Source organism: Carettochelys insculpta, chromosome 1 (genome assembly GCF_033958435.1).
Source record: "Carettochelys insculpta isolate YL-2023 chromosome 1, ASM3395843v1, whole genome shotgun sequence".
Classification (NCBI taxonomy): Eukaryota; Metazoa; Chordata; order Testudines; family Carettochelyidae; genus Carettochelys; species Carettochelys insculpta.
This window is the reverse complement of record NC_134137.1, coordinates 279,950,876-280,087,709: the sequence shown is the minus strand read 5'-3', so window position 1 is coordinate 280,087,709 and position 136,834 is coordinate 279,950,876. Positions and strand designations below refer to the sequence as shown.

General features: G+C 55.9%; 5 protein-coding genes across 16 annotated transcripts in view; 2 read left to right on the top strand and 3 right to left on the bottom strand.

Annotated features, from left to right (window-relative positions):
- SH3BP1 (SH3 domain binding protein 1) overlaps window positions 1-11,824 on the bottom strand; it is a 24,984-nt gene extending 13,160 nt beyond the window's left edge. Inside the window, exons 1-12 of the mRNA XM_075002068.1 lie at window positions 11,758-11,824; window positions 9,752-9,794; window positions 8,495-8,599; window positions 7,317-7,393; window positions 6,933-7,044; window positions 6,633-6,709; window positions 5,908-6,043; window positions 4,848-4,916; window positions 4,502-4,592; window positions 3,830-3,972; window positions 3,634-3,745; window positions 3,168-3,249 (exon numbers count right to left, since the gene is read on the bottom strand). Of these exons, the coding sequence (XP_074858169.1) occupies window positions 3,168-3,249; window positions 3,634-3,745; window positions 3,830-3,972; window positions 4,502-4,592; window positions 4,848-4,916; window positions 5,908-6,043; window positions 6,633-6,709; window positions 6,933-7,044; window positions 7,317-7,393; window positions 8,495-8,599; window positions 9,752-9,794; window positions 11,758-11,819 (1,109 nt within the window). The 5' untranslated portion in view covers window positions 11,820-11,824. The remainder of the gene's footprint in view (window positions 1-3,167; window positions 3,250-3,633; window positions 3,746-3,829; window positions 3,973-4,501; window positions 4,593-4,847; window positions 4,917-5,907; window positions 6,044-6,632; window positions 6,710-6,932; window positions 7,045-7,316; window positions 7,394-8,494; window positions 8,600-9,751; window positions 9,795-11,757) is intronic.
- A 5,422-nt stretch (window positions 11,825-17,246) lies between these two features.
- Window positions 17,247-34,941, bottom strand: GGA1 (golgi associated, gamma adaptin ear containing, ARF binding protein 1). Of its 3 annotated transcripts, none has more exons than XM_075008706.1 (17): window positions 34,804-34,939; window positions 32,267-32,351; window positions 29,418-29,493; window positions 28,626-28,724; window positions 27,990-28,113; window positions 27,302-27,402; window positions 25,528-25,608; window positions 24,843-24,995; window positions 24,607-24,688; window positions 24,039-24,146; window positions 23,576-23,731; window positions 21,657-21,721; window positions 20,916-21,088; window positions 20,502-20,791; window positions 20,140-20,309; window positions 19,307-19,417; window positions 17,247-19,114 (listed from the first exon to the last, which is right to left on the bottom strand). In XM_075008706.1, the coding sequence occupies exons 1-17, from the start codon at window positions 34,832-34,834 to the stop codon at window positions 19,004-19,006; spliced, it is 2,016 nt and encodes a 671-aa protein (XP_074864807.1). In that variant the 5' UTR covers window positions 34,835-34,939; the 3' UTR covers window positions 17,247-19,003. The 3 variants fall into 3 exon arrangements, with proteins under 3 accessions (XP_074864807.1, XP_074864817.1, XP_074864826.1); XM_075008716.1 differs by having other exon boundaries at window positions 24,843-24,980; window positions 34,804-34,938; XM_075008725.1 differs by lacking the exons at window positions 17,247-19,114; window positions 19,307-19,417 and having other exon boundaries at window positions 20,157-20,309; window positions 20,916-21,054; window positions 34,804-34,941.
- Window positions 34,942-35,125: 184 nt separating this feature from the next.
- Window positions 35,126-66,461, top strand: LGALS2 (galectin 2). Of its 8 annotated transcripts, none has more exons than XR_012647478.1 (4): window positions 35,293-35,934; window positions 39,286-39,481; window positions 40,415-40,488; window positions 63,956-64,038. XR_012647478.1 is itself a non-coding variant. In XM_075008737.1 (4 exons), the coding sequence occupies exons 1-4, from the start codon at window positions 63,599-63,601 to the stop codon at window positions 66,459-66,461; spliced, it is 396 nt and encodes a 131-aa protein (XP_074864838.1). In that variant the 5' UTR covers window positions 63,578-63,598. The 8 variants fall into 8 exon arrangements, 1 of the variants encoding a protein (XP_074864838.1); XR_012647468.1 differs by lacking the exon at window positions 63,956-64,038 and adding an exon at window positions 37,847-37,976 and having other exon boundaries at window positions 40,415-41,134; XM_075008737.1 differs by lacking the exons at window positions 35,293-35,934; window positions 39,286-39,481; window positions 40,415-40,488 and adding exons at window positions 63,578-63,604; window positions 65,040-65,199; window positions 66,315-66,461.
- A 2,377-nt stretch (window positions 66,462-68,838) lies between these two features.
- On the bottom strand, window positions 68,839-79,005 carry CDC42EP1 (CDC42 effector protein 1). 2 transcript variants are annotated; one of them, XM_075008682.1, is made up of 3 exons: window positions 78,821-79,005; window positions 74,390-75,434; window positions 68,839-72,256 (listed from the first exon to the last, which is right to left on the bottom strand). In XM_075008682.1, exons 2-3 carry the CDS (start codon window positions 74,820-74,822, stop codon window positions 71,400-71,402), a joined length of 1,290 nt encoding a protein of 429 aa, XP_074864783.1. In that variant the 5' UTR covers window positions 74,823-75,434; window positions 78,821-79,005; the 3' UTR covers window positions 68,839-71,399. The 2 variants fall into 2 exon arrangements, with proteins under 2 accessions (XP_074864783.1, XP_074864793.1); XM_075008692.1 differs by having other exon boundaries at window positions 74,390-75,266.
- Window positions 79,006-99,885: 20,880 nt separating this feature from the next.
- On the top strand, window positions 99,886-131,963 carry CARD10 (caspase recruitment domain family member 10). Of its 2 annotated transcripts, none has more exons than XM_074983877.1 (21): window positions 99,886-100,629; window positions 103,128-103,352; window positions 105,832-105,969; window positions 106,246-106,571; window positions 110,578-110,760; window positions 113,296-113,451; window positions 113,542-113,667; window positions 114,792-114,989; window positions 115,881-116,018; window positions 116,919-117,034; window positions 119,913-119,953; window positions 120,631-120,748; window positions 121,719-121,899; window positions 123,009-123,132; window positions 123,497-123,737; window positions 124,034-124,103; window positions 124,921-125,011; window positions 125,584-125,742; window positions 128,404-128,522; window positions 129,800-129,915; window positions 131,059-131,963. In XM_074983877.1, the coding sequence occupies exons 1-21, from the start codon at window positions 100,623-100,625 to the stop codon at window positions 131,264-131,266; spliced, it is 3,081 nt and encodes a 1,026-aa protein (XP_074839978.1). In that variant the 5' UTR covers window positions 99,886-100,622; the 3' UTR covers window positions 131,267-131,963. The 2 variants fall into 2 exon arrangements, with proteins under 2 accessions (XP_074839978.1, XP_074839977.1); XM_074983876.1 differs by having other exon boundaries at window positions 125,584-125,760.
- The last annotated feature ends 4,871 nt before the right edge of the window (window positions 131,964-136,834 follow it).

The window sequence follows — 136,834 nt, the reverse complement described above, 5'->3', positions numbered from 1 at the left end:
TGGACACAACTCAGACATTAGAAATGTGAAGGCACATAAACCTGTCAGTGAGCATTTCAATGGAGCAGGCTCTAGCATTCAAGACCTGAAAACCTGCATCCTAAAACAAAGAGGCTTTAACAGCAGGTTAGAAAGGGAGACGTCTGAACTGGAGTTCATTCTCAGTTTCAGTACTTTATGCCTTGGGCTCAACAAAGATAGCAATTACCTTACGCGTTACAAGGACAGTTTCCCTATTTTTGATATTCATAGTGATCTCAGGCAATTCACTTAACAGACACTAGCAGTCAGTAACTTTCTTACCCCTCCCACCTCCTTCTGTCCTATGTAGCTGATTTGTCAGTTTTAATATAATTTTTTTCTATCTTTCTGTTCAATTATCGTTGTGTCCGTTTTTACTTTTGTCAGCATTCCAGATGTGAAGAAGTGGGTCTGTCCCACAAAAGCTCACCACCTAATAAATTATTTTGTTAGTCTTTAAAGCGCGACAGAACTGCTGGTCTGTTTTGTGACGATACAGACTAACATGGCTACTTCTATGTGACTATTCAAAGCAACTCCCTTTGCCTACATGCCGTTTGTCTCACCTGTCTTTAAAGGGCAATGTCCACGGACTGACTTTGTAAATTGCCTTTCCTAGCACTGATTGGAATCCAAGCCAGTTATGAGCTCAGGCACTGGGACAGCCACCCAGATTTTGTGCTCGACCTTCAGAGGTCCCCTCTTCAAACTCCGTTTGGGTCAAGTGCCCTTGGCCCCATCATTGTCTCCATTGGAAACCCGCTTGGTGGTTCAGTTTTGGAACCTTGATTCCCTAGATGTTTTAGCGTAGCTGGTTCAATGAATGGCTGTGCCAGAGCCCACGTCAATCACTGCTGTGCATTTTGCTGATCCCATTGTTTTGCTGATCCCATTGTTGCCAGACTCCCATGATAGTTGTTCAAATGGTGGGGCTGATCCTGATATCTCCACCAATAGGGTTACTATATAAAAAAAGAGGGCACCCCTGAGAGGGAGTGTATCTGTATCAGTATCTACCCACTCACCTGGTATTGATGTGTTATAGCACCTCTAGTACCTAGCTACAAGGTGAGTGTTAGGTACTGACACAGATACACTCCCTCTTAGGGGTGTCCTCTTTTTTGAAAGTTCAAATACAGCAACCTATCCACCAAGCTTTGCCCTTTCAGCTTGTGGTACCCTCATCACCCAAACTGAGCAAGAGAGAGAGACTTTCACTAGCCACTTGTGGCAGCCTGCGTGGGCCAGCTTGACATTTATAACGCTTCTTTTTGTGGCCAGTTTTATCAGAGTACCAGCATTCAACGGAACTGTTTCCTTTAATTTTTGTATATTGTTAATTTCAGTTCTTCTGCAAACCTAATGTATTGGGTTTGCTCGTCGTTACAAACCAGATTAAAATCCCCTCTTTCGTCATACGCTTCAGATGCAGAGCTTCCCTCTTCCTCACGAGCAGCTGCTTCCTTCCTTCTCTGGTGAACGGCTACAAGAAAAGATTCTAGTTCTACAGCCAATTCCCCCAGCCTCTCGGTGTGTCTTTGGCCTTCTTCTACTGATCTTCCTCTGCAAGTCCAGGGTCCACCAAGGATCTATAAATTGGTCCATTGCTGTACTACTCTGGAAGGCCTTGGTGTTAGCCAGATATGCCATGAACACAAGTGTCCTCAGGGCCTTCTGCCAGTTCAGATGGGGTTTCTTCTTTCCCTCTCCTTCTAGCTCTCAGCTGTGCCCTGGCTTGCTCAGGACGATGGCTAGCTCCAAACCACATGTAAAGGGCTTGTACCAGAGCTGGATACAACTCTCTTTTCCTGGGGTAAGATCTGCAGCCCAGTCAGAGCTGGGTCACACATACAGGCTAAAAGTAATGCCCCTCTCTTTCCTTCCTTCAGCCATTCATTGGCACTATCCTGTGGAGACGAACTACATAAACCTCCAAAGGAGCTTTTCCCTCATGTGAGCTGGGACAGATCAACCCTTTTCCTTTTGGGCTGCTGTGGATTTCAAACGCAGTAGAAAACAAGTTAATGTCTGCTCTTTCCCACATCTTCCGGCTGGCTCAATTCCTCCTCCAGGCTACTGCTTTCCTCTGTGGTCACTGACCCTTTGATTTTCTCTGCACCTGAATATTCAGCTCCTTAAGTCCTTGCAGCAGCTCATCTCCGTTTATTTTCGGTTGGCTTGCTTGGTCCCCACTCTTGTGCGGAAGAACTTGTGGCCTATGGCTTGTCCAGCTATCAGTCACTTTCATCAATCTGTTTCACCATTCCAGTCTCTACGTTTTCCATATGGGTTTGCCAATCTGCCCTGGCACTTTGGATTTGCTGCTTCCACCGCGATCTCATCTTGGCCTGCAAGTTGTTTCTGAATCCCTTCTGAGGAATCTTCAGCTCCTCATGCCTTTTGCAAAGTCTCTACTCCTGCTTGAGAGTGTGTTTTAAATCCTGCCTGGCTACTTTTGATTTCTGCAAACCTGTCCCATGTTTTCTTCTATCTTGATTGCACAGAAACACCTGCTCATACATTCTCTCGTTGGAAACCAGATCCCACTCCTGGCGTGACCCCAGGTGGCTAGTGAAAGTCTGAGGCCCTGGGGATGGTCCAGTTGAGAGCAGAAATTGGTGGTAGTCAGGTATTTGTCTGATGTAGTTTTGTTTGGTGACAACAAAGAATGTACAAAATCCTGTGCCTCTGAATGCAGAAGGAATCAAATATCAGGAAACAGCACTTTTTGCTCACGGTAGCAAGGACAACCTTTCCAGCTTGCCCCAGACTTAAAAACCCCTCCCCAGGTTTCTTCCCAGGTCAGACTGTCTAGACACTTGCTTTTGGTTGCTGTTTCCCTCACATGCAAGCACAAACACACCAGCATGCAGCAAGAGCCCTCCGCCCACTCGGTCCAACTCCCTGGGTTGATTCCCATGCACTGTTTGTGTGCGTGACAGGGTGTTCCACCCAGTTGCAGAAATGTTGGTGACGGATGCAGTGACCCATACATCTTGGCAGAACACTATCAGTACATCAAATGGGCCCAGTCTGGCCTGCAGGCCCCTATGTTTGACACCCCGGCCAAAATGTCCATAACTGGAGGTGTCCTTTTGATTATTTTAACCTGCCTAAGAAAGCCCATTTCTGTGGTTCTTGCTTACCTGGCGACTTTAAACCAGTCGTCATAGAGTTCAAAGGTCATCAAGGGTTGGGGCAGCTCTCGCAGGTAGGATTTCAGTGCCCCTGAGATAGAGGCAAAGGGTCATGCTTTAGTGCAGGGGTTCTCAAACTCCCCAGCTCCCAGGATCCGTTCTGAAATTATTTCAGGCTGTTACGACCACTCCCCATGCCACGCCACCCTTATTTCTGCACAGCTGCTGGAGGCACTGCTGCCTTCAGAGCTGGCTCCCAGCCAGCAGCCGCTGCTCTCCAGCTGCCCAGCTCTGAAGGAATTAGGCGACAAGCCCTGAACTTGGTTGACAGCCAGAGCCCCGACATGCACAAAGGGCTGAGAGTGTGCAACCACCCTATAATCCAGCCTGTTTCAGAGACAATGCTCCTCTTCTGGCACTGCCACTTGTTGACTCGGCCTCTCCAGTGCCCCGGCTCTGGGCTCCCAGCGCATACCTGCGACAGCGTGGGGGTCGGAGTAGAATTCCTCCAGCGCGTTGGAGCCACTGGCCAAGCTGCACTTCAGCCTCCTCAGCACCGAGGCCCCAGCTGCCAGCCTGAAGAGCCCCTAGTGAGGGAGGTGAGAGAGAGTGTGAGAGAAGGATGGACTGGCTCGGGCGGGGGAGGGAGTTGGGCAGCAAGTGGCACCTACCTCTTCCCTCATGCCCGACGCCAGCAGCATCATGACACAGGCTTCAATGGGGAGGGCAATCTCCTGACCCAAAGCCCTCAGGTGTGTTTCCAAAGGCACCCCATAATACCCTGTCACCGGCATATCCACAGGGAAAGAGGGCTCTGGAAAAAAGGAGAGAGATCAGGAGGGGATGGAGGATGGAGGACGTCCCCCCCACTGCAGAGTCTCTTGCACAGACCTTTGGTTCGAGGCCAGGCTCAGGTGGGGAGGGATCAGTGCTCATCCGTTGAGTGTGAAATGAGCTGAGGGACGCCAGGCCGTTTCCCAGCAGCACAGGGATGCCATGTCACAAAACTGCCTTTATCATGACTGGCTGTGAGTCGCCCTCTGACTGGCAGTCCCAGCATGGAGGCTGAGGACTGAACGAGGCGTGAGAGCCGAAATTTCCTCACGCCTAGCTTTGGTCCCTCCAGCAAGGGCTGAGATATGTCAGCAGGGGTCAGTGCGGTGCCCAAAGCTCGTGTTTGGACAATCCCAGGGCAATGGGGCGAGGAAGAGAGCTCCTCAGTCAGCAGGCTCAGTGGGAGCTCGGACAGATGCTGAGGGCCCCTTCCACGTACATTCTGTCTGTAGCTATTCACTGTGCCACCCGCAAAACCCGCCTGCCCCAGCCCAGCTCGTCCTACCCACCTGACTGGCCGCGGGTCTCCTTCAGCTCTGCCAAGACTGTGTCCAGAGATTCCAGAGACTTCCGGTGGTACTGAGCTTGGATTTCCAGCAGCTGCCAGACAGACCACAGGCAAACACAGCTTTACCCTGCAGAGCATCTCTCAGAGACACCAGGCCCCTGGGGCACTTGACAGGGACAGATGCTTTCGGAGGAGATGTGCAGTGCAAAGGAGAGTGGAGAGGGAGCCTTTTTGGCCAGCAGTGGTGGGGTGGGTGGGATGGGGCTGAGAGGAGGCCATTGCAACATGGAGCTCCTAGTGGACTAAGGAGGTGGATGGAGGAAGCAGCACACAAGGGAGGGACTTACTTTGATGAAGTAGTTAGCATAGCTGTCCTCCTTGGTGGAGAAGTGATAGAGGTCAGCCATGTACTCGTCCTGGAGAGGAGACACAACGAAGAGTAACCTTTGCCTCAGCACCACCACAAAGGAGGGACCCCCTTCCCCACCATCCTCACTAACCCCACCACTCCTCCCACCCAGGCAGTGCTCCCATGGCTAGGTCTGGGCCACGAGCCCCTGACAGGGTACATCCAGACGTGCGTAAGGGAGAATCTCAAGGTAGGGGGCAGCCCAGTGCCGTGGCAGCTGGGGCGGCTTGCTGGCATTTGGAAGGAAAGCAAACAAGGCAGCAGCCCAGAGGAGCAGAGTCGGCTCATTAGATTTGAGGTTACTTTGCTCAGCATTCACATTCTCCCTTCAGCCCCCAAGCACGAGTCCCTCTGCTTCCTATTTGGCATTGTGGTTGGTGTAGGGTCCCATTGTGCTGGGTGTTGCCTGAGACAGCCCTTGCCCTCTTGGAAGAGCTCATCATCTGGCTAGACAAGACAGACGCAGGCAGGGAGGACCCAGGGATGTCAGCTCCAGGGAGCAGCGGCACAAAGAGCTGAAGTGTCCCACCAGGAATGTGTGGAAGAGCTGGGAGCTGAATGCAGATCTTCTGAGGGCCAGGCCTGGGCCTGAGTTCTACAGCATGTTCCTCTGCTCTGCAGCGAGCCCCCTCCCAAGCTCTCCTGCAGTGGCTTTGTGCTCTGACCACCACACTGCTGCTTTAAACCTGTTATTACCCTGCTGTACCAGGGCCTGGGGCTGGCACTGCAGCCAGCTGGTGTCCATCTCCTCTGGAGTCTGGGACCCAGTCATCTTACCAAAGCCAGCATCCCGCTGGTACTGGCTGCGTTTGGACCAAACATCTTACTCTAGCCAGAGCGCTAGACCATAACTGGTGCCTGGCTGCTGGGGTCTGTCAGGGCACCATCACAGGAGATGAGTGGATTAGTGCTCAGCTCGCAGACCTGGCCTCCCCTACCTCCCGCTTTGTGTCATCAGCTTCCCTCCCCCAAAGTGTGCAGACTCCGCGTCCACTCACCTTACTCTGCTCCACCCTCCGCTTCACCTCCTCTTCCTCCTCCTTCAGGTTCTCCAGTTTGATGGCAGCAGAGGAGCCCCCGGGGCCAGGGCCAGCACCTGCGCTGTTACTGGAGTTCTTGACGGCTTGGTTCAGTCTTTGGGTTGTAAAAGAAGAACTGGGTCAGCACCCTTGAGGTCTGGTGGCATTTAACACCAGGGACGCTGACCCTGTAAATGGAGAAGCACGTGCTCTCCAGCCCTCTCAAAACTCTGGCCGATAGGTAAATGAGCCTAGAAGCAGCAGGCTGGCCCCCCTCTCTCTCCTTCACCTAGCGTTTGCTTGTGGGCTGTGCCCTCTGTTCCTGCTCCAGGCAGAGGGTTTGCTCATTGGTGCTACAAAATGGGTGAACACAGAGAAAACCCCTCTTCCCCAACTCCTGAAATCAGGACCTGCCCTAGGGGCTGTGGGCATGCAAGCAAATAACCCCTGCCTCAGCTGGGAGCCGCCCACACAAAGACAGACCCAACATTTTGCTGCTCCAGGCAACTGCCTGCTCTGTTTGCATAGTAGAATCTCCAGTGCCTTTAACAGGAGAGGTCTCGGTGAGTGCACATGGCCCCCGGACTCATCCTTGCATGTCAGGGACTTAGCCCCTCTCTGATCTGACGGTGCAGCTGTCAGCCCCCACTCCAGTCCCCTCTCAGGGGGCAATCACTGGAGTCTCCGCTGGCAGAGCTCGGTACCTGCTCTTGATGGAGTTCCAGTCCAAGATCAGCTTCTGAAGGTTCTTCTTGTGTTTCAGAATGACGGGCAGCTCCTCCTAGCCGACACGGATGAGGGAGTGAGTTACAGACCCTGCCCATGTGCCTGGAACGGCTGCGCTTCTGCTGCCTTTCGTGCAGTCACAGTGAGAGGGAGGCAAGAAGGGGGTGGAGAGTGCAGAGCTGGGCCAGAGAGCACAGGCAGGCTGGAGAGATGGAGTGTGAGTGAGCAGAGAAGGGATGGGGGAAAGCAAAGGTGAGAAGGAGCGAGCTCTGGGCTACCTCACTCAATTTGTTCAGAGGTTGTAGGACATCTCTCTCTAAGGTGATTTCAAACTCAGCCAGGACCTTGGCCAGCATGCTTTGTATGAAGCAGCTCATCTCTAGAGCTCTCCTGTAGAAAAGGAAGGGGAGTATCACAGGAGGCCAAAAATACCCACCCTAGGGGGCTGCACTAGGGAGGCGGGCAGTGCCAATCCCAGGAACTAGTTCCCAGACCCTGCTGCACCTGGCAGTCCAGCACACAAATTCCCCCAATGTGTGTGTTCAGAGGCTCTGCTTGGGAGCGCAAACCTCCGAACCAGTGCCCGGGAAAGCGTGCAGCAGTTTTACCATTTGGACTGACACTTTTCAGTGCTCCTTAGTCTCTTCCCTGTGGGCCCTTACCCGAGACTGGAATCGGTGTCTAGTTCTTTGAAACTCTCCGCCATAGCAATGGACAGAGCCATCAAGGGCAGCTTCTTCTGCATGGAGCCAAGGAGAGAGAGAGAGGGAGGGGAAGGAAACCATGAGCAGGCACATCAGAGTCCCCCTCTCTTACCAGCATGTGAGTGACACCTTCAGCGCCACACCCAGCTGATGGCAGGGCCACCAAGGAAATGCCCGAACACACAGGCCACATTTCACATCCTTCTTCACCTCCCAGCCCCTCCTCGGAAGCCCCCTCCCCAGCATGAGAACCAAGAAGAAGCCAAGGGGAGAGATAGGAGGACTATGATCCAAATGGCTGGAAGGGCCTTCAAGGCTCCATAACCCTGCTCTGTGGAGAGTCCTCCAACAGCCTGTCTGGATCTGTGAGAAAGCTGGAGCGGAGGGGGCTGGGTCGTGGAGGAGGAGATTACCCTGGCCGGAGTGTGACAGCTCACGGTCAGGAGCCCTTTGTGCTAGGGCAGACACCCTACCTGGGAGCTCAAAGGATGGTCACAGGGGAGACAGGCTGAGGCCTGGTGGAGTTTCTACCCCGCCTGCCAGACGAGAGTAGCTAGCTTGCTCCCTGGAATGCAGAGGCCAGCTTGGCAGTAAGGCCAAGTGCATGAGAAGACGACGGTCACTAGAATGTGTTGGTCTCAGACTGAAACGGGTGACTCTGAGGGGAAAGGTTCTGCCTTTTAGAACCTGTGGAGACTCAGAGGAAAAAGGCCCTGAATCCCATCCCCCAGCCCCCTCAGTGCTGTAGCCCCAGTTTGGGAGCAGATTAGAACAGTGACTTAGGGGAGGAACATTCTCCATCCCTCCCCCGGCCCTCAGAAGCAGCCAGGTGCATCCCAGGCTCTGGCAGAAGCAGTGGCCTCGCCATGAAAGCTCAGCGCTTCACTTCCCCATTGCACCGCTCTCTGAGCTCTCCAGAACACAGGCCAGACCTTGTCAGGCGCAGTGGAACAAGTGTAAAGCCGGGACACTCAAGAAATCTCAGGCAGTGCTGTGCACTCTTGAAGCATCTTCCATCCAGCAGAGTCACTCCTGGAGCGACTGGGCCAGCTGCCGCAGGAGGGGCCGACAGCCACTTCCTCCACAGGCTGATGAGGCAGCGCATCTAGTGGGGAGCACGGGGCAGAGGCACTTACCACGCGTTTGTCCATGTCTGCACCGCACTGCCCCTGCAGGCACGCCTGGAGCCTCTTGGACACATTGTGCGCCGCCCGTTTGGCTGGCTCGATTCTCTGCTCAATCTAGAGCAAGGGAGAGGGAGTCAGAAATGGGAGGGGTTGGCAGAGTCCCTTCCACCCTCATCATCCCTCAATACACCAGGTTCCAGCCTCGCCTCAGGGTCTCTGCTGGGGCCACCTACTTCAGGAGACTGCTATGCAAAGAGGAAAGACAACTTCCTTTCCTCCAATGGGGAGGGCACGGGGCGACCCCCTGCCCATTAATATCCAGCCGGGTCCCTCTGGTGCCTCCCCCCTACCCCTGTGCACAGGGTGTGATGAGGCAGTGCCGCCCTATCCCACATGGTGCCGGAGAGGGATGGACTCTCAGACCTACGGGTACAGCCCTAGGCTTGGTTTCCATGGTGATCCTGTTCTACCACCACTTGGTTTTGCCTGGCGAGACCGGACTCATGTCACACAGTTCCTTCCCGTGCTTATAACAGCTTTGTCTGGTCTCCCCAGGGCAAAGCCAACCCGTACTCCAGCCTGACTAGGCTATGTCGGACCTAGGATCCTGGATGCAGATAGAGACACAGTGTAGAATCATAGAACACTAAGACTGGAAAGGACCTCGAGAGGCCATCGAGTCCAGCCCCCTGCCCCAATGGCAGGACCAAGTACTGTCTAAACCAGCCCTGATAGACATCTATCTAACCTGTTCTTAAATACCTCCAGCAATGGAGCTTCCACAACCTCCCTTGGCAATTTATTCCACTGTTTGACCACCGTGACAGTTAGGAACTTTTTCCTAATGTCCAACCTAAACCTCCCTTGCTGCAGTTTAAGTCCATTGCCTCTTGTTCTATCCTCAGAGGCCAAAAAAGAACAAGTTTTCTCCTTCCTCCTTATGACTCCTTATGGGTAGAGAACGCCACAGTGGCGGAGCTAACATGGGAGGAGAGGACCATGGAGCGCTGGGCTGCTTAGCTCAGGTTTTAAGGTTAGCTCTTGTCCCCCACTGATGTAAACAGGGAGGCTTGTCAGAGGCCTGTCAACCACTGTTGCACCTCGGCACCGTTCCAGGATGCAGAAAAATCCAGGCTGACATTGCCATGGGACTTAGGTAAACAGAGAGAGAAAGAGAGAGACAGAGAGAGAGTAACACACACCAGATGTTTGCCCCACAAGCAGGCACAGGCCCATACATGCCTGTGGACTGAACTCATGCCTTACCTGCAGCATATCTTCAGTCAGGAGCCCAGCCGTTTCTTGGGCTCTGGGGAAGAGAGAGTGGGCAGGAGAGAGAGAGAGAGAGGGAGAGAGAGAGAGACTTATTACCCTTGGTGTCCTCCAGCCAACTTCCTCCAGCCAGAGGCCACTGAATCCCATTGCTCTGGTCTCTCCAAGGGCATGGGAGATGGTGGGTCCTAGATCATGTCTCAGGCTGAGGTTTACTAAGAGGAGCTTTCAGGTGAACCCCTGGGCAGATGATGTGAGGCATGGGAATGGCTCCCAATCTGTGAGCGGAAGGTCCTGAGGCAGAGTGACACCGCTGGGAGAATCCATGCCGGCTCCTTCTCCTCTGAGCACAGGTGTAAGCCGAGATTTTCAGAAACACCTCTTGATTTGAGGCCCCCTACTGGAGACACTTGATTGTCAGGGGATGCTAAGGGCCTGCCCTCTGGCAATTGGGGCCCTTCACAACATCTTGGGGCTGGGCACCAAAAAATCACTAGGCACTTGGACAGATCTTGGACCCACTTCTGGTCTTTGCCTCCTCCTCCCACCGGGGCTGCCCCTAGAGTCCACCCAACTCACGAACTTTCTTCAGGAACTGGGACGGGCAGGTGAAGGGGACAAGCAGTTGTGGGAGGGTGGAGGGAGAGGTGATTAAAGAGGGCTGAGACAGTGGGGTCCCAGGGCAGACTAAGGACGGGAGGCACGGAGGTGGGTCTGTAGCCAGTGAGGGGGCCTGGCAGCTGGACTGAACAAGCCGATACTCTGGCAGGCCATAATGAAATCTCCTGGTTAGGTCCAGCTGAGAGATGCCTTTAAGGCAGAGGATGTGGGAAGCAGAGAGGTGCTGCAACTGCCTAGTCACAGCATAACCTACCCCTCCCAGCGAAAGACCCAGTTGGCTGGCCTGGGGGCCTCAGGCAATAGCGAGTTGAGTTTAAGCCGTTCTCAGCCGCCTGACATTCAAAACAAAAACAAAGCGTGTGTGTGGGTGAGAACCGAGACGAGAGCCCAGCCCTGCCAGGGCTCCCAAGGTTTTGCAAGGGGAACAATTAGCCAGAGAGCAAAACAATAAAGCAGAGATGGCAGTGAGCAGGGGAGCAGCCGGAATGGAAACGGGCTTGGAGACACAGAGAGGAAAGGAGAGCTGCGCAAACCACCAGAGTCCCCTCTCCCCTCGCCAGCCTCCAGAGACGCTCCCCACTCCCCTCTCCGCCTCAGGCAGGCTTCTCAGAGACGCTGGGGGTACAGGAGGAAGCTCCCATGGCAAAGTGTGGAGGATTCAGCTCCAAACGAGGCCTCCAGCCCCGGAGGGAGAGAAGTCCTCTTAGGGAATAGCCCTTTAGTCTGCTTATTCTTCTCCTGCATCACTCTCCCCTCTCTATCTCAGTGGGGCCTGAGGATTCCCACGGCGGCTGACCTCCACTTCCCTGGCCCCAGACCAGACTGCCAGCCATCCACAGAGAGGGGCACAATGTGACAGGCGCTTCCATCAAGCTTAGCGCCCCCACCCCATCCTGACTTTCATGGGTCTGAGACACACCGTCGCAGCTGAGCTTACAGGGCACGCTCCAGGCCTGGCTGGAGGGACTTCACTGCTCAGCTCAGCAGAAGCAGAGCCAGCCCTGCCAGCCCCTCTTTGTTAACCCGGCTTTATAAATGACCAGAGGGAGTTGCTACTGAGCCACACTGCTGTGTCCCTCCAACTCTCCCAGCCAAGAGGGTCTGGGGAAACCTGAGTTAGCCGAGCCTCCCTGGGGTTTGGCTAAAGCTTCCCCCAAATGGGTTGTTCTCAGCTTCCCCGGCCCCCTTCCATGGTGACCCAACCCAGGGCCTCGGTGGTCCTCCCCGCTCCTCCCCTGGCTGCTGTCTAGGGGAGTCTCTGGCCCATGACCCACCAGACGACCGGGGTTGCGGGTGTGCCCTGATCCCCAGTGCAGCTTCCTGCCTTCCCCAGCAGCCCCACCAGCTGCGGGATGGAGGGCTCCAGGCTGGGTCCTTACCGTCCTGTGATGCTGGGATGGGAGAGCTGCTGCCGCATCCGATTAAACTGCCTCTTCATCATCTTGGGCGCGGAGAGGAGAACACAGCCCCGACCTCCCCTGGAGCAGCTTCCCCTGCTCAGCACCAGCCGGCTGCACTTGTCATCAGAGGAGAAGGGCCTCCCTCCCCAGCCCGTCCTCTCCTCTCTGACTTGGCTTCACCCTCCCGCCCTTTTCTCCCCCCCCGCCACACTTCCCTCACTCGTTCTTGCTCTTAGGTTTCCTGCCTCCTTTTTCTCCTCCTCTCACTTCTCCTTCCTTCGCCTTCTCTCCTCCGTTTCTTCTCTGGTCTAGGTTCCACCCTCACCCCCGCCCCGTCATCGCTGAGCAGGTAAAAGCAGTCAGGGCTCCGGGTGCTGCTCTCTGTTCCTGTCGCCACCCCGCAAGTATAAATAACTCCAGCCAAGCCTTAAAGGGGAAATAATTATGACAGCAAACACGTAACAAGGCAGAACAAGCACCCGCCACTGCCTAACCAGAGCACAGGGCCCACACACACTCCCTCTTGTTTCCCACCCGCTGTCTCCACTGGAGCTCACACTGCTTTCCTCGGGCCATATCAGACTTGCTCAGGGATGCCGGAGCTGGAGCCCGCTAGCTAGAGACAGGGGTGGAGGGGGTAGGAGGAATGCTAGCTTCCCAGCTGCTCTGCCAATGCACCTTGGTCATGAGCCTCAGCTTCCCTGCTGTACCTGTCCCGGAACCCCTGTCCCCCTCTGCCAGTGCCCTTCAGTCCTGGCTTTGGGGCAGATGAAAAATTTATTCACCAAAAACAAAACAAAACAAACAAAAACGCCCCCCAACCAAAAGAAGTTTCAGTTGAGCAAAAACTGTTTGTGAATTTGACACAAATTCACTAAAAGGTTTGGCCTTTTTTTTGAGGCTCGGCGTGTTCATTAAAAGGGGCACCCAGGTCTTAACCCCCCGCCCCCAGCGATGTGGGACACTCTGTTCTCCCCTCAGCCTGGCGTGAAGAACGGATTCACGCTCTGCGCTCCCATCTTGCTGGGGAACACCCCAGCAACAAGGCTAGAGACAATCTGGGGAGTCTCCGCTCCAGCTCCCCCACTTTGTATAAGCGATTAGCTGTCAGAACAGGGACTGGAAGTTGGCCTCTCATTGCCTGGGCATGTGTCCGAACTCCCAGATTGCACAGTCACTCACATAGCTCTCTTCACCCCACCCAATGACTAGCCATTGGTATTAATTATGGCAATTCATCGTCATCCATAAGGACAATGACTATACATCATCAGCAAGAAGGAGGGAGGATGACTCTAATCTGATGGTTAGGGTCTTCTCCGAGGCTGCGAGACACCCACATTCAATTCCCATCTCTGCATCAGGGAGAGGGGGGAATTGAATCGGCTTCCTCACCTCTGAGGTAAATGCCCTAACCTAGGAGTCGGCAACTTTTCCAAGGCAGGGTGCCAGAATTTGACCTCTATGTACAGACTGAGTGCTGGTGATACTTTTTTAAAGTCACTAATAGTCCCACTTACAACAGCTTCATTAATAAATAAATTAAGATGCAGAGTTTTACTGTTTAGTGCAGTGAGTGGACGGGATTGGCCAGGGCACCCCTGCAACGTTGTGTCTGCTGCCTGCAGGCTGTGCATGGGGTGGGTTAGCTCCCACTCCTGCTCCAACATGCCCTCCAGCTCCACAATTCAGTGGGGGCTCTGGCCCTGGCCCACACTCTGGTGGGGGTCCCATGCCTCAGTATGGATCCTGTGCTCCAGATGGGGCCATGCGCTCTGGAGGGAGCCACACAGCAAGAGCCCATGGCAGGGCTTCCAGCCTGTGCTGTACTGGGGGCTCCTGGCACCAGCCCCCTGCTGCAGCAGGCACTCCAGGGTAAGGGTTCCAGCCCTGCACTGTGATGGAGACTCCACGGTGGGGGCTCTGGTCACAGCCATGGCCCCGACCTAGCACCATGGTGGGGGCTGTGGCCCTGTGCTCCCACCCCTTCCCTTGCTGCAGCGGGGAGGCGTGGCAGGGCCAGAGCCCCTGGCCACGTGTCACTCTAAACAGGCTCGTGTGCCAAGAGTGGCACGCATGTGGGGGGGGGGGGTGCTGACCCCTGCCCTAACCGCTGAACGACATAAAAGGCTGAACGTTCCTCTTTTGTGTCGCCTTCTAAAGGCCCAAACCAAGATGCCGGCAGCCTGCTTCCTTCACCCGGAAGGGATGCGTTTGCCATTCGCTGATTTCTCTTTGCTACTGCCATGTTCAGATTTGATTCAAGCCAAACCATTTCCCCTGAAACCCCCAGCAAACCCACACCTCAGTTACACTCCCTGTGCTCTGCTCCTGACCTGCTGCACTTCCTGCTATTCCAGTCCAGCCCCACACCGCACCCACAGGTCCCTGGCTGCATCGCCCTTCTGCCCTGAACTTGCTGCTGTTCCTGTCTGTCACTCTGCCCACACATCCCAGGCTTAGCCAGCAGCACTTCCTTCTAAGACTCCTCCCGTAAGTGCTTCCGGTCCACCTCACTCCTTTGGTTCGCCCCCTCTCACAAGGCAGGGATGGTCATTGGCTCTATATTTGTACAGCACCTGGCACAATGGGGCACCAGCCCCACTGGCCTCTTGGGGGCTGCTGCTACAATAAAGGGGGAGATCTCCCAGGACTGACAAACAGCTGTCAGAGTATCGGATGCCTGATCTGCTGCTATTCCTATCCCGCTGCCTCTCCCCCGGTCTGTGCCCCAGCCATTGCCGTGAAGGGACTCCCCCAGGGTGGTAACTGTGGTGCTGCCGTCTTAGGCTGGTTCCCTAGGTGTTGCATGTGCAGGCTGGAGAGAGGCTGTGATGATGGGCTCACCACCACCTTATCTGATAGGTGCACTGCAGCGCCTCCCACTCGCACATCTGCAGCAAAGCAACGGCCGGGGACCGCAGCGTTGCAAATACCCTGCTCCGAGCGCAATGGGCAGCTCAGCGCTGCGCTATCAGCTTTGCAGCCTCCCTCGGTGCCTTCCTCTGCACAGCCGAGCCTCCTTAGCCCCAGCCCGCTGCAGCACGGCTCAGGGGCATGTGGTAACCAGGCCCAGTTCGGATCAGCCCATTGGCTTTATTGGCACGCTAGCGGGGGACACTCGCAGGAGTGCACAAAGTGGGGGACATGAAATTTCCAAAGTGGGGGCACAGCAGGATCGACCGTTGAGTCTCCGGCTCATCCATCTCATTACAAATGTTGAAATCTGTTACTGTTTTTCTGGACGCGCATTCACCTTTCTATACTGATTAACAGTTTCTACATTCTAGAGACTTTTCTTACACGTGCCGAAAAAGGGGTGGGTTTTTTTTTATATGATCACAATGAAAATTTCCCTCCGTTTGGATTATATTAGACAGGTTGGCGGGGGATGGGGGAACAACACAGGACTGCTAACTGCAGCGATGGGCCGGGGGGGGACAATCTAAAATGTTTGCTGTCCCCTGTGACAGGCCAAGATGTTTTTCCCTGCCACAACACCACGGGCCTGTCCGTCCATCCCCCTGCTCCCCCAGCAGCCTGTCCAGAGAGCGATGGAGGAGGAGGAAGGTGCTGCAGCTAGCCTACACAGCCAGCAAGAAAGCACAGAAGCTGGGACAGGAAGTGGTCAGAGTGCACAGGAGCGTATAAAGAAATACGCTGTATAATTTTCAAGGCGGGAGGGAGGCAGGAAGAAGTGGTCCTTCTGACACCATCCCCAGGCATGGGCCAGAACTAAAATACACAGCCTGCCACAGCCCTTATATGGCGCTCTGTACCCAGAGGTCTCCCCCAGGCAGCGTCAGCAGCCCTATTTCACAGGTGGGAAAGCTGAGGGGTTGGTGCCCGAGTGCCTCAGGGCAGAGCTAGGAGCAGAACCCAGGGCTCCACATTTGCAGGCCGGTGGCCACAGTCCCAGCCCATCCTCCATCTATGGGGGTTAGAATATAGCCAACCCCAAGGGAGGCTTACAAGCACCAATGGCCAAAGACATGGAGGCAATCTCAAGAGAGAGTCTCTGAGGTACCATCGTGCCTGCCCCCTGCCCCCTGACTGTAGCCAGACTCCACAGCGATCAAAGCCCAAGAAGCTCTGCCCTCAGCAGCCTCCCAGACACCCTAGTGGTGGGGGAAGTGGTTGTGCAGAGGCTGGAAGCCCCCCAGGAAGGGCAGGCCAGGCAGCTTTGGGATCCATGGAGTGAGGCTTCCCTGACTCTCCTGGCCTGGCAGCAAGGCTCCAAGCAACCTACACCTGATGGACAGTGGTAGGTCCTCAAGCTGGCAATTACCGATGGGCATTGGTAGAGATGCACCGGGTGGACCCCGCTGTCTCCGGGCAGGGGCTCCAAGATAGGGGTTCCAGCCCTGCGCTGTGATGGGGACGGCACGAGGGGGGTTCTGGACAGAGCTGCTGGGGGAGCACGGGGATGGACAGACAGGGGGATGGTCTTGGGGGAGGGAAAAGCACCTCAGGGCCCCAGGGACGCAAAAAGCCCGCCCTCAAGTTGCAACCGACCATTATTGCAACTTCCCAAAATCAACCACCCCCCGCAGCCCGCCCCGCGGACCTCACAACACAGCTTGTTACGAGACCCACTGTGGCCTGTCAGTCTCTGCCGAGGCTCCCCCAGAAAAACCCAGGGGAAGAGGAAGTGGAGAGAGTGACAAGCACTGCTGAGCCGCCTGGCTGCAAACAGCACTTGAGCCTGCCTCAAAAATTGTTCAGTCCGGGGCTGGATGATCAGCCTTCGCCCTGGGGCCAAGAGCTCCTAGCAAGCCCCTGCGCAGCCCAGCTCCCATCTTCCAACACGGGAGCAGCCGGGTGGCAGCCAGCTCCTCCTGAGACCGGTCCTGCCCCAAAAAAGGGTTTGAGACAACAGGGAGGAGCATTCCAGCCCCAACCCTAACCAAAAGCAACGGCTGCTCCAACACCAGTGGGCCTGGACTAGGAAACCCAGCAGCCCCCAGCTTGCCGATGACGGGATTCCCTGCTCTCATCTGCACCGGTGCTTGGCTCCCCTGGGGAGGTTCGGAGACGTCCAGGGAGGTGACTGAGTTTCATGGCTGGGCTAAACTCTGAGCCAGGGCGAGCTCCCGGCCAGGTTTGGGTTTGAACGCAGGTTTGGCTGTGGCAGACAGAGCTCAAAGCGGGAGGAGGGCACCATCCACTCCTTGTCTCTTGTCCATGGGACTCCAGCGCTCAGAGAGGGGCAGAGGGAACAGAGGCATTTCCAGTGCACCAGAACAGCATTTTCTCCAGGCTTGGCTGCATTCTGGAGAGGGGCCAGGGTGGGGATGAGAAAGCATCCCTGGCCCCAGCAGGGGGAACTCACCTCACCTGGGAGGGAGTAGGGACGCTGCCAGCGCAGAGAGCAGAGTTCCAGTTCCCAGGGCTGCCAAGTACAGGGCCAGCTGTGGAGAGCAGGGGGTGCTCAGCCCAAGCCCGGCTCAGGAAACATCTGCCAGCCACCAGGAAAGAACACTCTTTTATTTCCCATAAATACAGCAGATTTGCGCGCCGGGCGGTTTTTTAAAATCCTTTTCCATGTACAGAACCGAAAATATATACAAGTCTGTTCAAGACCCAACAAGATCTGCAGAGAAAACCCATACAAAACCCCGGAAAGAGACCAGAAAAGGCAAGACACGGCAGAGCCTCGGCTCAGAGACCTGCCCTCCAGCCCGCGCTCTCCTTCCATCCCAGAGCAGTTCTGAGCCCCCCCGGAGGGAAGCACAGCCCCACTGGCTGACCTCTGACATTTGGACCCAACCCTCACTCCTGAGCAAGGTCCCCACGTCAGTTCCCTCTCTCCAAGGCAGCCCCAGGGATGGGCTTTGCTTAGGATGCAAAGATCGACTGCCACTGGATGAAGCCCTCCTGACCCAGAGCCTGGGCAGGGGAAGAGAGGCGAGAGCAGCCTGCAAGCAGATCAGCAAGGTGAGAGGGGTGGCGGGGAAGGATGCGGCCGACAGCTCAGCTGTTAATCCACCCGCTCCCCTCCATACCTGCATCATGGTGCAGCAGAGCGTTTTGCGTCACAGTGATTGAACTGCTGGAACCCCCGATGCATGGAGAGACCGGCCCCTTACGGCGCACCTGGAGCATCCTGCCTCCCTCCACAGAGCCCTCAGGAATCTGTAACCTGCATTGAGTCAGCCCCTCTGGGAAAAGTGCTGAGAACGGCCCTCTTCCCTTTCCCTCACACAAACCAGCGGGGCTCCCCCATCAGGGAAGCAGGATCCCCCCTTTGCAGTCAGCAGGGCAGCTGCAAGCACTGGCCCTGGTGGCAAACAGGCGGGCGGTGTGCATCACCTGCTGCCCACCGTTCAAACGGCAAGATGGGACAAGGACTTTAGCTGCTTCCCACCCCCAGGTCCTGCAGCGGGTGGGGAGGGTGGATCAGCCTCAGCCAGCCTCAAGGGTGTAGATATGCTTCAGACCCGCTTCTCTTCCTCACCACTGCCCAGGGCCGCAGTGTTCTCCTGCGAATCCTTCTTGCATATGGTACGTGGCCCCCACCACCACGCCTCGACTCTGACCACTTGCTGCATGTCCAGTTCCATGACCTCCACCCCACTGGAGTCGGGGCAGAGCCAGGAACTGAAGTACTCCCCACTGTCATTACCATGCTCCCTTGTCACAAAGCAGCCAACCCCCGTGCGTCCCAGGCCGGAGCCAAGGACCCTGGGGCAGCCTGATCCCAGCAGGGACAGATGCTGCTCTCTGGTGAAGGGCCCCGCGCCTGGTGATGCCACCATGGGGACTAGGGAATCATGGTGGGGTGGGGAGCAATGGCTCAGAGCACAGCTGCCCATGGAGAACCCCAAAGAGTTAGCTCCAGAGCGGCGTTTGCTGGGAGTACTGAACGGGAGGTGTGAAGCAGGTCAGACATGGGGGGCAGCAAAGGCCTGTGGAAGAGGAAGGAGGATCGCAGGATTCTGCCCCAGGCCAGGGGTGGTTAGTGTTGCCCTCAGTGGATGGCCGCACCGGCTGCTGACAGGAAAGCTGGGTTAGCTGAGGTGCAGGATGGGAGGCTGAATCAGAAGAGTACAGAAGGCGGTTCGGTGCCTCGCCCTGTAGTGAGCCAACATCTCCTTTTCTCAGCTCCGCTCTCATCTGCTGGCCCCAGGGGCTAGTTCCAGAGCCCACGAGCCAGCCCCCGGGGACTCCCAGCCAGCAGGCACGCAGAGCCCTTGGGACTCAGGAAAAGCAGCGGAGCCGTGGCCTAGAGGTTGCCCCAGGACTCTGGAGGGGGGAATTGGTCCACATCCCCCATTTCATTGTAGGTTTGCTCCCCCATGGTGAAGGTCAGCTTGTATCGTAGTCTCACCTTCTCCTGGGAAGGGAAGAGAAGAGAGGAAATGTGGTCAGGAGGTGGGGGATGTGCTTTCAGGGCCCCCACACAGGAAGGCAGAGCAGGCGAGAGTATGGGAGAGAAGGAGCCGCAGGTCAGGGGGAGAGGTGGCTGCCCTGTCCGAGCACTGCCCAGCAGGGAGTTGTGTGCAACGGGCGAGGGGCCCTTCCTTACCTTCTGTGGGTTGGCAAGCAGCAGAACTTGGGTGATGGCTGTCGGGTGGACGATGGGGTTGAACGCTGGGAGCTCTGTCCCTGAGGGCGGCTGCAGCTTGACCTTCATCACCTGAGGGAGAGTGAGGCCGGGGTGTCGCCATCCTATTCCCCGCAGAGGACGGCCTTGGGGCCCAGCAGTCAAAACCTGAGCACAGCTCTGCCTGAGGAGGGAGGGCACCTCCACCCCAGCTGCCTGAGCCAAACTCCCCAGAGGGTGCTCAGCCCTCACTAATGACCCTGCCAGCTCTCCCTCGGCCCTCCTGGCCCGCTGACCTCCAAGCGCTTTCCAGAGGAGGAGACACCTCATCACCCTGCTCCACAGAGAGAGCTGCTGCAGGGAAACGACCCAACAAGGTCACCCCATGAGTCAGGGACAGAGCTGGGACTAGAGCCTGGAGCTCCTGACTCCCAGGTGTGGCCCACAGAGCTATAGATTTCCATCCACGGGGCTTCAGGGGGCACAACGAGCAGTGGGGTGAAGAGAAAAGGAATGAACTCAGCCCCCACCCCAGAGCCCTCCCCACCCCAAATCTGCCTTCACCGCACTGCGGAGACACACGGACTGAGGACTGGGGTTCGCGCCCATCACCACGAATGAGATCTGGTGACCTGTCCAGCCTCCCTTCAGAGGGAGCTCGGCGGCTCACCAGACACGAGACGCCTCCGGACCCCACTCATTGCTGCGGGAGGGGTGGGGGAAAGGATGAAGCAGAGAGACAGCCTTTGCGAGCTCCCAAGATCAGGTCAGGAGCTGCTACCCCGCCAGGGCCCAGGCTCCTGCTGGGACGCTACCTTGGGGACGGCGGACTGAAAGACGATGTTGCGGATGGGCAGCGGGGCTGTGCTGAGCATGGAGATCACCACCACCAGCACGTCAGGCCGCTCGGGCAGAAAGTCTCTGGCGAAGTGGAAGAGGACCCGGAAGCCGTGCTGGTCGTAGACTGTCACTGGGAGGATGCTGCCTGCAGGGAGGGGAAGCCCGGGAGCGACATCAGTGCGAGCAGAGAGCTGGACACTGGGCAGAGCCTATCAAGCGGCATAAACGTGGCACGGATGGATACCCACAGTACCCGTGGCCCTTGCCTACGCCCAGGCAGGTGAGGGTTTGTTACAACCTGCTGCCCCCGGCCACTGCTCCCTTCCCCCGAACTCACTCGGTTTGATGGACTCCAGAGGCACTGTGACGTTCGCCAGTGAGATCTCCTGTGGCGACGTGGGAGTGGGGAGCCCCAGTGGGGGTGACACGGCCCCAGCTGGCATGGGAGTGGCTCTCGGAAGCATGGCCGGGACAGGCTGCTCCCCGGGCCGGGGCAGGGCGGCTGCAGGGCTGGAGGAGGTGCTCCTGAGCATGGCGGGCGTAGCGCTGACTGCAGCCACTGAGGTGCCAGAGCTAGTCTTGTTCTGGAGGTCCCGTAACGTGAGCCGGGGAGGCGGCTGCTTCTCCCTGCGGGTGGAAGAGAGAAGCGAGCAGGCCGTGGGCACAGGCGCGCGGTGCTGAGGAGAGGGCAGGAGAAAGGCCAGCTGATCCCAGCTGTGCCCCACCCACTGATCCTGGCCCTGGCTCTTACCATCGGACTTGCTGAGACTCCGGAGGCAGGGACTGTTGTAACAGAGTCTTCCCCAGCAGATCCAGGTCATCCAGGCCACTGGTGACAGGGGAAGGGCCCGAGGCTGACGCTCCTTTCTCTGCTTTAGGTGCAGGAGCAGCTGGGATGGAAGGCAGGCTCAGCTCACTGCTATCCTGCAATGACAGCCAGAGGGCACTACAGCAAGGGATGTGCCCGGCTCAATAGCTGGCCTGTGTCTGGTGCGTGTACTGTACTGCTCCCCTCACCACACGGGCCCCCGCTCCCTAAACACCTCCTCTGCCCTACACAAAAAGCAATTGCCTCAGGGCAGCGGTGCAGGCCAGAGCCCCGGGCCCTTTAAATCGCCACCAGCGCAATGCGCTGCACATGCAGCTTGGCTCGGAGAGCTGAGGTGGGGAAGGCTGGCGCTGACGGCTGGCTGCCCCCGCCCTGCCCCTTCTGGGGGCACAGAGCTCCGTCCCCCACCGAGGGCCCCACTCAGCTATTCGCTCCTTGGCATCACACCCTCTGTGCCCACACACCCCGTCACACGTGCTGCACCCCCCACATACGTCCCGTCACATGCTGTGAGCCCCCTGTGCCCCACACGCCCCCGCTGTTCCCAGCGCAGAGGCATCACTGCCCCATGTAACCAAGAGGCCTCAACTTCGCTGTCTCCTCCAGCAGGGCTGGAACCTCCCTTTCTCACAACCTACTGCCCCTTCGCTCCGAGGCCAGTACCTGAAAACTGTTCCAGCCACCGCTGTCCATGGCCTGGGCTGAGGCGGGGACTGGCTCATTCAGTCCTGTGGAGGGGAAGGAAACAGCCAACCTGAGAAGAGCCCTGCAGGTAAATGAGGCAGGGGCTCCAAAGACAGCCTGAGAGGTAGGCAGTTGCCAGTCAGCGCTGTGCAGGGTGGAGAAAACAGGCAGGGACAGAGAGCAGAGAAGACAGCAACGTGTCCCTAGCTTCCAGCCCCATTAGGTCGGGTCACTCCGTTAGCTTGTTTCTCTGGTTCCAAACAACTCAGCTGCCCTCCTGAACACAGGGGGACAGGCTGGGACCCCTGAGCATCCTAGAACTGGAAGGGACCTCCAGAGGTCATCCAGTCCAGTCTCCTGCCCTCACGGCAAGACCAAGCGCCATCTGGCCCATCCCTGACAGGTCTTTGTCCAACCTGCTCTTAAATATCCCCAGTGATGGAGATTCCACAGCCTCCCTAAGCAATTTATTCCAGTGCTTAACTACCCTGATAGGAAACTCCCCCTAAAGTCCAACCTAACCCTCCCTTGAAGCAGTTTAAGCCCATTGCTTCTTGTCCTAATGGCACAATGTGGCCCCTTCATAGGAAAGCACCTGTCACTCAAAGACAATCACTAAAGGCAAACCTTCCAAAGCCCTAAATGACACAGAAGCCAATGTCCCGTACACAAAGCACCACAGCATTCTCCTTGGGAGCTGCATTCCCTGGGATCTATTCTGCATCAGCCGCCCGGTCTGACTTTTAGGGTCAATCTACACAGCAAAGTTATTTCAAAACAACTGTCCTAGTATCTACACAACGCAACTGCTATTTTGAAATAATTTCAAAGTAGTGGTTGGCTTAGTTCGAAACAGGTAAACCTCACTGCATGAGGAATTGCGCCTATTTCAAAACAGGGGCTGTGTGCACAAGGAACAGGGACTATTTTGAAATACGCCATAGCCCGTCCAATGGCTTTATTTCGAAACAGGCTCTGGGTGCAGATGCTGTATTTTGAAATAGTAAGAGCTGTTTCAAAACATATTTTGCGTCTAACAGCGTTATTTCAAATAAGCTATTCCAGTATAGCTCTTCCGGAGCAGCTTGTTTCGAAACATGGCTGCTGTGTAGACATACCCTTGGCAATGTATCTACACAGCAACTCCTCAAGACAAGGGGAGGGATAGCTCAGTGGTTTGAGCACTGGTCTGCTAAACCCAGGCTTGTGAGCTCAATCCTTGAGGGGGCTATTTAGGGACCTGGGGCAAATAGATTAAAAAAATATAAATCTGTCAGGGATTCCTGCTGTGAGGGCAGGGGACTGGACTCGATGACCTGTCAAGGTCCTTTCTGGTTCTAAAAATCTACAATGTCTTCACCCCCCAGTGCTGGAGTGTGCACCCCAGGGCCGAGATCCCCAGGTTCATAGCAATTAGCTCCTGTGTTATATTGTGTCTGCGCATGGGAGGGTTACTTTGCTCTGGGAAATAAGAGCGGCTAACGAAGGGCCTGGGTGCTTGCTAGGTGTGACGGGGGTTTCCCAAAGGGCACTGTGGAGCAGGAACCTCTTGGTCTAATAGGATGTACCTCCACTGCAGTGGGGAGCAGCCCTCCCTTTCTAGCTGGGCTTGAGCTCTGCCACTGATGACGGTGCTGTGGGTGGGTGCTGCCGCTCTGGCTCTCAGCCTGTGTGCCCCTGGCTCTGAGTTCGGGGTGCCAACCCTGGGCTGTTTACAGCTGGTTAGCTTGAGCCCTGCTAGTGCAGGTCCAAGTGCCCAGGCTAGGAGGCTCAGAGCCACCTGCAGTGCACACATCCTGCCCCTGACCCCCACACCCACTCAGCTTTTCCCCCCCAGCCTCTCTCGCTCCTCAGGGTGCTGCTTGCCCACAAACCGTGCAGCCCTTTCTCCCCCTCACCGAGCGACATCAGCTCATCGTCCAGCAGGGAGACCGAGCTGGCTGGGTCAGGCACAGGGAGCATGGAGCCACCCGAGAGGGTGGGTAAGGCTGGGTAGGAGGGGCCTGGTGCCGGCATGTCCAGTCCCGAGAGGTCCAGCAGTGCCGAGGTGCTGCCTGTGTGGAGGACACAGTTCGAGTGCTGAGCAGTTGTGAAGAGAGAAGTCCCTCCCTTAACCTTCTCACTCTGCGGGGAACTAGCTCGGTCACCAACCCGCCTGCCTCCACTCACACCGTTCCCTGCTTCCCCTTCTGGCTTTGGGCTCACCCACGGCCTCTGACCGCCTCCTCCCAAGGCACCCTCTGCATGTCATCTGGCTCCTCACGTGTCTGCCTCGTGTCAGCCTCTGTTACCCTGCCCCAGGCACCTGACTGCTCCCTGCCCCCTCCCCCCAGCTCCCTTCTGCCCTCAAGGGCTCCTCACCTCGGAGGGAACCGGCCACAGTCTCACCATTGATCTCCTCTCCTCGCACGAGCTGCTTGTACAGGTTGATCACCTGAGTCAGGTTGTCATTGGCCTGCAGGATTTCCGCTGCAAAACAAGGAGGGGAGGTTGAAGGCAGAAGAGGCGTCACGGAGCAGCCCCCGGCCATGCGGCCTATTCCCTCTCCCTCTGTAGCTCGGGGCAGGGGACTGCGGCAAAGACACCCTCGTCAGCGCAGCCCCACGTCCCAGAGCGCACACTCACTTCCTGCCAACCTGCCACAGGCCCCCCACCGTGGCAATTTCAATGGTGCATTCCCAAGGGTCAACATAGGCTCCCCCAACGTGCTGTCAGGCTCTGCACCATGCAGAGCTGGTCTCTCCCGTGCCGCTTGCAGCTCAGTCCCGTCGCCCCAATGGGACGGCAGAGCAGGCGGGGGACAGGGGGCGCGGGCTGGCTGCCGAAGAGCAAAGCAGGGTGGGACGCAGCTGGAGGAGACGTGCGCCGGGACCCAGGGGAGGGCTAGGCAAGGGGGGGCTGTGCTGGGAAGATGGCTGGTTGGGCGTACCTAGCGCCTCGTCGTTGTCCTCCGTGTCGCTGGCGAGCCGGAAGAGCATGGGCCTCATGCGCTCGCAGCGCTGGTACAGCTCCTGCGGGAGAGAGAGAAAGGGGCAGAGGTGGGCAGCCGGGAAACACTCGGGAGGGGACAGGGAGAGGGAGACGGCAGGAGCCGCCGAATAACCACCCATCTCGCGCCCCAGTGCGTACGATAGCGGGAAGCACTCCAGGGCGGCCCCACCTCACCTTCATGAGATCCTCACTGCTCTCCGTCGTCTCCCCCTTGCTGTAGTTGGTCACCATCTCCGTCAGCAGCTTCACGTTGTTGTTCACCTCCTCGATGGCGTTCGTGCGCTTAGAGATCTTCTCCATTCGCTTCTGGTCCTGCAGCGGGAAGAGCTGGCGGGTGGGGGGGGGGGAGAGCCTGACTCCTCCCTCCCCGCAGGTTGGCGACAACACCGGGCACCGAGAGCAAGGCAGAGAGGGGTCCTCCCAGAGTGGCTTCAGCTTGTGGGGAGTCAAATCACACCGGAGGCCAGGCACGGAGGCCATCCAGCACTGGCTGCCTGGCACAGGGGCTGGGACTGCACCAGCAGAGGGCGCCACAAGAGGGTCTGTACTGCGGGAACATCCCCTGTGCCCCTATCCCCTGAGCCTCTCTCCCTCAACATGACTGGGGAGAGCAGAGTTTACTTCCAAACCCCAGGGTACTCCTCATCACCCCCCCACTGCCCTCTCCCTGATGGCAGGGGAAATGGCCTCTCTTGCTCGCCCCGTCAGTATGGGGATGCAAGCTCGCTGGCCATAGGCTCTGCCCCTTCCCATGACCTCTTTGCATCCTGTGCCAGGCTCCTCCTCCCCGGGGTGTGGGGCTGGGGTATGAACCCTCAGAGCCCTTCTCCCAGGAGACAGCCTGTCTGAGGAGATTCACCTCTTGAACCATCTCCTTGATGAGCTTGTTGGCAGCCCGGAGGTCCTCGGGATGGGAGCTTTTCAGCAGGCGAGCCAGCATCTGCAAGAGAGACAGAGGTGTGTGGGGCCGTGCAGAGACAAGCAACTCCCAGCATGGGTCGCTGGCAGCAGGGATCACGCCAAAGCCGATGGTTCCCAGATAGCGTCTGGTTAACCAAGAACAAAGGCTGGAGGGGAAGCTGCTGGGAAATGCAGCACTCTTGCCTTCTGTATGGAGAAGACCTTAAACATCTGAAATAGCTTCAGAGGTGAGTGGCAAAGGGAAAGAGAACCGGTCTTGTGCCTTTGCTCGTGTGCTTCTTTCTGACCCATAACAAAGAACCTCAAAGTTCCCCCAAGTATGCTACACAAAAAAGGTTTTTTCTGCTTGTTTTGTCACATTAGAAATTCAGATCTTGCCTGCCCCAGAGACAGCATGGAGAGCTTCTTCCCCAGCAAGAGGAAGCGAAACCTGACTAAAGAAAAGTGACACCCAACAGAAAGGTTTTCATTCAGACCAAGTCTACACACACTTTTTGGTCCTAGTACAGCTGTGTACTACCTGAAGAACAGGTCCCTCAAAGGCGGTGAGCCAGGATGGGCAGGGATGGTGTCCCTAGTGGGCAACCAGGGATGGATCACTTCATGATTTCCTGTTATATTAATTCCCTCTGAAGTACCCAGCATTGGCCACTGTCAGAAGACAGGATACTGGGCCAGACAGACCTTTGGTCTGACCCAGTGTGACCATTCTGATGTTGGCTGCGGGTGTAACTTCTCCCTAGCATCAGTTATGGAAACATGACTCCCTGGAGTTATACCATGATACAAGTGCTTATACCAGCTTAAACAGGCCAGCACACAGCACTACAATCACTGCATCCACACCAGAGAAGGGAGTGGTTAGGTTTTAACCCCACCAGCGATAGTGCCACAACTCAGACGTAAGGCATATTACAAGCTTGTTTGAGCTTTGCTACCATTAACGCCAATCAACAACCTGTGAGAGTAAAGCTCCCATCATCCAGATGCTGTTCTAGCAAGAGGTGACCTTCAGGAAAAGAGCAAAGCCACTTCCCCAGATTCATCTCTACAAATGCTTTGTCCAGCCAACACTGGGCCCTCCCACCAAGTCTGCCAGGCAGGGAGCTGCCCAGGGAAGAGCTAGGATCCAGGCCTAACTACACTGGAGACATCTGGGCAGCCTTGACTATGGAGTCGCTGTTTGAGGAGCCTCACTCTAGCTTCCCTGGTCTGAGAGCAAGAGAGCAGCAGCTCATCTGCCTGGTGTCTTGGCTGTGAGGGAGGCCAATGCTGGATGGTTCAAAGAAGGGTTAAACAACTGGGCCCTAAGTGCCTGTAGGGGAAGGAGAGGAGGTGCGCCTGTGCTCTGAGCAAGCATCACTCTGTGCCGCCTGGCAAGAACCACCATCACCCCGGTAACACAAGTGTAGGTGTCAGGACCTCCTAGTCCCTGCGCTGCTGCTCCAATCAGTACCCAGCAGCAGCAAGTTGCATGGGTCAAACAGCAAGTCTGTCTCTTTCTAAGGACCCGGTGCAGAACCCCCTGAAGTCAGTGGGAATCTTCCTACACGTTTGGCGCAGGATCCAGAGCAAACATGTCCCCCTCCTGAGCACAGCAGGTGAACAACCTCCTGGTCTTGCTGCTGTACCACCTGCCCCCCGGGGCTGAAATCAGGGAGCAGAGATGCAGGACGGCCACGCCCCCTGCTTCTCGCGCACACAGCCCTCACCTTGGACTTCTCCTCATCATCAAAGATGATGTTCTTGGGCCGGGGAGGGGGCAAGGGGAAGGGAGCCTCGTCCGGCAGCTTCGGGTCACACTTCACAATACCTGCAGGGGAGAAGAGCAGAGACATCCCTGGGCCCAGCCCTCATGTCACTGAGGCAGTGCCGGAGTTACCAGGTGGCTCTCCTGCTAACCCCACCCCAGGAAGCCCTGCCCTAGGCCTCACACAACGGACACCTTTTCCCCTGACCCGTCCAACCCCACCTGGTGTCAGTTTTGGGGGTGAGGGACAGGCTCTCCTCATCTGCCGCGCCAACCCTATCTTTCCTGCAGCAACGCCAAGTCCCCACAAGCAGGAGACCACCCCAGCCACCCCCCACATCGCAATACCCTTCCCTCTGTCCTGGTCTGCCATAAGCCTGTCCTCCTGTGGCGCCACCTTGTGGGAAGTCGCAGCTGCTGGGAGCTGGTGAGGAAGGCTGTGGTCACATCCCTCTTCACCTCACACCGGTCCGACCACCAGTGACTCTCCCCCTCTCACAAGGGTTGCTAAGGTGCCCTTTGCTCCTTCCGGCCTCCGTACTGCACAGCCCACCAAACAGCGAGACCAGGCGCGGGCACGGAGAGGCCAGAACCCAGTCTGGACCAAGAAGAGGGCGGCCCGTGCCCCTGAGCAGAGCCCTGGCCCTCACCTTGTTTCTTCAGCATCTGATAGGCCTCTGTGATCTTCACTTCATGAGGTAACCCCAGCGTCCAGCTGTACATCAGCTCCAGGATTTTGGACTTCACCTTCTCGGGAGTGCGGCTGCCTAGATACTGAGGGGACAGGTGGGCAGAGCTGACCCGCACCCACAGCCACTCAGGGTGGAGCGAGATGGCTCCCAACGGACGACGGAAAGGAGGGAGGAAGCAAATAACGGCCCTTGCAACATGCCCCTTACTGCGGTTGGCCTCTAGTATGGGGGGCTGGGAGCAGGGGGGTGAGGCCCAGAGAGCCCCGGCGGTACCAGCCAGCGAGGGGCGGTCCTCAGACACAGCGAGAGGACAGGCCAGTGTAAGTCCTATTCGCCCTGCAACGGGCAGGAGCAGGCAGGGAGATTCCTCTGCAGAGAGGCACTTACACTGGATAACAGGAAGCTGCCCTGCTTTGTCCCAGTGGGACACCGAGGGAGGCAAACTGAGCTTCCCCTCCCCCAGTACATTCACTTCCTGCAACGGTTTGCAGCAGACGTGCGCCGGGGGAATCACTTCAGCAGCCCATCCCCTCTCTCCGTCACTAGCTCGCCCGGTCTTGTGCCCTGCCCTGCCCACCGGGCGCTGGGACCCACCTTGGGCGACACCACCTTGATGAGCTCGTTGAGGAAGCGGAACTTGCCCACCTCGTCGTGGAAGCGCTCGCCGCAGTTCTTCATGCAGGTCTCCAGCACCTCAGAGAGCAGAGGTGGGAGCCCCGTCAGTCACGTCCCCCATCCCCCGGCAGGCCTGGCCCCGCAGCACGACGCAAGGGGAAAGCAGGCCCTGCTTCCTGGCTCGTGGGGTTGGGGTTGCCGGGGAGGGACCCTCGGGTGCCTCTGCTGCACCCACAGCGGTTCCCCGCTTCCATTTCATATCCCAGCTCCCAGCCTTCCAATGGAGGGAATGACTACTCACCACAAAGGGCGGGTGCAGAACGCACAGCCGCCCACGGAGCGGGAGAAACAGCTGGTGGAAAAGTCCCTTGAGCTCCCCTCCCTGCCCAGAGAGACAGACAGCGAACCCCTCTGCTCACTGGTGTGCATTGCGGACGGCGGGGGGAATCCATCAGAGACACAGACAACACGGGAGCTCTCAGCAGGGGCATTCACAGCACTAGCTCGGACTAGTCTATGAGGGGGCTGATCCAAGGCCCTTTCAAGTCACTCCCACTGGTTCCTTCTGGGGTCAGACCCCCCCACTTCGCCTAGCTGGAAGAGCGTGCAGCCCCAGGGCGGTGCTCCACCAGCCCTCCCTGAGTGCTTGGGTGCCACAGGGCTCCAGCCGAGCAATATGGGAAAGCCCTGACAGCCCAAAGAGCAGGACCGGGCACTTCCCGCCCTGACCTTTACCGTGTACCTAACCCACCTGCAGAGCTCCTCCCTTACCGTTAGGGCCTGGATGGCTTCCCATTCCTGTGGAGACTGGATCTTGTGAGCCAGCAGCCGGGTGGCAAGCTGGGGTCTGGAAGGGGAAAAAGCAGAGTGGTTGCAGGGAGCTAACATGGCCTAAAGGATACAGCGCTTCACCAGGGGCTCAGGAGAACAGGTTAATTTCCTGGATATGTCGTCAGGTGATCTTAGGAGTCATCACTTCCCCATACCTTGCCTCAGTTGCCCCATCTGTAAAATGAGTCCATGTTACTAATCTCCACTTTAAAGCACCTTGGGCTCTACTGATGACACACCTTCATGTAAGGGCCAGTGATAATTCTCATTAATGAGAGATGGATCTGCACCTCCCCAGGAGACAGGATGTTTGCTTACAGCACTGGGTGTGCACAAAGTCCTGCACGCTGAGGTAAAGGGGCTAGTTTCTTTAGCACAAGGGGACTTCACTAGTTACTGAGGGGGCCCTAGACCATCTCCAATCCCAAAGGATCTCAGGGTTCCGTATAAATCTCTGTGGGACTCCTTCACTGCCCCACTAATGCAGCTGCCTCTGGGGTGGAATGCAGCTGCCAGTCTGCACAAGCTAAGCCGCACAGCACAATCCTAAGAGGGAGAAGAGAAGAGAAGAGCGATCACTCAATGTGAAACTTCAAAGGCACTATCAGGTTGGCAGAACGTAACTATCCTTGTAGGAATCTGCCCAGGACTCCCTAGGTCAGAAGCAACCCGGATTTCTGTTTTATGTCTCATGTAGTAGCAACATTCCCCTCAGGCCCTCCAACACCACGTGAAGGCAATGGAAGCGCTTGAGAAAGACAGACTACAAGCACAGCTTACAGGGGAGGCAACATCACCACCATAACAAGCTGGGAGGCCAGAATGTAGTGGCACTACAGCGTACACCAGAGCACAGCTCGCTCTAAAGAGAGCAGACGTGCTTGAGGAAGACACGTTCCAAAGGAGGAAAGAACAACTATGGGCATGCACCTGCTGCCTACTTACAGTCAAAAGGTCCCTTTTTTGCACAAAAAAGGTGGAAACGTCTACACTTGCCAATGGCTTTTTGCAGCGAAACTCAGAGGTGTCACCACAGAAAGCAAACCACCTCCACGAGAGGCAAGCAGCTCTTACTGGTGATGCACGAGTGAGTTTCAACTGTTTACAAAGCTTTGAACTCCCACAGGATATCCCACAGGATCAAAGTGACCACTCTGGCCAGGGAAACAGAGGGCTGCCCCTCCCCCCAGTAATGCGCTGGGAACATTGAAACTCTCACTCGTATTGTCTTGGCAAAGGCTCACTTGTCATCCGGCCACATGACAGTACCTTCCCCACTGAGCAATCGATCCCTTGTTTGCAGCATTGCTGAGCTACTGTTTGGGGAGAGGGTGCTATGCAAGATAGGGATGTAAAATCCTGTTTAAGTAGTTCATTGGGTAAATAGTAAGTTTAATCAGCTACCTGACAAAATGGGTGTGTGCGCGTGACTGGAGGTGGCTGCGTTCCTGGGCCCACCATGGACAAGGGCTACTCTGGCAGTTTAGGATGAGGCTTACTGGCTAACTGTTAACATCCCTAATGCAAGAACCCAGGAGGCCTTGCGATCACTCCCTCCCTTCCCTAGAGAGTTGCACTCTGGGACAGCTGGCCTCAGGGTGCTGCTCTCACCAACAATGGACGTGCTGCTAATGTAAGACTCTCTGACACCTGTGGAAGAAAAGGAAGACACAAACCAGCGCCTTTCTTTCACTGGTTCACGATCACTGCTGAAAATTACAGGAAAAATCTCAACAAATGTAGACACAGCCTTAGTCTCCCACAAAGTTACACCTGCCACTTCTGTGTGAAAGTCTTCAGGGCATGTACATGAATCGGGCTCCTCAGCCACCTAAAAACCTAGCAATGAAACCCCCTGGCATGGAGAGAGAGCCCAAGAGGAGTACGCTGCACTGCCTCAGAGAGAAGAAAGAGTGCCACCCATGGGGCTTTCTTGCCATTTCCTGAAGCTGGGGTTTTCCCTTACAGCCGAGGTGGGAAAAGTGGGAGGTCGGGCCCCTTGGAGGGTGTGAAATTTCCTAAGACGAGTGCAGCACAATCGGCTGTTGGGTCTCAGGATCATCCATCTAATGACAAATGTTGAAATCTGCTACTGTTTTTAAGTACGTGCTTTCACGTTTATATACAGATTAATAAAGTTCTTAAATTCTACACACCTATTTTCTTACACGTGCCAACGGGATTTTTCACACAAACATCAATGACATTTCCATCGGTTTGGATTACACTGGACAGGTTGAGGGGCCCTATTAATTGCAGGGATGAAAAGCGGGGCTCAGTGTAAAAAGTTTGCTCGTCCCTGCCTTAGAAGTTCTCCCTGATCCAAACACAGACTCAGAATGACCCTGCTCAGCTTACAAGACTGTGCTTTTGCAACCCAGCTGTGCAACCTGGCTCTCAACCACAGATACACGTACCCGCAGGGGTATGCAGAGGTCTTCCAGGGGGTACATCAACTCAAAAGGCCCCATAAAAAGCACTAGAATAGTCAGTACACATTAAATTTAACAACTTGTTTGTGCTGATACGTGCACAGAAATGTAAGCGCAGTGTTTACGTTCCAGTTGATTTATTTTGTAATTATATGGCAACAATGAGAAACTCTGCAATTGTTCAGTAATAACGCGCGGGTGACAGGTTTGTATTTTATGCCTGATTTTGCAGGCAAGTTGTTTTTAAGCGAGGTGTAATGTGGAGCTACACAACATAAACCTGACTCCTGAAAGGGGTAGAGTACTGTGGAAAGGTAAAGAGCCACTGTGTCAGAGCGGGCTGAACAGCGGACTTACCCTTCTAGCTCTTTATTCAGCTGCTCACAGAAAGCATTGATGCTGTCCCAGTCTAGATCCTTGTTGAGAGGATTTGTAGCTTTGTCTGGATATGAGACAGAAGAAAAGAGAGAATCCTGTGAGGACAAGCTCCACCCACCCTGTGTCTACATGAGCCCCTTCCTTTTGAAAGGGGCATGTTAATGAGCGGTTTGAAAGATGTTAATGAGGTGCTGCAATGAATACACAGTGCCTCATTAGCATAATGGTGGCTGTAGCGATTTGAAAGTGCGGCTTTCCGAATCGTGCACCGCCCGTGGAGACGGGACCTTCTGAAAGCTCCCCCCTACCCCCTGCCTCAGTTTTCAAAAGCCCTTCTTCCTATCTGCCCCTTTCGAAAGGAAGGGGCTTGTGTAGACGCAGCCCCAGTGAAAATCAGCCACACAGATTTGGGCGGGGAAGTGGTTTGTAATAGTAACCGCACTCATTGACTCAGGAGTCTGGCCTTTCGCAGGTTGCATAACACAGGTTCACAATGACCTCTGTATGCCTCCCTCAGAGGGGTCACAAATGGAAGTGAAATGGAAATTAGTGAAATACTATGGCAAGAACCCTGCAAACATAACCTCCAGGTGAAGTCAAGGTAGAGGAGGGGACTGGAACCATCCCACAGAGAATCACTGAAGTGGAGGGGTGGAAAGAACCTTGGGAAGCCTTCAACTCCGACCTCCTCTGCTGAGGCAGGACAAAGCAAACTTAAAAAGACCCTCCCGACTGGTGTTTGCTCGGCCTGTTTTTAAACTGCTAATGATGAGGATTCCACTACCTCCTGTACAAGCCTGCTGCAGAGCTTAAGTACTCTTCCAGTTAGAATTTTTTCCCTAATATCTCACCCAGATCTCCCTTGGTGTAGATTAAATCCATTACTTCTTGACCTAACTTCAGCAGACATAGAGAACAATCAATCACCATCCTCCTTACAACAGTCCTTAATATATTGGAAGATGATTATCAGGTTCCCTTCCTTCTTCTTTTCTCAGATATAAACATGCCCAGTTTTGTTAACCTTTCCTCATAGAGCAGGTTTTCCTAAACCTTTTATAATTTTGTTGCTGTTCTCCAGACTCTATCCAATTGGTATACATCTTTCCTAAAGGACAGCACTCAAAATTGGACACATTCCTCCAGCTGAGCCCCAGTACAGTCGTACATTCTGTGCCTTACAAACAACACTCCTGAACACACAGCTCCCTTTGCACAGCTGCATCATATTGTTGATCCAAATTCAATATGTGAGCCAATAAGCCCACCAGATCCTTTGCTACCACTGACTCAGTTACTTTCTATTTTCAATTTTTTCTCTCCTCAGTCAGGCCATTTGGACTTGTCTTTATTGAATTTCATCTTGCTGATTTCAAACCAATTCTCTAGTTTACCAAGGTCCTTCTGAATTATAATCCTGTCCTCCAACATGCTTGGAACCCCCTCTCAGTTTGATGTAATCAACAGATGTTACAAGCACACTCTCCCTTCTATGATTTTTCATAAATGACTTGTCAGGAGAGTATAAATGAATAATGGGCCTGAATTTGAATGAGAGTGTGGGCGGTAGGTGGACATGTACGCTGTGCAGGATAAGCCCCCAACCAGACATCAAGGCCCCGCTTTACACCAGGCATTGCACCCATCTACGGAAGGAGAGTCCCTGCCCCAAGGAGTTTACAATCCTAAATTTTATATGTATGATTGAAAGACACCTGCTGCACACCAAAAAGCAATGGAGGAGTAACACACTCATGGAAACAGGATCAAGAACTGCATATCTGAGGGTACAGACACTTGAGAAGTAGGCTAAAAGAGAGATACCAGCACCCAGCAGATCAGAGCGAGGGGATGGAGTGGGACTGGTCATGGAGGGGGCTGGGTGCATTCGGGGGAGCAGGGGCCAATGAGACAAGTGGGGCTGATGGGGGAGGCAGCCACGCAGACCTGGAACATGCTGGAGAAGCAACTGGGGAGAGTTTGTGTGTGTGTGGGGGGGGGGGGGCACGGGTGTCGATCTGGATCATCAGACAGTGGTGCTGACAAGGGAGACTGATCCAGATCAGGCAATGGAGCTGGTACGGGTGAGGAGTTTGATTCGGATCAAGGAGCTGACGGGGGGCGGAGAATGTTGATCCGGATCCCAGCGCTGGTGGGATGGACGAGAGGGGCTGATTCAGATCAGAGCGCTGTGGGGAGGGGTACTCGGGGGTGCTGATCCGGATCAACGAGCGGAGTGAGGGCGGGCAGGGGGAGCTGATCTGGCTCGGGCCGCTGACGGCGGGGGGACGAGAGGGGCTGATGGGGATCAGGGAGCCGACGGGCGGTGATCCGGATGCTAAGGGGAGGGGGGAGGTTACTCCGGATGAAAACACTGACAGGGAGGGGAGGGGGAGTTGATCCGGATCAGGGCGCTGACAGGGGGGTGAGGGGGTCACTCCGGATCAGGGAGCTGTCGGGGGGCGGAGCCGCAGGTGCTCGCGCGGAGGGGCCCGTTGCTCCCCGGCCCCACTCACTGATCCGCGACTCCAGCGCGTCCGGCTCCATGACGGCTCGAGCGGCCCCTGCCGCCCCTTTCGCTTAAAAGGGCAACGTTCCTTCCGCCCTCCTGGCGCGGCGGTGCGGAGCCATCGAGATCGGGAAGAACCGCCTAGAGCGCCCCTAAGGAGACCATAGAGCTCCCCCGTGTCGCCAGAGCGTCTCAGGAGGCAACACAAAGCCCCTCCAACTTCCGCTAGAGCGCCCCCAGCGCGTCAGCGCCGTGAACCATAGAGTTCGGGATGGGAGAGCCCGCCGCACCGGGGGCCAACAGGAGAGATAAAGCGGAAGAACTATCTAGAAAACTTTGCGCGTGTGCCATAGAGACCGCGGGGGAGTGCTAGAGCGTCGGGGATAGGGCCGCTCCACCGAGCCCAACTTCCGGGAGGGCCTTCCCCCCCCTTGGGTGGGTGTCTGCCTGTGATTGGTGCACGAAGGCTATTTCCGGTGGCGAGAAGAATGAGAGCTTCCGCCGTGGGGTGCGTGCCCTGTAAAAGGGCGGCGCTGTTGTAGTGTCCCGGGTGCCCGTGGTACTGTCTGACTCGACCCTCCTCTTCCCCTGCAGCGCGGTGCGACCCGGGGCTGAGCTGGCAAATCACCGCCCCCCCCCCCGCCCCAATCCCTCCGGCCGGGGACTGCCCGCCACAAGCCGGGCTCGGGCCTAGCCCAGGGCCGGTGGTGGGCGAGCCCTGGAGCGAGGGGTTGCCAGGGCTGCGCACCGTTGTGTTGGGGGAGGTGGGGGGAGACGTCCCGTCTGCGGGGCTCCTCTTATGTTTTCGCTTGTGCGGGGGAAATGTTATGTGCGGCTGTGCGCCCCCCCCACCCCCATAGACACACCTGCGGGCGCTCTGCGTATCGGCTGGTTGGCACCTGAACCTCTCTCCTGGTGGCCGCTCACACGCTCAGCTTAGGGAGCGCTGGACTTTAGCTGGCTTGTGGCTGCTGTGGAGCAGGTCCCCCTTCACTGCCTGCAAGGAAGGGAGAGCTCGCACCTTCTCCAGGAGGTTCCTGTTCTTTTCCACCTCCTTACGAGGGTCTTGGGTCTCAGAGCCATTTAGGGGCAGTGAATACTACAGGCTATGGTTGGTTGTGACCACATTTTAATTTTGGTGAGTGGCCCCTTGTTCTTGTGCTATGAGATGGGGATGATAGATGGGATTGCAAGCTTTTATTTTCATTATTTGGTACATTTCTGCCATGTCTCTCTCCTTTCTGAGGTGAACACCTTCAAACGTTTCATTCTCTTTACGTGGAATTTGCCCAGGCTTTTGATAATTCTTATTGCTGTCCTTTGAAACCTGTCCAACTTTGCAGTATCCTTTGTGACATAGGGTGACCAGTAAAACATGTACTATTCAGTGTGAGGCTGACTTATGTAAAGGCAACTTAGTGTCTTTGGTACTGTGTTCCATCCCATTTCTTATTAATCCAGTTAGCTCTTCTAAATGAGATTTATGGACTGGGCAGATGTTTTCACTGAGTCATCTACATTGATGTTTAGTCCCTTTCTTGGGCTAATAAGTTACTTTAGAACCCTGTGATATATACAAATTTTCTTCTACAGTGTGTGCCTATTAACATTGGAGTTTTTCTCATTCACCTAGCTTGATTAGGTCTCTCTGGCCCTGACTAACAAAAATAGCTTTGTCATCCACCAGTGTTCTTTTTTCCTCACCACTCCCCTCCCCCTGTAGGTAATCAATAAATATATTAAACATGAGACCTAGTACAGAACCTTGAGATGCTGTGCTGTTAAACTTCCATCATGATGAAAACTGGTTACTTAACCCTGTTCTTTGCTTTCAGACTTTTTGATACACACCTCATGGAGCTGGAAGGGACCTTGGGAGGTCATTGAGTCCAGTCCCCTGCACTTGTGGTGGGACCCATTCCTGATGGATTTTTTTTGTTTAGCTCTGTTTGCCCCAGATTTCTAACTGGCCTCCTCAAGGATTGAGCTCACAATCCTGGGTTTAGGAGGTCACTGTTCAAACCACTGAACTAGCCCTCTGTATTTTACTCTGACCCCATGACAGCTTTGCTTCTTTAATAGCCTCTTGTTGAAGTTTAAAATAAATTGTTGACTGGTTCTCTTTTTCATTGCTTTATTAAGAAGAGTTTTGGGAGACATTTCAGAGACAAGGTATTGCAGAGGTTTGACACATTTTTGATCCTGTATTTGTTCTCAGTAGCTTTAGTTGACAGTGAGACACTCATTTCAGTGACATGGGCCATGTATGTAGTTCTGTGGTGCTTCCAGGCAAAATACAAAAGCAAAATGGCATCTGTCAAACATGAGCTTGGACCTCCATGTATGAGATCAAACCACATGGAAGATTTGACTTGGCCTTATACTTAAGATGCCAGTCCATGCTTGGCAGAGGGTGCTGTTTTGGTTCACAAAAAGGTGTCCTGCATACAGTGTGCTCATACGGTACAGCAGTAGTAGGCAGCCTGCGGGCTGCATGTGGCTTATCAGAGGTAAGCTACTAGCAGGCTGCCTGATAGGTTGTTTACCTTGTGTTCATGGATACCAGCTCCCTGCAGCTCTCATTGACTGCCATTTGCTGTTCCTGGCCAGTGGGAGCTGTGGGGCCCCATAGCTACAGATGCAAAACAAGCAACCTGTCTTGTGGCCCACCAGTAGCTGTCCATCATTGCAGTACAGTGTATCTGAGGGTCAGGCTGTATGGAGGATCACATTTTGCGGAGCAAAGTCATGTAGTGCTGGATGCAATCATTCCATGGGTTGGATCTGCACCACAGGCTACCAGCTGAGCTACTCCAAGCTTATATGGAGGTATACGCCTATCTCAGAGCTGCTGAAAGGGACTTTGAGAGGTCAATGAGTCCAGTTGCCTGCAATCACAGTAGGATGGATTTTTTTTTTTTGGGTAAATAAATAAAATCTCTTTGCCCCAGATCCCTAAATGGCACCCTCAAGGACTGAGCTCACAAGCCTGTGTTTGGCAGGTCAAGCCTCAAACCACTGAGCTATCCTTCCCCCACTTTTTTCTGCAGCTGGACAACACTCCGTGTTACTTATTGCAGAGATTTGAAATGATGCAGAGGCAACTTTAAATACACCAGACGAAGGAAATGCAAAAGTAGCAGTGATGCCAGCTTGGCCACACTGAGCTTGTACATTAAGGTATTAAAGTTCACCTCATCTGCAAAGGGGCTGAGTCACAGATGATACTAGAAACCTTAAAGGGATACTGACCTGAAATCTAGTCAATTTAAAATGAGTTAGCAGCAGTGTTCCCTGCAAGCTGAACGCTTAGATGGTCACCTAGGAGAGATTCAGATGCTGCCTAGCTGATTAAGCAGTGTCCCTAAGATAGCAGCATGTGTTTCTACAGGTGGAACACCTCACAAAATTTATTCTGCACAGGGGGGGAAAAAACTTAGATGGAATGTTGGTTAGCAGTAATTTCAGCTTCTAAACCAGCTTGAGTTTCCATGGAAACTGGCTTTCTGAGGGCATTTTCCTATCTTAATAGTATTCTTCTGTTGCTGTGGGGAGGCACTAGGGTTACCAGATATTTAGAAACCTTATATGAGACATGCAGCCCCAGCTGCAGGATCCCCAGCTGGAGGACAGTGGGTAGCGGACCCTGTAGCTGGGAGCTGGCTGGGGCGCTGAACCCTGATGGTAGCTCCAGCTGTGGGAATCCTGGCCCAGGGTGGGAAATTTCCCTGAGGAGTCCCACATTCCCCCATTAACATTTTTGCGTAAATGCAGGGCACTGCCCTTGTCAGGGAAATTTGGGACTTTCCTGCAAATTGTGGGATGTCTGGCAACCCAAAGAGGCACACAAGTGAGTTAAATCCAAAGGGAAAACTGAAACTGACTGCTCACAAAGTGCTGCCAAACGTTGAAAAGAAACAGAAGGAATGAGACATTCTTTTCTCCTCCCTTCTCCCCCTAGCAAAAATTATTTGTAACAATATTAAGCCTAAGATTTTCAGACTGATTTTTAAGTAGATGTTTTCCCATTTCATTTGAATTTTGTGAGGTTATCAGTCTTAGTTATCTTGCATTTAATTTACTGTAAATGGAAGGAGCTTGTTATAGGAAATGTAGGTTTAAAAATATAAAAGCCAGAGTGTGAGATGTATACTGTCTTGGCTCATTTCAAAGTGGCCTGATAAGTCACTAAACATAATTTCTTTCTCTTTTAATTTGGCGCATAGTTTTTCCTCCTTGTTTGAACAGCTGCTGAAAAAAATCCTGGAAAAAAAATTAAATTCAACGTGTCCTCTTTTTCCTTACTGCTTCAGTAATCCCGTCTGGGTCTAATTATGATGCTTAGTAAGCACTGGTTGAATTTTCTGTGCTCTACTTGTCTTGGAGGGAACATCATGTGTTCCCCACACAGTGCCCTTGTTAAAAAAATGGTGGTGGAAGGTGCCAACTTGACAGCCTTGGAAACTAAGGTTTTGCTGCTTATTTTTAGAGCTGATGTTGCACAGCATGGACTGCGGCACTCCAAGCACCATCTCTGCCCCTCAGTATGACTGCCCTTGAAGGACCAGCTGTAGCACTGAGAAGAGTCCAATGACCCTTACCTTGTCCGCTCAATCGTAAAAGTCCGATCTCCTCATTTTGTGCAATGCTGATGTATTCATACACATGGGTAAAGTTTTTCAAGTGTAAGTGCCTGCAGAATTGGACCCATGGGTGTTAGAGTGGGAAATGACCTATGTGGCCACATTTGGTCTGTCTCACCCCATGACCCAACATGCATTTTCTCATATTCTGTCAGGCTGAGCTTAAATGCCACGAGTTATGAAGAAAGCTATTCAGCCTTTATTGTTAGGAAATAGTTCTTGGTGTGTTACGCCTTAATATTTCTTTTCTTAGTTTTATCTCATCCCTTGTACTATGTCAGTCCATTTCCCCTTCTCCCCTATGTCCTTCACAGATACAGCTGCTATACCTTCCCTCCTCCTCCCCAACAATGTTCTAATACATTATAAATTAGTCTAATTCTTTCTTATGTGTCAGTCTTTTGGGTCCTTTATGCCTCATGTTTCATTTCTGAGCATCTTTGGCGTCTTTACGGTGCCCAGAGTGGAACCTAGTAATCTAGGTAGTCACACAGAGCTTTATAGAAAGTGTGTGTCTTCTATCCGCTACATGAGGTGATACTTCTGTCTATGCAGCTCAAATTTACTGATACTTTTTTGGCATGGGCACCATACTGGTTCAAGTCCATGTCTAACAGGCTGTTGGTCATCTCTAGCATTAAGATTTTGGCATAGCTACTTTTCCCAAGTGTAGGGTTACCATATTTGACCTTTGAAAATAGAGGACACCCCTGAGAGGGAGTGTATTTGTATCAGTATATACCAACACACATTGTATTAATGTACTCTATATACTCTAATACAAGGTGAGGTGTTAGATATGGACAAACTCCCTCTTGGGGTGTTTTCTTTTTATTTGATAACTCTGCTGAAGCGTGACCCATTAATTAACAGTCTAGACTGCTCCCCTCCCTAGATATTTTCAGTTGCATTGTTCTGGTGGGATCATTTCTTGTCATTCTGAATCCCGTTGTGTTATTTTTCTGTCTTCTCCAGTGTTTGCAGCTCCTCCCAGTTTGGTACCATGTGAAAACAGAGTTTAAACCCTGCCTGGGCCTGCTGGATCACGGGTGAAGATGCTGGATGGACCTGGGCACAGTACCAATATATGTGACTTCTTACTGAGCATCTTCTGTTTCTTCACTCAAACCTAACACTGGGGCTTTCCATCTTACTCCCTTTGAATCCATTCCGTGTCACGCTGCTGCTGCCCACATCAGCATGTGCTTCAGTAAAATGGAGAGAGTTTGGGGTTGCTGCTGGGAGCTCATTTGTGCTGTTTATGTGGTGGTTTGTCCTCTGAGATGAAAACCCGACCACCTCCCCCAGCCCACTGTACAAAGGCAGTTAGGATGGCCATTCTTCCTCAGTCAACACCATCCTGGATCAAATTGGAACCCATGAGCTGAAATTATTACTAACTCCAGCCCAAGAAACAGTTCCTCTTCAGTACTAATATTAGGCCGTATAGCCGTTGGCCTGCAGTTGCTACCTGGGGACCACATTTGTACTGGAGACCTTCATAGTTTGTGTACTGGTAGTAACAGAGAATATACCTCAGAGTTTGAAACGAGAGGGGAAGACACGTGCTTTGATGCTTTCCTTCCGGCAGAGGGCAGTGGTGGGAAGGCAGGAGAAAGGCTGTGAGGGGACGTGGGGGAGACTAGCTGGGTTAGTCTGTAGCTTCCCACACACACCTCATAGAACTGGAAAGGACCTCAGGAAGTCATCAGGTCCAGTCCCCTTCCCAAATAACAAGCAGTCCTGTAGCACCTTAAAGACTAACACATTTATTTATTAGGTGATGAGATTTGGAGGATAAGACCCACATCCTCAGATATGGAGTAGAGAGTTAGAATCCAGTGTTTATCTAGTGTGTGTGGCTGGAGGGAGAGGGGGAGCAGGAGGGAGGAGGGAAAGGGGCTGCCTGTCACTAACAGGGCCAGTAGACTTTGTTAGTTTTTAAGGTGATCAGGACTGCTGGTTGTTTGTATTTGATTATTCGTCAGTTTCAAAAGCTCTGTGAAGTTGTGTGGCTGAATGGCAGGCACACAGAATTGCATGCACAGTAATCCGAGGGAAAGAATGTTTGCTGCTGGGATTGCCGCAGCTGACTGCAAAAATTATGTGGAAGAAAGTTCTAGCAGCCAGGGCTCAGCTGTGGTTATCTGTGCATCATCTCCCCTGGAACACACCAGTGCTTCCTCTCCCCTCACTCACCGCAGGCGCTTTTGGTTCTGAATAGTTTTCTACATACAATCCAAGCAGTATCATTTGTCACCATCTTCTGGCACCTCCCACTGGGCAATTCACCACACTGGCTGCTACAGTTTGCAAGGGTGGTTCTGTTTCCCCAGCTAGGTGACTCCTTGCTCGGTGATGTGTTATGCTCCTGCAGAGGACGTGCTGCAGTGCCTTTGTTCTCTCTTTCCATTAGCCTCCTTTAGTGGACTGCAGCAGACTGTTCCTGGATTTTTGGCTGGGTTGCCTCTGCTGCCTTCCCCTGAAACTGAGCCAGCATCTCCTCTCGTGACATCATCTCTATCCATGTATCTTAGTGTTCTGCATTTGAGGTCCGAGTGTTCCCTGATCTCTGCTGTCCCTCACCTCAGGATGTGTTTTCAATGGGTTTCCCTGCGGAGGTTTGCTATTTAAGAGCCAGCGACAGAGCTGAAAATTTCAGGCTTTTCCCTCTAGTATAAAAGTTTGTCTTCCCTGAAAAGTCTACAGTTCCCAGGGGACTGATGTGCAGTAAGGAGCATATTTGCCAGCTGATCCTTTTCTTCCAAATGGTGAATTCTTAATGCATCTGGTTCCTTCTTACTGAAGGATGCCAGGTCCCTTGAGAGCAGGGAAAGCGTGTTGCGATCATGGCAGCATGAGTCTGCAGAGTAGCGAGGGAACTGGACTAGGAATCCAGAGCGGCCACTGTCCTGCTGGGTGACTCTGGGCAAGCCATTTCCCTTCTCTGGAAAAGTGACTCTTCCTGCTTTTCTTAAAGTGCTTTTAGATCTCCGGTGTGAAAACGCCTTTTCCAAGCTGGTTTCAGTAGCATCTTAGTAGCAGCTGGGCCTGAGTGACAGGGAAGCAGAAGAAATAAACATTATGAGTATTTGAAGGTGAACATCAGCATCTGCTCTGCCCCTCCCGTGGGCACTCCTTTGTGGAGCCTTCTCCTCTCCAGCTGTCTTTGAGGAATCCCTGGCGGGGCCTCTCTTTCTGCCTGCCTATCCATCTGTGTGAGGAAAAGACACTGCATACCCTGGGAAGGAGAACTACAAGGAGACTAGAACATGGCAAGGAAGATAGCAGCAAGCTGAAGAACAGTGACTGAGCCTGGAGACTCAGTGAGACTGAGGAGCAGGGATAGCTTGTGTTTCTCTAAAGCAGAAACAAAATGGGGCGAGTGAAAATCTGTCTGGGTCTGTGGCGAAGCGTGTGAGCCCCCTGGAAAGAGCAGAAAGCCTGTGTACAAAGCCTGGCCTGGATCCTGCTGAGGGAGCCGCACTGAAGTTGTGGAAGCAGAGAGCAGCTTGCTGGACTGGAGCCCGTGTTGGGACACATGCTCTGCTGATGAAGGGCCCACTGCAAATGAGAAAGGCAGAGGGAGGTTGTTGAAAGGGTAAATGGATTCTCTGTTGGAAAGCAGATGAGTCGTGGCTTTCATCCCTGGGGTTATCAGACAGGGGAGAGAGGACTTGGGGAAGTGGGGGAAGCAGAAGAGAGGTGAAATGCATCTCTGACTTGTTGGTATCCACTTGTCCTGGAACGGAAGACAGAAGGGGGATGGAATTCCTACTGCAAAAGCTCATATTCCATGAGCAGAGCATGGCTCTATCAGAGAGAATGGCCTTCGGTGAGAAAGTCATGGAGCAAGATAAGAACCAGCTGCAGTGAATCACCAGAGCTGCAGGGTAAATACATCTTGGTGGCAATCAAGTGTGAACTAGGAGAACTGCTTTTGGGAGGGTGGATTAATCCTGTGCCGGTTTGGAAAGTCAGGCCTATGCAGCCTGACTTTAACATGTTGCTAAGGGAGGCTTATCTCAGTCCTCAGACTTAGTGCCTCTGAGTGCCCCAATGGTCAGATCCATCTCACCTGTGCCTCTGGTGCAGGACGAGTCTGTGTTTGGCTGGCAGGCCTTGGCCCCTGCTGAAAACCCCATCCCTGCTAGCTAGCCTGCTTTGGCCAGGACCGTCCCAGGCTCTGCGAGAGACCTCAGTCCTGGCCTAGCCAGGCCTTCGAAGCAGCTGGAGGAGGCTGTTCTGTTGCTGTCAGCACTAGCTATCTCGGTGGCTGTAGAGCCTCGCCCCCTTCCATATGCTGTCTGCTGAGGGTGTGGCTGCTGACGGAAGAGCTGACAGCCCAGCGGCTGGGGGATGCAAGAGAGCTGTCTGTGTGGGCCCAAAAGAGGGCAGAGATGCCTTGGAGGAGAGAGCTGAAAGGCACGTGCATGGGTGCACGCTTCTCTCCAGGTAGGGTTTGGTGGCCCCCCCACCTGTCCCCAGACATTCTAGTACCCCACCAGCATGGAGGCCTTCTGGGGCAGCTGTTGTTTTTGCTGTACAGGCTCTCCAGTGGCTGGGCCAGTCACAACTAGACCCGTTTTCTCTTTCCCAGCCGGCAAGTTGCTGTTTCTGCAGCTGCTGTCACGTAAGCTGTGACGTGGGGTCTCTGTTCCCACCCGCCCTAATAACCTCCTGTGAAGGGTCATTGTGTGAGTGGAAAGAGGGGAATAATTGCCAGGGCTAGTGTGGCGCTGGGTGGTGTTGGTGGCCTGTGAGTTACAGGAGGACTAGACTGGTGGTCCCTCCTGGCCTTCAGCTCTGTGACGTGGTGAACACCACCCCATGAGCTGGGCCTGAGAATGAGAGCGATAGAAGCTGTTGAGTTATAGCTCATGTGACACTTAATGCCCCAAGAGCTCAACATAGTCTACCAGCCCTCTCCAGAGCACAGCTGGGCAAAGTACCATACACTGTGGGTTCCGTGGAGCAGCCCTGGCTCCCAGGTGTGTAGGATCCAGCCTGTGAGTAACATTGTGATTTATTTGCATTGCCATGGTGCCTGGCAGCCAGGCTCCGGCCTGTGCCCCGTTGTGCTAGGCGCTGGCCGAGTATGGCCCCTGTGCCAATTAAACCCTTGTGCCACTACATTTCCATTACTCTGCACAATGCTGCAGCACCATTTCAGGCTGTGGTTGGTTCCGGAGCACCCAGGAAGCCCGGCTGTGGAGCAGCATCCCACTGAGCTCGGTGCCATGCAAGCACAGCCCAGCGGGTGGGCCCTGCCCCAAGAAACATCCAAGCCAAGCAACTTGTGGGCTGTTTATTCCTTTCCTACCGGGCTTTGCAGCCTGTGCTTTGTTCCTTTCTGGATGGTGCTATTGCTGGGGTGAAAATGAGAGGGGCATTTCAAACACCACAGCTCCCTCTCTGCTGCTCCCTCCCTGGCAGAGCCCCTTCTTTCCCCCAGCGCAGTGAGAGCATCCCCTTCTGTTCAGTCTGGGGTAGCCACTGGGCTCTGTTTCTGCCCCTCCAGATGAGATGGCACACAGAGTTCTAGTATTTTCTAGCCCCTCGTCCACAGGAAATCACACCATGGAGCTGTTCAGCATCTGTTCCTGCTCTAATGAGATGCAGTGAGTCACAGGGACGCCCTTCAGAAACTGCTGCACTGACGTGCTCCGTGCAGGCTCAGGAGCAGGGAACAGGTCTCCGCAGGCCTGACTCTGCTGTTGCATGGGGCTGGATGGGGAAGCACATCTCATCTTGGCGGCAGCAGAGATAAGGCTGTCTGCATGTGCATGGGTGTGGGCTGGCTCGGGTTAGTGCTGCCAGCTGTTACACAGCTTTTATCAGATCTCGTGGCTGAGCGAATTTGTTTGTCCCTGGGTGGCTGGCAGTAGGTTTTGGGTTGTTCAGCCAGGGACTTGACAAAACTTGTCTAGCCTGATCTGCATTTCAACCTGCTTTCCTCTTTCACTCTTGGGGGAACAAGTGTTTCCCAGCCAGCAATTAGAGTCCCAACAGAAGGAAAGGAACACTTGGGGTGGCTCGTCTCTCCCAAGAAACCTGGGGCAGGAGTAGTCAGAAAACTGGGCTCAACCAGGGATGTGAGGAGCATATTCCACACGTGTCCACTGGAACTGGGGAATTGTGGCAGGCCCCACAACCCCCTTGCTGTCGGGCGGCTGATGTGTGCCAGCACTGCCTGAAGATCTCACAGCTCTGGTGGGAACAGTTAGGCAGCGCCCAGGCCCAGTGGACTGCCGGTGGATTTGAAAGCTGCTGTGTGCTGGTGAAAATGCTGGGGGAAAACAATGGGACTCGCTGTCATCTGCCCTTCCTTGGGGAGCAGCTAGAATGCAGAGTCTGACCCTTGCTCTTGCCCTACCTCTGAGCGGCAAGAACTATTTGGTTGTCAACAGAGGCCTGGTCCACATTAGAAAATTATGTGGGGGTAGGTATGTCAGTGGGGGTGTGAAAAGTCCCCTGATGAGTGCTGCTAAATCATCTTGAGTTGCTGTGGGACAGCACGAGGGGAGACTCCTTCCATCAGCCTAGCTCCTTCCTCTCAGCAAGGTGGACTACCTTTGCCAGTGGGAGACGCCCTCCTGCACTGAAGTGCTGCAGCTGCATAGGTGTAGACAGGCCCTCAGTTCTCCCTGGCACTTGCAGCCCAGGTTCAGCTGTTCCACGCAGCAGCATCATGCATTTGTGGTGTTTCTCTTGGCAGTGTGTGAATTGCATCAGCCTGGGTTTGTACTTCTCCTTTGGCCTCCTGAGGTTCCCTTTTTTAGGCATCTGTTTCCCAGCACTCAGTCATTTGGGGATTTCAGTTCCCTTTTTTTAGTAGCCTTTTATTTTCAGTTTCCAAACGGTTTGGTTTTGCCCTTTCATGTTGCAGGCAATCAAAGGGAATTTTTTCTAGTTAATTTCATGGCAGCCTATGGTTTTGACTTGAGAGCCTCGCCTGCAGATCTAAGCCATCATTTAGAGCCAGATCCTGCCAGGTGCTGGGTGCCTTCAGCCGCTGTTGGAGCTGGTGGAAATGAAAGATGCTTGGTGTTTTTCTGCATGCTCTCAGCACCTTGTGGGATCCATCCTTTGGACTAGTGATTTGACAACCAGGCAACAGACATTGTTTGTTTGCTATGAATTCTTGTGGCTTTTCCTAAATTATTTCTTCTTCTCCTTTTTTTTTTTTCCTTTTCCGGTTGATGAGCCATCCTTGGCATTTCTGTCACATTTGTGACTCAGATGCTTTCTGTCCATCTTAGGAATCTCTGAGTCTTCACATTCCACCAGGCTGCCTGGGATCACTGCTGTCCTGTTCTGATGAAGAGCTGCAGTCACTGACAATGTGCTGTCAGCATTTTGAGGACCAGGGGGCCGCTCAGTGTAATGGGCATGCAGCGATTTGTCTGTCAGCACCATCACCTCCAGTGTGCGTGTCTGGGAAGAATGTCGAGGTGGTCCAACGTTAGGACATGGTTGAATCCGCAGTCTCCTCATGAATGTTATTGGCAAGTGGCAAGTTTCGACCTGTTACGACTGCATTGGTCCTGCAGCCTTAACGCAGTCCTTGCTATAGAAAATGCTCCCGTCTAAGTCAGTGCAAGTTTGGCCGCTAACGTTGAATGCCTCCATTTCTGGATGCCCAGTTTGAGACATTGAGCATTGCCCTGTTTTGTTGGCTTCCACCCGAGCTGTGAGCGCTCTGCTCCTCTGAATGCTAGATTGTCTGGGCCAGACTTTCAGAAGAGCTCAGCTCCCGTTTTGGCTCCTGAGTCAGATTTGCAAAACCGCTCAGCATCAGGGAGATGCTGGGAGCTGAGCTGTGTGGAGAATCTGACCTGTGGAGCAGCCAGAAGCACTGGGCACTTTTCAAACTGCAGACTGTAGGTCTTTCACTGGCGCTGCGAAGGCAGTACCTTGGTGCAGTGGTTCCCAGCCTGGGCTCAGCGAGGGTATTGTGGAGGGTCCATGAAAAATGAAAGGTAAATAAAAATGATCAGAGAAAAGAAGTTTTAAACAAATTGCCAAGTTACAATCCATTACTATTTTTAGTTCAAATCTCTTCCAATAATATTAACTGCTGTCCAAAAATCGATGTTGTGGTTTCCTTGTTTATGTAATGACGTGTACCTAGGGGCTAGAATTGGCTTTGGGGGTCTGTGAACAGCTTAGGGGGAGGTGGTTGGGGGCCCACGCTAGTGAAAGTTGGGAATCGCTGCCTTAGTGTTTGTACCGAGTGCTCATGCAAGCTGCTAGGGAAGTGCCGAGATGCTGCCTCTGCTCCTGGAGTTGTGAATTGGGTTCTTCTCCCTTCGGATGCTGAGCAGTAGCACATCCTGTCTGTGTGGGTGAGGCAGCAGAAAGGGAGAGAGAGCCCTTTGCCTGAGGACAAGCATTCCCTGCAGGGGAAATGGTGCTGTTGGTTTAGTGGGGAGTGCTCTTCCCTCTGAATCCCCACTGAGAGCGGCTGTGTGCAAGGAGACCACAAGGCTGTTCTAGGTGCTCCCATTTGGAGGAGCTATGAAAGGGAAGCCCCTAGTCACTTGTAATCATTAAAGGCCCTCAGACGTTTTTCATGCATGTGAAGATCATTCTGGCCTTGAGAGAGAAATTGAGAAGCTGGGAATGTCCCTCTTGGTTCCCAGGCTCCCTTGGTCTGTCTCTCTCTCCCATTAAGAAACACAAAATCCATCCGTCTGTTGACAATCAGTTGAACAATCACTCAGCTGCTGTAAACGAGCTCTGACCAGAGTGGAGGAGCAAGGGTTAAAGAGGTGTCGTCTTTGCAGCCTGTTGTGGCAAGACATAGTTCTCTAGCCCCTTTCTAAAACCATTGAATGCCATGTTCAAGATTATGGTTGCTACAGCCGAGACACTGTGATACTGGCAGCTGTGCCTGGCTCAAGAAAGGTCTAAGGTGAAGCACTCCCAAGAGAATCAGAGAGTCCTAGGGCTGGAAGGGACCTCAGGAGGTCATCGAGTCCAGCCCCTGGCCCAGAGCAGGATCAACCCCAACTAACTCATCCCAGCCAGGACTCTGTCAAGTGGGGACTTGAAAACCTCCAGGCACGGAGATTCCACCCTTCTCTAAGAGATCTCCTTGGAGCTGCAGGTGAGGTAGTATCATAGACACGCTAATCTCTGTGCCCACGTCAAATTCCAGTTTGGTCCATGTATTCCCTGCTGCTCTCCTGATACATGGAATTCTCCTCCCCACCTTCCTGTCCACTACTGTTGCTGCCATAAGCAGCTGCTCTGTTCCAGCCTAGAGGTTGCTACCCCCAGTGTTGTGATTCCTATATACAGGAAGAGCCCTTTGGAAGGAATGGATCTGTGCATGTAAGCTGTGGTCAGTAGTATGGTATTAACTCCCGGGCTCCGCCCCCCCACTCACCTGATTGTCCCGTTTTAGCTGTGGTAAGTTGCAGACTCACACCCTGGGGGGAGCCTTGCTCGTCCTTGCTGAGCGCCGAGGGCGGCTGGATACTGGGGAGAGGCTGTGCACGGCGTCACACAGCGCCCTCTGCTGGCTGTGAGCAGGCATGCAGCTACACAGCATGCGTTGGGCTGGGAGAGGCTTCCCGCGGGAGGCTCAAGTGGGTTGAACATTTGCCGCTCTTCATGGGGCCTCGTTCTAGGCAGACTGTCCCCAGGGTGGGGCTGCATTGCCCCCTATCCAGCTGCAGCAGGGCGCAGTTTGCACACACACTCTGTGCCCGGGGAAGGGGCATTCGTGCCCAATGCCCACAGCGAGGGACGGCCAGAAGGGAGGCTGCCAGAGGAGGCTGCCTGGGAAATACGCTAGTGGAGCCAGTCTTATAGGCAGTTCGGGTTTCTGGTTCCCCACCATGGGGGTGTGCAGCCGGTTTGTGCTGGCTGATGCTCTCACTTTCCTTGGTGCTACTCCCCCTGACCCCCAGCTCCCTGTGCAAACCATCTTCCTCTTTTGCAGCTGCCCTCCGGCAGCCATTCCTCTCCGTGACTCACCTTCACAAACCCGGAAAAAACCTGGCCCAGATGATCAAGTGCTGGGACTGCCTTTGGGGGCAGAGACTCGATCCTCCATCAGCCTGATCTCCATCAAACAGCGAAGCCACACCGTACACCTCATTTCTTCACATGCAGGTCAGCAGTGGGGAGATTCTCTGCTGCAGAGCCGAGCCAGAGCACCACCTGTAGTCTGGCCATCAACTGCAGTGCAGGCCTCCCTGCACATACAAACTCTGCTGCAGGGGTGAAAGTCATCTTTTCTTACAGGCGCTGTTGTGTTGTCACCTCTGCTTGTGGTGGGTGGTCAGGGCAGGTGATGAGGGGAAGTCAGGGTGGGTATGTGGGGGGTGCAGGAGTCGGAGCTCAGGACAGGGGACTGGAGGGTGTGTGCTAGGCAGCCCCATGCCAGCTGCACCTTTGTATTATGCCAGCAGCAGCAGCAGCAGCAGGAAGACAGAGAGAGAGAGAGAGAGTGAGTGTGTGTGTGTGTGTGTGTGTGTGTGAGAGAGAGAGGCTATGGCTGAGGCATTCTGCTCCTTTTCCCTCTGTGCTGTGGCTGCCCCTCCCACAGGGAAGAAGAACAGAACTCCCAGCCCCATCCCTTGCTCTGTAACACAGCTGCATCTCCCTCCTTCCTTCTGCACCTTTCCCCACTGCGGTTCCCAGAAGAGCCCTGCCCCACAGTCTCCCTTGCAGCACAGCCCCCTGTCCATCCCCCCAGGTAACCTCGGATGGATCAGGGAGGGGGAGACCAGCATTCCCTGTAAGCCGGGCGCTGGTGCGGCTGCTCAGGGGAGAGTCCAATGGCGCCCAGCTGATTAGCAGAGGCCCACAGCTAGGTCTTGTTTCTACGGGGGTGCACATCCACACATGCCTTTGGGGCACATACAAAACTTTCTTCCACACATGGATGGGAAAAAACTGCACATGGATGGCGAAGATTAAAGGGAACATGAGAGTGAGAGGCCCTGGGATTGTACTGGATGGAGTGGGGGCTTTGTACAACTTGCACTGCTGGGTACAGAAAAGATGAGGGGCAGGGCTCCTTAAAGGAGCAGAAGGCAGCTAGGGAGGGCATTCATTCTTTACAGACCAACAAGAATGATTAACGGTCTAGAGAACGTGAGTGATGAGGGAAGACTGAAAGAACTGGGCTTGTTTAGTTTAGAAAAGAGAAAACTTAGAGGGGACATGATAGCAGTTTACAAGTACCTAAGAGGGTTACAAGGAGGAAGGAGAAAAATTGTTCTCCTTGGTCTCTGAGAATAGGACAAGAAGCAATAGGCTTAAACTGCAGCAAGGGAGGTTTAGGTGGGACATCAGGAAGAAGCTTCCTAACTGTCAGGGTGGTTAAACACTGGAATAAATTACTTAGGGAGGTTGTGGAATCTCCATCACTGGAGATATTGAAGAGCAGGTTAGACAGATGCCTATCGGGGATGGTCTAGATGGCGCTTGGCTCTGCTGTGAAGGCAGGAGACTGGACTTGATGACCTCTTGAGGTCCTTTCCAGTTCTAGTGTTCTATGATTCTGTGGCTTTAACAGCACAATACATGTGCTAACAAACTGAAACAAAGGGTTGGTCAGGACTAGAGCCCTCAAGAAGGGAGGGGTGTGTGGGGGAGGAAGGTATTTTACAACAGTGTTTCTGATTCTGTTTCTTCCCGTTGGTCTGAATTATTTGGGCTGCATCCTGTCAAGTCCTCTTCATTAGAGGGATACTTCTGCCTGCACTGACCACAGACAGTTTGGATTCCCATGGCAGCCCAGCTCTGCAACCTGACAGCAATCAGTGGTGTTGCCCCCTGTGTAAACAGAGCATTCTTCTTTGCAGCCAGACTAGTCTAACCTGCATTTTGTTCATTGGAACTGGAGCAGCAAAATGAAGGAAACAAATACCCCACTTTCCAGCTGTGGGGGCAAGAGAACTGGAAGTGAAGATTATAATGCTGGACGCTGATGGCAGATTCCTGCGGCATCTGGTTTAAGGCCAAGAACTTTGCTGAAAATACATTCCTCATTGTAGCGACAGAGCTACGACCTATCACAAATTTGTCCACCTTCATGTCACTGAAGCACCTTCTGATCTGACCCCTCAGGCATTGTCAGTTTCATCCAGAACAATTTAGTAACTAGGGTGAGCAAAATTTTTTACATGGGGTCCCACTTTTCAGCCCTGCATTTAGCAGGGCTCCCCAAACCTGTCTGTCATCCAAACCGATGGAAATTTTGGCTGTGTTCATATGAAAAAAAAAAAATTTTGGCATGTGTAAGAAAATAAGTGTAGAATTTTTAAATGGGTCTATAAATGTGAATACACACACACTGGGTGAGCTTGAGACCCAGCAGCCCATTGTGCTGTGCACCCCGTTAGGACATTTCCTGCCCCCACTGAGGGGGCTCACCCCTGCTATAAACCTTTTATCGTTTAATCAATCCCACTGAAGACAATGGATTATTTGCATGACCATGGACCACTTTTTGTGCTAAGAGTTTCAGGATTCTCTTCCTCTAAAGGAGGTTGAAGGAAATGCAGCGTTTGGGTACAATACCGTAATGCCATTTAGGAAAAACGTTCTACTTTGTCTTTTAATAAGTCATACGTGTTCTGAAAAGGCTCCTCTCCCAGTTCCCATATTCTGTGCTGAACAGATTGAAATCCTGCTTACTGGAGGAGAATGTGAGCAGTTCAGAACATCACCTGACTAGTTTATGTGGTGGTACATTCTTCTAGTTAACTGCAAATTAAAAACTTACACGTAATAGGCTTTTAACATTTCTGCTCTGTTGGCTGGCAGTGGCGTTTTAGCTAAGAGGAGACAGGTGATGTTTGTATCTACAAACACCCATTTCAACTCTGTACTTGGAAATAGTTAAACTTAATTTTCTATGGAATTTGAAGAAAGTTTAACATCCCCTTTTTTGTGTTAGTGAGTGTGTATTTGAAAAAAATTAGATGCCTTCTAAGAGAAAAGAATCAGTCCCCACATGCTGAATAAAAATCCCTTCCAAATGGTGTTCAGCAGAGTGCTACAAGACACACACACAGTCTCATGAGCAGAGGATACCCTCCCATATGATGACCAGCAATAGATAGATAAATAAAATTTAAATCTCCGAGAGGCAGAGGTTCACGGATTTGCAAACCTGAAACTTGTGTTATGCATTAAAACCACCACATCATATATTAGGTTTATGCAGGGCCATCCCAAGCAGGGGTGAATGGCCCAGGGCAACCCACACCCCTGTGCCACAGACCCTACCCCTGCCCTGTCCTTTGCCTCCTCCCCTGAGCAATGAGACCTGGGGGATTACCGGGGGCTGAGGATCATGTGCAGGGGCAATGGCAGCTGCAGCAGGGATTGCACCCCCCAGCCACTCACTAAGCAGGTGACCAGAGCAGCAGCCTGCTGTGCCACCTGCCTTCCCAGCCTGCTGCCCCTTGCTTCTCTGCAGGTGGTGGGAACCGGAGGGGTGTCCCACTGTCCACTGCTGCGGAGAAGTGAGGGGCAGCAGGCTAGGAGGGCAGTGTGGTGTGGCGGAACAGATTGCCACTCCCGCCGCCTGTGCAGTGAGTGGGAGGGAAAGGGGAGGCAACCCCCTACCGCTGATGAAATCTTCCGGTCCCTCCTGTCCATAGAACTGCTGCCACAGGGCCCCCAAAAGCACAGGGCCTGGAGTGGGCACCCCAGTTCATCCTATGGCTCTTGGCTTATGCACATTAAAAAGTTAGCCGCAAAGGAACACTGAAGCTCGTTAATCTGAACAAGTGTCAGGATGCCCTCACTGACTGGAGGTGCGGTCACACCCTCTTAGGCTAAACAGAGTCACAGTACTGGTTCCCTCTCTGTAATAACTGGTGATAAAACTCCAGTGGGGCTTGGTGCTGGCACACAGGGTCTCCGGTATGTGGTGTGCATTTTCAGAATCTCTTTTGGGAACAGTCACACTCATGGCCGTGACATCGCTGGTACACACACAACTGTGCAATTTCTCTGCCCATATCTCCATCTTGGCATCTGAAGTTATGATTATTGGCCAGGGTTACTACATGTTTGTTCCTGTGGGGATACACCCAAGGAATTCAGCCAGCCCATGAAAGGACAAGTCACACTTAGTTCACAACTGACCCTGGAAAAAGCTTGTCTCCACATAATGGACTTTTTCTGTGAAAGTTCTAATGGTGGGGTTGCTGGGCATGTAACCTGCCCAGGGGACTCCAAACACGACTTTTCACAGTGAGAACAGGTTTGCCTTCACTTGGCAGAAGATAAAAGGCATCATCTCCATTTTATTCTGGCTCCAGCCTCTGGACTATAAACATATACTAATGGGAGAATTCAAACCCAGGGACTGAGTATTTTCTAGTGATTTGGAAGCAACCAGAGACTTAATTTAATCCAGCAATTTATTCCATCACTGCTACAAATCTGATCCAAGAACTTTGCAATCATTTTGTGTTTAATTCCTTTAACCAGAGCTGTCCCTAGGGTTGCCAAACCAGCTCCTTTCAGCCGGTTAAATTCATAGTCCCAGCAGCTGAACACTCTCAGCTTCCCTCCAGGGAAGTAAATCAGCTGCATTTCCTCTAGGTAGTGCTGCAAAAAATTTCATTCTAAACTGACTTCAGTACACTTCAATCATACGCTGCTGTTGCGCAGCACAAAAATAAAAAAATCTGGGCAGATAGCGATATTGAAAGGGGTCAGACTGAGGAATCAAATTTAGCTTGTGAGGTAGGGTTTTATTAAATGGTTGTTGGGCTATTAAGGGGACTCACAATGTCCGTGCAAATCACGTTAATAAAAGCGTAAAGCAGAGGATGGGTGTGGAGAAAGCAGGGCCTCTAAAAATGACAAATGAGTCATCAACACCGCAGAAAGCCACGGAAAGGCCGAATCTGTAGCCTGAGGAGAGCGACAAGTGTGCTGAATCATGGACTAACACTACTGATGAAAAACAATACCCAACTGTGTGGTTAAGGGTTCAATTTGATGAATTCCCAAGGAAAAAATGATCGGTTGTTTGCATCCTATGGAATGTCTGGGTAGAGAACATGTAGTCACGCTTACAATTTGAAGCTTTTCTCTGCTTGGGTGGGAGATGCTGGGGGGGGAATGAATATTGCTTCTCAGGAGGACGACTGTCAGATTTTATCTTTTGGGAAAAATAGAAAAACCCAGCTCGCAAAGCTTTGGAAAAAAATCATAAGCACAAAAATTCAGCTGCTCATGCTGAAGTGACAAAACTTCCAGAAGCAGCTAAGAAAGCCGTCCTGATAAACATCAATGCAAAAAGCAAAGCCGCAGCATTTGCAACAGCTGCTCATGTGGCCAGGACAGCTTGTTACACTGGGAAAATGAATCGGCCGTGTGCTGACCACGAGAGCCCGGCTGACCTGCAAAAAGCGCCTGGCGCTGAGATGGAGCGATTGCGTCAAAGCAGAGCGGGCTGTGGCGATGTTGTAGAACATGTCTCTGCGGAAATCAAGAACAAGTTGTCTTGCAGATAATGGAGACCAAAGTCAAGACCACGATGCTGAATTGACAAATCTGCTACACTTGCTTGACAATCTACCCGTATGAATTTTTGAAAGAGCCAGCGTTGGCAGCGGTGTGAATCCAGTAGCATTTCCTTTGGATCTGAGCAGGTTAGACCAGGGGTGAGCAAACGTTGTACATCAGGCCCCGCTTTCTGCCCCTGCAATTAGCCCCTTCCCAACCTGCCTAATGTCATCCAAGCTGATGGAAATTTGGGTTATGTTCATATGAAAATGTGTAAGATAGTAAGTCTGTAGAATGTAAAAACTATTAATTGGTGTATAAACGCCAATAGGTACCTATAAAAACAGTAACAGATTTTAACATTTGTAATGAGATGGGTGAATCTGAGACCCAGCAGCTGATCTTGCTGTGTCCCCCCTTATGAAATTTCACCCCACCCCAGAGGGTCCACCCTGACTTTGCACACTCTGGGTTGGACAACATGGGCTGAGCACACAAAGCAAGACATAATCAAATGTTTACTGCACTGTGGAGTCGCTATGAAATTACTGACCAAGGTCTTTGTCCAGAGGCAATGGGTGCTGAGATTTTAGAAGGGGCACTGGCCAAGTGCTCCTGGGTCACCCCCTCCCTTGCTCTGCCCATGCCTCACCTATACCCCTCCTGCCTCTGCACCGCCCATGGCACACCCTCTCCAGGCCCCTGCTCTGCTCCCATCCGCCTCTTCATGCAGCAGTGTTGTGCCACTTCCAGCGAGTGTGGGGAACAGTCCCCTTTTCCCCTGGAGCAGCACAGCCTAGGAGTAGCACTTTCAGGCTGCACTGGGGGTAGGACTTCCTGGTATGCATTGGAAGTGGCATGGCAGTCATGGTGAGTGCAGGTAGAGCTGTGGGGGTTCATGTGGCCCCCTGTGCACCTCCCACATGTCACCTATGTCTTTGTCAGTTCTTGCATTGATGGTGCATATGCCATGCCAGAGTCAAAGCAGAGGCAGGCAAATTCCAACCAAAAGAATCTCATGCCTTAACCATAACTTAAAGTGGCGGTTGATGAAACATTGGTTGTTACTGGGCGTACCAATGATTTCAGGGCATGTTTGGACTGCTTATTCTTGCTTTACATCAGTCACCAAAAAATCATGCAAGAGCTCACTCCACATGCAAATGGGTTGCATCCTGTACTTTAAACAATCAGAGTTTTCAGTGTAGGATGTGGTGTTCAGTGGAGTGATGCATCTGATGAAGTGGTTTTGCCCATGAAAGCTTACGCCCAAATAAATCTGTTCGTACAAAGTGCCCCAGGACTTCTCGCTGGTTTTTAGCATATGGTGGATAGCTTCAACATGGAGAGGTGTTGCTGCAGTCTGGCAGACTTGCCCAGCATTCGCTAAATATTTTGAGGAAGCATCCCAGTAACAATCAAGGGTAGAAGGGAAGAAGCATAATTCCAAGGTCTGCATTCAAAACTTGTTCGATCAAGTTTGTGGAAGATTTCTCATTAAGGTTAAGTGGCCTAACTGAGCTCAAGCATTTGCTTGTCTGAACTCTCACAAGACAGAGAACTGATAATCCCAAAAGCAGACAACCTGATGAAGATGTATTTGCAGACAACCGAGAGCCTACATACAGGCTCAGGATTGCACACTAAGCTGGCAGAGTGAGGCAAAGAGGCTGTGACATAACAAGAACACGCAGTTGACAGGCACAGAGAAAAGTCTCACAGTTAATCCATCCCAATCCGGTCAGGCTGTTGCTGAAAACATGAGGTGCGAGTTATTCACCACCACTGCTAACAAGGCTAATCAAAGCACAGCAGAAAGCAATGAAACTGATAACGACAAATGCAACTGGACTGAGAGTGTGTCTGTTTTGAAACCTGAAACCCAGCAACAATACGCAGAAAATAAAGCTGTAGTTTGGAGAAACTGATGTTCACGCAGTGTGTGAAATTCTGATGGTCAGTCACCATGAAACACAGCAGGGATTTATGCAAAACAAGCATTGGGCAGGACAGATGGTTCCTGAGAAATTACTGTAGCTACTCTGGCAGTGAGTAGTGCTGATTGCAAAGAAGGCTTCCGTGTTATGAACAACACAGTCACAGATACATGGACTGCAATGCCGCAGGTGGCAGATCTACTATTTCTTTCGGTTGTTGGGTCTCCCAACACAGAGTGGGATCCAGCTCTATATGTTGAGATAGGGCTGAGCCAGGGACATTGGGTGGCAGGGCACAAGCAGAGCAAGCAAAGCAACCGGACCTGGCTTACTACACACTGCTGTGGAAGTACCTTTGATATGGGAAGTTGCTGTCATAAACTTGAAAGTTATTTTAATAAGTGGGCTAATGGAATTAACTAGTTGATTGATGTAACAAGTACTGTAGTTAGGTAGCTCTGGAGAGCCTGAGGCTTTTGTGTTGGTCACAGAACATGGCCACAAGCGCCTTCCTGAAGCTTTTTTTATACACTCAGGTGTTGCCCACAGTTAGAATAGAATAAAGGAAGATACACATCTCATAGAGCTGGAAGAGACCTCGGGAGGCCATCTAGTCCAGTCCCCTGCCCTCTTGGCAGGACCAAGCACCATCTCTGACTTCTATTTGCCCTGATCCCTAAATGGCCTCCTCAAGGACTGAGGTCACAGCTCTGGGTTTAGCAGGCCAATGCTCAAACCACTGAGCTACCCCTTCCCCCAGGGGCTGTCTTCTCCTTGTTAGCATCCCATCTGGCTAAGCTGCACCTTCTGAGGGGGCGTCTCAGCCAGAGACGTCCCTAGAGGGTGCAGGGCTTGGAACCCTCCTCCCCTCTCCAAACCCCACACCCCCCATCCCACTTTTTCCCCTGAGGCCTGTCACTGTTCCACTGCCACCCGACCTCTTCTTTCCCCTGTTCCACCTTCATTGCACCCCTTCCTCCAAGCACCCTCCCCTGAGCAACATGACCCAAGGGATTACAAGGATCCTGGCCATGACAACTGGGGATGCCTCCCTCACTGTGGTGGCAAGAAGTGGAGGTGTCATGAATGAATGCCTGTAAAGGGTTAAACCCAGAGATGGGGAGATCTCTGTGTGAAACAGGCAGGTGAGCCAATGGGGAGAAAGAGGGAGTCTTCTGGTTTGAAACAATTGCCTGCTGAGAGAAGGTCTTTGTCTTTGTGTGGCTGGAGCACAAAGAGAACAATATGCTCAATCTTAAGCCACCTGAATGAATCCAGTAAATATCTTGCCCATGTTATACTCAGTGCATAGATATGTAAATAGAAAGGAAATGTTTAGTTAGATGTAATCAGGCTATTTTTATTTTGGATTTGGTGGGGGACTTTCTAGGCTGGTTGATGTATTTTTCCCCTGTACACTGTAACTTCTAAGATGAGTCCCATGGAAGTAATTCTCTGTGCTCTAACCTCGATGTTTTGAGGTACTTTGATTACACCCAGAAACCAGTATGCTTATTTACACTATTGGTATTTTTCATCTTTTGTTTTGTTAATAAGCTACTTTTTTAAGGCAGTGATTTGATGCCTGTGTTCTAGAGTAGTGTCCGTGGATAAGCCTAGACCCAAAGGGTCAGCTATCAGAGGTACAGCTCTTGCCTTCCAAGCTCTCTGTAAGGAAAGGGTGAAGCTTGAGGTTACCCCACAGGCAGATACCCAAGTGTGTCTTTGTGGGTTTTAAGTAGAGCTTTTCCATTTGGTGGGGGTAGCAATTATCCCCTGGGGTAAGGGAATCTGTGACTGAGGGGAGCTTTTTTAAGCAGAGCCTATAGAGGCAAGATATTTTTAAGGTTTTTGCAAGGCCCACCTTCTGCACTCAGAGCAGGGATCAGTTTTGACAGGAGCACCAGCCTTGGCCCCCGCCTGCTCTGCTCCCCTGAACACTGCAACTGGGAGCTAGCAGACCAGAGTGGGCTAGGACTGGCTCGCTCTGCTTTCCACAATTCCCACTGCCACTGCTGAGTGTGGGGGTGGGCGTGACACCAGGACCCCCCGCCCACCCTGGCTATCCCCCAGACTCTGTGGGCAACATGGGACCCCAAAAGTGTGAGGCCCAGATCGCTGCTCCAAACCAGCCAATGGGTGGGATGACTGGTCTCAACAACTGTGCTCTTTGGTGGCACTGGGGCCAGGGCGTTGCTGGGACAGTTTGGCTCTGCATGCAGCTATTAATTGAGACCTTCACTGGATAGGCTCAATCTTGCCATCTACTGTTCTAACATTTATAATATTATTACTAACAGGCCAGAGATATTATTTGCTCAGAAGATGTATAAGGAATGTGCCAGCAGGAACTCAGGGTTGCCAAAGGATTTGGGGAATGTGTCCTTCAGAGATCATTTGCATGAAAATGCAAAGGTGTGCATATGTAATGCCTTGTAAATAAAGCCTGATGGGAGCAGGTGAAGCAATGATATTTTGTAACATGTAGTTGTAAAGTCACAATTTATGTTATCACCCAGTGTAAGAATTGTGGAGTCTCAATAATATTTGAAGTTGTTGTGGGGGTACAGGGCAGTCATCACTGCTGTGTAAGATATGAATTGAAGACAGCTCCCTCCATCTAAGCCGTGTGAGATAAGAAGGTGTGGGGACGTGGGGGGGAGAAGAAAAAGGGGTTGAACCAGAACCAGCTGGTTGGAAGCCTTTTGGCTATACAGCTGTGAGACTGGTTTGACTAGTTCTTCCCCTGCTGTTCAAAGGTAGACCTAAAGATGGATCTATAGTTATTCTGTGAGAATCCATCTTGGTGGATACTGAGATGCTGTAGCTAGGCCCAGAGCTAAATGCCCCTATGAGCTTGAATCACAGGCTACGTCTACACGTGCACCCAACATCGAAATAGCTTATTTCGGGCGGACGGCCGGCGACGGCTGGAGCAGCTGGTGCAGGTGCAGGTGCAGGACACAGGACACAGGAGAGGAGGGGGGAAAGAAGAATGGAGACAGACGTTAGTGTGGGCCCCGAGCCGTGGCCTTTGTGCCCCCCGCCCTGTGCTGCAGGTCCCCCATCCCCATCCCCGGGAGATGCTGCTGTGATGGATGGGGTTCAGGGGTCCCCCTGCCCTGCACCCCGTCCCCTGGTGGGAGCGACTCTCACTTCACCCCGCAGGGTCTGAGAGCAGGAGAGCTTTCTTAGGCCACAGATGGCCAGTTTCTGGCAGGAGTGACAGCACCAGCTGTCGGAAGAGACAGTCCTTCCAACCCGTCGTGGGGAGAAGACCCCAAGGGGGGCCCCTCTGGGATGCAGCTTTCCCTGTCCTCTGGCTGGCTGCCTACCAGCTCTCCCTTCCCCTAGCCTCTACCTGTGATCCCCGCCCTCGCCCCCCAATTCCAAGCCAGCTCGGCTCCTCCCTCCTGTTTGCTCAGGGCAGAGGTGTCACCTGCCAGCTGTAGCGCCAGGATCCTCCTTTGGCCCTGGGAGCTCCTCGGCTCTTGTGGCTTATATGTAGCCTGAGTCTCCCTTTGGCACTCCCCCCACTCCATGACATGCTGCTGCTGCTGCGGGGTGTCCCACCCCCTCTGCCCGGGGGCCCCTCGAGGTTTCGCTCCCCCCTGGCCCGGGGATGGGGCATGGCACTGTCATGCAGGGTGGCGGGGTGCAGGGGCTGATGGCTGCAGTGGTGTGAGGGCCATGGCCCTGGTGTCCTTGGGGCCATGGCCATGTGAGCGTGTGGGGGGCCCTGGACACATCTCTGTTACCCCCGCCCCTCAAGCCCCGGGGTGTCCACCAGAGAGGGGTACCTACCTGTCGGTCCGCTCCCACGGTCCGGAGATCCCCGGGGGTCGGAGGCCCTGCTGCTGCTCCGGGATGGCAGGAGGAGGATCTGCAGGCTGGATTCTGCGGAGGAGGAGCCCCCCTCCTCCTCCTCCTCCTGCCACGATGTCCCGGGGATGGCCTCCGGGGGGGGCCCCCGGGGTGCGGGGCTTGCTTCCGGGTCGGACTCCGGCTGCAGGGCCTGCTGGGGCTCGTCAGCCGAGGTGTCAAGGGTGGCCGGAGGGGAGGAGGTGTGCCGGGAGCCCAGGATGTCCCTGAGCTCCCTGTAAAAGGGGCAAGTGATGGGGGCGGCCCCGGATCGGCTGGCTGCATCCCGGGCCTGGGCATAACCCTGCCGCAGCTCCTTCACCTTACTCCGGACATGGTCCGGAGTGCGGGCAGGGTGACCCTGGGCAGCCAGGCCGTCGGCCAGCCGAGCGAACGCATCCACGTTCCGCCTCTTGCTCCCCATTACCTGGAGCACCTCCTCCTCGCTCCAGAGCCCCAGCAGGTCCCGCAGCTCGGCCTCCGTCCAGGAGGGGCCCCGCTGCCGCTTCCCAGACTGGCAGGTCTTCTGGCTGGCCTGGCTGCCCTGGCTGCCCTTGGGGGGGGTCCCCTGAGGGCACTGGGGGGGCTGCTGGGCAGCCATCGCCGCTGTCAGGGGCTGAGGGCTGTGCAGGCTGCCCGCGTGTGCAGGCTGCAGCCTGCACGTTGCCTCAGCTTCCTGCAGTCAGGGCGGGGGAGGGGACCTTTAAGGGGACGCTCCACGCGGCCACCAGTGAGCTGAGGGGCTGGAGAGAGCGTCTCTCAACCCCCCAGCTGATGGCCGCCATGGAGGACCCGGCAATTTCGACGTTGCGGGACGCGGATTGTCTACACTGTCCCTACTTCGACGTTGAACGTCGAAGTAGGGCGCTATTCCGATCCCCTCATGAGGTTAGCGACTTCGACGTCTCGCCGCCTAACGTCGAAGTTAACTTCGAAATAGCGCCCGACACGTGTAGCCGCGACGGGCGCTATTTCGAAGTTAGTGCCGCTACTTCGAAGTAGCGTGCATGTGTAGACGCAGCTACAGTGTTTTGTCTACAGCAAAACACACAAGACAGCAGCAGAGGAGCAGCAGTGGACAGCTGGCAGGTGCAGCTGGTGGACAGCTGGTAGGAGGAGGAGCAGCAGCCAGCAGGCGCGACTGGCAGTTGGCCAGTAGGAGAAGCAACGGGTGGTCGGTGGGCGCGACTGGCAGGTGGCCAGTGGGGCAGCTGGCAGGGGGCAAGCGGAACGCTGGACCAGCACAAAGGTGGCGTTGCCTCAGGCTCAATGAGGGAATGCATCAAGGTGATATGTCAGGGCCTGCACGGACTGGACAGAGTTGTAAGTGGGGCATTTGAAGGCAGGTAAGGAGAAAGTTTGGGTGTGTGGATTGGCTGTTTACAGTATTGGACTGGTATTTGCCTGAGAGGCAAAGCACACTGCTCAATCCCTTTGAGCTGGGACAGTTACTTGAGGGTTGGTTATGGACTCTGGGACTGTGTCTAAACTACCGTCTTCCTTTGAAGGAAGGATGGTAATTAGGGTGTTGGGAGTTTACTAATGAAGTGCTGCCGTGCATACGCAGCACTTTATTAAGCAAATCCGCCCCCCCCATGGCAACTCTGAAGTTTTAAACTTCAAAGTACCGGCACGGCATTTTGAGGAGTTAGGGGACTTCGAAGTTGCCCCGGCACTTCGAAATACCGGCGGGTGCGCCGTGGCTAGACGCGTGCCGGTACTTCGAAGTTTAAAACTTCAGAGTTGCCGTGGGGGGAAATTTGCTTAATGAAGTGCTGCCTGTGCACGGCAGCACTTCATTAGTAAACTCCCAACACCCTAATTACCATCCTTCCTTCGAAGGAAGGTGGTAGTGTAGACAAGCCCTGGGTGTGGTGTTTTCCCAAGCTTATGCCATATGACTTTTCTGCCTCTTTCATTAAAAGTTTCTTTTCTACACTCAGCCTCTGTGCTTGCGAGTGGGGAAGCATGGCCTCTCTGGGGCTCCCAGGGGTGTGTGAATTTCCCAGGCTACTGGGTGGTGGCTCGAGCCAGTTCTGTGTGAGATGGATGAAAAGGAACCTCTCTGTGCGAACCCGGCCCTGGTTGCTGCCGACTTCTTCCAGCGGAAGGGTTACAGTTGTACGGTCATCCTAAGCATAAGCAAACCAAACCTATTCCTTGGCAGTGAATTACCTGAGGGGAGTACAAGTCAGACCAACAAACTCTCCACCTCCTGCACTCCACTTCCTCTAATTATCAAGACAAGCAGAGCAAGTTTCTCCCGTGGACCTGCTGCTGTAGGAACACTGCAGAAATTCAGCTTAAGGTCTGTCGCCTCCAGCTACGCTCTTCTCACAGCTGGAATTTCATAGCTTAGGTGGATTTTCTCGCCTCGTGCACACCTGTCCTAAGGCTTGGCTACAAGGGTTGGCTTTGGTGTAAGATCGAAAGTGTGACTGATCTGGGTAAGCCTTTTGGAACTGGGAGCAAGCTGAATATTGTGGTTTTGGCGTAAGGGACATCTATCACAAAGCTGGCTTGCCTGCGTGGCAAGCTAGACCAGAGAGTGAAGGGGACTGTCTCTGATTCCTCTACCAAGGCAGCTGGAGTAACTTTCCTGAGACTCACCCTGCAGATCCCTTATCAGGGAACAAGGCCCAGCTATTCTTTGGTCAGGGGAAGTTGGGGAGCTGATAATGCTTTGGGTCAAAGTCTCCTGGTTAACAGCCACACTCCTGTGGGCCTGGGGAGGTGGGGAGAGCTGTTAATGTGTAACTCTGGGAGAAGCGAGGCCTATAAGAGCTCCTGCACAGCTGTGCAGCGGAGGACCAGAGCCGGATCCTTAGCAGCTCCCACCTGTAGCTGTGCAGCACCAGCAAGGAGAATGTCTGTAAGGATTTCCCTGTCTCTCTGGGAGCTCTCTCCTTTGCTTGGTATCGGCTCGTCGTCTGTGGGGTTCTGCTCTCGCCTTCTGCCTTTGTCCTGCTGTCACTTCCCCACCTCCAGGGTTCATTTCCCTACTCTTTGCCAGCTCTCCGGTTCCCAGGTCTACTCCCAAGCAAGGCCGATGGGGTACCCGGTGATCCTGGCTCAGGACCAGGGGATGGCACCTAGAGGGCACGGGGCCTGCTCCCCACCTTTCTGCCGGCTCAGGTGGAACTGATGAGCCTTGTTCTCTTTCACATGGGAGGGGGGTTGGTTAACCCAGGGAGTCTCATGGTGTTGGGGTTCTCTGGCACAGGAGAAGTTTGAAATCTTCAATCTGGATTTGAAGACAGGAGACAGCCTGAAGATAAAGGGCAAGATCTCCAGTGATGCTGAGAAGTGAGTGTCTCAGATGAGGGGGGTGTGGGCTACACAGATGAGGGCAGAGCCCCAGTTACCCTGGCTCTACTGGGTGTTTGCTCTCTTATGCAGCAATCAGGCCTTCAGTCTGTCTGTCTAGGCACTTAGAGAGAGCACCCATCACCTGGTAACTGAGGGCTCCACAAATGTCCTGGGCCGGCCTGTGTTATTTTATGGTTGGGGAAATTGAATCACAAAGTCACTTTGTCTGTGGTCAGCCAGGGAGGCCGCAGCAGGGCTGGGAACTCCCTGGAGGTGGGAGTTCGGGCTGGCAAACCCAGGGGAAAAAGAACATGGTTCTGGAGAGGAGAACAGATCACCTGACTCCCAGGCTGGCGCCTGAGCTGCAGGCCTGATTTTCCTCCAAGAAAAGTTGCTCTAGGCACTATTTGAGTGCTGGTGGTGGTGGTGGTGGCAAGGCTAAGCCTATCCACTAAGGCTCCTGCCCCAGCCCTGCGGGAGGGGCTACTGGACCCAGAGTCAATTGAATACTTGGGACAAATCAAAAAGACTAGGGATGGGCGGTGAGGGTCACTGGTTTAAAATGAGGGAACTGGATGGGGACAGCGAGCAGAGAACCCCGGACAGCGCCCACTGCTCCTCGAAGCTGGCTAAGGAGCCAGCGGATGCTGCTCAGGAGAACTCTGCCTGGATGCGTGAGATAAAGGAGGAACAGAATCAGGCCCCACAGTCGCAGAGCACCCCTGGTCCAGCATTCTTCTCCTGGTGTGATAGATTGCAGCTTTGGCGAGGGCCAGGAGGAGGTTGACCAGGAGGTCTCAAGACTTTGTGGGGCCCAGAAGCCCCACTCTCCCTGAAAGTGGCTGGGTGAGGCCCTCTGCTGACCTCTCCCTGGAACTGGTAAAACCAGAGATGGATGTAACCAGCTCAGCTGCACTTCAGGCAGGCGTGGGGCTGCTGCAGCATCGACGCTGGTGCCTGGGGGCTTCTCTGATGCCTGCTCCGCTCCCACCCCACAGCTTTGTGATTAACATTGGCAAGAGCGCCAGTGATCTGGGCCTGCATTTCAACCCTCGCTTCAATGAATCCACCATTGTCTGCAACTCCAAATGCTCCAATTGCTGGCAGGCGGAGCAGCGTGACTCCCACCTCCCCTTCTCCAGGGGCTCGGAGGTCAAGGTGAGGGGGCTGCTGGAAAAGGTGGGGAGGTAGCTGGAGGAGCTGCCAGGTTTTTACTCTGGGGCCCTCTTCTTCCCCTCCTGGCTGGCGCCTGCAGGTGCTGTTTCTCCTCACCAGCCTCACTGGCTTCCGCTGCCCTGAATCCCGCTGGTCAGCCTGCTCTGGGTCCCAATCCCCACAGAGCCTCTTCTCTCACCATTTAACCCTGGCCATGCTGGAGACCTCCCGGAGGCTGAGAGCCTTAGAGAGCCCCATGTGCCACCGGCCAGCAGGTGCTCACGCCTTCAGGTGGGGGGTAGGGACCAGATCTTGCTTCCCCTTCAGATCAGTCTCCATCATAATTCACTCCTGGCTCCCACCTCTTATTTTCTCCCCTCCGGTGCTTTCTAGACCAAGAGTCTCGGGCCCTTGCGTATAACCTCCCTGTTCCCTTCCCTGTAGGCAGCTGTTTGTGGGTCTCTCGGCACTGCACAGGGCACAGTTAGCTCGCTCTGTTTCCCTGTGGCTTGGAAACAGTTTTCTTGCCATTGCCTAGAGCTCTGCCCCCGGGCCGGGCGGGGTGCGGGAGGGGAGAGCTTGTGGGCAGGAGAGGATTCTTTTTCAGTGACCTGTTCTTAGGCTGGTTTTTTGAAGAGTACCAGGTCCATCCTGTCCCCTCAGACTGTCTGCACTGAGGGACTAGCAGCGGCACTTCCCCACGGTTGCTAACCCCCATCAGTTTCCCTCTTCTGAGCAGGCCTATACAAGGCAGTGCTTTACAGCAGTGGTGGGTGCAGGAACCTCATCTACACTGGGGCTCCCTGCATTGCCACCCCCAGCTGAACCAGAGTTAGTGGCTAAGTGGCTAAGATGTTGCCTCCGGTCTCCTGTTTAAGGCACCTCCCCAGACAAGCCGATTGCGCTGGTTGCAATGGCAGTTAGGTGTCTACAGACTTTGGAGGATCTGGGCCTGTGACACTCCACCCTGCAAGGCATTTAGTGAGCTCCACTGCCCAAGGCCAGAAGGATCAGGGCCTCTCTGCTGGGCAGTAGGGACAGGTGTGTGCTGCTGCCAGCCAGTTTGCTTTTGATGTTAAGTCCTCTCCCTGTCCTTGCCTTGCTCCCCTCTCTCGCAGTTTGTCATCAACTTCCAAGAAGACAAGTTCAAGGTGAAGCTGCCGGACGGGCGTGAGGTGGAGTTCCCCAACCGGCACGGCTACGACAAGATCACCTATCTGAGTGTGAAGGGGGGCTTCAGGGTCACCTCCTTCAAACAGGATTGATGGGCCTCGCTTCCTGGCTCTAATAAAACCCCTTTCTTCTCTCCTGTGCTGGCTCCTGTGATGGCCTTGGCCTTGACCTGTCCGTGCCTGATACAGGAAAAGTTCTAGTGGGAATACCCAACCAAGGCTCCCCATCCGCTGGGAAGAGGCAGATGTTTGTTGTTGTGGCAGGACCTCTTCTCTAGCATCTGTGGGCAGAGGGGGAAGCAGAGCTTTTTTTGTGCCAGTACTCGCTGGTACTGAGTACCAGCATCTGGGCAGCCATGGGACTGGCTGTGGGAGGGCATGGGGAGCCAGCTCAGTACCGGCACCTCTCTTTTTTTTTAACAAAAAAGGCACTGGGGGAAGTAAGCAGGTGTGCAGCTCTGACACGAGCTGCAGCAAAAGCTGGCAGGGAGCTCTTTAAAGAGCTGGCAGGGACGTGGGTTGCAAGGGAGCAGTACCTAAAAGAGCTTGTAAGTTACTTTCACCCTGCTTGGGGGGCGTGACTAGTGGAGCAGGAGACACTGGTGAGGAGGAAAACCTCTCCCGGGCACCAGAAGTTGGTGCTGCACTTGGGATGCTGACAGTGGAGAGGAGGTCCCAGGTTTGAGTGCACAGGGGAGGGAAATGATTCTCTGGCAAGGCTTCTGGGAGAGAGCCCAGGGCTTAGCTCAGTCGGAGGGTGGTAATGTCCTGCACCCACAGAAGGCTCTGTCTCCAGTCGGGGGCATGCTTCCATTGCAGGGGGAGATGATAGCCTCTTTGGGGTACTGTCCCTGAGCATGGATTTTCCCACCAGCTGGTGTGAGAGGTGCTCGTCCCTCCCCCGGTACCAGGCACAGCCCGCTCAGGATGCAATCGCACAGGTGTTAGCAGCAGCTTGTATCCGGTGAGAGACACAGAGGCTCCTCAGCCCCCCTTCATTCTTACCACCGCATCTCTTATCAGCTGGGAAATTCCAGCCAGGTTACCCATTACCCAGCCTTTCCCATCTCTTATCTCTGAGTGTTGGGGCCTTTAGAATTCCTGAGGGATGACACCTGTGCCAGCTTGTGTCTTTCCTAGGCCAGCACTGCCTACAGTGGGTGAAGCTGTGCTGGATAAACAGTGACTCACTCACTCACCTGCTACAGGGTCAATAGTGCTGCAGAAAAGACTGGCTCAGAGCATTATGGGTAACTCCCACCCTCAGGCATCTGCAATCCAGAACGCTCTTGGGTACCAGCAGGAGGCAGCCTTACCTTCTAACAGCACAGGCCAAGGGGTTCCCAGCCCAGACAGACGGACCCCTCCATACACATTCCACACCCACACCAGGTTTAAAGTGGGTTCGGAGAAGCCCCAACTTCTAACAAGCAGGGTGAGGAGGACCTGGGAGGCTCATCCACAGCTGACTAGTGCAGGGTTCTTACCTCTTCCTCTAGCTGTGGGGCATCTGATGCACTAGCCACACGGGGCTGGCTGAGTGTGGCTAGCTGGTGTGAACAGCACATGTATTTTCAGACGAATGCGGCTAGTCGGCTATAGCAGTAGCTGCTGGAGTGCTTGCAGCCACGCACTTCGCTAGGGTGGCTGCTGCTTCAGAGCCGGTTCAACACTATGGCTTTTATCCGCTGCTGGCTGCGTCAGAGGCAGGCGAGGGGGGTAGATGGACCCCAGGCCTGACCCAGCCTGGTGATGCAGATGGCTGACGCTGCGCTCAGGATGAGCACATGGTAAAGGTTAGGGTTAATTTGTTTGCAGAGGCTAGGCCCGAGGAGAATGCTCGTTAGAGAGACTCCAGCGAAGGAGTACACACTGCTCCTCCCTCCTAGTGCCATCCCGCTCCACCCTCACAGAGGGGCATTCAGTAACATGAAGGGCCGCAGCCACCGCAGAACAGATAGGGGTAACAAAGAGGCTGTTCACCCGTGGCACTCACTGCTGCAGGAGGCTGGTGGATCCAGCACTAGGACTGGGGGCTTGGTAAGATTAGTAGCTAGCATGGCTATGAGAAGGGTAGCCAAGGCTCTGGATTCAGCACGTAAACGGATCTCTGCGGGGCTCCCGAGGGAATCCCCTCATCTTGGACAGTATTATGGGGGCTTTGCTTTCCTCTGATGCACCGCGTATGGCTCCCAACGGGAGGGTAGAGACCAGACAGGCTGATCCAATGAAGAACCCAACCCTGTTTTCCCAGGACTGAAAGTGCAGAAAATCCAAATGCCAAGATGGGACTGGGGGGGCGCGTGGCAGTGGGGCAGGAGGCTTAGGCTGGATCTTGGGCACTCTTGGGTCTGGCAGGGGCTGAGTGCCTGGAGTCTGACCGTGCAGAGGGAGTGGACTGATTTGCTGCTGTCCCGCAGGCTGAAATCCTGGGCTTGGGGCAGGGGGCGCAGAGCACCGGAGAAGAGGCGAGTATCAAAAATGGTTTTAATAAGAACACTAGGAAGCGCACAGGCTACAGAGAGAGAGACAGAGAGAGAGCTGGGGCGCCTCTGTGCCAGTCCAGGCTGAGTAGGGCATGCGGGGCGCGAGCCCCGGAGGGGGGCAGTGAGGGGTAGGAGTGGCGGCAGGCTCTGGACTCTACACTCTAGAGCCCTGCGGGGACCTGTGGCTCTCACTCATTTTGGCTTCGGGCCTCTCTCCTGGGGGCAGCAGCCTCCCCGCGTGGCTGAGCGCAAAAGGCTGAGCAGCTGTACGCGGTGCCGGATGAGAGCAGTCAGCTGGGAGCTCAGGGTTTGGGTGGGGGGAGCAGCAGCACAGGCTCCTAGGATCTCCTCCCCAAAGGCCTGGGTGTTACATGCTCCCTGAGGGGCACAGTCCCCAGGGCGACTGGGCACCGGATCCCCCAGCCCCGGCGTGGCAGCCCCGGCAGACAACGGGCTCGCTGTGCAGGCCGGCAGGATGACCTCACCTCCCCCCCAGCTCATTCCAGCTCTGGGCTGCGGCATAAAGCCGCCTCTGTGCGAGCAGGGTCGGCAACCAGGCCAGCGTGGGGAGCGGCTCCTCCAACGAAGCTGCGTTGTCCAGAGACACAAGGAGCACAGCGAGCAGCCCCTGCCCCTCCCGGGAACCGGGCAGCAGAAACCGGACATGCGTTGGGTGTGAGTGCGGCGGGGGTTAGAGCCCCCTAAATAACACCAGTGGGACCCATCACTGGACCGGCTGCATGGACAAAGAGCAGCCCCCCCCCCACATTTCACCTGCCTGGGCTGAGCGGCTTAGCACAGAGACAAGGTTGCCGGTCGCAGAGGGGGTGAAAGGGAGTGCTGGACTCTGGGGGCGTCCCTTCTGGCATGTGGAGGGGTCTAGGCAGAGGCAAGGGCACACGGCCCCTGGCATCTCCCTTACTCTGCCTGATCACCAGAGGTGCGGCACTGCCGATGCATAGCCACTTTCTGGCATCGCGCGTGCTAGGAGGTGTTTCCGCTGAGGCCCTAGAGCCTGCTCCTGCCTGAGCCTCCCAGCGTTCGCAGCACAACAGGTCCTTTCTAGCTCTCCTGGCTGCGGGGGAGCCCTTGAAAAGAGGGCCGTGTGCGTGCAGTCTCGTCCCACTGAGCCTGTGGACAGACCCCCCCCACTGGACAGCTCTGAACAGAAGCAACGGGTGTGGGAGGGGCTTTCCAGGGGGGGGATGTCACCAGCCCCGGGGGCGGAGGGTGGGCGCATGTGACCCTTTGTGCACCTCATACATCAAAAATCTCAGGTGTATTGGTACCCGGCTCCTGCAGGGCTCCTTGGTGCCCAGGTTAAGGGCCAGAGCATCATTCCCTTATCCTGCGCTGCATGCTGAGCCTCCCACCAAGCCATCGCTGACGGCAGCCCCCTCCCTAGCCTTCTCTGAAGTAGAGCAGCCAGCCCTGGAGCCAGCCATAGAGCCTCCAGTTCCCCGTACTGCTGAAGGACAGGGACGCCCCTGCTGGTGGGCTGGAGCATGGCTTGGCAGTGGCTCCAGGAAGGAGGGCAGTGGGGAGGGTGATATAATTCTGCAGGGCACTATGAATCCCCTGCCCAGGGCTGATCCTGCCCCTTTCAGCTGGGAGGACTCCCGCTCTGCTGCCTGCTCCACAGGGAGGAGAGAGGAACTGGACTAGCCAGGCCCTGGAGCTGGATTGCTAGGGCAGCCCTGGGCAGGAGGAAGCAGGAGTTTGCTAGCCTAGCTGGCATGGCCGCTGGGTAGCGTGGGCAAGGGGGCGCAGCCTTCCCAGAACTGCCTGTGCTCTCCAGGCTGCCCAGGAAGGCTGGGGCTGTGGTGTGGCTGCCTGGCTCTCTGGTGCCCTGTGGAGTGTGGGGCCATGCAAGCTGCTGGCAGGGGGGCACTAAGGGGTCTGGGGGTGGGCTCCACAAGGGGAGGTTGTGGAAGGGGCAGAGCCTCAAGTGGAAGGGACAGGGCTGGAGCTTGCCTTCACCAGCTGGGCCTTCGCCATGCTGCTGGGGGAAGGCGCCCCCACCTGGCAAGGGGCTGGGGTGAGCCGGGTAGGACTAGCCCAGCCCGGCACAGACAGTGTGGCAGGGTACCGCATCGCAGAACCAGGCTCCGTTCCCAGGCCCAGCCTCACAGGCCCCAGGGGGAGGGCGAATGCTGAGTTGCCCCAACCTGGCATGTCTGGAGCAGAGCGCGAGCCCGTCCTGCCGTCTCTAGTTCAGCGGGCAGGGGGACATGCAGCTGGAGTGTTCTCTCTGATCTGCTCCTGTCCACGGCCTGCCAGGAGCGTACCAGGCTGGGGCCCGGTAGGAGTGGGGGGAAGGACCATGTGACCATGGAAATTTCTCCATTTGCACAGCCTGCCCTTTGGGGAAGGCAGGGCCTGCCGACGGCGCTGGGTGGATCACAGACCTGCTTCCCCTACTTCCATCCCACCAACGCTTTGCACCCGGAATCTGCCTGCCTGCAGCTCACCCATCAGCCCCCAAAGAGTTGCTGTCTCCTGGGGAGAGCCGGAGAGGCCCACATCCACCGAAGACGGGAGCTGTTCAGACCTTCACTTCATCATCCTCTTCCTCCCCATCAGCGTACTCGAAAGAGCTGCTGAGGCCCTCCCCAGCCATGGCCTGCCCCTCCTGTGCAGCTGAGAGCACAGCCTCCTCCTCCTCTTCCTCCTCCTCACTGTGGCTCCACCCAGCCTCCTCCGCCCGCCACGAGCTGACAGCTGGGCTCTCCCACGAGGCCTGAGTTCGCGCGGCCCGGGAATCCTCCTCCTTGGGGCTGCCATGTGCACCTTGCCCCCCGTAGTGGCGAGCCAGCACCTGGGCAGCCCGGCTGAACTCTCCGGCCTCCATGCTGCAGTCATTCCAGTGCCCCTGCCAGAGGGTGGCTTTTGGGAGCGCCTCCGGCTCCTCCACAGGGGCTGAGCCCCATCCAGGGCTCTGAGGCCTTCCCCCCGCATGGGCAGGTCCCTCCTCAGCATGCTCCAGTGCATGAGCATCTCCATTGGCATGCACCAAGTGTCCTGCAGGGAAGCCGGCCCCCTGCCTGCAGCAGTCCCAGTGGCGTTCTGTCACCTCGCCCTCTATACACCCAGTGCGGGGTGCCTCTGATCCCCAAGGGACCCCGTCCTCCAGCTGCTCTCCGGGCAGAGCACGGGGCAATGCAGCCTGGCCACTGGCCAGGGCTCTCTCCTCCTCAAGCTCCTTCCCCTTGTTGCTGCTGTATGAGGCGTCTGTGAAGCTGATGACCTGGAGAAGCTCGCTCATGAGGGAGGGCCCCAGGTCCAGGCGGAAGGACAGCAGGGAGTCCGAGCGCTGCAGCTCTGCTTCAGCAGGGACGGAGCTCTCCCGGGCCCTCTCTGAGCGCGGCACACGTGGGATGGTGCAGAACCCGGACTCCAGCCCTGCAAGGACAAGGCGCCTTCAGAGAGAGGGGAGCATTGGGCCCCGCACAGGGGGGGCCGCACTAGCGGCCTGTGGGAGCAGTGAGGGCATGTGAGTGGGGACGGACAAGTCATGCTCCTGTCAGCTGGGCTGTACGAGGACCAATCACTCTCATATGGACGCTTTGCTGGGCTGTCTAGAGCTGATTCCACTGGCTCGTGACCGACCGCTCTGCCCTGGGAAAGCCTGGGGGGTACTACAGGTTGCACCTCTGTAATCCAGTACCCTCTCGTCCGGCAGCATCTGTGGTCCAGCACGAGCGTGGATGGTGCCAGATGAGAGAGTAGGGGCTGGTGCAGGCGCTCCTGCAGGGCTGGGAGCCAGAGCCCTTGCTGGTCCAGCAGCAAGGTGCAGAGGTTGGGGCAGAGCCCCAGCCAGTCCTGCAGCGGTGGTGGGGTGGAAGCCAGGAGCTCCTGTCTGCCCCATAGCAGCAGGGGCCAAGACGATGCTGTGGGGCTGGAAGCAGGAGCCCCCTTCTGCTCCACAGCAGCCAGAGGGCAGGGGCAGCCTGGGCCAGGGAGAGAGACTGCAGGCTGGGGCTGCAGCACCCCCAGATTGCTGGGCTTTCTGCCTGCAGAGGCCCTATATCTCCCCTCCTCAGGCAAATTCCCTGGTCCGGGACCAGCCAGGTCCCGCACACGCCAGATAAGGGAGGTGCAACCTGCAGTGAAAACTTGCACTAGTTACACGCCCCTAGAGGACGACTAGCCTCTACTGGGGAAGATGGGGGTCGGGCCCACTGTTTAAGGCCTGCTCCATGCCAGCCGCCACAGCCCAGGCGAAGCGGAAGAGCACAGCACCGGGCAGAGACTGGTCTGGGCCCAGAGCGGAGAGGCCGCTGGGCAAGGAGCTCTGGGAATTCCACTGGCCGTATCATCTGGGACCAGCAGGTGGCAGCATTGTGCCACTCTGCCTCCGCTGCCCCCGTCTCAGCCTCTGTGTCCCTGGCCCAGGCCCAGCTGCTCCCCCAGCGGTCACCCTGACCCGAGCCCGAGTGCCAGGGGAAAGGCGGAGCTGGGCCTGCGGTTGGGGAACGTGGCCTTTGTGATAAAGAGCCCAGCCCCCAACACCAGCTAGAGCGTTGCTCACATGCAGCCGGGACTGAAGGGCCTGGGCAGGGAGCCAGGGCTGGAACCGGGCAGCCGGGAGGGGCGTCGGCAGAGCTGCTGCGGGGCAGAGAGGGGCACTAGACTAGCCGGGGGAGCTGCAGGCCCAGGAATAGTACCACCTCTGAGCTCTTTTGCAGCATGTTTCCTGAGAAGACGCCAAAGCGTTGTCCATCAGCCCCACTTTACGGGTGGGGAAACCGAGGCACAGGGCAGGGAAGTGACACGCCAAAGGTTACTCAGTGGCATAGCTGAGACTTTGGCCCAGGTCTCCTGATGCCCAGGCCAATGTTCTAACCATTAGGAAACACTGCCTCCCTTGGGCTGTAGTGGCAGGGCTGGCTGACTGGTTAGAGGACAGGTACAGCTGCCTACACCCTGGCAGCAGTGACGTTCACCCTAAGTCACACCCTCATCCCACTCGCAGTAGGGGTGGGGTGGCCCTTCTCTGAGACCACCTGGAGCAGGCCCAGCCTCTGTCCCGTGCTGCCCTCACTCTCGATGGCCCATTAGTGGCACACAGGCTCTGTGACCCGTTTACCCTCTGAGGCTGCCACAGAGGCAGGTGTTTCCCTTGCTGTCCATGAGCATGTTTCTGTTATAGGAGACCTGCTTTTCCCCCACCCCTACCTCCTTACTCATGTCCCATGGGCCACCAATAGGCCATTGGATGGGAGCTACCTGGAGTTACCACCGGCCCCAGCACTGGACTGGAGCTGAACTATATTCCACTCAGCATGGCCTGAGCTCCCCAGTGCTTTTAGCAGATAAAGTGAGAGGGGAAATGGGTGCAGGGGGAACAACAACTTGGGGGCTAGGGGTATTTTTTAGTAAAGAATTTGTCTAGGATTCACTGGGAGCAGAATTCCCGACCATACTCTGCTCTAGGTTCCACGGATGGGGAAACTGAGGCACAGGGCCAGGGCTGCCACTGCCGGGAATAGCATGGAAGTCTATGAAGGCCGTGACCCACCCCCCAACACTCACCGTAAGCGTAGCGTGCATCAGACACATTGTTCGGGGCGCTCTTGAAGGCAAACTTCCCAGCCAGGCCGTCGCGCCCATAGGTCCCCTCGTTGAGTTGCGGCAGAGACACAGCATTCTTGATGATGGGTGAGACCTCTGGAGGGGTGGGGGAAGCGTCGGCCTTGGCCCCACTGCCCCGGCTCCTCAGCGGCGTCCTCCTCACATGCCGCAGGGTCCGGGCAAAGAAGTTGTTGGCTTTGGCTGTCTCGGTGCCTCCGTGGTTGCTGAGAAAGGAGGTGTCGCCGAAGACGTCCCCGCCACGCCCCACATGCATGGTGTGCCGGAAGTCCCCCAGCGGCGGGCTGATCATGTCCGGGGTCAGCTCCGGTTTCAGCCGGCGCTTGCTGTGGGATCCTGACACCCAGCTGATCACTGGTAGCTTCCCAAGACTCATGTCACACCCCGTTGTTGCGCCACACCCTCTCCCCTCGAACGCAGGAAACTGGCCTTCAGTGGGGTCTCAGTGGCTTGGCATGCCCCAGGTGCCCCATCACCCCCTGCTTTCGGCTGTGTTGTGCTCGGCCCTAGCTCCCAAACTTCGGCGCTGCCTTAGAGCTGCTGGCGGGGAGCGAGGGCCTGTCTTTCCTCTGGGTCGGCACTCCTGGGGAACTGCTCTCCGCAGCGCTCGTTAAACAGGCTTTTCCAAACCGGCTCGCCGTCAGCAGCGGCTGCTATCGAGCGCAGGCCTCTGGAGCCTCATCTCTGTCTCCAGGAGAGCCCCAGGGTAAGGGGGCAGTCCTGCCTGGGCCTGGACACAGAGGATGGGTGGGCTGGGATGAAGATATCTCCAAGGCATCTGTTGTCACCCTGCCTGCTTCCGCCCAGAGCTCTCCTGTGGCTGGCAGTAAGCAAAGTGGAGATTAATGTTAATCTGCTGTCCTCTGTCTTCCTTCTTCCCACCCCCTTCTCCTGCTAGGGCAGGAGCTGGCTCACAGACAGGGCAACAGGTCACAGGAGCTGCAGGGAGGATCTCCGAGCAAATGCCTTGATCCTGAGGTAAGACGGCCTAAAAACAACAACAACAAAGGTTGAGGTTGTCTGACTGTGTTGGCTGCAGGAGTGAGTCACTTGGGGGGTTCCCGCTTGGAACAGGAAATGCCATTGTGCGGGGAAGGATGGGCCCGGTGAAATAAGAATGGGCTCTCTGGACCTGTGCCTGACCCAGGAGGTAGCTAGAAGGGGGAAAAATATATGACTTATTTTGACTACTAGGGAATCTATTTGCCTTTCTGTGGCAGCTTCTCTCCAAGGACCACGAAGCACTTCACTGGGGCCACCATGCTAAACCTCAGCCCCTGCGCCCCTCATTCGGGAGGCAGGGAACCTGAGGCACGGAACAGCGTTGTGAGTGGTTCACGGTCAGCAAGCCAGCCAGTGACCAAGCTGGGACTGGAAGCCTGTGCCTAGATAGTCCAGCGATAGGTGCGCTGCACATAGGTTGGCAGAGTGTGTTGGTAGGGCACATGGTCTGGATCACAGCTTAAGCCACGTTCCTCTCCTAGCCGACCTCCAGTCTCGCTTTCCAACCCAGCTCGGCGCTGGGGGGCAGTTGCCATCCCAGAATCCCTCAGAGGCTGCTCTGAGCGGTCCTCTGCCAACGCAGCCAGCAACTAATCAGCCGTGTCCCCCCCAGGATAGCTCAGCTGGGCCTCAGGTGAGCTCAGCTCTGGGGCCAGGCACTGTAGCTACCTTGCTTCCTACATGGATGGGACAGAGCGGGGTCCCTTCAGCAGGGCTAGTGGGAGGGCGTCTCGTCTGCGGAGTGAGCAGCTGGCCAGGGCAGGGGCTCTGGAGCGCTCTCAGGGAGTTGGGGGGGGAGATTACCTACAGCCCAGACCCCAAGGTTCCGCCTTGCAGCCGGGGAGCGCAGGTACTCGGCAGCCGTGTGTGGATGCGCCTGGGAGGGGGGCGCTGTAGGGGAAGCCGGGTGGGGGAGGCGGAGAGGAGGGAGGCCAGCCAGGTCTCCAGGAAATCAATGATAAACCCAGCCGATAACCCCCAGTGGTGCTGCCAGTGAGCTTTGTCCTGTCCCCAACAGAGCCGCCCTTTGTCCTGTCCCCTGCTGCACTCCCAGCCCATTTCAGCCTCTCTCTCCCTGTCCCCTGCAAGTCACCTTGATGGGGAGCAGGTGCCAGGGAGGGCCAGGGTCTGGGAACGCTGGCCAGGAGCCTCAGTGCACGTGTTCCTCCCCAGCCCAGACTTGTTTGCTCACCCAGGGCCCCTCTTATCTGCCGGGGGGTAAAGGCAGGCAAATGGAAAACACAACGCCCCTTGAAATCCACTGCAACCATTGGCTGGTTCTCTTGGGAGAGGAGAAAGGGGGAGTCAGGGAGCTTGTTTCCCACATGGCTGCCAGGGCCCTACCTCCTTGCTAGTGGGGAGCTTCCCCAACTCTGCAGAGGACCCCCCAGGAGTGAGGGCTGGGGCTCAGCCAGGACCTGCTACAATGGGGATCCACGCTTCCCCGGAGTGGGGCCGTGTGAATGCACCCTGTTCCTTCAGTGGGGGGCGGGCTCCATTCCACTCCCCATGGAGACTCCCCGACCCCATCTGTAGCTTGCACCCGCTGGGCCGGGCTGACAGGGCAAGGGTGGTGGTGGGGAGAGCAGGAGAAATGGCGGAGGCCCAGCTGAGCTATCCTGGGGGCAGAAAGAGCCAACCCCCCTGCAGAGCGGGCCATGGGGCGGCTCAGGCAGCCCCCAGCACTTCAGCCCATAGGACAGGGCTGTGGCCCTCCTTTCCCCCACCCAGGAGCAGCCCTCTCCTGGGGCATGTGGCAACCCCATGCTCCAGGCTGCTCCAGGGCTGGGGCGGGGGTCAGAAGGAGGGGAGAAAAGGGGCAGCAGAGAGAAGGTGCGCAGCGGCTGCGGGGCGTGGGCCCCCTCCCTGCTTGGCAGGAAGGTTGGAGGAGGAGGCAGGCACTTCGCTGCCCTTCCTTCTTTCCCTCCCTGCCACAAAACTTCCTAGCTGCAGCCACCGGCTGGATTTCAGCACCCCCAGCCCCTAGCCAGCACAGCCCTCCCTGGCAATGCCAAACCCTGGCTGCCGGACAGCCCTTCGGACCCCTGCCAGGCCCCTCCGCCCCTTCCCTTCTGGCCTGTCCGCCCTGGCAGGTGGGCGGCCGCCCAAGTGGGCCCAAAGTCAACACCAGCACTCGCAGCCCTGCCCTCCCCCCGGGTTGCTCTCGTTTGCAGCGGGAGTCCAGTCAGTGTGTCGTCCAAGGGAAACTCGTGATTCTCTGGGCACAGGGTCAGCCATGGTGTGCGCTCTGTGCCTCCTGCTGGCTAACTAGAGCCTCTCTCATATCTGTGTTCAGCCCACCACGGCCCCGGGGGGCTGGCTACCTCCCTCCTCCAACCGCTCCCCTTCTCAGTCCTCCCCCGTGTCCTCTTTCCCCCAGGGGGCCCTCAGTGTGACTCCCCATGTCTTTCTTAGTCTCCAGCCCCCACACTTCAGTTGGTTTCCCCTGGCTGGTCTCCCCAGGACTGAAACTTTTCTCGGTGCGGTGGCTGGAGAGCGGAGAGGGGAAAAGTGATCCCGACGGCAGGAGCAGCCAACACAGACCCCCCCACCACCACACGCTCGCCCCAAGGCCCCAGCGGGAGTGCAGATGTCCGGGGTGGTCTGAGGAATGACAGGATGGGCAGAGCGAAGGGAAATTCGGGCTGGAGATTGGCAGAACAGTCCTAGCTGGGAGGCTCTCTCAGGCTGTGGCAGAGGGGAAACATTAGAAGCCCCAGTGCTTGGGTGACATAGAGCCAAACTGGAACAAGCCCTAAAGGGCACCCTAGTGGGGGACAGCCTGGGGCTGATGGGCCTAAACGGGGTCATCTTCTGCTGCTCTGAGCGCAGGGGAAATGCAGGCTGTGTGTGCCCAGCCCAGGCTCCAGACTCACAGCTCCGGGGCTGGCTGCTTCTAGAGATCACATAGGGCTTTGCTGAGCAGACCCACTTGGAAGCTGAGGCTGGAATTTCAAACGCAACATTTTTGGACCCCCACCCCCACCCCACTCCTCCTTACCAGCTATTTCCTTCTCTGTCAGGGAAAAGTCTCCCTCAGCCCCTGCAGGAATGGGTGGCCACCGCTGAGCACAGGAAAGCAAAGAGATTCCCAGCCCCCTGCCCCCAGTCCTCCTGCTGCTTCAGGGCCTCTTCATCCCCCTCTTCTTCTGCATCCCTCCCTGGCCCCCCACCCCTCTCTTCTTCCTCTCCTCTCCTCCCCTTTCCTTCCATTCTGCACCTCCTTCCCCTTCGGCCACATTTCCCTTTCCCCCCTTCCTCCCTCTTTCCTGCAGCCCCCTGATCCCCAGCACACACCCCACACCTTCCTTCGCTCGCCCTCTGCACCACTGAATTTTCCCCCACCCGTGAAGGCTGAATTTCAGCTTTTACCTTTCTCAGAAAAGAGTTTCAGAAAAGTTCCCAGAGGTTTCCGAACGGTGTCCAGGGGCCTCGATGAATCGCTGCCCACGTTGTTGCTCCTAAGGAAGGTGAGCCCCTTTCCCCGCCGCTTGGGGGCTGGCTCCTCAGCAGGGCGCCCCTTCTCTGCGCTGCGCCTGGGCTGCTGTGCAGGAGCCCTGGTGCCAGGGGAGAGAGGGAGAAGGGAATGGGGAGGGGATGTGGGAACGGTGGGTGGGGTTTCCATATTTACTGGCCAATCCCTGGCAGAGTGGGAAAGGAGGCCAGGGAAAAGAGGGAGTCAGTCCAAGAGTCAGGGGAGAAGGTTGCAGGAGCTCCTGTTCTGCCCTCCACCCCGACGTTGTCCTGCCTGGGTCACCAACGTCTCACCCCCTCCAAGAGAGCAGCCTCAGAGAATGCCCACCTAGCCGAGTCTGCGTATCAGGAAGCCATGGGTGGATCAGAGATCCCTTGCCCCGGCTTGCAGGCACCTGTGGGACAGCCCGGCTCACAGGTGATGGGGTGTGGCCAGCACGGTTGAGGACTATCCGACAGCGCCCACCTCTCAGCACCTCCCTAGGAACATGGTGCGTGACTGCACCGCAGTCTGCGTGGGCTCTGAGATTCACCTCCTCCGCCTCACTTCTACTCTAGGGTTGCCACTGCCCTACAGATCCCCTTCATACTAGCGAGGAATGGGGCTTGGCTCCTGGGGAAGGCTCTGGATGGCTTGAAAGTGTACTGGATTTTACCTTTCCAAAAAGGGGGCACCCCTGGTATTAATGTGTTATAGTGTATATGGTATGTTAATACCAGGTGAGTGGGTAGATACTGATACAGATATACTCCGTCTCAGGGGTGTCCTCTTCTTTGAAAGTTCAAATATAGTAACCCTAGTCTGGAATTTGGTAGGGTCTCTGGGTGGGGTTGCAAGGAAACTCTGTACTGAGCAGATTGGGCTGGAAGGGCTCACAGGCACCAGGGGGCAGGATCAGGAAGGAGGTGTTACCCAGCAGGCTGTAGGCAGTCTGGCCTAGTATTCAGAGCAGGAGTCCAGGTTGCGGAACAAAGCTAAGGGTCAACTCTACAACTAATGGCCATGTAGCAGAGCTAAGGGCCCAGCCAGAGTCTGGGTCAGAACGAGGACTGGCTGGATGGCAAGGCAGAGGGGCAGGAATGGGAGGGGAGAGAATGATCCAGCCCAGAGCAGCAGCAGTGGCAAAGGTGAGGCGGGAGTCATGCAGGAATCTGGAAGACGGCTGGGGGCTGCCACAAACAGGGTCCAACGCAGCCACAACGGAAAATCACCTGATTGCTCAGACAAACTTCCTGTGCTCCTTCTGGCTTAAAGAGTGTGGCTGGCCCGATTGATAGAGCCGGGTTAGCCTCCAATCAGGGCTCCTGTGGGTGGTTCCTTGGCCAGGCTATAGTCCTCCTAGTTTCTCAGTTCACCGGCTTTCAACAGACCTTGCGACGAGGCCAGGATGTAACAGCTGTGTGGGCTGCCCTAGGCCTCAGTTCAAGACCAGGGTTATCACTGGTGGCCCTGGGGATGGAGGGCGTTGCTGGGGATACTGCATAGGGCTTCTGCACTGATATGGATCATCTCCGTGGTACCTCCAGGGGTGTGTCCCGTTAGAGGAGTGTGGTGGAAAATCCTGCGGGAGGGAGCATTGCATGAGGGGTGTCTCCTGGGAGAGGTGGAGCAGAGTGCCTGGTTGATGGGAGGTACAATGCAGGCGTGGGATGAGATGTCGTGGCTGAGTATGGAAGGTCCCCCGGGTGCCCCAACATGAGGCCTGGAGGTAGAGGAGGGGAGATGGGGCTTTCTGGCACCAAATAGGCTGGGTGTGAAAAATTGATACACAACTGTAAGCCAAGGGAGGAAGCTGAAGCTTGGCCCCTTAGGTGCTGCTGGAATGATGCCAGGGCGCTGTCCCTGGTCTCTGCTGGGGAGACTCCATCTGTCTAGAAAGTATCTGGTCGGTTTAAAGCTCTACCCTCTTCTAGCTGCTGTGTCTCCTTTACACTTTCCAGAATCTCTTCTACTACTACTTCTCCACCCCTTCCCTGGCTTCTGCTCTTTAGTTCTCCTTCCCGCTTGACTAGCTCCAATCCAGGAGCAGCTAGTATTGCTTGGGGAAATAAGCAGCTGGGTTGCCTTCCTGAGTCTGCAGATGTCTCCCAGTGCCTCTTCAGCTGCTCTGAATTTTTCCAAGCGGCAGCTCCAATTTGAAAGGATTCTGGGAAGCTCCACTGCTATGGCTGGTTTCTGCTGAGGTTTAGATAGGCTCTTCGTGGCCGCACGTAAATATCTGGGCCAGGGATGGGGTGGACAGTCCTACCACATGTCACTGTATGCAAGTACTCTCATGGGGCAGTGAGACCTGGGTTGGTCGGGGAGGATAGACTGGGGCTAAAAGACAGTGTGGAGAGTTAGGTTCCAGTCCTGGCTTTACCACAGACCTGGGTAAATCAGAGTCAGTCTTCCCATCTGTAAAACAAGGATAATATTTTTTTCTGCCTGATGAGGGTGAGAGGAGGGATCAGATTAATCTGGGCAATGTATTATTAACATGCAAAGCCTTCATTCCTGCAGTACTTCTTACAGGGTTAGCCAGCCTGCCAGCCCTATGATTTAGGAGGTAAGAGGTGAAGTGTGAATGACCCTTTCTCTCCAGCAGAGGAGCTTCCCCACTGGTGGGAGCCTGCTGAAGTGGGGAGAGGAACAGGAGAGGCCCTTCCGTACGATCCAATTCATCCCAAGAGAACTGGGATCCTATTCTCTGTCATGGTCCATCCCCTTCAGTCTGTATCTCTCTCAGGCTGGTGCCACTCAGCCAAGTTAGCTGTGGCCTGATGGGAGTGGGGGCACTCTCCCCAGGGCTGGCTGTGCTGGGGAGCGCTGATTCCAGATGAGCGGCAATCACTCCTGCTTGGGAATGCAGAACAAATCGCTCCCAGATGGGGGTGGGGGCAACTCTTCACAGGGAAGAGTTGCAGAGACTCCTCTCTCCTGCTCTCCATCCCTCCCCCCACTGCACTCAGAGCAGGGTCCACTATGTTTCCAGGAAAGTAGGGGGAAATCCAGCCGGTGGTTTTGCAGCCAAACCACCTGCAGCTGCGATTCTCAGATCCCAGTCTAAATTGGGGTGCACTTGGGCTAGGAACACGAAGGTGGCTGCAAGTAGAGGCACTGGCCATTCAGTGGGGTCACTCTGAATCAGAACCCAGGCCCTGCCCAATGGAAGCAGGGCTGTGCTGGTGAAAATGCCTTAAAACGGAGCCAGGATAGTTGACCCCTGGCAGGTACATAGAGGTGTTAGCCCTGGAGGCCCCATTCCAAAGAGGGTAATACACTCCTGTGACAAAGTGGGGCATGGGAGGCTTTTATTCCCCTGGTTGGGTTGCATGTGTTTCCTACTGTGCTGCAGGAGCCCAAGGGGGTGCCTCAGTTTCCCTCGGCACAGCATCAGTGCATAGTGGTGAGGGGTGTTTGGGTGTGGTGACTTCTCACACGTAGGCTGGGCCCTCCACACTCTTTGTAACCTAGGCAGCCAGGTGACACCTTTCTTCCCCAAGAAACAGGCCAGAGGAGGGAGGAGGGGGCTGGCTGGTTTGAACTGGAACTGAGCTGATGAGTGGGGCAATCTTGTCTGGCTGGGGAGGGAGGAAGGAGGGCCAGGGCCCTGGCTCCGGGACCCCCTCTGGGCCCCCTCTCCCCAAGATGGATTGTACTGACTGCTCCTGTTTCTGTGCTGACACATCTGTTCTGCACTGTGTCCCTGTCCCTCTCTGGGCTGCCCCTTCTCTCTCCACCTGGCCTCCTTTCCTTCCCCCACATCTGGCCAGTGGCCTTTCACTGACCCATGTCTGCAAGCCAAGGGGGATGATGGGTGTGTGCCAGGAGCCCACCTGTGGGTGACTGCGGGTGTTTGGGTAGTGCTAATAAACGTGCTGTTCTCCCCGCCGAACGAGAGTCACGTCTGACTGCGGGTGCGGTGCTGGGCCTGGTGACCCCTGACGCTCCGCGATAGCTCCCCCTCTCCATCTCTAGCCATCTGGAAAATGGTGACACAACCCTTCCATTCCTCTGACCTTTCTCTGTGTTGCCTATTCAGACTGTAAGCTCTTTGGGGCGGGGATGATCTCCCACTATAAGGATGAGCAGCACCTGGCATCTTGGAGGCTTGATCGCAGCTGACAGTTCCAGGCGCTACTGTAAAACATACAATAATAAAAACCAGTGCCTTTTTCGTAAAAGAGGAGGAGCTGGTACTCAGCCAGTTATCACCTCTCCGGCAGCCAATCCCGTGGCTGGGGCTGCTGAGGTACCGGTACTCAGTACTGGCAAGTACTGGCGCAAAAAAAGCCACTTGTAAAAAATAATAGTTAATCTTCATTTCTCCTGTTTCTCATTGTAAACTTCAAGTGGCCCTGCAGTTTCAAACAGCGATATCATTGTTAGCTTTGCTTTCTGTAGCATCAAAAGCATGGAGAAAACAAGGAGCTGCAGTCCCTGCCCCAAGGACTGTACAGACGAATGCAGAGGTGAGGGGTGGGGTTGCAATGAAAAGTCGGCGCAGTGGGACTCACAGCACGTCTCGCCAAGTTGCTGCATCCCCCTGTCTGGCTCTGAGGGTTTCATTCCCCTAGGTCTCCTCTCTCGCCTCTTGTCCGCCGTATCCACACGCCTAGGGTTTGATGGAGATTTTTTTCCCAAGGTGGGCTTTGAAGGAGACCAGGGTGCTGGGTTTGACCAAGAAGGAGATTCCAGTTTTTTGTCTCTTTCTGGTCACAGAGAACTGCTGGGTGCTGGAAATCCTGCTTAAGGGTGATTGTCTTTCAATGGCTGCAAAGCCACTTGCTCTCCATCCGCAGTGCAGCCAGCCAAGCGCTTCGGGCTCCTGGATGCCGTAAGGAACTCTCCAAAGGTAGTGCAAAATTCACTCATAAGTGGCCTTTGGCCTCTCTGGGCTGTCCCTTCTCTTGCCACCTGGCCTCCTTTCCTTCCTTCACAGCTGGCCAGTGGCCCTTCCCTGACCCAAGTCTGCAAGCCAAGGGGGTTGATGGGTGAGTGCCAGGAGCTCACCTGTAGGTGACAGTGGGTGTTTGGATAGCGCTGTCTGTCTGGCGAGGCCTGGAGGGGATCTCCCGCCCTGCCTTTGGGCGTGCCGCTCTTGTTGGCTGCTCTGAAGACAGGCCATGCCAGGGCTCTATCCACACCCAGGCAGAGCGGGATCTCTGAGCGCTGGGTCCCTGAACAGTTCTTTGGGAGGGAAGTTGGCGGGGGCTGGGGCGGGCGTCTGGCTGAGCACACGAGAAGCACATATCCTGTTGCTGCCCAGGCTCCTTGGCTCATGTTTCCTCATTAACTGGGAGCGCCGCTCGTTTGCGGGCGACATCCAGATGTTTCCATTCTCCTCGCAGCGGCTGTGAGGTCGCATACCACTCGGTCTGGGAATAACTGCAGGCATCTGGGCGGAGACGGCCCCCGCCTTCCTTCCCACTCCCTGCCTAGGGTTTACCAGCTTCCTCCTCCCCCCAGCCCATCTCCTTAGCCCCGAGCACTGGCCACCTGCCCCTTCTCTTTTTTGCGTGATGGGGCTTTTTTGGGAGGGGGGAAGGTGACTTCTGACTTTACCCCTCCAGTTGAGGCAGGGAGGTGAAAGGTATACCCTGGTCTGCTGGGCATTGTGGGGGAGGGACAGACAAACGGGGGTACCTGTGGCAAACGGGGAACACAAATCTCATCTGGCCTCCTCCTGCAGAGGGCACATGGGGGTCCCTGCAAGCACCCCCACTTTCCGGCTTCTGGATCACAGCCCACTGAATAGCAGGCACTAGAATCTCCAAGGCTTCCTTCCCGCATCTTCCTTTTCCCAGTGACTGGCGTTTTGGCCTCCTTCCTCTTGTGGCCAGGGGGTTTGTGGGGGAGGAGGCGCATCCCCCTGGGAGTGGAGAGGGAAGCTGAGAGCCTTGGGCACTGCTCTCTGCCAGGAGCCGGCTGAGTTTCCAGGCTCCCTTTTTCGCTGCCCCTCCCCCACCTTTATAGCACTGTATCTCCCTCTCCCACCCGTCCTTGCTTCCCGCCTGCTGCGGCTGCGTGGCCGAGGGGAATGCGCTGCCCTGCTGGTGTGCCTGCTCCAGGGCTGGCACGTGGGCGGCAAGGGCAGAGTGGGCCCAGAGGGCTGGAGGAAATGGTGTGCTGAGGGGAGGACCGATGCAAAGGCCTGGGCGGGACCACTCTCCGCTTGCCCTCTCCGGAGGGGATGCTGGGGTTCAGCCCAGGGGCTGGCGGGGCTGCGGTATAGGGACAGTAAATGGAGATGAGGAACAGCTGCCAGGGGCCCGGAAACTGCTCTGAAATTCCAGGCGCCAGGAAGGGACTTTTTGTTTTACTTCTTCTGACACCAGCTCCCCTCCCCGCAAATCCCCCTTAATTCTCCAGTTCCTGTTCACAGGCCCTTGGGGGGCTAGAGGGGGTCTCAGATATCAGCTTTCTTTCCTGCAGGAGCCTGTGCAGCAACAGAGCACGGGGTCGGGGGAGGAGCCACTTCTGGGTCCCTTGCGCTGATCCTGAATGTGTTCCCTGAGCAGCAGATGAGGCGGGGAGTTCAGGGTTTGCAGATCTGCAGGAGTTCAAAGTCTGCCTGTGTGGGCGGGAGGAAGGGGCTGGGAGGACATTAGGGGGTGGGCAGGGGGAGATGGCAAGGGTAAGGGAGAAGGAGGTGAATGAGGGAGGGAGGGGGGCGTGGAGGGGGAGATTGGGGGGTGGATGAGAATGGGGAGAAGGGGACATGGAGGAGGGAGCCTGCCGGGGAGCAGGGAGGAAGTGGGGAAGGGGGAGACCGCACTGGAAGACTGGAGGGGAGAGACAGTGAAAGGCAGTCGGGCTATGGGGAGAGGGCCAGAAGGGAAGGCTGGGGCTGGAGCAGGCGCCTGTAGGTAAGGCCATGGGATAGAGGTAGAGGGACGTAGGCTGGAAGGCAGGCAGCTACGGAGGGGCTCAACAGCTTTTTTCTTCTGCCTGCTCTGCCTGTCCTTCCTGCTTGGGTATTTTTGGCCTGGGAAAGGGAGGGAGCCAGCTAAAAATAAGGGTCTCCTCGCCCACCCCCGAGGTGGCGTCTGCCTGCCTGTGGGGATGCTGCAGGGTCTGGAGGAGGGGAGCAGGCCCGGTCTCCTCCCCAAACTATCTGGCTCTGCCTTTGTTTGCGTCTCAGGCCTACGAGGACAGGAAGAGGCCATGAGGCTGGGGAACAATGGCTCATTCTCCTGCAGTCGGTGCCTGCGGAGCCGTGATAGGGACGCGGGCAGGCGGCCAGCAGGCGGGCACAGCCTTTGACACGGACGCGGGCTGCAGCGGGGAGAAGGCGGATGAGCGAACAGCTGCTGGAGGCGGGAGCGGGGGCTTGTGCAACTCTGCACCGGCCCCTGCCACCCGGCCAGCCGGCGTTCGGGGAGGGCTCCCGCTGTGCAGGCCCCGGCAGCTCCGACCAGATGCAGGGCCAGTGAAAGTGCCTGAAGTGGCACCTGGGTGCACGGCGCCCCTTCCCTGCCCCGCCGAAGGTGGGGAGTGCGGCGGGGTGGGCGAGGGAGGAGTTCTCCTATGGGAATGGGCCCCATGGGGTTGTAAGGGGAAGACAGAGCCTTGGCCCTGGACCGTGCAACCCTAGGGCAGCTAAGGAGCCCTCCCCGGCCTCCTCAGCCTCGGAGCTGACGACTCCCTTCCCCGTAAGCATCTATAGCGGCGCGGCCTGGAGCCACAGCCAAGCACCCATTCTTCTCCTGCCCACCCAGCCTGGTGGGACTGCCCCCTGCTGGCGCTAGGGAGACATAGCACCCCGGCTCTGGAGACTGGTGGAGGCACCCCCATGATACAACCCCACTGATTCCTGGAGACCTCGCTCTCTGTGCCCTAAGTCCCAACCTGGGAGGGCAATATAGCTTCTTCTAACGCCCAGTCCCCAGGACTGCTCTCCCCATGTGTGCCCAAAGCCCAGCTTGTAGCAGAGGCTGTCCCAGAATCCCACTCGGCATTTCCTTCTGGGCCTCGCCGGGCTCCCCCGAACAGATCTGTGCCTGGTTAGATCCCAAAGGCCATAGCTGGAATTGCCTAGGTGGCTCCCCAGCCATCCTGGGGGTGCCGAGCACATGTCCTCAGCAGGTCCCTTCAGGGCCTGACCTGGTAGGGTTAAAAGAGTGCGGGGTAGGGGTGGGGGAGGCCAAGAGGTGGGGTGGAGGCTTGTAGACTTTGTGCAGCGGGGGCTGGGGGGAAAAGGCCTCTCCACAGGCCCAGGAGGTCTCTGACGGGCAGGGCAGAATGCCTGCCAGGGCACCTCTTGTTTACTTAGCTGGGAATGGACATATCCAAGGTCTGCCGATTCCAGCTTCCCGCATGCAGCTTGCTGCTGCGTTCCTGGTGCGGGGGGAGCGGGAAGGGGTGCAGGGAGGAATGTGACAGGCTTGGGGGACCCACTTGCTTGCTTCCTATGCCCCACAGGCGGGCGGGGGGCGGTGGGGGAGCACCACAGCCGGTCAGCATCCTGGGGGTGGCACAGAGTACTGTGAGAGGGGGTTGGTACCCCTGGAGTGGCACACTGGTCCCAGGGACCCGGGGGCTCAGCTGAGCCCTGACTACCGAGCTGAAGTTACTGCAGCATGCTGGGCTGGGCTGGGCTTCCTCCTTCCCGCTCAGGGTTAGTACTTTGCATTCCTGCTCTGGGGTCCTGGGACGCCTGGGGGTCCTGGACCTGGAGTCGGGGGGGGTTTAACTCACCCATGGGAGACCCAGATTCCATGCACAGCCTTGTGCCTTGCTCCCCTGGGCTGGACTGTGCTGGAGTTCGGGGACGTGGGGAGGGCAGAGTAGTTTGACTCTCTAGTGGCATGGGAGAGGCTGTGGGGGGCCAGTGCTTTCAGACACAGCACCCCGCGCTGCACTGCAGGAGACCCAGCTTCCTGCCCCAGCCCTGAGCGCTGTGCCAGCCACCCGGCCCGGTGAGCGAAGGGTTAAAAGTTTGGGTCTCAGCAAGGACAATGCAGCCTGGCAGGATGAGGAACTGAGCCCCTCCCTGTGGGTACCCTCTGCGGCTCTCCCGGCCCTGCTGAACACACCCTTCTCGGCGGCTGCCAGGCCTGGCACTGGTGTGAATGCCTTCGGTTTGGGGAGGGAACGCCACAGCGCTTTTAAAAATAAGCCTGCCAGCAAATGAGGCTCTTCAGAGTCAACTCCAGCCCTGGCGTTGCGGAGGAGCCCTCGCCCTTTCATACCCTGCGCTCCCTGCCAAGTGCCGGTGTGAGGTGTGGGGTGTGCGCCCTTCAAAGTGGGGACAGCCACCCCCACATACACTGGTGTAGGGCTCCTTTCTCCCCTCCATCGTGCAGATGGTAGAGAGGGGCTGGGAGGGGCTGGGGCGACCTCCTCGATCCCTACATCCGTCCCACAGAGGTCTTTTTACACTGAGACACGCTCTGTGTTCAGAATAAGGGTCTTAATTTCCCTCTGAAGTGGCCCTGGGAAATGCAGAGACTGGGGTCAGGCAGCCACCAGCCCTCCCCCCAGGAGGCCAGGCTCACAGAATACAGGGTCTTGTTTCGCTCTGAATGCGGTTGGGGGGCGTCTTCCTGGTTGTGTGACTAACGGACCCCCAAGAAGGGAGGAAGCCCAGGGAGAAGGTGGAGCTCTCCCAGCTCTTGGTCAGTCTGTATTTCTGTCTATGGCTAGAGAGACACGCTGGGGTTTGAGGCCCTGGGGCAGGGCTGCCATCCTGCACTGCTGGGTCTGGGCTTTGAGTTGTAAGGCCATGCAGCTGAGCGCCTTGGGTGTCTGGAGTTAGACTGCCCAGAGCGGAGCAAAGATCCTACCAGGGCAGGGAAGCTGGGCTTAGTTTCCCAGGGGCTGTGGCTTACATCTGACTTGGCCAGAGACTGGGGTTAGATTCCCAGGGGCTGAGCATAAATTCTCCTCATGTGGGGAATTTGGGGCTAGATTCTTGGGCGCTGAGGCACAGCTCCTGCTGCACTGGGGGGCCAGGCCTTTGTTTTGTCTCATGTTGTTTGTCTGCGCTGAATGCGATTTTGTCTCTGTCCTTGGCTGGTATTGGTCTCTGTGGGATGGCCTGGGGGGCGGATAAATTGGCTCCGGACACAGGAATGAGCCTTGGGAATGGTCAGGAATGTGGGAGTTGAATAAGTAAAGCCTCGAACTGTACAAATATCTGCGAGTTAGCAATGAGGAGGCCAAAGCTGTGCCTCTGTGATGGACAGAAGAGCGTCAAGAAGCCCCTCGTTATCTAGGATCACTGCTCAAGGGCCAGCCGAGAGAGGGCCTGGGAAGATGGGTGTCGGGGTGGAAGCGCTGACTTATCGCCTCAAAGGACTCGAGCCCCAATTCTGGCTTATGCCAGCGGTGCAAGGAACTGGATGGGTCTCAGCCTAGAGCTCCCCTGGTGCACATCACAAGTTGCCACGCAGTTCTCTGGAAGGGCCTAGAGGTAGCAGGGGCTGCTGGTTGAGGACAGGCGAGTGTGCACATGTAGAGCCCCCGCTGCAATAACAGCGAGCCTTGCGGGTCAGGAGTGAGAGGTCCGAGCAGACAGTTGCATAGTACTGGCTTGCACTTCCCAGCCCCAGCTTTCTGGAGCAACCCCAGTTCCTCCCTTCAAAGAGGATCTAAAGCTATTGCACCCGCCCTTGCTTTCCACAGACACTTGCCTTTCTGCCTATAGCTCCATTAACTCCCCAAGCCACTTAGCAGTCAGCCAGCCTCCCTGCAGGGCACCCCCTTCTGGGCTTCCTATCCAAGGGCCTGGCAGAGGGAGGGTGACACCCTGTGGTTTGGTGTTGCCAGTGCAAATGTTTATTGGGTTGGCTCCCTTTGATCTTTCTCTCTGGAGAACAGATTGGGCTCCGCCCCTTTGCTAATTGCAGCGCCTGACATCATAGGCAGGAGATTTGGCTTTACCCCATCTGGGTCATGGGTAGTTTGAGCTCTGGAGCAAAGGGGGAGGCCATGCTCCCGTTTGTGTCTTTCCACTGGCCTCGTGTGCCATAGTAGAGCTTTGATTCTCCTGCCCTCCTCCCCTGCAGCTGCATCTCCCACCTCTGTAGGGTGACCACATTTTCCAAGTGCAAAAACATAGCAAATACCACAGGGAGGTGGGGGTGGAGGGCACCCGGCTGAGAGTTCATGAAGGGAGCCCGCAAGGTCCTTGTGGCAGGGTTGGACAGCTCTGGGACTGTGGGAAGGTGCCTGCTCTGCCCCGTGTCCTGTGGCAGTGCGGCAGGGCTAGGCATGTCTCTGAAGTGGGTTCACCGGTGTCACTGCTCGGACCCTGGGACCTAGCTTGCAGCCCTAACTCTTAATGCTGTAGGTTGTTATGTGCACATACACTGTCCTCAGATGGGCTGCCTGCCCTGCCCTGGTGTTGTACTCGCCACCTTCTAGGGACTTCACCTTGTAGCAGCTATAGCCTCGGCTGTGACTACAGGTTCCACCTCCCTGGTCCGGCACCCTGGGGACCTGAGAGGCCCAGGATCAGGGATCTTTGCCGGACCAGGGGAAGTCAATTGTGGCCTCCAGCCCCTGCTCCTGGGCTCCCCTTCCTGCTGTTGCCCATGGTTCCCTCCCCTCCCCACCGCACACTCCCCAGCTGCTGGCCCCAGCCGCCCTTCCCCAGCTGTGAGCTTCTGCTCCCCAGCTCCGGCTGCCAGCTTCTCAGCCCTGGCCACTGCTCCTGGGGCGAGGGGCTCTCACTGTGGCTCCCTGGCTGCTGCCAGCCCCCATTTGTTGCCAGACCAGCTGTGGCAGCCCTGCCCTGGGCTCCTGCTGCTGGTCTGACTGGCCCCTCCTCCTCCCTGACAGACCACGGATCTTGCCAGATAAGAGAATGCTGGAGCTGGGAGTTTTAACCTCTACAAGGAACAGAGACTCTCCTGCCAGATGTGTGCATTCTGGGAGCAGCACACCAGGAGGAACATCTCTTAGGGTCAGGAGACCAGGGAATAACTGTGGGATCTTTAATGGGCCCCACGTATATGTTTAGCACAGTATACTTCCATAGCCTCAGGACTTATACAAGGAAATCCCTCTTTCAGCAAATTGACTTTTTTTCGTTAACTCTGAGACTTGAACGAGCATTTATAAGTGGGGTCTTGGCAGCCTGGGTTTCCAGTTTCTGGTCCTTGAGGAGGCCATTTGGGGTTCTGGGGCAAATAGATTTTAAAAAAGTCTGTCAGGGATGTTGCTTGGTGCTGCTGAGAGGACAGGGGACTGGACTTGATGATCTGGTCTGGGAAAAAAGTTCCATTCTGCAGTTTTCTGAACAGACTAGAGTACCTAAAGATGTACTCATCATGAGCCTTTTCCAACCATCCCATGTTGATGTCAGCGAAATGACCCTTGTGATCCACCAATGCCTGCAACACCATGGAGAAGTACCCCTTGTGGTTTAGGTACTCGGTGGCAACGTGGTCTGATGCCAAGATAGGGATGTACATTCCAGCTATTGCTTTGCCGCAGTTAGGGAACGCCATCGCAGCAAAACCATCCACCTGTCCTGAACATTTGCCAGAGTCACTGTCTTCCATAGCAGAAGGGTATTGATTGCCTTGGCAGTGCCAACTGTAGATTTGCCCATTCTAAATTAATTGCCCACTGACCAGTAGCTGTCCGGCAGAGTAAGTTTCCACAGAGCTATTGCCACTTGCTTCTGAACTACCAGAGCAAGTCTCATTTTGGCATTGCTGCGCTTCAGGGCGGGGGGAAAGCAATTCATAAAGTTCCCTGAAAGTGGCCTTACGCACGTGGAAGTTTTGTACCACTGCTGATCATCCCATACCTGCAGAACAATGTAGTCCCACCAGTCTGAACTTGTTCCATGGCACCAGAACCAGCTCCCCTCCTTGTGCAAAGTATTGAGTGCATCCCCTCCTTCTCTGTTCCTCCTCTCTGGCTTTCCTGTTTTGTGTACGTTTGTGTCCGCCTCAGCGTCTTCCTCGCTCCGGTGGCTACTCACACTCTGCATGTGTGTGAGGTGCTCATAATACTTGCCACAGCAGTTTGAAGCTGGCCGTGTTCCATGCTCGCCTGGCAATGGCATCTGCATGGATGTGAAAAAAGGGTGCGAAACCACTTGGTGCCATTGCTTTCCAAAGGGTGAGGGAGGAGAGAAGTGTGCAATGGGTGGCTGCTGACCCACACCCAGAACCACCTGTGGCAGTTTTGTCCCATCAGACACTGTGAGCTCAACCCACGAGGCAACGGGGCAGCAGGAACTGTGGGCTTGGTACCCCCAGTGCATTGCTGACAAAGTCAAAACTGCTCACCCTCCTGGAGACGCGCTGCCTCGACCTCATGTGCCAGTGTGGACGTTTCACCTTGATTTTACAAAGTCGGGTGCTACAAAATCCACCGTAACCAAGTCAACCTAATTTCATGGGGTAGATGGAACCTAAATGCGGTTAGCTGGAATGGAGGGTGAGGTGACCAAAGCAGCTGAAAGGGATTGGTGGCTGGGTGGAGATGAGGGAGGCCAAGTGGAACTTGAAGCAGAGCTGCTGTGCTGCCCTGTTGAGCTGTAAGGAGCTGCCCTAGGCCAGAGAGTTCTGTAGCACAACTTCATTAATCAGTTTATATTACAGAATGTGTTCTTTCCTGCGCCTCTTCTCCGCCTGCCTGTTATGAGCTGGACTCACCAACTTCTTGTACTCTTATCTGCCATTTGCTGGCTGGAGATCTGATGACCGTTGTACTGTTCTACTCTGCAGCTGCTATGGGCAAGTGGCCATAACCTCTGTAGAGGGTTCAGAGATTACACCCTAGGCCAAGGGGTGTGACATTTTGTAAGCGGGGTGTAGCGCGACTGGCTCCCCATCCACAGCTTCTGCTGCGACTGCTTTCTCCTGCTTGGCCTCTGCCGCTGCCTCACCAAGGGAAGCCCCCCACTCTGCTGCTGGGCCAATCAGAGTGCACAGAGGCCCTGACACAAGCGGCAGGGGCAGCCAGTGACTTCCTGGCTTGATGAGGTACCTTCCTGGGATCCCTCCTGGGTCCCCCCTGAGCACTCATCCCCCTATGGGGCACCCCCTGGAGCCTCCCAGCACCCCCTTTCCAAGCATCCTATCTCCTTTCTGAGCCTCTCCATTCCTTCCTATGGTCCTCCCACAGTTGAGGGGGGCAGCTGATTGCAGGGCCAAAAAGGTGGGGCATGACCTAAAAAGATTGCTCACCCCTGCCCTAGGTCATCCACCATCCATCAATGACCTTGAGAACCAAAGTTACCCTGTCTGCTTTCTCTGTGTACGGATTAGTAACCATAACGTATCCCTTTCATTCACCCTCCCACTGTGGCTTTGAGATTCCTCCCTCCCGGAATGGGTCAGCTATGTGCCTTAGCCTATTAACTCTGCGTGGATTAGCAGCAGGCGCCAGATAACCCTATTCACAGAGATGGGCATTTCTCCACTGAAATCAATAACAGAAAACATCTTTACGGTTGCTGGTAGAGTAACGATATTCCTGTGTCTTGGGGGCTTATGGGCATCCAATTTAAGACTGGAGAACCTTAGCTATGAATGTCCTCATTTTCACATATTTGTATTTTATAACTACAGTGTTCTACAGGATATTATTTTTAATGCCATGACTATTCATATGCTCACAACCTTAAATCCATCTCAAAATTGTTTTCGAGGGGGGTAAAGTTACAAGCTACATTTGCTTATGTCTTGTCTTTCCGTAATTGTGCATGCCACTGTCTGCAGCATCTGGTTTACAAAAAGTGATTTGGCCGTGTTACCCTCTAGTGGCCGCAGCCAACAGAAGGTATTCCTGTAATACACAGGTTCGCAAACAAAGGTCTGTGGACCATCAGTGGTTTGCAAGTTCCATTCAGCTGATCTGTGGATAGGTCCCTCTCTGATGTGCACCTAAGAACTGCATGCAAGAAAATGAAGGTCTGCTTACCTAGTACGTTGCTCACATGCATTGCTGGTGCCTGGACCCAGACCCTCACATGAAAGGGGTGAGGTGGTGGCTGGGAGGGGAGGGGGCAGCGGGGTGAGGTGGGGGGAACAGAAGGTAGATGGTGGAGCAGTGGGGTGAGAAGAGGGGGGTGGGGCGAATTTGGAATATGCGGGGCTGCAGTGGCCAGAAAAAGAGGCCACTTTCCTCAGCTCCAGTTCTGTGTCTTCCAGGGAGAGATGGCTCTCCTTCCCATTCTCAGCTCCGTGGCTGCTGTTGGGGAGTAGGGGGAGACCCCTACTGATATTAAAGTATGAGTAGTTTGCTTTTATTTGTAGAACAAAGAGCATTACTTCTTATGATCTAGTTTTTTTTTATGTAGTGCTGTTATCCAAAGCACTTCACAATTGTTAGCTATCGGTGCAAACAGCATTCGGAAAGCTCAGTAACTGACCCACTCACACTCTCAGCACTTTTCAAGTGGTCTGCAATAAAAAAATTTTGAGAACCACTGCTCTACTATTACTACTACTACACAAGCATGAACATTTGAGGGGAGACTGCTTGTAACAGGCCAGTCATTCCCAACCTTTCCACTAGTGCAGACCCCCAGTCACCCTTGTAAATCATTCACGGACCCCCATCAAAGCCAATTCTAGCTGCCCACCACATAGATTTTCAGACAGCAGTTAGTAACATTATTGGAAGAGATGCAATTTAAAAATAATAATGCAATGTAACTCTGCAGTGTATTTAAAACTTATTTTCTATGACCCTTTTTGTTTATCTTTTATTTTTGCACCGACCCCCTGCAATGCTCTCATGCACCTCAGGCTGCGAATCACTGTAAGAGGGTTTACAAACTCTACAGAGACCAGCATCTTTCCTGTTCATGGGCAGCCAGGCTGACCACATCTCGGTACAGCTCATTGGCCATTTATGGAGACAAGCACCCACCACTGTGACCAATAAAGCAAACAAGTCCAGCTCTAGAAGGAGGAGAATTGAACAATGCAGAGAGGCAAAAAGGCCTGGGAGGATGGTGTACAAACCACCCCATTATCAGGTAACCTCCAGGGAGGCAGGCTGCAAGCCCTAGGAATTTTAGGTTCACGTTAAGCTGAAAGACTGGGCTGATTTGACTTGACCAGAAGAAAGCTACTTAGGGGAAAGCTGGACCTTAAAAAAGGGACTTGGGCACTGTCCCTTTGTGACTCTGGGCCTTCAGTTCATTTATGCATGTAAAGTACTATTTCTACAGCACCTCTCATAGATGGTATTGCAGCATTACCCTCCCTTTACGCAGGGGAAACTGAGGCCTGGCGGGTTTAAGCTAAAGCTATCAAGTATCTTTTAATTTTGGGGCCCAGCTGGAAATTCCTGGGGCCTGATTATTCAGGTTGCTTAGCATATGCAGTGTGTAGCTCCCTTTGACTTCTGTGAGTGCCCTAGAACTTCTGCAAATCAGCTCTCCGGCATCTCAAGCATGGTGCCTTGCTAATGAGGAACGCACAGTGATTACCTGGGGAGATCCATGTCCCACAGGCACTCTGAGGCAAAAGCAGAGAGGGAATCTACTTCCCCAGAGTGCTAGTCAGCTGCCTTAACCAGGAGATTATCTTCTCTCTTCTTGCCAGCCCTGCCTCATTCAATGTACACTTTCCAAACCACTCAGCTAGTGAGGCAGAACTCCTAAATTAAATATAATGCCTCCCCCCCCCGCCACTTTGCTACACAGTCCCAATTCGGCCCTGGAGCACCATCCATCATTAGACACCTCACTTGGGCCACCTGGCACAAGATTTGGTGCAAACCTACCACAATGATCGCAGAAATGGTTTTATAATTGTTGTAGATATCCAGTAATGTCACAGCATCCAAAACACTTAGCACCCAGGGGCGGGCCCAGTGATCCGCTCCCGCAGCCCAGTGCGTTCTGTCTGCTAATGATCAGCTGTTCAGCGCCAGGTGAGAGGTGCTGGTGGGAGAGAGGAGGAGGAGCATCAGTAAGGCCTGGAGAAATGGGAGCTGCAGGAAGGGGACCAGAACATTGCTTCCTGCAGCTCCCATCGGCTGAGCTGAAGGAAGGCCACTCATGCGGCCCACTTGCTAGCCTAGGCTGCCCCTCACTAGGCCAGATAATCACTGTGGTTCCTTCTGGCCTTGAAACCTGTGCAGCTATGCGTCTGCTCGCTTGTTTTCTCGTCTGAACAAAAGCGCGTCCTCGAATGAGGCAAACCTCATGGTAAGAGCCCTTCTTGCTGGAAGTGTTCACGCCTAGCATTTGTTTCTGCAAAACAGCTTGGCCTTGATCCTCTGTGTCTTGTGCATCCGGGCCCACCAGCATGAGCAAGTCGGGGGCAGGTGAGCAGTGCTGCAGTTTGGAACGGTAGTGTCTGACGGTCACGTGGTGCCATGGAAACAGCTGCCTGATGTCCATGACATCTCCTTCAGAGAATGTTTTCATTAAACAGAGAGAGAGAGAGGCTGACTCCGGCTGGCCCCAGTGGAGTAACTAGCTGGAACAACTGTCTCGGCTTGAGTCATTCTCAGTTCAGAGCAGCCAGCACTGCTCGTACTTGCTTCTGATCATTCATGGGCAAACGGGGAATTGATTCCTCTGACGGAAGGCGGCAGACTGACTCTGCCTTTGAATGCTGGCTGGAGACTTCAGGTGAAGTTCTCACCTCACAGTGCAGTAGCCAGGCGGTGACTGGCTCTGGGGGGGCTGGAGTTGGGTCCCAGTGAGGGAGAATGGGTCAGGGACAAGTTCACTCTTCCTGCATTAACAGGAGTTTATTTGGGTAGACGCTGTGCAAATCTTGTGTTGCTTGCACAGCCTCGGAAATATATCAGGACTCTTGGCTTTTCCAGCAGTGTGGAGGGCCAAGTGCTGCCAGGTCTGGGGAGGGGAGGCATGTGTAAGAACATGGGTGATAAATCAAGTCTCACAAATGGAGGATTTGACTTGATTGTTTTATCTCATCCGCAGTTCGCAAGGCACTTGACCTTGAAAATAATGCAGCACCAAAGGCAAAGGGTCTGTTTGCTAGTGGCTAAGCCCTCTCTTCCCATGGCCAGCCTGTGGAGCTGAGCTGTGGAGCTGTGGGGGGACAAACAGGGAGGAATGTTTCCCTCGACAAGAGAGAGAACCAGAGTCAACCATCTCCAGCAGCCGCTACTCAGCCTAAATGCTGCAGGAGGTCCCATGCTGTCTTCCTCCAGCGAGGATCCAAGTCCTTGCAGCTTCTCTGGCCTCGCTCCTACCCACCTGTTGCAGGGCATTTCATAGAGTGCGTAATAGGGCAGGGTTTCTGGATACAGCAAGGGAAATCAATCTAGGGTATCTTTGTTTAAAATCTGGGCCACTTACAACCCCAGTGTGGGATTCCCTTCTCACTAAAGAAAAATCCAACCAGCCACAACAGCACCTCTGCCAGCCCCACTGGCCAGCTAGAAGCCATAAAAGCAAATGCACGGGCTTCTCAGCTGCTATACCAGCCCAGACCAACAACCCCAAGCAAAGGTGAGTGTTCCTTAAACCTATTTCACCAACGCCACACAGATTCTTCTGGGCCCTAAAGGGTCCAGCCACAGTGCCTGGTACTTGGATCTTACCCAAAATCAGCATGCTTGCTCCAGATCCTTTAGTGCTAAACATCTAAAGATTTATTAACAAAAAAGAAAGAAAAGGGTTAGAGAGAAAAATTGTTAAAGAGCCACTTTACATGCATCTATCGCAGCTATTGAGGCAGGCCCGCGCTGTTCTATGCCAGTTCCTGAAAGGCTATGCAAGCAACCTTTTGAGGGATGGGCCCCCAGTCCAGACAGGCTTACCTCACGAGGATGGAAGAACACAGAACGTCCCTGCCACGGCCCATTTTATAGGTTTTTTTCTATGCGGAAGGAAAATTCTGTTCTTCTCCCATAGGTCTTGGCTTACCACCTGACCAGGTGGGTTACGGTGCTGCATTGCCATTTGTTGCATCCCAGGAGGATGTGTATTGGCCATCTGGGCCTTTGCCGAGCCCACTGCCCCGGCTGGGGTTGAGATCCACCTCTCATTGAGAATCTTAGCACTGAAACATTGCGACTATAGCTAGAACCTACAACGTTATATACAAACATGGCACAGACACATTAGTGGCATGTGTAGAATTGGGGCACCATCAGCTTTCATTAGGCGCCTTGTATGGCCCCCTCAGCACAATATCTGATAGATACACTGGGCACATAAAATGGCTCCCGTATCCAACATAAATGTCCAGTCACGTCACAGAGAGTGCACCGCTACTTTCACACGCCATCGACTGGCTGGCCCATGGGGCCTTCTGATCTCACCAAGGACGGACCAAGGTTCCCTCCTACCTTTTCTCCTATCTTGCCCCTCTGTTGGAAAAATAGGGTATTTCCTGTCCATCCTGTGTGAGATCGCTGGTCTTCAGTCCAAGCCTTTGCCCTACTCCAGTGAAGCAAGGGGGCAGGGGACTGTGGTAGCGGGGCAGAGAGGGATTCCCTTCGCAATGGTTGGGGAATCTCTGTTTCTGTGCCACTTGCTTCTGGCTCCCCTCAGTGCCAGGGAGTGTTGGTGGTGAGAGGGGGATGGCAGATTAAGCATCATGTGACTGATATTGGGGGATGGGGCAGGGCCTGGCAGCTGGGGATTAAACAAGGGCCCTGGCATGACTAAAACGTTGAAGTCCCCAGCTGTGGAGGAGTTCTTGGAATTGTTGGCTGGAAATCACGCCGCCAGCGACTCAGGGTGGGGCCGGGGCTCCAGAGGCTCAGGGTGGGCTGGGCTTCCCCAATTCTGCCGCATGGGTTTCCTGTTGACTCAGAGCCAGCCCTTCTCGGTCACATGGTGCTGCCAGACCCCTCCGTGAACGGCAGCTGGCAGAGCTGAGCTAGTCAAGGATCTCAGGGGTGAGGCTCCTGCGTGCTGGGATGGGACACTCCGGGTGAGGCAGGGGCTGCCCGAGTGCGGGGTAGGCGTGCGTGACAAACTGTTCAAGGAGCAGTTGAACCTTTACTTTGTGCCCCCATTATCAATGTATTCAGCTGGGGGGACAGAGTGTCTTCCTAACTGCCACCCATGAATGGCAGAAATACTTTTTCTCCCCAGAGCACCACTTGGCAGGAAGACCATAAAGTAGCCCTGGGGCTGCTCCAAGCTACACCGTGGGCCGAGCAGCCCCTTAGTTAGCTCAGGGATCAGGGGAGCACAACAGTGGCTTTAAGTCGCCTTCGCTGTCCCCCTTAGGGTTTTGTGCTCCATGCAGCTTGGCCAGATTTAAGGCTCTGACCCTTGGGCTTTGAATGAACTAAGGAGGAGAGAAGGCAAGGGGGAAGAAACCAACGAGCGTTAGGATGTCAGGCAGCTACAGAAAAGCATCAGTCCTAGAATGGAGGCACCCAGAGGGACTGAACCCATCCCTCTTCTTACACAGCCCTCTCCTTAGGGCGCCAAGACCTCACCCTGTTGTCTTCTCCCACTGGCAGGGTGTCACAGAGCAGGACTAGGAATCACAGGAAGCACCTCCCAATGGATGCTGCTTGGAAATGTTACAGAGACATCCCAGAACAATTAAACTGCTGCTTTTCTTCAGCTACGACAGCCACAGCTTCAGTGCCTGGCCCCAGCCAGCCTCTGGCCAGCACCTCTCTGAGAGGAGGGGTGTTTGCCCGGATGTGGTTAATGATTCTGAGATTCTCAGGAATCATTTTGCTCACCACCCACCAAGCTGCTGTAATTCATTGACTTCAGGAAGCCTGGGAGAGATCCTCAGCCACTCCCTTGGTGGGCCAGGCTTCTGAGGCCACTGCAGCGCAGGCAGGGGCAGGGAGCTCTCCCCATGGCAGGTCCTTCCGCTCCTCAGCTGGGGTGCACAGTGATTGTAAAATACTCTGCCTCCCAGGGAGCCTGGGGCTGGACAGAGCTGATAGCCACTGCTGCACCCTGACACCCAGCACTGCCTCTCTCTCTTTCCGCTAAGGGAATGCTACAGTATGCGCAGATCAGGTAGAGCCCACAGCTCCCTGGCCCACAGCTCCCTTTGTCACGGTCATTCTTGGGCCCCCAGCCTCGACAGGAATGTCAATGACGTGTGTGCCAGACCAGGAGGTTCAGGGGCATGCCACCAAGCAAACCACTTCCTGCCAGAGATCCGCTGGAGTGGCTGGTCAGGTGGAGAGCGCCGAGAGGAGCTGTGGAGGGAGGGCAGGTCAGTGTGTGGCTCCTAGGCTGGGGAGGAAAGAGACACCCCCCTCCGCCCCCAGAAGAGCTCTGTCCCTGGACCAGAGGTCATGCTTACATCCCCCTCCTCGCCCCGCTGGCTGGATTCTTCTCTCAGAAGGGAATTCACAGCTTGCATGCCTGGGCAGCCCTGAGGGGTGTCAGCACTTGGTTTCGCTCAGGCCTTCTGCATTCTGGAGGAGGAAATCTGCCTTGTGATGGACTGCTGGCTGTGATGGACTGCTGAACTGCTGGCTCATGCCATTTGTGTGTTGTGGGGCAGTGTCAGCCAGAGAGAGAGGAGTTGGGAGAGGCTGGAAGCAAAGAGGTGAGAAGCAGCTGCCTCCAGCGGTTTGGGACCTTACTACCTGGGTGACGCTCTTCTTAGCTGGCCCAGGGGCACTGCTGACCACTGAGGGACTACAGCTAACTGGCCCCCTGGCTCAAACAGGAGGGGGCCAGCTGTTTTCAGTGGTGGGCTCCGGACTCTGAAACTCCCCTCACAGTCCCACGCTTGTGGACCTCCAGGGTACGCCGTCTTCCTGCCAAGGCTCGGCTCCAGCAGCTACCCGGCAAGGGCTGTGGTCCTTCTTATCGGGATGAGGGGTAAGTTTGTTTTATATTGTCACAGTATCAGTGTGGAGGGGCAACAGGCTGTGAGCAGACACTGTGGGCAGGTTTGCTGCTGGGCACGCTGAATATGACCAAAACCAAAAAGCAGTTTTGTAGCAGTTTGAAGGCTAACAAAATAATTTATTAGGTGATGAGCTTTCGTGGGACAGACCCACTTCAGGTGGGTCTGTCCCACGAAAGCTCATCACCTAATAAATTATTTTGTTAGCCTTCAAACTGCTACAGGCCTGCTTTTTTGTTTGATAGAATACAAACAAACCCGGCTATTTCTCTGAATATGATCAAGTGATTAAGAGACAGAGAATGAGCCAGGGCAGGGAAGGGCCTGTGTGGGGACACACCTCCTGGGACTGCCAGCAACCAGAAACCTGCCCCGGGGGGAACACTTTCCGGAGCAGATTTCTTTCTGTGGAACAGAAATTAGGGTCAGCCAGCCGGAGCTGGAGGATGGCTGAATCCCAGCTCCCACCCCTGCTCCATTCCCAGCCAGGACTGGGCCCTGGGAAAGGTGAGACTCCTGAGGCACAGGGATTCCGGCTGCTCAGGGAGGGGAGGTGGAGGGGAATTTGTGGGAGTGGAAGTGCGGCTCAAGTGTCTGGCTCTGGCTGAATCCGTTTGGCATGACAGCTCCCAGTCCTGCCAGCCGGGGGCAAGTGTCTGGTGGAGGGAGAGGTTAAGGTGCGGCGTTCTGGTAGTGTGCGTGTGTTTGTGTGTGTACATGGAGGGTGTATGTGAAATCTCTCTCATTTAGGACTTTTAAAGGCAGGCTCCACCAACTGTTAGCAAATGGACCTACGCCAGGACCAACTTGCTGCGTGTGTGTGGTGGTGGCGGGGGGGGGGCAGAGAAGAGGCGGCGCTGTGTGATTCAGTGACTTTTGCTCTCTGTCTGCTTTCTGTGATTCATGGAGTTTTTCGAAGGCACCACAGCCCTGCCCCGGAGGCGCTTTGCCCATGGAGCTGCGCTTTCTACAGCAGGGCCCACGTTGGCCTGTTTATGTTTGTTCATCCTGCCTACACGCTAGTGGGGTCGTGGGGCTGTGGGGAATTCCATCCTCCCCAGGTCTGCTGTTGGGCAGGTGTTGGGAGGAGGCAAGGACTGGAGAAGGAAATTCAGTCTCCGGGTTCATTCAGACTTGACTGCAGTTCAGTTCAGCCCGGTCTGGTGTGGGTGGCGGGGAGAAAGGGAATTCAACCTCAAAAGCAGGCAGGCCTCCTTCTTCCGGCTGCTACTGCTTGTCAGGAAACTGGTGGTGTATTGCTTACCTCCCCCAACCCCTCAGACTTCCTTTGAGTGGCAGTCCTGAGGGCACTTAGAGACATACATTTATTCAGTCGTGAGCTTTCACGTACGAACAAGCCCACCTCATCAGGTGAGTTGGTGTATGAATTACAGAATGCGGAGTATGTTTCGCAACAACAACTACAACTAAAGTTACCCGTCGTGATTAGTAGGACCAGTTAATAAAGCGAATGAAGCTGAACGTGTCAACATCAGCATATAATGTAGAATTGCTGTGAATGAGACCTATCCATCTTATCTGCTTCATTAACTGGTCCTGTTAACCACAGGTAACTTCTTCTTTGTTTTCTTCTTCCTGCTATATATACTTGTATTTACACTCTGGACTCTATTATTTCCATTCCAACTCACCAGAAGAAGTGGGTTTTACCCAGGCAAGCTCATGACCTAATAAATTTATTAGTCTCTAGGGTGCCACGGGGCTGCTTGTTTTTTTATTTTTTTGAAGTTACAGACAAACAGGGCTACCCGCCTCTGAGTCGCAATCAGTGGGTAATTCAAACTCTCAGGTCAATTTCTGGAGAGCAGAGGTCAACCCAGCAGTGCAGGAATGCCCATTGCGGGCCCTAGGTGGGAATATTTCAGGGTTCCCTGCAGACAGTCCTAAAGCAGGTAAGTTCTTAGAATATAAAGGTAATAGGGACCCTCAGCGATTGCTTTCGTCGGCTTAGGCCCAGTGCCAGCTAGGCAGACTGGTTGATTGGCTGGCACACCTGTTGGGCTGCTGTTAAATCTCCCTTTTGCTCAGTGCTGTCAGCCACAGAATAGAACATTCGATGCCCCAGTGTTTCTCCTCAGGGCCTTCTAGCCCATAGGGCAGTTGCAGGCACTTCAGGTCTACTTACCCCCTGGTGCAACAGTCCAGAGATGGATGAGCCACCCCATCTTTGTCCCATTCTCCCACTGGGGGGTGTGGAGTGAGGCGGTGAGCTGTCCTGCTGGTGGCGGGGTGTCTAGAGTGGCCAATGCAGGCATGGAGGGAATACCCTCACTTTCACCCTCTGGTTGGATACCCCGGTGGGTGGGCAGGTGCCTTTTGGTCCCTCCGGACAATGCTGCTATTGAAGATGATGGGTCGGCCCTCAGGGCTTGGAGAGGTGACGGCTAGCCATGCTCCATGTCTGTGACACCCCACGGTCACCGCTCAGGTTCTCCCGCCCCCTTCCCAGGCCCTGAGGATGCCCCAGGACAGGCCGAAAGCCCCACAGAGGAGGAGGAGGATGAGGAGGAGGAAATGTTGTGGGAGAAGATCGAGAGCGTGCGCCACCAGCTGACCCGCTCCCTGAACCCAGCAAAGCTGACACCTTACCTGCGCCAATGCCGTGTGATTGACGAGCAGGATGAGGAAGAGGTGCTGAGCTCATGCCGGTTCCCGTGCAAGAGCAACCGCACAGGTGCGTGAAACTTCATTGTCACAGAAAGCGTGGGGCCCTCCCTGGTCCAGGACACACCGCCACTCAGGGGAGAATCCCAGTGACAGCCAGCCCTCGCCTCTGGTCCCTACAGTGACTATTCCATCTCAGCCCCTGCTCCCATCCACACACAGTGACCCCCCACAGCCAGCACTCCCTCCCTGTTCCTTGCAGTGACTCCCCACAGCCAGCACTCCCTCCCCCTTCCCTCCAGTGACCCCCCCAGCCAGCGCTCCCTCCCCCTTCCCTCCAGTGACCCCCCCAGCCAGCGCTCCCTCCCCCTTCCCTCCAGTGATCCCCCCCCAGCCAGCACTCCCTCCCTGTTCCTTCCAGTGACCCCCCACAGCCAGTGCTCCCTCCCTATTCCTTCCAGTGACCCCCCATAACCAGCACTCCCTCCCCCTTCCCTCCAGTGACCCCTCCAGCCAGCACTCCCTCCCGCTTCCCTCCAGTGATCCCCCCCAGCCAGCACTCCCTCCCTGTTCCTTCCAGTGACCCCCCCCAGCCAGTGCTCCCTCCCTGTTCCTTCCAGTGACCCCCCCAGCCAGTGCTCCCTCCCTGTTCCTTCCAGTGACCCCCCCATAGCCAGCGCTCCCTCCCCCTTCCCTCCAGTGATCCCCCCCAGCCAGCACTCCCTCCCTGTTCCTTCCAGTGACCCCCCCAGCCAGTGCTCCCTCCCTGTTCCTTCCAGTGACCCCCCCATAGCCAGCGCTCCCTCCCCCTTCTCTCCAGTGACCCCCCCAGCCAGCGCTCCCTCCCTGTTCCTTCCAGTGACCCCCCACAGCCAGCGCTCCCTCCCTGTTCCTTGCAGTGACTCCCCACAGCCAGTGCTCCCTCCCTATTCCTTCCAGTGACCCCCCATAGCCAGCACTCCCTCCCCCTTCCCTCCAGTGACCCACCACAGCCAGCACTCCCTCCCCATTGCCTCCAGTGACCCACCCACAGCCAGCACTTCCACCCCCTTCCCTCCAGTGACCCACCACAGCCAGCACTCCCTTCCTGTTCCTTCCAGTGACCCCCCCAGCCAGCACTCCCTCCCCCTTCCGTCCAGTGACCCCCCCAGCCAGCACTCCCTCCCTGTTCCTTCCAGTGACCCCCCAGCCAGTGCTCCCTCCCTGTTCCTTCCAGTGACCCCCCCATAGCCAGCGCTCCCTCCCCCTTCCCTCCAGTGACCCCCCCAGCCAGCGCTCCCTCCCCCTTCCCTCCAGTGACCCTCCCACAGCCAGCACTCCCTCCCTGTTCTCTCCAGTGACCCTCCCACAGCCAGCGCTTCCACCCCCTTCCCTCCAGTGACCCACCACAGCCAGCGCTCCCTCCCCCTTCCCTCCAGTGACCTCCCCAGTCAGTGCTCCCTCCCGCTTCCCTCCAGTGACTCCCCCATAGCCAGCGCTTCCTCCCCCTTCCCTCCAGTGACCCCCACAGCCAGCGCTCCCTCCCCGTTCCCTCCAGTGACCCCCCACAGCCAGCGCTTCCTCCCCATTCCCTCCAGCGACCCCCCCCACAGCCAGCGCTCCCTCCCCGTTCCCTCCAGTGACCCCCCACAGCCAGCGCTTCCTCCCCCTTCCCTCCAGTGACCCCCCACAGCCAGCGCTTCCTCCCCATTCCCTCCAGCGACCCCCCCACAGCCAGCACTCCCTCCCCCTTCCCTCCAGTGACCCCCCACAGCCAGCGCTTCCTCCCCATTCCCTCCAGCGACCCCCCCCACAGCCAGCGCTTCCTCCCCGTTCCCTCCAGTGACCCCCCCAGCCAAATCTCCTTCCCTGTTCCCTCCAGTGACCCCCCTCAGCCAGTGCTTCCTTCCCGTTCCCTCCAGCGACCCCCCCCACAGCCAGCGCTCCCTCCCCGTTCCCTCCAGTGACCTACCCCGCCAGCGCTCCCTCTCCGTTCCCTCCACTGACTCCCCTCAGCTAGATCTCCATCCCTGTTCCCTCCAGTGACCCCCCCACAGCCAGCGCTCCCTTCCCCTTCCCTCCAGTGATCCCCTTGCAGCCAGCGCTCCCTCCCCATTCCCTCCAGTGACACCCCCACAGCCAGTGCTCCCTCCCCATTCCCTCCAGTGACCCCCCGCCAGCCAGTGCTCCCTCCCCATTCCCTCCAGTGACCCCCCGCCAGCCAGTGCTCCCTCCCTGTTCTCTCCAGTGACCCCACACATCCAGTGTGCTCTCCCCCTTCTCTCCAGTGACCACCCCCCCAAAAGTCAGCACTCTCTCTCTCTCTTCCCTCTAGTGACCCCCCCACAGGCAGCACTCTCTCCCTGTTCTCTCCAGTAACCCCCCGCAGCCAGCGCTCCCTCCCCACTCCTTCCAGTGACACCCCCTCCTCGCCCTCGCAAGCACTCCCATCTGGTTCTGTACTGTCCTGATCTTCGAAGCAGGGGAAAGTGGTGAATTAGCCCCTACCTTACACTCCGGTGCTCATGGGTTTAGCATTGCCTTGCTCTGTGCTGCTCTGTCTCTTCCAGGACACCTGATGGACATCCTTCGATGTCGAGGAAAGCGAGGCTATGAGGCCTTCCTAGAATCCCTGGAGTTTTATTACCCAGAGCACTTCACCCGGCTGACGGGGAGGGAGCCAGCCCAGCGCTGCTCTATGATACTGGGTAGGACGCAGCCCATTTCCCCTTCCCCAGCTGTGCAGCGGCTTAGAGAAAGCTGTGTGTGAGTGAGCAGCCCCCTCCACCAGCTGAACCCAGCCTGGGGACAGCCCTGCCCGTGGGAAGAACCAGGCTGCCCCTGTGCCGGCAAGGGGAGAGCCCTGCCTCTTCCAGGAACGTGAACACCCTGAGGCCTGGGTGCAGAGTGGGACTAGCCAGCCTGTGTGGCAGATCTAAGGCAGGGTCTGGGCCCTGGGAGCTGATGGCCGTTCTCTCTGCCAGATGAGGAGGGACCTGAGGGTCTGACCCAGTTCCTGATGCTGGAGGTGAAGAAGGGGAGAGCGCAAAGGAAAGAGCACCTGGTGAGGGAGCACCAGTTAAAAGCCAAGAACCAGGCCCTGGAGGAGGCCCGGAGCCAGCTAGAGCAGCGGCTGCAGAAGCTGCTGAAGGTGCAGGAGCGATGCCAGAGGCTGCAGGAGGAGTGGGACACCCACACCATGGAGCTGCTGCGGCTGAAGGATGAGAACTACATGCTGGCCATGCGCTACGCGCAGCAGTGCGAGGAGAAGAACCTGGCCGTGCTGCGGAGCCGGGACCTGCAGCTGGCGGTAGGGCAGGGGCCTGACACGTAGTGGGTGGGCGCATGGGCAGGGCTTGGGTTGCAGGCGAGGGGCTGAGGTGGGATGGGTGTGTGTGGAAGGGGATGCATGTCCTGGGTGGGTACTGCAAGCAGCCTCAGTTCGTGCACGATTGCCTGAAGCTGTGCGTTCATGTGTCTTTGTGGGTATTGACATTTCACTGAAAGGGCCGGTGGTCAGTTGCATTGTGATGTGCGTGAGTGTGTACGTGTGTCACACATTGCCGTCAGCTACGTGTGTCGGTCCTGTGTTCCTTGTGTGTGTGTTCTGGGTGTACTGTGTTGCTGTGTGTGCTCTCTGCATGGATTACCCCGTGTGCGTTGGTGTAATGCATGATGCCCTTTGGGCTAAGGTATGACCTACTATTTGTCATCCAGTTGTGCTTGTTGTGGTGTACTGTGTGTGCGTGTGCTGTGCGTTCTCTGCCTGTGTTGCTGTGTGCATGTGTACCGGGTGTGTGCTGTGCGTTCTCTGCCTGTGTTGCTGTGTGCATGTGTACCGGGTGTGTGCTGTGCGTTCTCTGCCTGTGTTGCTCTGTGCATGTGTACCGGGTGTGTGCTGTGCGTTCTCTGCCTGTGTTGCTCTGTGCATGTGTACCAGGTGTGTGCTGTGCGTTCTCTGCCTGTGTTGCTCTGTGCATGTGTACCGGGTGTGTGCTGTGCGTTCTCTGCCTGTGTTGCTGTGTGCATGTGTACCGGGTGTGTGCTGTGCGTTCTCTGCCTGTGTTGCTCTGTGCATGTGTACCGGGTGCGCGCTGTGCGTTCTCTGCCTGTGTTGCTCTGTGCGTGTGTACCGGGTGCGCGCTGTGCGTTCTCTGCCTGTGTTGCTCTGTGCGTGTGTACCGGGTGCGCGCTGTGCGTTCTCTGCCTGTGTTGCTCTGTGCGTGTGTACCGGGTGCGCGCTGTGCGTTCTCTGCCTGTGTTGCTCTGTGCGTGTGTACCGGGTGCGCGCTGTGCGTTCTCTGCCTGTGTTGCTGTGTGCATGTGTACCGGGTGTGTGCTGTGCGTTCTCTGCCTGTGTTGCTCTGTGCATGTGTACCGGGTGCGCGCTGTGCGTTCTCTGCCTGTGTTGCTCTGTGCGTGTGTACCGGGTGTGCGCTGTGCGTTCTCTGCCTGTGTTGCTGTGTGCATATGCACTGCGTGTTCTCTGCAGGCATTGCTCTGGTTGTGCGCTCTCCTGGGTGTGTTGCCGTGTGTGTTGACTGGTGTGCTGTGTGTTGCTCTGTGTGGGTTGGTGTTATAGTTATTCTCGCTACTTACATAATGTCCATATCCGTTTCTCCGTGGGCGGGAGGGTGTGTGCCTTGCTGTACATGGGCTCTAGCTTGTGTGTGTCCGTAGGCAAGGCGCTCTGCACTGCCTGGCACTAGGTGGTGTTACAAGGCGCTGGGCACGGAGTCGTCTCCCCTCAGGTGACACAAGGGAGAAGGAATTCATGACACGGTGACCTGATTATTACTCATTCACCTCCAGCAGTCACACGCCCACCCGTTTCCTCTGTCTGAGATAGGGCGGCTCTACCTGCCCTTGACCTGTTTACAGCTCTCTCCGTGTTAACGCTCCCTCCTTGGGTCGCTCCAGTGGTAGCTTCCCACACAGCCCTGCCAATGCACCTCCCCAGGGGGCTGCCGCCCCAGTCTGTCCTCCAGCCGAGCCCCAGACACAGCCCTGCCGATGGCCCTCAGATCACTCCAGCCCTGGTCAGGCTGTGCTCTTTCAGCCCTGGGACCCCCACGCCCAGCGACGGCCCCAGAACAAGCCCCTGCTTCACCTCTTCCTCCCTGCTCCCGCTCACCCCTGGTGCACCCTTTCCTCCCGCAATACGACCCAGGGGACTGGAGCTGGCAGCATGGGTCAGCCCCTTCCCCATCCCCGCAGTGCTGGGAAGCAGAGGGACCCAGCACCAGCCCACTCCGCTCCCTTGGGCCCAGCTCCCGGCTGTCTCACTCCGGGAGCGGGGCGAGGGGGGCGGCCTGGCTGGGAGATGGCCAGGCGGGACAGAGTGGAGGAGGCCGCAGTTGGGTTGCTCCACTTCTGGTGCTGCTGGTAAGTGTGGGGATGGACCTGATCTCTGCTGGCAGCACCAGACCCCCCTGTAATTCTCCAGGCTGCTCTGAGGCCTGCAGGGCCCCTCAAAGTGCAGGGCCCAGGACAGCCACCCTGAACTGCCCTCTGGTCTGCCCACGCTCCTCTAGCCCATGTCCTTCACTCTTGGCCAGCATCCCTCTGCTGTAGCAATCCTGGGCCTCCTCCCAGCACAGGCAGCAGAACGGTTTATGGGTTTTGTCTTATGGACACTCAAAATAGGGTGAGACCGACTGTCCCCGCCTGTCCCTGTCCCCCTCTCTGGATGGACAACAGGCTGTGATGAGTGGAACCCTCTCCTGGCTCCCATGTGCTGTTAACCCCCTGGGTCTGGGTAGTGGCTGGTCACCGTTCCTAGCTCTGGGCCTCACAGGGTATGTCCCCGCTGCAGTAAAGCAGGCCAGCTCAGCTGACTTGGGCTGAGGCTTCCCGGCTATAAAATTGCTGTTTCGGCTGAGGCTGGAGCCTGGGCTCTGGGGTCCTCCCCACCTTGTGGGTTCTCAGAGCCCTGTTTCCAGCCTGCGCCCAAATGAAAACACTGCAGTTTCTATAGCCCTACAGCCTGAGTCAGTGGACTTGGGTCAGGCAGGGGTCTTGTACTGCCGTGTAGGCATGCCCCCCTCTGACACGCTCCTAGGCACAGAGCCCCATCTCACACCCTTCCTCGTCAGCAGGACCCCGCAGTCCAGCCGCCTAGACCCCAGGACTAGTTCCTCATCCTCCTTAGCTCCCCCCTTGCAGAAGTGCTTCCCCCCAGAGTCACCTGGCTGTGAAAGCTCTGGTTTCTCAACAAACTCCTCCAGATGTGACAAAAAAGGCTGGAATCCAAGGAACACCAGTTTAATATGGAACTTTCTTAGCTGCAGAGGCTTTGCTCTTAGCACATTGCACTAACAAGTCGTAGATTTTTGGAGAACAGCAAATACAGGTTGAACCTCTCTAGTCCGGCATGATCTCATCCAGCAACTTCCGTAATCCGGCCTGGTTTTAGTTAGCCGGACGACCACTTAACATGGGTGTGGCCAAGTTTCCTGTGGTCCCATAAAGTTTGTTTCCAGCCACCAGTCCTGGCTCTCAGAGTTCTGTGCTGTTATTTAGCTGTAATTTACCCCTCAATGTCTGCTCAGAGCCCAGTAAGCAGTGGAGCTGTGGGTAATGCTGCTAGACACTGTCGACCTCCTGGGATCTAGCAAATTCTCTCATCTGGCACTAGTCAGGTCCCAAGGGTGCTGGACAAGAGTTTCAACCTGTAGCTGGGAACGCAGCCATGTGACTCTGCTCTCACTCTGCCGGTGAGCCCTGGCTTTGGTCACTATCTGGCAACCAGTCAGCCCTGTCCGCCTCATGAACTCGGTCCTCTGGTCCAGCAAACTCCCTTTCTGCAACGTAGGCTTTGATCTCTGTGGGCCAGCGGGAGAAATTGCAGCTCTCCAGCCCTGTGATCTAGCTGGGAAAAATCCAGCTCCTATTCCCTAGTCCCACTGCTGTGCAGAGAGGTCGTTGCTCCAGTGGCTGGCTGGTCAGTGGGGCACCGGGAGAGCTGATGGGGCTAGACTGCTCTGTTTCAGCCTAAGGGAGTCATTCCGCGAGGTGCCAGGCCCCTGCTATTGAATGGATGCTGTAATGCACAATGGAGGTGACAGTGCAAGGGACAGTCCCTCAGAATACTGGGGCTCACCTTTTGGTGCAGACCCAGCCCCTCTGTCACACCCACCATGCCCCTTTCGCTTGCCACTACACAGCCGGTAGTGACACCAGGCTCCTCCTGTGGGGCTGTCTGAGCCGTTGCTCTTGTTACTCCCACGCCCTCTCCCTACGTGCCAGCCTCCTGCCCCATGGCACGTAAGACAGAGGCGGTGGGCACGAGGCTGTCTTTGATCTCTCTGCTCCAGGTGGATCAGCTGAAGTGTGAGGTCGGCAGCCTGGAGGAGGAGTGCAAGCTGCTGAGGAGACATGCGTCGGCTGGGCCCCAGCGAGAGGCAGAGGAACGGGGTCAGCCTGACACGGTATCTGAGCTGCAGGCTGAGAACCAGAGGCTGACGGCCTCACTCCAGGAGCTGCAGAGCATGCTGCAGGTACCAGCCAGCACCAGGGAGACAAGGCTGGGTGTCCCTGACTCCTCCACGCCTGGACCACAGAGAGGGTCTGAGAGCTCTGTTCCATGTAGAGACATCCCCAACACGGTGTCATCCTAGCAGGGGAGCTCTCTGGAGTGAGAGAGGGGCTGGGTCCCCGCCAGGGATGGAAGAAACTTGAGGTGTTGCTGAGCCTATTGGGTGGGAGGTCATGTCACCAAGGAGGAGCTGATAGGAACAGACAAACTTGGGTGGATGGGTGATGCCTGTGGAGAAGGACAGAGGGTGGGGTGGAAGGAGGGAGATGGTGAGGGATGAATAGGCCTACTGGGTAGACACTTCATGGAAGAAGCGAGGGATGACATATAGTCTGATCCCCTTTGCACTCACCAGATGGGCTGAGAGCTCCTGTGAGTTCCCAGGCAGGGTGTGTGTGTGTGTGGTGGGGGGCATCCCTTGAAGGGGTGGGACCAGGGGGCTGCTAGACCTCACCACCTCCCAGACTGTGGTGCTGCACCCCCCAGGCCTCAGAGCTTCATGGAGCATGCAGAGGGTTGCTCTGGTGAAGATTTAAAGGGCCTGGGCTCTGGCCACCATCACTGCCACAGTAGCAGTGGCGTTGGCTGGGAGTCCCAGGGCCCTTTGAGTCACTGGGCTCTGGAGAAGTTGCCCCTTTGCCCCCCGGCTCTGTCAGCAGGCCTGCACCTTACAGTCTGCCAGCTCTGCTCCATGTCTCCACATCTCCTTGCCCTCTCTGTTGCCTGCCCATTGTCTTCCTGTAGGCCTGGAGAAGCCTCCCTCCTCCAACATACCACACAGCCACCCCTCCTCCTCGACAACCTTCCTCACAGTCACTCAGCACCCCACGCAAGGGCTGATCATCCCAGGGGGCTCCCTGCGGCGTCCTCCAACCAGCCAGACCCTCCATGCAGCAGGCTGCATTGCAGCAGGACAGAGGTGGGCATTCAGTTTGCCCACCACCAGCTTTGCCCTTTGTTCCAATGTTTCAGCCTATCAAAGCTATCTTCCTGCATCCCTCTTGGGGAGTGAGCAGTGCCGATAGCAGTAGCCTAGACTCTCCTCTGTCCCCCCAGGGAGTGTCTTAATACAGATGTTTCCGTGGTGGGGAAAAGAAATGCAATGCTCAGCCTTATTTGCAGAGTCTAACAATGAGCAGAGACTAGCACCAGAGAGAGCAGACTAGCATGACAGAATGACCACCTCAGTCACAGTGGGATAGACCAGTGTTTCTCAAGCTTTTTTTTATAAAGTACCCCTTTTTAAAAATATTGTAAGTACCCCCAGACTTCTCTTGAGTGCCCCTAAGGCTACGCCTACCACTGGTTGAGAAACGTGGTCCTAAAGTAATCTGAGGTCTTGCAACAAGTGTCATTCAACCTTTCCAGGTCATTGTACCCTTATCAGGAGTCAGATTTTGTTTTGCATGCCAAGTTACACTTCACTTAAAAACTACTTGCTTACAAAAGCATTCAAAAAAACATCACAGAAGTCTACTTCTGAAAACTGGCTGACTTTCTACCATCTTACCATTAGATAAATGGTATGGAACAGAAATATTGCACTTACATTTCAGCGTAAGGCATATGAAGCCATAGAAACAAGTCACTGTCTGAATGAACTTTTAGCATGTACTGGGTTTACATGCTTTTGTGCAGCCTGTTGTAAAACTAGGCAAATATCTAGATGAGTTGATGTACCCCCTGAAAGACCTCCATGCACGTACCCTTGGTTGAGAAACACTGGGATAGATGGCCCAACACCAGAGGGCATGCTGAAATCGCAAACCCCATGGTGAATTCTGAGCAGCAACGAGGTCCCTGCCTAAAACTGAACACTCAGATGCTCCAAGTCTCTGTCTCTGGTTTGGTGCCTGGAGGATCCTTAGCAGTCTGGGTATGCAGATTCATATCTGAGGTGGGCAACAGGACCTTTAAGCTAAGTCAGGGGCATCTGGATGGGGTGGCCAAGGAACCATGCTCCTCTCTTTTTACTGACTGTGATGGTGAAGGAGGAGGAGCAAGTGATGGGCAAGGGGTGGGGTGGGGAGAAGAGGCAGTGTGGGAGCAGGGCCATGGGAGAGTGAGAAGTGAAGGGCAGGACCTTAAGGGAACAAGTGGTGTGAGGGTGGGACGTTGGGGGAAGGAACAGGGCCACAGATCAGGGGCTAGTGGTCTTCCCCACTTTTAGGGATCTTCTCCTGTGCTGCCTACTCAGGGGATAGGTTTGCTGTTAAGGCGCTGGGCTGGGACTCAGGAGATGTGGTTTTGTTTCCTGGCTTAGGGACACATTCAGAGTGTGACTGTGGTTAAGCCACTGAGTCAGTGGCTCAGTTTTTCACAAATCAGCCTTTCTTTTGTGGCCTTGCCTGTGTGGAGCTCAAACTCTTCAGGCCGGCCCTTAGCACAAAAGGGCCTGGTCTCAGGTGATCCATTAGCAGATAAGTCTGTGGCTGCCCCAAGCTGGGAGCATCCTTTGGCACCTCCAGTTAGCCTACTCTGCTCCCTTGTCTCCTAGACAGCAAGTGAGGCCCAGGTGCCAGGCTCCCAGCGGATCCTCCTGGATATTCTGGAGCACGACTGGAAGGAAGCCCAGGAGGAACGGCAGGATTTGTGCCAGAAGCTCCACACCGTACAGAACGAGCTGCAGTGGGCTGAAGAGCTAAGGGATAAGGTATTGCCCTGTCCCTCAGGGCAGCGGGGCCCTCTGGGGCAGGGCTGTTTGCCCCTGGAAGGCGCATGATGCTCTGACTCCTGTCCCCAGTACCTGCAGGAGGTGGAGGACCTGCAGCTGAAGCATCGGACGCTGCAGAAAGACTGTGATCTGTACAAGCACCGGATGAACACGGTGCTGTCTCAGCTGGAGGAGATCGAGAAGGAGAGGGATCGGGTGACTTGGCCTTCCACTCTGAGTCCCCTCTCTGCTAGGAGAGAGGCTAAACAATCACTCCTGACCCCCCAGCGTGCTCTTCAGCGTGCCCCGGCAGGGAGCTAGCTGTGGGCCTGAGCCCTACACGTGCCTCTTTCCCCCCATACCCTTAGCGCTCTCGCCCCAGCTGGCAGGTTCTCTAGCAGGGAGGGCAGCTTTCCTAAAAGATCTGCAAGTGGTGAGGCGGAATGTGCGGTGGGGGGACCTACCAGGTGATCCGCCCCCCAGCTTAGGGAAGAGCCAGGACAGCCCCCCTCTGCCCCAGGCCCTGCCTCGCCCCTCCTCATCCTCCCTTGCTGTGCCCTCTTCCCTCCTCTTCCTTGCCTTTGCCCCACCCCCATCCTGCCTCTTCCCCCAGCTGAGGGCGCCTAGGGGACTACCAGAGTTGGGGGTCTAGTGGTGGCAGGGCAGATCCAGCCCCGCCCCTCACGCACCCGCAGTGGGGAAGCAGAGCAAGGCAGCCCATGCTTGTACTGCTCTCCTGGCTGCAGGGGAGAGGGGCTGACAGCTTCTGCGGGCCCCTTGCGCAAGGTGTGGGAGGGGATGGGGTGTGCAGCCCTGGAAGAGGCGTGGCCTCAGGTGAAGGGGCGGGGCCAGGACAGCCAGCACTCAGCATCACTGACACCGTGGCGTGACCCCCTCCCCCAGCCCTCAGAGCCCATGGAGGGAGCACAGCAGTGCTGTGGCGGTGGTTTAAAAAGCCTAGGGCTTCTCCTGTGGCCACATTAGCAACAGGGGCAGCCGAGAGCCCTGGCCACTTTGAATCGCTGGGCCTGAGGCAGTGGCCCTCTTCCCCTCCTGCCACCATCCCCCGTCAGTGGGCCTGGTGGGGGCAATCCTGCCCCTCCCCCCAAGTGGTGCACGGGGGGAGCTGAGTGAGCCGGGGTCACATTGCTTCATATCCCCTGCTGCTGCCGGCCAGTCTGTTGCCCTCCTGCTTATGACATTTGGGGGGCATGTGCCCCCTCCCTGTCCCCCCCAAGAGCCCCTGCCTGGGAATTATTCTGGGGATGGGTCTCTGCCCTGGGTGCCGTAGAGCTTCACAGTGGTCCCTCCTGGCTGGGGGATCTGCCTCTCCCCGACAGGCCATCCAGAGCCGAGACAGGGTGCAGCTGCAGTACTCACAGAGCCTGATGGAGAAGGACCAGTACCGCAAGCGGGTCCGGGCCCTGGAGGAGGAGAGAGATGAGCTGCGGAGCAAACTCAGCCAGGCGGAGGGCACAGGGGGCACTCTGAAGGCGCAGCGGCAACGGTGCCCCGGCAGCCGGGACGTGGGCCTGAAGGTGCGTGACCGGGAGCTGGGGTGGAAAAGGCCCTGCTGCAGGAGGGCAGGCTGGGGAGGAGACCCTGAGTGCAGAGCGAAGGGGTGGGGGGCTGAGGTCTCCATGGTATGCAGAAAATACACACAGGAGCTTTTTCAGGGCACAAGGCAGTATGCCGCGTTTATTATAAGAATAATCGATACCTATATACACACACACACAAAAACGCACACACACATCCCAAATGTTCTGCAGCTGCTATAGAGTTACCAGTCCTGATTGTAGCTGGAGTTCGCAGCTCATGGTTGCTAACTGGCCAGGAAACCTGGGCGTGAGGAAGAGCCGGGTCTCTGTCGGGCGCACACCGATGCTCTTTGATGTTGCCAGCAGAACATTACCCAGAGGTCTTCCCTTCTCCCCCCTTCTTTTATAGGCTACAAGCTCGATGTAAGTCTGTGGGTCCTGCTGTGTCAGGCTGCCTCAGTGTTCAGACGTGACTTTTCAGCTTGTCTTTAATGGACTTTGTTCTTTTGTCTCCGGGGTGGATCTTTTTCTCACCTTCAGGGAATTGTCTGCGCTCTTCAGCCACTGGTGTCTGATCTTCAGGACAGGCTGGTGTTCAGGATCAATCACACATACCCCATTCACACATCTCATACAATTATGCAGTTGATACCCTACTCACTTAACTAGGCCAGGGTTCAGCCCCAAGAGAGCTTTACAAACTGGTGTATGGTGTTAAAATGGGTCCTTGGTTACAATATGGAGTCTGGTACAAATTACAGCTTACAACATAACTAAATATGAATTATACAAATATGAATAATTATTTTTTTATTAATTAACCCTACATCCAAGGGGCCTGGGGGTGGGGGAATGATCTTCTCACAGTGTCCCTTCCTTCTCCCTCAGGTGTGTGCCTCTTCCTACTCCCTCAGCTCCAACGTAAGCAGCACCTGGAGCCTGAGTGAGAACCCCTCCTCGCTGGGCAATGGAGCCATGGACACGCTGGGTGTCTCCGCCCCCTCCATGCCAGGGGACCCCAGCATGGTAAGACCAGGGGAGGCCCACCATCACTTAGTGCTTCTGCATGTCACTGGGCCTTGCAGCCCCTCTGCAGAGCGGGGCCGTGTCAGTGTGATCCACACCCCCTTCCCAAGGCACACGGGGCTGGGCCCTGCTGGAGGTCACCCAGTGGGTCAGTATTAAAAGTGCTCCCTGTGCTGGGTCCAGAGAGCGCTTCTTGCTGGGGAGCAGATCGGCGCCCTGCACTCACCTGTGCCCCTAGCGGCTCGGTACGCTCCTCCGTTCTCAGGCACAGCCGTCAGTAGCCCTAGTAGCGACTTCCCTTGTTTGGTAGCTGCTGCACTAGTGACTCTGGTGGTGGCTGTGCTTTTCAGACACACACAAAGCTGGGGGGTGAAATCCTGGTCCCCCAAACTGCCATTGACTTGGATAGGCCAAAATTTCATCCCTGACTCTTGGGAACTCCTAGCCCTTGGCAGTACCCAGCAGCAGCAAGGTCCATGGGTAGTTACATGCTCTCCTTGTGCCTGTTGCCTTTACAGCTCATCCCTGCCGTGTCAGAGAGGCGGGGGAATAGGAGGACCTGGCAGGGTTCCTTTTATGCTTCACCCCACACCGGACCTACCTGTGGCCTTGGCCATTCATTGGGCAGGTTGCAGAGATGGGCCTTTGGGAGGTACAGCATCTTGTCTCCTCTCTGCAGAGACCCTTCTCCTATCTCCGAGCGCAGCAAGGCCAGCAGGGCCCCCAGGAGCAGGGCAGGGGTGGAGAACCACCGGGGCCTGAACAGGAGAGTGGGGCTAGCAGCTGTGGCTGGGAGCTGAAGGCGTCCCGCCCAGAGAGCGGGCTGGCAGCCTGGGGTCCCTAAGGGCGGCTCTGGCTGGTGGGTGTGGGGCAACGTGGCATCTCTCTTGCTCGCCTCAGGAGGTGACTGCAGACAGTGAGAAGGACATTAACCGCCTTTCCACCTTCCCCTTCCCCCCCTGCGCCGGCTCCATCCTCCGACGGCAGCGGGAAGATGAGTCTGTGCCCTGCAAAAGGTAACTAATGCCCAGCCCCACCGGCCCTTCCAGACCTCACTCTAACCCCTTCCCGGCTGCCCGCCTCCGTTCCAGCCTCCCAGAAGGTGCTGCCAAAGGCAGGGGAGAATCCCGGCTACTTCGGCCCCCACTGCTGCTGCTGTGCTGGCGGGGAGATGTGGTGGCTGACAGGGCTGGGATCCCCAGCGCGTGCTTCACAACCTGGGACCGTGTGCCTCTGGCTGCGGGAACGTTGCTAATGACTGCAGGGTGTGGGAGTGCTGGCTGGGACGGAGGGAGGGAAAGGAGCAGGAGCACGGTGGCAGGGGAGAGGAGCACCAGCAACCAGGGCACGAAAGCACTCGTGGGGGGCCTTTCTGAGAGGAAAAGTGTTGGCCACAGAGGGTGGGACCAGGGGCAGATGGTGCTGGGCACGTGGGGTGGGAGTGGAGGAGTGGGTGGCTCTAGCCGTGTGGGGCGGGAGCAGGGGGGTGGGTGGCTCTAGCCATTTGGGTTGGCAGTGAAGGGGTGGGTGGTGCTGGACCTGTGGGGTGGGAGCAGGGGGGTGGGTGGCTCTAGCCATTTGGGTTGGCAGTGGAGGGGTGGGTGGCTCTAGCCGCGTGGGGCGGGAGCAGGGGGGCGGGGGGCTCTAGCCGCGTGGGGCGGGAGCAGGGGGGTGGGTGGCTCTAGCCGTGTGGGTTGGCAGTGGAGGGGTGGGTGGCTCTAGCCGCGTGGGGCGGGAGCAGGGGGGCGGGGGGCTCTAGCCGTGTGGGTTGGCAGTGGAGGGGTGGGTGGTGCTGGACCTGTGGGGCGGGAGCAGGGGGGCGGGTGGCTCTAGCCGTGTGGGTTGGCAGTGGAGGGGTGGGTGGCTCTAGCCGCGTGGGGCGGGAGCAGGGGGGTGGGTGGCTCTAGCCGCGTGGGGCAGGAGCAGGGGGGCGGGGGGCTCTAGCCGTGTGGGTTGGCAGTGGAGGGGTGGGTGGTGCTGGACCTGTGGGGCGGGAGCAGGGGGGCGGGGGGCTCTAGCCGTGTGGGTTGGCAGTGGAGGGGTGGGTGGTGCTGGACCTGTGGGGCGGGAGCAGGGGGGCGGGTGGCTCTAGCCGCGTGGGGCGGGAGCAGGGGGGCGGGGGGCTCTAGCCGTGTGGGTTGGCAGTGGAGGGGTGGGTGGTGCTGGACCTGTGGGGCGGGAGCAGGGGGGCGGGTGGCTCTAGCCGTGTGGGTTGGCAGTGGAGGGGTGGGTGGCTCTAGCCGCGTGGGGCGGGAGCAGGGGGGTGGGTGGCTCTAGCCGCGTGGGGCGGGAGCAGGGGGGTGGGTGGCTCTAGCCGCATGGGGCAGGAGCAGGGGGGCGGGGGGCTCTAGCCGTGTGGGTTGGCAGTGGAGGGGTGGGTGGTGCTGGACCTGTGGGGCGGGAGCAGGGGGGCGGGTGGCTCTAGCCGCGTGGGGCGGGAGCAGGGGGGCGGGGGGCTCTAGCCGCGTGGGTTGGCAGTGGAGGGGTGGGTGGTGCTGGACCTGTGGGGCGGGAGCAGGGGGGCGGGTGGCTCTAGCTGCGTGGGGCGGGAGCAGGGGGGCGGGTGGCTCTAGCCGTGTGGGGCGGGAGCAGGGGGGTGGGGGGCTCTAGCCGCGTGGGTTGGCAGTGGAGGGGTGGGTGGTGCTGGACCTGTGGGGCGGGAGCAGGGGGGCGGGGGGCTCTAGCCGCGTGGGGCGGGAGCAGGGGGGCGGGTGGCTCTAGCCGCGTGGGGCGGGAGCAGGGGGGCGGGGGGCTCTAGCCGTGTGGGGCGGGAGCAGGGGGGCGGGGGGCTCTAGCCGCGTGGGTTGGCAGTGGAGGGGTGGGTGGTGCTGGACCTGTGGGGCGGGAGCAGGGGGGCGGGTGGCTCTAGCCGCGTGGGGCGGGAGCAGGGGGGCGGGTGGCTCTAGCCGTGTGGGGCGGGAGCAGGGGGGCGGGGGGCTCTAGCCGCGTGGGTTGGCAGTGGAGGGGTGGGTGGTGCTGGACCTGTGGGGTGGGAGCAGAGGGGCAGGCGTTGCTGGCTGCATGGGGCTGGGTGGAGCAGCGTGGCCCTGTGAGGGTGGGGCCATGGTAGCTGCAGGTGGGGAGCGGGGATGGGCTCCGCAGACTGTGGGGCGGGCAGGTACCACGGAGGAAGCACCAGCTGCTGGGAGAGACGGGCTTGGGGCCTGGCTGCAGCGCGGGAAGGCGCCTGCGTGGAAGGGGGCGTGGCGCAGCGGGTGGGAGCTGCTGGGGAGCGGTGCAGAGCAGAGGCTGGGAGCAGAGACGTCTGGCTCATGGGACAGGTCGGGGCAGCTGACCCAGGCCCTGTGCTCTGGGGGGTGCCGTGGCGAGTGCCTCTACTGGTGGGTGGCCGGGGCCCCTGGTGACCTGTGGGGTTATCTGGGGGCCTGGGGCAGAGCCGGCAGCAGGGGTCAGGGCCCCGCATGCACCATGGGGGGTGGGAGCTGGAATGACCCAACAGCCTGCTCTGCTCAGACCCTCCACGCAGCCCACTGGGCTCTGCTTCACCTCAGCGCCAAGTGGGGCGACGCAGTCCCAGGGCGTGCTGCCAAATGCCCCTGTGGTGGGCTGGGCAGTGGAGCGGAGCTGCTGTCACTCCACTCCCGCCATCATGGCAAATTCGGGGGGTGGAGGGGGGGGAAATGGCCCCTTCTGCTGCCCCACGCCAGGCCCCCAGTAACCCCCAGCTCCCAGTGCTTGGGAGGAGGGGGGGCTTTGGTATGAGGTGCGGTGAGAGCAGGCCTGGGAGTGGGGGCTATCCCGACCCCGACCCCGCACCCCTTAGGGCCGGCCCAGGCTGGGAGGAGCCAGGCTGGCATAGCCGGTGCACAGCCGGACACCGATAGGTATTAGCAACTCCGGTGATTCCCCTTTGTGTCTCCTTGTTCCTTCCAGCCTGTCCTGTGGGTCTTTTGCCAGCCTGGAGGACATCACAGGTATCTGCCGCCGTGGCTTTTCCAGCAGGACTTTCCTGGGAACGAGGTGCGGGGAGAGACAAGGGAGAGAAGGGACCGGGAGCCGCCTGTCAGTGAAACTGCCTGTGAGGCTGTGTGCCCGCTGGGGGGCACCATTGCCCCACACTTCCCGCTTCAGCCGCAGCAGCCTGCCTCCTGCGGCGCTTGTAGGCTATTCTGCTCGGGTGTGTGTAATTTACAGAGGGGTTTATAGACAGAGGATTCGATTCAGAGTCAGAGGGGGTAGGAACGGGAAGAGATAAATGCTTCAGCTTCAGGGTGTTATCCGTCCTCGGTGACGGGCTGTAACTCACCAGCAGGTCCCACTGTATAGTTCAGGGCTGGCTGGATTTGTGGTCTGATCTCGTGTTGCAGCTCCCCAGCGGGGTTGGGTGGGTGGCTAAAGGCTGCCTGGCTACTGCAGGCACCCTCTGGCCTGCTGCTGCAGTGGGGGGAGGGTGTGCGTGGGCATTGCCTGCTCTGAGTCCTAGTCCAGGAGTCTCGGGCTGGTTCTAGCCCTCCTTCCACCCGCCTGCCTCACTCCGAAGGCCTGGTGGGCAGGACAGAGGCAGAGCTGCCCTGGGCTGGGCCCTGGGAGGGTTCTGAACCAAGGCAAGTGTTCGGGGTGACTTGCTCTCTCTTCTCCCGCTCTTTCCTAGGCAGTGTGACCACTACCCTTTCCTCCGCCGGCCTCTTCTCCTTTTCCAGTGGCGCGCACAGCAGGGCCAAGTCGGAGAACTGCTTGTGCACCATCTCTGACCAGAAGGCGCTGCTCAGGCGAGGCTTTCTTTCTTTCGGGGACTCGGCCTTGCGTTAGGCTTGGTGCTGGGGACAGTGGCAGTTTTCGTCTCCTGAGCAATGAGGGGATGGGGATCCCACTCTCTGCCTTAGGCTGGCCTTCCTGTTCTGCCCGTCTGGGCTTTCCCAGATGGGACCATCCCCTTTCTGATGGGATGAGAGGACGAAAGTCTGCAAAGGGTCAAGGCTGTCCCTAGAGGGGTATTGGGCCTGGGACAACCACCCCCTCCACCCTACACCCTCCCGATCCCCCACTTCTTCCTGCCCCTGCTCTGCCCCTTGCCCACTCCCAGTCCGTCCCTTCCCCCAAGTGCCCTCCCCTGAGAGATGCTGGGAGCTGGTGGAACAGGCTGGGTCCGGGTCACTCTGTTTCATGGTTACTGCTGGTGCGTGCTGAGGTGGGCCTGACACCTGTGGCCAGCACCAGACCCCCTGCTAATCCTGCAGGCAGCCCTTGGCCCTGCACTTCCAGGTCTCCCAGAAACACAGGGGCCCCGGGTAGCTGCCCCAAACCCTCTATAGATGGGACAGCTCCGCATGGGATTCGCCTAGGCTCTGCTCCCCAAAAGGGGCTCCCGCTCACTTCTTGTGGCCCATTTCATCATAATGGCAGGAGATCGGGTACCAGGCAGCATGGTAGGAGATAGGGACAGCTCCTTCCAGGAGCGTGGGCAGGAAACACCTCCTTCAGCTGTCTCGCTAGGGTTCTGGAGGACCTGCCCCTAAAGAATCCATTCCAGGGTCTGTGGTACAACAGGGTTTTGGGATTCTAGAGCGTACTGCGTGCAGAGCCCCCCAGTTCAGCCACAGTCAGTAAATCTCTTAATTATATACCTTGCTGCTGAGTCTTGGTGCTGAGACATTAGATGCTGTGACTAACCAGCTGAGGGACCCGCTTCCTTGCAAGGCAGTGGGCTTGAACTTCCCATTGTCGTTTTCTCCTTCTCAGATCCCTAGTGGTGCAGCTGTCTAGCATGGGCCGCCTGAATAACTCAGTGCCCCACCGTAGGGGGCTTGGAGGGGACATCGCCATCCTGGGGGGCAACAGAACAGGAATTTATGTCCAGTGGGTGAAGCCATGTTCAGAGGCAGAGAGTACAGGCCTGAAAGAGGGGTGCCGGCTCCTAAAGGTGAGTCTGAAGATTGCCATGCTATATGGAACCACTGTCTATCTTAAATAGACGTTTATTACACAAATCAGCCACAGCTACCATACAAGCAACCAGGCCTCTGCACCACTTGGGTGCCAGCTTTGTCGCGCTCGTTCGCCAGGAGCCACTCTTTGCCTTTGCAGCAAAGATAAATGAGCCACTAAATAATATCATGGCAGTGAGCATATCAATACACCTCTGTTTAAATACTCAGTCCTTCTGGTATGAGTGGCTAGAGGGCTCCTTCCATACGGGGCAGAGAGCCATCCTGCAGGTCCCAAAGCACTCCACGGGCTGGCTCACTCCCTCATTTCTGAACCGCAGCCGTTCTGCCTCAGTGGCATCTGATGCATTACGTAGCAACTTATGCAGAGAAGTGGAAGCGCCCAGAGATATTCACGTTGGCAGCATAGACTGACCTGATTCAGTTTGGCCAGGCCCCTGGAATGAACAGCTCTGCTCTTGGGAAAACCACTCCCTTCGACAAGCACATCCAGCAATCCAGCTCCATGCTGGGGTACTGACTGGGGGGAAGAGCACCTCTGCTTGAGTGTCCCCTACCTGAGCGGTTCTCCCCTCTGAGCATTGATCACACCTGATGCTGCTTAGTTGGAGAACAGGCTGGGTAGTGATTTACAGCCTGGAGGATCTAGTGGTCCTTTCTGGCCTTACATTTTATAGCTGTATGAACATCAGAGCCCAAAATCCATGGGCTGCATGGGCTGATAAGGTTAGACCGTCAGAGGGGAGCCATGGATTGCAGAGCATCCAGGAACTGTGAGAACCACTGAGGCCAGCAGCAGAAGCTGCAGGGGACGACGCAAGAATCTCTGGCATAGGCAGCTGGAGGGTAGCCTGCTCTCCGGGGCAGTTTCCCATGCCCCCAATGGCTACTGACTGCGCTAAGCCCTGCACCAGGCAGGGTTCAGACCCTTCCAAGCTCTCATTTGTCCTGTAACCTTGTCTTGGTGTGCTGGGTGGAGAGAGCTGGGAAGTGGAGAAGGAAGGCCAATCAGAGCAGAAGTGGTGGGAGGGGCTGGTCTGCGGGACCTGTTGTATTCTGCCTCCTATCCTTCTCTCCTTGGCAGCTCAGGGGGACTTTGCCAAATGGAGAGGTGCTGTCCTTGGAGAACTGCACACGGGAGGTAGCTTATTTGAGCCTCCTGCACTGGGAGGACCCTGCTGGTCTCATCTTCTTGCCTGACATGCAAGGTAAAGCCCTGCAGCTGCCACTTGGCCTGGGCACAAGGATGGCTGTCACTGGAGTAAAGGCTTCAGCCTCTCCCCTCTGCTCCCCTTCCAGGGGGAGCTGGGGAATTCTGCCTCCTTGACCGCTCAGCCCAGAGCAGCCTGAGTCCTGGGTTCTGGCCCTCTCTACCGTATGCCCCCCTCCCTGCCTCAGAGGAGAATCCCCAGGTTTGCTCAGTTCCGAGCTTTCTCTGGGCCCCCGTGGCTGCGAATACCAGTTCCTGAAGCACAGTGGTACGAGATGGCCAGATGCGGCTGCCCGCCTCACTCCTGCACGCGCAGAAGGGACTTGACGGTGGTGCACCTCACTCTGTCTCTCTCGTGCCAGGGTACCAGCCTCTCAAGGAGGCCCTAGAGGAAGGGAGGAAAGTGGCTGGAGACTCCTTCTATGTGCGTGCCAATCTGACCCTCCCGGAGCAGTCTGACCCCTCCGCCCTATGCATCAAGGCTCGGGAGATCCTGCATGTCACCGACACCATGCACAGGGGGCGGCTGGAGTGGTATTGTGCGCGCGTTGACCCACTGACACGGCGGGACCTGGACAAGGGAACAGTGCCTAATTATAGCAGGTAATGCACACCTGGAGGGCTGGGGGACTCCCTTCGGGGTCTCAGCTGTGGGGGAGGAGCTGGTGCCCCCGCCCCTTTTGCCTTTGGGTTCCCTGCAGCTCTTCAGGAGTACAGGCTGTCTCGGCTCTCAAGGCCAGAGCATGGTGCCCCTCACTGCGGCGTCTGGGCACCCCCGAAGAGAATAGGTGGTAGTGTATGTCCCTTCCTGTTGATGTTTGCACCGCGCTATGGCGGTTTGGTGTGGTATGCCCCCCGCAGCTTCCTTTGCTACCTGGTGGTAATCTCTCTCCTGCCAGGGCTCAGCAGCTTTTGAAGGTACAGGAGAAAAGCCAAGTGCCGGGCCGGCAGCGAGGCAGCAGCAGTAATGTAAGCTGAAGGACCAACGGTGGAAAGCGTGGAGCTGGGCCGGGGCAGGGGCCAGGAGCGGGGTGTGGCGGGAGGATATCACTGTGCCTGCAGTTTGCACCCACTCAGTGAGGTGCTCTGTGTCCTGTCCACCACTAGCTGGGGGCATATAGGTTGGACGAGCTTGCCGTAGGCATGGCTGACAGAGCTGGGGCTGTTGGCTCAAGCAGCAGCAGCCCGTGCTTTGAGCTCCGGAAGGCGCAGGGTCAGCCCCAGCGTGGCATTGCCTGTTCGCTTGGCCATGCATGGGAATCTCACCTCCACTGAACTTTGCTGGAGGATGAATGGAAGGGAGAGCAGAGCTCCATGCTGGAGGCTGTCTGAGCCCCCTTTCTCCGGCGGGGAATGGGAGGTGCAGTCACGGCTGCTCTCCCGTGGCTGGAGCATGGAGCTCCATGAGCTGGGAGCGACTAGCACGTCTGCAGTGCTGGGTCTGGAAGGGCTGTGGACTTGGTCTCTCGCTCCCTACGGGCTTGGCCCTGCTGCTGAGCCAGGCCTGGGTCCTCTGTGGGGCCGTGTGCACCAGGCTGAGTCTTGGCCTGCCTGGGGGAGGGCTGAGGCGGTGCCTCACCTCAGGGAGCTGGCAGGGAGCTGGAGGCCTGAAACGCTGCTCCGAGCTTTTGCATGCTCCCCTGAACGGAGCCCCTGAACCACCTGCAGTCTGGGCTGCCCTGCCTTCCCCAGACCACGCGTCACCCAGCGTGAGCCCTTTCTGCACCAGCGGGGAGCAGCGGAGTAAAGTGTGCCGTGTCCCTGCTCTCTCCCTCATTCTCCTCAGCGAACGAAACGCACCCTGGGCCAGCTGCGGCTGGTAAAATCCAGACTGGATGGGGAGCATCCTGGGCAGCTGCAGCTGGACCCCTGCCTCGGTGAGCTGCTGCTCTGGACTCCTCCCCTACAGCCCCTCCACGGCCCTGGGGGACAACGGCAAGCGCTGGGGTCCCCTCTGTGGCTCTTTGCCTGGCGGAGCTGGGAAGCCTCTGGCACCAGCTTCACTGAACTCCACCTCTCACGGCTGAGGGCGGGTAGCCTGGCCAGAAGGCTCTTGCTGGAGCTCTTAGGGCTGCAGGGGGCAGTGGGGTCGTGCAGCCCCACCAAGGGAGAAGGGCGCCCCGTGCATGAAGAGGAAAGGGGCAGAGGAGCTTGGAAAGGGCGTCCTAGGCGCTGTGGCCTACCAGGCTGAGACTGGGACAGGTGTGGGGGAAGTAAGGGGCTGGAGTGACAAGCGGGCGGGGCTGGGGCAGGCAGTGGGTGAAGCAGGGTTGGGGTGACAGTGGGTGCAGGGGCCGGGGGCAGGGTTGGGATGGCAGGTGGGTGAGGTAGAGGGGAGGGCGGCTCCAGGTGCCATGGGGAGGGGTTCACGCATGCCGTGGGGACAAGGAACAGTGCCTGTGCTGCTGAGAGCTCTTGGCTCCCATTCACTCACCGACCTGTCTTCCAGACCCTAACAGGGGCCCACAGCCCTACAGCCTTGTGCGCCCCCTGGTGGTGCAGGCCCCTCGCCCAGTGGTGCTCTCACCGGCCTGCATAGCACCCAGGCTCATCAGGAACCTGCTGGACCTGCCCACCTCACGACTGGACTTTCACCTGTGCCCGGCGGGTGAGCAGGAGCAATCAGGTGACTGAGCAGTGTGTGCCATAATCTGGAGCAGAACCCAGCTGGGCTGAGTCCCAGCCCCTGGCATTTCTTGGGGGAAGGTTGTCTTTTTCCTCCCACTAATCTGCACCTGCTTACCAGGGTGGGGGTTTTGCTAACGTTGAAGATAGGAACAACCTATCTCTAGAGTCGATGATATCCATGCTCATAGGGGGCCCTTTCCAGTCAAGCGTGGTAGCTGTGTAATCTGAGGAGTGCACTTACATGTCATTCAGGGAGGTGGAAGATGCCACATTATCTTCCTCAGCAGCCACTTCTGTCTGGCTCTTCCCACCCTGCTGCTGGCTCATCTTTCAGCCGCTTCTAAGCAGCGAGTATCCCGTTTTGGTTGGTGTCTTCTGTCGTCATCTTGGCTGCAAGGCTTCCCTTCCACCTGCTGGAGGGCCAGCTCCCGCCTCCAGCTTCTGTGCCACTGCAGACACAGCCAAATTCTTGGTCTGGCTGGAGCATCTTCCTTCAGTTGGATGGTGGTTGCTCTAGGAGGTTCCTCCAGATTGCCCTCAGCCCTCTTGCCTGGTTGCTCCCCAGCTTTGGCCTGAAGAACTGCAGCTCTGCTTGCTTTCTCTCTTCCTCGCTTGCCTCCAGGCGACCCTTACAGCCAGCTGCAGTGCCATGGTCTCCACCTCTCCCAAAGGGACATGTCTCCCTCCCATTTATGTTGTTTTATGGATTAGCAGGGTGGGAGGGAAAGCAATTTCTTTTCTCACAAGAAACTTCTATGGAGCACCTACTACCACCCCCTTTTCACTGGTGTTTCCCTGTGGAAATTTTTCACTGTCCAAACTTGAAAATTAAAACGACCCAACCAACCTCGCAAAACATTTTTGCGTGAAATTCTCCATTGTCAGGTGCAAAGGAACATTTGGAAAGACCACATTGTACCTAGCTGCACTCACAAACTTTGTGACTGTACACTGTGTTTTTGTCTCAGTGTGCCCTGTCCTGCACCCTTACAGCCCTACTCTCACAACACGTCAGGTGAGCTGCACTTATAAAGGTTGTTGGCTCCACCCCTGGTGCTGGTGCAAGTATCTCCTCTGGGTAGCCTGCTTCTTGCGGCATAGACTGCTTCCACCCAGGGAAATGGTGAAGATGGCTCATGGGCATCTTCCCACCACGTAGCCAATGCCACAACTCAGGATTGCATCTGTGTTCCCTGTTGCAGTCCACCAGGAGCATCCGCTCGCAGGCTTCTGGCTCTTCAGCTTTCCCTGTCTTGGGCAGAGATCTGCAGCTCTCTCCCTCCTGACCAGGGTTTTTCCAGGCTGCACAACTCCTCCTCACCTCCTCCCGCTGGCCTCCAGTAAGGCACTCTGCCTCAGCAAGTCAGCTTTGCTGCCTTCCTCAGAGGCCATATGAACTGTGGGTAATCACACTGCAGTTACCACGTAGCACTTCCTAAGCAAGCACACTTATTCCCAAGGCAAGAGCAACCCAGAGATGATGTTTAAAACAGGAACTGGACTTATGTGTGTGCTAATAAGCTTACCAGAGATCGCTCCAGCAAGTGCGCTGGCCGCTAAAATCTCACCAAGGGATTTTTCCCCTGTGATCACGGGTCCATAACAGCTGTTAGTTCAGAACAAACCCTCACCTGTCCCTCAAAGTGAGTCGCTCTCAGAGAAAGTTTGGACCTTGGATCTTGTCCTCACATAACAGGTGATCAGCCCACAATGGCTTTCTCTGCAGACACAGCTTTCAAAGGCTGGAGCCAGAGCTGAGACGATGCTCTCCCTTCCTCCGAAGTGTAGGGATCCCCCTTGGCTTGTCTGGCGTGTTATTTCAAAGAACCTTGTGATGCTCATACCACCTCCAGGGGTTTACATTAGTCATGTGTCCTTGAACAGTGGTTCCCAACCTAGGGCCTATAACAGAATTTAAGAAAGAGCTAGATAAATTCATGGAGGTGAGGTCCATAAAAGGCTATTAGCCAAGGGTAGGAATGGTGTCCCTGGCCTCTGATTGTCAGAGGCTGGAGATGGATGGCAGGAGACAAATCGCTTGATCATTGTCTTCAGTCCACCCCCTCTGGGGCACGTGACATTGGCCACTGTCAGCAGACAGGCTACTGGGCTGGATGGACCTTTGATCTGCCCCAGTGTGGCCGTTCTTATGTTCTTATATTCTAACCCCTGGGGCCCCATGAGGGCATTGCAGGGGGTCTGTGAAAAAAATAAAAAATACATAAAAATTGTCATAGAAAAGAAGTTTTAAATAAATTGCAAGGTTACAATCCATTATTATTTTTAATTAAATATCTTCCGGTAACGTTGTTAGATTTTCAGACAGCAGTTATGTCGTGGTTTCCTTTTTCATTTAACGACGTGTACATAAGGGCTAGAACTGCTGTTGATGGGGGTCCGTGAACGGTTTGGCAGAGGGTGACTGCGGGTCCACACTAGTGAAAAGGTTGGGAACCACTGTGCTAGACATTGAGTACAACCCCACAATGACAAGCAAACAGCTGCATTTTGAACACAATGAACTCCTGGGATACTGAAACCTAATCCAGTGCGATTTAACTGAATTCAGTAAGGCTTGTTTGAGAGACTGCAGAAAATTTCCATGTCTGTTGCAGCTAACCTGCTCTGCCTTCTTCTGCAGAGATGTTTGCGAATGACGACCCAGCTGCTGCTCCTCCTCAGAAGTGTGTGGCTCCCGGCTCCCTCCAGGAACAGAGAGAGGGCAGAAGGATCCACACCATCCGGGAGTGCATGAGCAAGGTGCCGAGTGGAGGGCAGTGGTTTCCGGTCATTGCCTGCTGGGTGCGAGTGGAGATGGGACATCCCATGGATGCTAGGAACCAGATGGGATTGTTGAATGGGGGAGAGGGTGAATGGGAAGAGACCATTGAATGGGGAGCTTGGTAGGGGGAAGAAAAGGAGTCAATGGGTTTAGGTTGCATCAAGAGGAGCATTGCCAGTAGATCCAGAGAAGTGATTGCTCCTCTTTATTCAGCTTTGGTGAGGCCACATCTGGAGTACTGTGTCCAGTTCTGGGCCCCCAATTATAGGAAGGATGTGGATACACTGGAGACGGTCCAGTGGAGGGCAACCAAAATAATTAGGGGGCTGGAGCATATGACCTATGAAGAAAGGTTGAGGGAATTGGGACTGTTTAGTCTGCAGAAGAGAAGACTGAGGGTGGGACTTGAAAACAGCCTTCAACTCACTGAAGGGAGGCTGCAAAGAGGCTGGAGAGAGGCTGTTCACAGTGGTCATCGATGGCAGAACACGAAACAATGGTCTCAAGTTGCGGTTGGGAAGGTCCAGGTTAAACATGAGGAAAAACTGTTTCACTAGGAGGGTGGTGAAGCATTGGAATTGTCTACCCAGGGGAGCAGCGGAGTCTCCATCCCTGGAGGTGTTTGTCTTGCCTCAGCAAAGCCCTGGCTGGGCTGATCTGATGGGTTTGGTCCTGCCTAGGGCAGGGGGCTGGACTTGATGCCTTTTTTAGGTTTCTTCCAGCTCTGTAGTTCTCTGATTCTCTGATTCTGGGACCCTTAAAAGGAGTTCTCCAGACACTAGCTACCTCCATCAGACTGTGAACTGTTGGCTCTGCTCCTTTTCTGGAGTCAACAGCAAGCCTTGCTCAAAGGAGGAGCAGCAGGTGCGAATGTTAATTATGCTACACACTAATTAATCAGTGGGATTTGCTCCATCCCAGCTCCTTCCTCACCTTCTCCAAGAGGGGGTGGAATGAGGAGGACCCGGGTTTGTGAGGAAGATCTGGAGATGAACACTGCAGACGTGTAAGAAGAGAGAGGGATGAGGAGGGCCCTCAGGCCAGGCTGGACACGCAGCCTGTTATGTATCAGATGACCCTGCTCTTTAATTCCCTGCTTCCCTCTTGGGTCTAGCTGTAAATCCACAGGTAACGGAATTACTACTGGAAAAACAATGATATCGCACAGTGTGGGGTTTGATTTAATGTAACTGTCAGGGACTTTGGGTTATTTCTTTTCCATTTAATTCAGTAAATCCATGCAATTTCCTTGCAGAATAAACACTGCCTGCTGGAGCCGGGCCTCCTGAGAGTGAGGGATCTAATTAAAAGTGAAATATACCCCATCATTATCCACGTGGAGGTCACCGAGAAGAACATCAGGCGGCTCAGGTACGAAAAGCCCTTCAGAGGACGCTAGCAGAGGTCAGAGCACGGGAAAAGGTGACTCTGGCTCATGCTCAGAGAGAAGGGGCTGGGAGTGGGGAAGAGGCTCTAGAGGGAAGGGAGCAGGAGCCAGAGGTGGATTAAGACTTATGGGGGCGCGAGGCAAAGAGCATTTTATCCCCACCTCCATGGCTATGGAGCACCGCCCTGGCTCCTGCCCTTCTCCCTAGCCCCACTCCCTGGCCTGGCCAGAAGCTGAGCCACTGTGGGGAGCACTGGACTCTTTGCCTGCAGCTGGAGGACAGGGGACACAGGACCAAGGTTACTCTTGGGCACTCCACCCAGGGCAGCTGGGGGTCTGAGGTTCCCCACAGCTGCCGGAGCTCCTGGAGCAGCTCTTACTACAGCCTGCAACTGCAAATGGGACGAATGCCCCAGGGCGTGGGCCGTGCCTCTTCCAGCTGAGGGCGCGGGGGCAATACGCTCGCACAACTTTGGCCTCCAGCCTGGCCAGGGGGTGGGGCCTCAGGTGGAAGAGGTGGAGCAGGGCAGTGGGGCCCCAGAGGAAGGGAGAGGAGGAGTGAGGTGGGGGCAGCATGGGCTGTGCGTTCCTGCCTTTGAGGGGGCTGGGAGCCAGTGCTGGAAGCTCCCTCCGTGCGTGTGTGGGTCCAGCACTGCCAAGACTATCGCTCTGGCCCAGGCCTGCCCCATTGAGCCTCTTCCCCACAGAGGCCCAGTCCACGCTCCACCCCCACAGCGCCTCAGGTCCCGCTGGGCCAATCAGCTCCATTCTGTCCGTCCCTCCCACCTTTCCACCCCCTCCCTCCAGGCTTCCCTTGCTCACTGCTCAGGCCTCAAATGGGGAGGGGGGTACCTTGGGAAAGGGGGTGAAGAGGTGTTAGTGGCAGGGCAGGAGCTCCTCAGAGGAGGGCTTGCAGAGGTGTGCGTGGTGGTGGGGGTACCTCAGAAGAAGGGGTGTAAAGGTGTGAGCGGTAGTGTTGGGGGGCAGCCTCAGGACCAGGGGGGGATACGGGCAGAGGTGGGGCGGGCTGAGGAGAGGCAGGGACTGTGTCATAACATGCCTGTGGGGCCCCCAAAGGTGCAACAGTTTGAAGCCTGTTTATGGCCATGTTCCTGTTTCTCTGTCAGGAGCTTGCTGTGGAAGCCAGGCCAGCGTGACTCTGAAGTGGTAAAGCTTTGCCGGAGGGCTGAGCAGGCTCTCTATGCCTTGCCCTACTCATGGGCTCACCTGGATGCCCAGTCCTGGTGCCAGGTGGAGGAGCTGGTGAAAGTGGTGCGACTCTGCATCTTCCAGGAGCAGAACAGGATCGTGTGGGTTGAGGATGGTGGACTGTGATCCCAGACCTGTCAGACTCGGGGCTGTACCTTCATGTTGGGAGGTTTTACGTATGAGACTGGGACATTAATTTCCTTTCCCAAGGCCAGAGCCTGGAGCACACCTAGCATTTCTTCTTCATCCCCAAACTGTTCCAGACAGTGTCCCTGCTCCCTGGTTGGCTGCTAGAGGACATCTTGCCATCAGGGGATGTCTGGAGGGACAAGATGGCCTCTTACATCAAGGAGTTTAGGTGGCCCACTTTCTGCTGCTTGGAGACTGGCCAGGCTGTGGGTAACACACGGGACTGGGCTCCCTGCCCCTCGTTCCTAGGGTTAGTGGAGAAGTTTTCTTCCCCTTTGCACCAAGAATCTCCTCCCTGCTGCTCCAGAGATGCCCTTGTGACCCAGACCTCCCCATATGGCTTAGACATTTGGGGGGACAGACTCCAGGAGAACAGAGAGCAATCGATGAAAGAGGGTAGGGTGTGTGCGTGCGCGTGCGCGTGTGTGCACGCACGAGAAAGAGAGCCTCTGTCTTCCCATTGTTCCTGTAATGAGGCAGCACTCACCTCTCACAAGTGCCCCCCTCTAGCCAGAGTGTGCATGTGCCTGCACTCTCTGTTAGTCTGCCAAAAGCCTCTTCTGCAACTCAGCCCTCCCGCTGGGTCTCACACCCTGGCTACGTCTACACTAGCCCAAAACTTCGAAATGGCCATGCAAATGGCCATTTGGAAGTTTACTAATGAAGCGCTGAAATACATATTCAGTGCCTCATTAGCATGCGGGTGGCCGCAGCACTTCCAAATTGACGTGGCTGGTCCAGACGGGGCTCCTTTTCGAAAGGACCCCACCTACTTCGAAGTCCCCTTATTCCCATATGCTCATAGGAATAAGGGGACTTCGAAGTAGGCGGGGTCCTTTCTACAAGGAGCCCCGTCTGGATGAGCCACGTCAATTTCGAAGTGCCGCGGCCGCCTGCATGCTAATGAGGTGCTGAATATGTATTTCAGCGCTTCATTAGTAAACTTCCAAATGGCCATTTGCATGGCCATTTCGAAGTTTTTGGCTAGTGTAGACACGGCCCCTGTGTGCAAATCACAACCCCCTTCCAGAGTACACACTTCACAGGAACCCATTTTGATGCCCTCGATAGTGTCTTTCAAGTCTGTTCCCCATGCTGATAAAGAACAGTGCCCCCACAGCTTCCCCACCTGAGGACAGCAGCCTCACCCTTATCTCATGGCTCTACCTCATCATCCCATCCTAGTCCACCAGTATTCTAAGCTCCCCACATGGCTATCTGGGATGCCACTGTTCTCCCAGACAGGCAGGCAGTCTCCCAGTCTGGACAGGCAGAGGTCTCCAGAAGAACTAATTGCTACACAGGTCTCCAGTTCTTTTTATAGGACTTCCTGGCCCCTGATTGGCTGTGTCCTCTGCAGCCACTCTAGGCTACTCAGAGGACTTCTCTATGGCTTCTCTGGGGCAAGGTGGGGGCAGGGACACAAGCCTCCAACAGAGGGCTTTGGGGCCTGGTGGACCCTATCACAGTTCTGTTCACCCCCACCCCCTTTCCCTCATCGCAGTCACCTTCTCCCCTTCGCCATTGTGGCTCTCTCTGGCATCCTGTCTACCTCAGCTGTTGTCCTGATGAAAGTGGAGATGGTACACATGGCCGCCGCAGGCAGAGCGACACTACACAGGGTCTGTCAGGCATCCTCCTTGGGTGGTAAATGTAATCTTTATGGTGTATAAATTTTTAATGGATCCTTTTATTGGAAACCTGCATATAAAAGAGAATTAAATACCCTTTACAATGGGAACGAAGGAGGGGCTCCTGCTTGCCTTAACAGCAGGAGTGGGATGCTGGCAGATTTCTCTCCTGTCCTCAGGCCCTTCCTAACCTGCCTGGCTTCCTCAGCTCTGGGAAACTTGGGAGCATTGAGGCATTTGCCTGGTTCTTCCAGAGCCTTCACCCTGTATCCCCAGTTGCCTCTGGGAGCCTGTGCCATCTGGGTTCTACTCTGGGAACACTAGGAGAGCAGAGAGCCAGCAGGGCTGCTGGAAGGCTGAGGATTGCCTCATCTGTAGAACAGAGGCTGTTTTCACCTCGCTGCTCTGACTCTGCTCTGACTCCCCATTCCCATTGAGTGACCATCCGGCCCGTATTGGGCGGGACAGTCCTGACTTATTTTTTGAAAAAGATGAATTGTCCCGTATTTGGGCTGTCCCCCCACCTTTTCCACCAGCAGCTGCTCAGGAGCAGCTGCTGGCGGGAGTCACTTCCCTGAGCCTCACAGGGGGATCTTGGGTGGCTGCCACTTCCCCAGGGCTTAGGAAGCACTAGGGGCTGCCATTTCCCATCGCTGGCAGCTGCCGCCTCCTTCCCGGCTCCCCGGGGCTTGAAAGAGCCGCCCTTTCCCCCACATATCTCCCTGTCCAGTATTTGGGACAGGGAGATATGGTCACCCTCCCTTCCCCGCATGCTGCCCCTTCCTCTCAGACACTGGGGGAAATGGAAGACCAGAGCCAAAGAGGGAGCGTGAAAGAAGCAGAGTGGGGCAGAGGCAGACATGATAGGGGAAAAAGAGAGGAGCGGAGGGGATCACGCGCCTGTACAGCATGCTCCTGGCATGCAGCTGCCCGCTGGGATCGTGGCTGGAGTTAGAAACACCTCTCCAAGAACAGCACTGCTCTCAGGAACTGGTTGAGGAACTGGTTGTCTTGGAGAGCCCTCCTTCCGACTGTGCCAGGGCAGCTTTGTGGAGCAAGCTGGGGGAGTCCTTCAGCAAGTGGGAGGGGCTGGGGTTCATAGTGCAGTTGGAGCACTGATGACCTGCTGAGACAGTGGGGGCGGTGGACAGCACTGGAGCCAGTATGTGCAGGCTGCAGAAAGGTGTGTGTCCAGCAGTGGTGGGGGCCCCAGCAGAGCCCCGTGAGGGGAAGCAGCATGAACGGAGGAGAACCCTGGATGCAGGCCAGCAGGTCTCCAGGACTAGGTCAGCACTGGCTAGAAGGGGCGGAGATCAGCAGAGGTTCAGTGCTCTTTCAGCTTTGCGGGAGGTGGGCCATGGGCCCAGGCAGAGGATGGGCTAAAGAATGCCAAAGGTGCACTTGTGTCCCCATAACAATGCTTAGCCCTGGGCTAGTGCTTCACAGTTTTCCACCTCTGGGCAAAAATTAACTGGCTCATCCTCCCATCTCCCCAGGGATGTGGTCATTTGTTCTGGAGATTTTTACCCCAGGGCTTGGGTCTCTTTTCCAAAATGTAAAACCACAGCCACCAAAACCTAGAGCAACTCTCGGTGCAGCCCTCGCACCGTATGAGCTGTAGCCCAAGCATTAGGCAGACGCTTTGCCCTCAGCCAGACCAATGCCACCTCCCCCACCCCCAGAATCCCCACCCATCCCCAGGCACCCCCCTGCCATCGGGGTGCCTCTTGCAAAGCGATCTCCATTGGACCCGCATGGAGACCCAGCCAGTCGTCACTCCCGGAGAACACCTTGCTAGCAAACGCCGCTCACTGAAACAAGGGCAACAGTTGCGCAAGTGCCTCTAGTGACGGCAGCTGGGGCAGCGCCACAGAGCCCAGAGCGCTGAGGGCTTTAGAAGTCAAAACAGACACCTTCCACTGCACCGGGTGCTAACAGGTAGCAAGCGCAGTTCTTGGCACCATGGGGCTGTCTGTGAGCCGTGCTGTTCTCCCCCAGCACTGACGTTTAGGGGGCGGAGGGGAGTTGGAAAAGGACTCAGTTGAGCGGGGAGGAGGTGTGGAGGTATTTGAGGTGGTGGAGAGGAATCCCTGACACCGTCTTCTGCCCCTGCTCCTGAGCAGTCTGAAGGCAAGGTGCCCATCGCGTGCATTGCAGTAGGATAACTAGACCAACACACCTCTGAATGCCGCAGCTGTGCCCCCCACTGAAAAAATGTGCGGCTGTCCAGAGGATTCTACAACAACAAGCTGGGGGACCCTCCTCCAAGAGCTTGGGCCAGGCCAGACCCCCGGAGATGGTCTTGCTCAGTGCAGAATGTAAACTGTCATCTTGGCCACCACTGTCACTGGGCCTGAATGGCAGAGGATGTGGATCTGAAAGGATCCCACAGATGTAAGCACCATCCCTATCTTAAAGGCAGGGAAACTGAGGCAAGAAAGAGTAGGATGACATCTATAACATCACCAAGCAAGGCGGCCAGAGCTTGGAATAGAACAGAGAGCCTCACCCCCACAGCACCCTGCTCTAACCACTGGATGACACTGCCTCTCCTTCCGTCCTCCAGGCTTCTTCCAGCAGTCATTCCATTCGCTCCTGGTGTGTTTCAGAGGTCACATTGGCCTACACTGGTCTGTTCCACAGTCTCACAAACCCAGCTCCTGCTGGTTCCAGATGCTGACGGTGGGGAAAAGAGAGATTCTAGGTAAACATCAACCCAGCAATGTTCCCTCGCTCCTGTCCCACTTACTTGTCCCCATAGGGTGCCTGACTTTCTGCCCTGGGGAGGTGCTGTTGCCTACTGTAGAGGAATGAGTCACGGGTTAAGGAACAGGTGGAATGCCATTAGCAGCCCTGGGCACCAATTATCAGCTGTAAAAGCCTTGTACAATCCCAATGTAAAGAGTCATTTAGAAAAATTGTGCTACTTGTCCTCAGGGGAGGGGATCAGCCAGGGGAGTGTGTTTGCATGCGTGTGCAGTCAAGGGTTGTTGGGGGTTTCCAAGTCCCCCATTAGCTACAGCAGGGGTGGCCACCCAGTTAGAGGCGAAGAGCCAAAATAGCAGTGGATACAGTGCAAAGGGCCACGTATTATATATTTATTTTTGTCCATCGATCGATCGATCGATCAATAGCTGGATAACACTATATATAATACATGGCTCAATGCCCCACCTTGTCCAGAACCAGGAGCCCCAGCCCCCTGCTCTAATCCAATCCCCCTTCCCCAAATCCAGGCCCCTGGCTCTAACTCAGTGCCTTCCCCTCCCCCAGAGCCAGACACCCCCCAGCACCCTGAGACTCTAACTGAATGCCCACCCCCTCCCCCAGAACCAGACACCCCCCAGCACCCCCAGACTCTAACTGAATGCCCACCCCCTCCCCCAGAACCAGACACCCCCCAGCACCCTGAGACTCTAACTGAATGCCCACCCCCTCCCCCAGAACCAGACACCCCCCAGCACCCCCAGACTCTAACTGAATGCCCACCCCCTCCCCCGGAGCCAGGCACCCCCAGTTGCCCTACTCAAACTCGATGCCGGCAGCTCACCGAGCCGTGCCTGCACCCTTCTCCCCTCAAGCGGTAGGGCGCGTGCTCAGAGCAGCACATAACACTTCCCGCGCACAGGCCCAAGGAGGAGCTGCATTTAATTGCTCCAAGAGGTGCATGCAGCTTGAGCCCCGCAGGTCGCCCACCCCTGCGTTACAGCGCCCCCCTCGAGCAGTTTGCAAAACTTCCCTGCCATTGCTCAGGCGGGCTTAGCACCGCGGGTGCGAGTGTTAGCAGCTGGGGTGTGCCCAGCCAATTGTCAGCCTACACACTGTGTGAAAACAGTTGCTTTGAGCAGGGATAGCTGGCACAGTGTGCAACATA

Excerpts from the sequence above, each read along its gene's own strand:
- CDC42EP1 (XM_075008682.1), bottom strand. The coding sequence starts at position 74,822 with ATGAGTCTTGGGAAGCTACCAGTGATCAGCTGGGTGTCAGGATCCCAC. Across the intron at positions 72,257-74,389 it reads TGATGCACGCTACGCTTACG|GGCTGGAGTCCGGGTTCTGC; the intron begins GTGAGTGTTGGG and ends TTGTCCTTGCAG.
- GGA1 (XM_075008706.1), bottom strand. The coding sequence starts at position 34,834 with ATGGAGCCGGACGCGCTGGAGTCGCGGATCA. Across the intron at positions 32,352-34,803 it reads CGCGCTGGAGTCGCGGATCA|ACAAAGCTACAAATCCTCTC; the intron begins GTGAGTGGGGCC and ends TCTCATATCCAG. Across the intron at positions 28,114-28,625 it reads TCAAGGTGGTGTCGCCCAAG|TATCTAGGCAGCCGCACTCC; the intron begins GTGGGTCCCAGC and ends CTGTCCCCTCAG.
- LGALS2 (XM_075008737.1), top strand. Across the intron at positions 64,039-65,039 it reads ATCTCCAGTGATGCTGAGAA|CTTTGTGATTAACATTGGCA; the intron begins GTGAGTGTCTCA and ends CCCACCCCACAG. Across the intron at positions 65,200-66,314 it reads CCAGGGGCTCGGAGGTCAAG|TTTGTCATCAACTTCCAAGA; the intron begins GTGAGGGGGCTG and ends CCTCTCTCGCAG.
- CARD10 (XM_074983876.1), top strand. Across the intron at positions 123,133-123,496 it reads CTTCTTGCCTGACATGCAAG|GGTACCAGCCTCTCAAGGAG; the intron begins GTAAAGCCCTGC and ends CTCTCGTGCCAG. Across the intron at positions 125,761-128,403 it reads GGGTGAGCAGGAGCAATCAG|AGATGTTTGCGAATGACGAC; the intron begins GTGACTGAGCAG and ends CTTCTTCTGCAG.